Consider the following 139428-nt stretch of genomic DNA (forward strand, 5'->3'; position numbering starts at 1 on the left):
ATATTTCCATGTTACCAAAATAAAATACATTTCACATTATGAAAATAAAATAATGTGACATTTCCTAATCTTTTTTTTTTCTTTCCTGAATGGATGGTCTGTGAGAAAATGGAGAACTAACTTTCTCATTGACAACAAAAACAAATCTGGAAGAATCAAATTTCCCATGAAAAGAAATTCTGCTTTCCAACCAGATCTACTCAGCAAAGAGATCAGGACAAAGATAATGAGCCTGAACCCTTTGTTCCTTGTTGTTTACATAACCCAGGAAAAATGGACAGAGGAGACTTTACATCATCTTTGAACTTCCCATCTCCTTCAAGTTGGAATTAGCGAAAAGTTTGCACCTGTGGGTTGTTTTTAATACCTGTTTATTACTAAAAGAGAGAAAAAAAAGCAACTGTTTTTAAATTAAACTCCTATACAGGGGGAATTTTGGATTAGCAGAGCATAATCGCTGTAATTATGAGTTAATCAAGAAATTGGAATAAGCAATTCAGTTTATGAGAAAAGTCCAGCAGTGAAAATTTTCTCTAATATTACAAGAGGCCTGCACTCCCAGGCTAAATCAGAGAGAAGAGAGTCAGGACCTGAATATACAACACCATTTCCTGCAGCATATGTTCTGGGAGATTTCCCATACAAGTATTGAACAGGACCAAGTCAGCTTAACAAATGGGAACTAAAAGACGAATGCTCGAGGCAACATGGCAGCAGACAAGCGTAACAAATTTCAAGACTCTGAACAGCCATGGACACCAAAAACAAACAGCACAGACTGGGGAGAGAGAGAGAGTGCAGAGTACTTAATTTGATACAACGATAAGAACATTTGGATTCTGAAAAAACAGACGCTTTTTGCTATATCTATTAAAATGAACAGCACTAAATTATTTATTTTAGAAATTAAAAAACACCCTAGTGAATTATTCATCTCTTCTTGTGACTTGAGAGGAGACGGGATGGTACAGCACAGCTTGTTACAGTACACAGCAGCATTTTGATTTGCAGATTTAAAGAATTTCAGATTGCTTAAAGATACATGAGGTTCCATGGTGGTATGCTACATAATTTCTCACACAGTCTACCCACTGGAACAAGTCTTGCCTTAGAGGAGGTAAGTGGTAATATGAAACATGTTCTCTCCTATTGTGAAGTTTTAAAGAAATACATTAACCACAAATACTTAGACTTTTCCCTTCATTAATATTCTAGTTAAATATATGCTACTAGCAGGCAAGTCTGGGACAGCTCAGACAGCCTAGCTGATACATATGAAAAGCAATGGCCCTCGCTGTCTCATGAAGAAATTTTTGGCAGTGCTTTTCCATTGATTTCAGGATTTCTGAAGATTCCCTGAGATTATTTACTGAGGTGCATGTGACAAGAGAATCAGGCTTAAAGCAATTGTATTGACAGTTCAAAAAAATCTCACTTTAATCTCCACAGAGAAACATAACAGTTGAGATTTCCATTTAAAACGTATCTGTTTTGATGAAATATAAAAGAATACGCTCTAACAAGCTGCTGACCAATTTTCAATCAGCACAGAAGCACAGATCACATTTTAGAGAGGTACTGTGAAATATTTTTAATGAAACTTGCACACAGTCCTCCCTCTGAGAAAACTCAACCTACCAGACTAATACATCAATAGAAAGGGAAAATGAGACATGAAAACAAACTCTGGTTAGATGACGATAGGAAATGTTAGGTAGCCTTGAGGAAAGGCTTGGAATTTAATGCAAAATTTAACTCTTCTTTTGGCATGTCTGATTTTCAATGCTGCTTTGGTTGCAAACTCTGCAGATGTGAAGGCTATTTTTTGAGGTGTAGGTGTATTCTGGAAAAGTTCTCAGATGTTTAATAGGCCTGAAAAATCAAGTCAATATTTAAGGACTATAAATTTTAACCTATCACCACTTTGAACTTTTCCCAACATTATCAATCTCAAATCATGCACAGAATAATGCATTTTGTTCCGTCAATCTCTTTGTATCCTGTTTTCTTCTCTGGCTGTGAGAGTGACATGAAGGGCAAAGCAAAATGCTTCTCCAGCTTGTGACTAAGCCATGAGTTGCACTTGTGCATGGACAATGCCTGCAAGGAGTTTTATTTTACCTTGTCCCATCAATCCTTATCATAAAACAAGTTGTTGGAGGAAGGGACGAGAGAGTTGCCAGCAGGTTGAGGGAGGGGATCCTCCCCCTCTACTCAGCTCTGGTGAGGTCGCACCTGGAGGACTGTGTGCAGTTCTGGGCTCCTCAGTACAAGAAGGACATTGAGCTTCTAGAGAGGGTCCAGCAGAGAGCCATGAGGATGATTATGGGACTGGAGCATTTGTCATATGAGGAAAGACTAAGAGAGCTGGGCCTGTTTCATCTGGAGAAAAGAAGGCTGAGAGGAGATTTGATCAACATATTCAAGTACCTGAGGGGTGATTGCAGTGAGGATGGGGCCAGGCTCTTCTCTGTAGTGGCCGGTGACAGGACGAGGGGTAGCAGATGTAAGTTGAAACACAGGAAGTTCCACCTCCATGTGAGGAAGAACTTCTTTCCTGTGAGGGTGACAGAGCCCTGGAACAGGCTGCCCAGAGAGGTTGTGGAGTCTCCTTCTCTGGAGATCTTCCAAACCTGCCCGGATGCCACCCTGTGTCATGTACTCTAGGTGTCCCTTCTTATGCAGGGGGGTTGAACTAGATGATCTCTAGAGGTCCCTTCCAACCTTAAGCATTCCGTGAATGATGCGAGGGCTCAAGCCTCGTCCTGGTTGCCTTCAGGGGACAGCTCAAAGGATGATCTGGGATCAAGGATGTGGAGCAGGACATTGCCTAGGGCCAAGCTGAAAACTTCGGCTTCTCCTGTCCATCACCGTGGCACTGGGCTTCACCCTGCATTTCCCCAGCTCTGAAATGAGGACAGAAGACCTATCCTTTCTGCTGCCTAAGCTGCTCTCACCAGTTTAAATATGAAGTATTTGGGGGAATTGATTCCTCCTGACTGTCTGAGCTGCACTTCACACAGCGAAGTCCCCAGTGGTGCCTCCTGTAACACAAATAAACTGTAATGATAAATATGTCTCCCGAGGAACACGTTTCCCTGAGCTAGTGAAGCTCTGAGCAGCCCCCTTAGGCAAATTCACCCTTTCATGCTTAGCATTTAAAACACATTTTATGAGCTGCTTATATGCTTATAATGTTTAATCTTTGCCTAATACTATTTATGGGGTTCTTGAGGATGGAGGATACACTTAGGGGTAACATCAGGCTCAGCGAAAACTGCTTAAACAAGGGCTAGGAGGACTGGTTAGCTGAGACCTGGGGAATAATCCTGGAACCTGAACATGAGGGAATTAAGACTCTTCCACCTCCTGTTTTGGGTCATGAATGTTTCCCTATAGCCAAGACAGACAAGTTAATGCCTGTATGGTCCACTCACTATATTGTCTATAGTAAAAGCAACATTAACTTCCCTTATCAAAGCTGTAGCTGCCTGCAGTGAGGATATTCAGCCTTTAAAGCTCCCACTGGTTATTACTGAAGGCAAGAGATTGACCTTTAGTCCTACTGTACCACTTGCAAGGTGACTCTGCTCCTCTCCCTTTATAGTGGCTGATCCTCATGGGAAGCATCTCTGCAGCAGCTACCAGCTGTGCAATGTTGCTCTTTTAGTTCAACAAAAAGAAGTCTGGGCTTTTTGCAGTGGCAGGATTCAATCCTGGGTCAGTCCCTACCAATGACTTATGGCAGCATCGCTCCTCTTGTCTCCAGCTAAACGCTTTCCTTTCCTTCTCATCTGGTCTCTTCTAGACCTGTACTGTGGGTATGTGGTAGCATGAGCTACCCTAGGAAAAAGCAGAACTGAAGTCTTGGAAAACCCCACTGATATGTGCAGACTTCGGGTCGCAGCTTTCACACTCCTCCTGCCTTCCACCTCACTAGTCGCTGGTTGCTGTATGCAGAAACGCTTCCTCCCTCACACCACACAGCCACCCATGCACATCCCTTGCCCACCCTCACTGAAAAGCAGCCCCTTGCTGCCTTCCACCCACGCACGCTTCTTACTGCAACACTGCCTCTTCACACAGCTTGCAAACACCAGCAAATCCATGTGGCCATGAGCTTTTGCCAACCCACCAGTGATTGGGCAGGCTCTACAAGATGCGTGTTTTGCAGTGGGCTCAGAGCCACCCTCAGTTCCGCAATTGCAACCCAGGGAAAACCCCTTGTGACGTTACTGCAAACTAATATCCAAGCCAGCTCGCCCAGATACATCTCACACTGGAGAGAGGTGCTCAGATGTTCATCTGCTTGAACCCCTGTCCCTAGTGCATTGGGATCACTATTCAGTAATGGTAGTTACAGTGATCATAGAAACAAAGCAAAACTCTTTGTTCTAAGTACAGACCTCTGACATAAATATATATATATATATGCTTTTGAAAAAAAAAAGAATAAGGCCCTCGTTTATGGAAAACATGTTATTTCCACTAGTTCCTCTACAGAGCAGGTGCCTCTGGCTCTTCATGTCCCAAGCTTAGTGAACACTTTGATTGCAAACAAATTTCTGTCTTGCCTTTCACTCGCTCACGCTGGCTGCTCCCCATAGCCTTTTGCAGCACAAAGCAATGTGAAACTGTCCACATGAATTGGAAACCTCAGCTTCGTCAATCTGAGTCAATGCTACAGGCTCCTGCCTCACACAAAACTGACACTTTCAATGAGTGACAACATGATGCATTGATACAGATTTAACACAAGAACAGCGCAGAAAGTCCCTGAATGCTCATTCAAGATGTCTACCTGGGTGAAAATAAAGAGGTAGTATTTGGATGATTCAGAGATTACACTGCAAGGAAAAGCTCTGCCTCACACATTTCTTTTATGCAATTTTCCTCATAACACAGTCATAGGATTGCAATGGGTAGTAATTATTCCAGTCTTTAATACAGACTTTAGTCCCCCCTCCTTTTTCTCTTCCCTCAGAGAAAAAAAAAGTTATAGGTAGCAATTTTCCTTCATTGGCCAACACATGGCTGCGTGTGAAGAATATTCTGGATATCCAGAACGATGTAGGCTTTGATGGATGGAAATAAAAGATCATTCTCTGCAAGCTGTAACTGAAATGTTAGCCTTTGAGAGCAAAGGTTATTTTATCAGGAAATAAATCAGAGCCCTCTTTCATTACTGTTTTTTTCCGTGCTCATCTCAGTGATGACTAGGGTGTGTGTTCAGACCACAGGAATCTGAAGAACCACCCAGTCGCTTCATCAGTCCTAGAAGACGACAGGGCTCAGAGTCAAAGCAGCACCATCCTGGATATTTTTTTTAATTTGGTTTTATTTCTGTTTGTTTGTTTGGATGTTCTCATTTATAGGCTGGTGGTTATGGTTCATTTTATGAATCCTGAGCCAAGCAGCGCTGGGTTTTACTCCCAACACATGTCCAGTGCCTCAGTGCCACGAGATGCCATCCCAAGCTCCTGCCAAGCACCCGGGTGCTGTCTTCAGTTTCAGTGGGCTGGGTAACCTCCATGGACCTTTCTACATATCGGTGTTCACAGCCCAAATTAATACTCCCAGCCCAGTTCTTCAAGGGGGGGTGCTCTGAAGCCTCTGAAGTCCACGCATGGCACAGCAGCTGCACTGCCTGCCAAGGGGTCTGGGGACATGGCTGGGCTTGGGGACACAGTTTTGGAGTCTGCACCATGCAAGGAAGAAGAGATAGGGGTGTAAGGCGGGAACCTGGCACCTTTCTCGCCCAGGAGACGTTGGGATAGCAGTGCAGAAGACACGTGGAGCCGTGGGGGCAGAAGGGCCAGCAGGGTGGGCACGGAGAGAGCGAGATCCTGCGCCAGGAGTGGGCATGGAGGGTTAACACAGGGCTCTGCCAGGGAGCCAGGCCCATGCAGCTCCCACAGCCCCTGGCCTGTAGTGCTTTCCTACCTCAAAACCTGAAATAAATTTGGACACCACACCTTCAAGAAAAGATACAGTTATTTATAAACATTCCAGTCTTGCCTTTGATGCTATTTCAAAACCCTAAGATATAATTTAGTTTAAAAAAAATGAGAGTAAGAGAGAAGAGGGAGAAAAAAAGTTTAAAAACAGAAATAAAGTCCTACCATTACATTTCGCAGCTGACTTAGAGGCCGCAGCTCTCAATCAACCCTTACCTTCCCAACAATCAGATTAGTTCATTTAAGTTCAATGTTTTATCACCAAAATTCAATATAATTACATGTATAGATTTTTTTAAATATAAATTTTAGTTTTTTTAGTTGCTAAAACTTCCCCACTGCCCCTTCCAGAAAGAGAATACTTATCACCATCTTATGTAAAACTGAGGCATGAATGCATTAAATGACATATCAAGTTTGCTTAGATAAACCAATATCAGAGATGAAACAAGAGCATTACATTCTTATTTTCTGTTCAGATGCTGGATGTCAAGTATTTATTTACTTTTAAAAAACTGTTTTACTGCAACCTGACAACGACTGTTAATCTGACTGGAGGAATAGGATCTTCAAGTTAAATGTCTCTCAACAATCTTACTGTGATTCTTACATTTATTTTAGACTTATATCCTTGCAGAGATAAGTTTTTGCTTGTCCTTGGAAATAGTGTAGATCAGATAATGTCTTAATTACTGGAAACAGCTTTTCTCCATCTATTTGGAGTTCTTCTTGATATATGATGAAGATCCTGGAGGCATTGCAAGACCCAGGCCTTAGAAGTGCTGCTGATAAAGACATCACTGTGTAAACATATTAGCCCCCACAGAAGGTTCCTTTGGGTAAAACGGACATCATTTATATTTGTGCTAATAAGTTAGAATTTCTTCTGCTTACCCACATTTGGCATGGCTTGTAATCAGTCACTGTCTTCTTTTTAGTAAAATCCTCTAAATAGTTTGCTGCACATAACTACAGGCAGAAAACTTATTAGCAGCCTCTTTATAATAAGCAATTACTGGTATTTGGAAGCTCTCTCAAATGGTACTCTACAAATAGCCAAATGTGCTTAAAGAAAAGGTAGCAACACCCTTGAGACTCATTGGCTTAAGAATCGTGAAGGATGGATGCACATGCTCTGCATATTCCCTTCTCTCCCAAGAAGCATGTAATCAGGTTTTCCCAGGGCATCAAAAACCTGCTTGGGATAGGTCTGCCTTGGCCTCCCAGGATCAGGTTGGAGAGGAATCTGAATGAGATTTCATCAACCTGAGGAAGTGAATCAGCTCTGATACGCTTTAGAAGGTGGCATTTTAACCAGAGCTTTGACCTTTTCTGGTCCTGGCCTTGTGCCCACTATATCAATCACAAGCCAGGAGAACAGCAGCCAGGTTTATCACAGCATACATTTTCCTCTACCTAATTACAGTCCTGAAGCCTAAATTATCTACAGAGCTTTTGTCTGAAGTTTATTATATGTGCTTTGAACATCCCTTAAACTTCCCTCCTGTCTTGCTAAATCTTCTCATTGCTCAAGAAGATGGAGCATCTGCCATACTGGAGTAACAAAATTGGTGTCTCCAATAAAGTGATAAGAGACATAGACTAACATGCCAAAATTCAGCAGCTGCAGAGATTTGATATGTACTGCACATACATTGCATTTAGAGCTATTCATCCCAAAAGTGCAGTCTTGATTCTTCTCTTGCTGTAAGGTTTCTTCATGTTGCCTGGCTGATATAAAAATAGTTTAAGACATGAGAGCACTTCTGCTAGCCAAGATTATCTATACAAAATCAACTTGCCTGCTGGCTTGGAAGTAGGGTAATGGCTCTGGCCCTCTCCAATAAGTGGCCCTGGAGGTGTATGGAAGTGCTAGGAACCACAAAAGTGACTCCCAGACCTATCAAAGATTACCTTATCCATATTGTTCTCTGTAGAGGGCTGCATCCATACTTGTTGAAGTTTCATGTTTATGGTATTCTGGGTGCATCACTGAAGACATTATGCTCAGCTGGGGCTGCGGGATGGAAGATACAAAAATATTCCCTGAACAGGCTTTTCTTAAACATCATTTTCAAAATGCCTAAAGGATTATTCACCTCATTTTAAGTACATACTGCATTTTAGACCTGTTTAAATATATCTTTAGCTGAAGACTGGACAAGCTCCAACAAAGTCATCCATGTAGTTGAGGTAAATGATACATAGTTTATGACTGTATGCTATTTTATTAAATAAAAACAACAAAAACTGTCATTGCCAGAGAAAAAAAGGAAAATGTCTTCCCAGAAGAAAACATGTATTTACTTAATATTATGACTGTAATGCAAGTTAAGAGAAGCCAAGAGATTCAAAGTCAAGGCTATCCTTTATGCTTTTAGCCCGGCAGCTATATGAGGTAAGAGTAGGGTGCCAGCCATAACTTGCATTTCTTGTCCAGCATTGGTTAATGTACCAATTTGTACCTTATGGAAACAGGCTTTCTCTGTTCACTCAAACCCTTTCCTGCTTTTGCAGTGCCCACAATAAGTACCCAGTAGTATCCCTTTCCCAACTCTTTTATCTTTCATCTTTTTTAAGAAAAAGCAAACAAAGAAGTGTGACCAAAATGTGATAGTCTCCTCCATCCAGTCCTCAGACTGGATCAGTAGCCCACAGTTAGGCCACAAACATGATGGCAAAGAGAACCAGAGAGTCACAGAATCATCTAGTCCAGCTCTTTACTCAAGCATGGTCACCTAGAGAGCATTTCTTGGGATCTTGTTCAGGTGGCTTTTGAATATCTCCAGAGAAGGAGACTCCACAACCTCTCTGGGTGAAAAAAAAGGGCACTAACTTTTCTTGAAGACGTAAATCCGTGGCAAGGAAGGGGGGACTACCATGTTGAAGGGCAGGACTGGATCTGGCACCATATCTCCCTGGATGTGCTGCCTTTGGGCTGCCTCCATATGCCTGGAAGAGAGGAGCACACAGATTCTTACAGTTTTGTGCCACTCTGGGTTCTCCCAGGGGCAACACCCTGACGTTTTTGGACCCAGATCAGGACAACACCCACCCTTGTCCCCGCAATCCTGCACACTAGATTTTTATTTTTGATCTCTGATTTGCTTGTTGACACATTGAAGACAATTGCATGGCACGAATAAAGATCCTCATTTAGGAGCTCCCTTTCATCTAAGCATCTCAAAAAGCTTCACACATCTCAGCTCCTTTAAGCTGTAATTTAAATTCACTAGCCAGGGAGATAAGGGACTGCACCCCTCACTTTGGTGTCGTTGATAGCAACGCAGCAGCCTGCGGCACTGGTGTCAGTCAGCAGCAGACCCGGATGGCGAAGGCTGGGCTGCAGCTCCTGCCTCCACCACCCTAACTGCCTGCACTCCATGGGACTGGCTGCTGGTATTAGAAAGCTTTGCCCCACTCTTGCCTGAACATCACCAACTATGACTTATATTCCTGAGGTGCCACTCTGCACTCATCATAGCAGCTCCCAAGCATCTGTCTACAAATCTCATCATTACATCTGAGTTACAGATTAGGATCCAGCTGTGCGAGGTGCTGCACAACCTCAGCACACTGGCAAAAAAAGCTGACGCTGCTGTTGCACGTGAGCAACTATTACTCTGAGCCAGTATCACAATATATCAGCAAGTATTATCTCCGGATACGTTTCCTAGTATCCCATCCCTGGAGTTTGTTCTCAGAGCATCACAGGGGAAGGTTGGCAGAGCATGTGTGGGGGGTGCTAGAGAGAGAAGAGGTGTCCACCATTCGGGATCTGTGGGAAGAATGGCCTGCACTTGAATCCAGTGCATGCTGACTGACAGGCAAGAGGATTAAAGGGTTGCATACCAAGTAGAATTAAGAAGTGCTAGTTTTCCTAGCTCCTATAATTTGTAAAGAACGGAAAGAAAGAAAAAAGATCTCGTGGAATTAATCTATTTCTTATGCTCGTTCCAGCTGCGTTTAATTTACCCTCTGCTATTTCTCCCCTCTGATCGAGGAATGCTGTATCCTTACATTCATATTTCCCCTTAAAATCCCCTAGTTGAGCAGAGCTTTTCTTAATTGCTTTAATATGCTGTGTTCTGAAAGGGAGGGAACCGATCCGTGGTGGCACTGCTCCTTTGCCCTGGCTCAGCACGGGTCGGGGGCCTCCAGTCCCGCGTGGCCGAGCTCTCCAGGCACATGGGGCAGCGTGGGAGTCCTTCACCCACCGATGTACCCCTCTTGCCAGCCAAGCTGAGCTGAGGAGAGCAGCACTGAGGTTACAACCAAAGAGCCCTGACCAGCCCCATCTGCAGTAAACACTGGGCCCTTGGACCCATTCTCCATGTATGAAGAAGAAACTATGTTAAAAGTGCTTGACAAGGTCACGCCAAGCACCTTGTCACGAGGCCAGAATATTCCCCTCCGCCTGGCTCACTTTCATTCATGGATTAAAAGGCAAGTGAGAGGCCTTAAGGCAATCTGCCGGAGCCAGGCTTACTGGCAGGCCTGCCCACCAATGATTTAGCAACCTATGTGCCAGATGGACCAAGCCCCAAGTAGCAGGGATGGGGGCAATGCTGAGCCAAGGAGGCGAGAGGATTGCAAAAGGGAGGAACAAGGCAAGAGAAGGAGAGATTCCGTTTTTTTTTTTTTTTTTTTTTTTCATTTTCTGTGCATGTGTTTGCTTTGACTCTGCTTACTAGAGTCTTCTGGCTTCCTCCCGGCCCACTGGATATCCCAAGTGAATAACCCAGGCTCCACGCTGGGGTTGCTGCGTCAGAGCTGCAGGCAGCATGCAGCAGCCTGTGGCAGTGCTGCCACAAGCACTAGTGTTCTGAGAAGACCTCTCTACAAACCCATCAACCCACCACCACCACCTCTACCCCACCACTTGGTGGCTGGAGAAACAACACTTCTGTGTCCCCCAGGACAAGGGCAAACAAGAGTTCTCTGCTGCCTTCATCAGCTAATCATCTACCCATATCTCTCATGAGTAGGACACTATGGACCATGGGGACATTTGCTATGAAATCCTAGGCCTCTGCCCTTCAAGCGAATTGCAAGCTTCCATGAGTTATCACCTACAGTCTAATTTTTTTCTTGTATGCCAAATATTTGACCATGTAACAGGATCCCATACCTTAGGCAATGTGTTATTCCACTCAAAGGGAGAGGGTGTCTAAACATTTGCAGACCTCACCTGAGGATGAGCCACTGAGGGGTAATGTATCTAGCCCTCTCCATAATGACCAGTCTAAACATAACACAGTCCTTTGCCAAGATAAGCACCTCCACACTGGGCAGGCTCATGTGCTCTGCGTAAGTCATTAGGCCTAACTTATGTGACAGTATGGTGCACCAAAACTGGAATTGTAGAGCAAGTTAATGGGGCTAGGATGAATATTCTGCCCCGTAACGACCTCCTCGCATGAAAGTTTCTTCATACTTATTATTTCTCCCTCTCCTGGTCCTGTTCAGCGGCTTCTGGTGCTCTCTTACCTCTACTCAGTCTCGCTCTTGTGCCCTTTCCTAAGTGCCTACAAAGGCACCCTGTTCCCATAGACTTCAGGATCCATTGCTGCTCACTGTGCGAGCTGCCGGGGGAGGCTGGAGACAGGCTCCTTCCTTCTGTTCCCTTCCGTTTCCCATTCTGGCCTTTCCAGAGACAGGCTAACAACCGCAAAGAGTCCAAACTCTCTCAAGAGAGAAAAAGAAAGATGAAAGGCCAGCGAGCACGATGATGACGTGTCATTATGCGGCACAGCCGAGAAGCTGACAGAGAGGCGCGTTACATGGCCCTCCGCACGGCCAGTTCTGTGCCACACGCGCCACCCTGCCTTCGGCTTGGGAGCGACCGTGGAGCAGACCCGGATGCCAGCCCCGCCGTGTCCACCAGCAGACCATGCTGGGGTTCCTCCTTGCGCAGCCACAGGCATGTTTCACCTCCGTCTGGCTGGCTGCTGCTATTTATTCCTGGGTTTTTCTAAAAATGCGCCTTGACCTAGGAGCCCAGACCATTGCCAGCCTCCTCCTTTAATAAAAGCAACAACAGCATGGTATTGAAAGGCACGAGGCATTTCGGAATATACAGACTCCTTTATGGGTGGAATAATCTAATAGACAAGCTGTTGTTAATTTATAGCCTCAATTTTCAGACACACTTCTTGAGTCAAAAGTACTTCCTGTTCCATAATTCCTATAGGGACACAGGTGGCCCAAATTGCAGTATACATCTACTGTACACTAAAATGTATTTCACTCTTAGCTTAAACATTTCTGAGATCTCAAGTTTATGTCTAGACTATTTTAATCAGCTAGATGTCATAATAAGCCATATGTTGGTCTTGATAGGTTACATACACCAGCCCTGCTCATAAAGTATCAAAAGGTGTTTTTAAAAAAGGAGCCTGTGTTTGTTTTACCAGGAAAACGGTGCTTTTAGTCGATCGCATCAAACCCACTGGCAGAGCACACGGGCTCTGACGTAACTACTGGGAAAGCGGGAGGCCGAGGCGGCCGTGGCGCGGGAACAGAGAGGGCTCAGTCCGCGCCGCCGCGGCTCCGTGTCAGGTGTGCGCTGGCCGGGCGCCGCGCCCTATCCGCAGGCAGGGACCCCTGGTGGCACCACATGTACCCCCGCCTGCTTCTCCTCTCTGCTTCTTTGGTGCCCCTAGCTCACCCAGCAATCGCGCAGGTTGAATGGGAGAGAGGTTGGCGGGGTAGAGCAGCAGGGAGTGATTCCTTTGGCCGCGCCAGGACAAAAGGGTTTTCACCAATAAAGTTCTGCCTTTCTGAAGCCAAATTAGCTAAGCACAGCAGCACAAAATGAATCACGTCTTTACTTTGCTCGCAAAAAATAGCAAAAATCAAGATCTCTTTCCCAAGGATTGTTAAATGTGCGAGCCAAAATGTCCAGTTTGGGAAGTGACTCGTGACCCGCAAGCCCTGTGTGTTGGCCGGGAGGTTGCCTCGTGCCAGGAGGACTGTCCCCCACCACGTAGGCGCAACGGGAAGCCTCTGTTTGCTCTGAGCCGCAGAGGGCCTATGGCACACAAACACGTAGCTTGGATGGCGTCCAGCAGCGAGCAGGGATATACATGAACACAAATTCATCACACTGTCGTACAAGATTATTTCCTTATGCAAAGCTGGCTCCCTTCTGGATGCAGAATTTCTCCCCTCCCTCCGGCCCAGCTCCCTCCCCCTCTACTTCCAGCCACCACCATGGGGAGGTCTTGCACCCCTCCAAGGGCACCTTAGCACTAGAAAGACTCAGCTACATCTGGCTCTGCTTCGCCGTGGCAGCCCTTCTCATTCCAGCCTCCTCATTGCCCCTGTTAAGAACACTTTTTACCTCAGAAGTCATGCGTGCCCAAGAAGTGCATGTGGTCCGAGGAGGAAATCCCAGGAGTCTGACATCCAGGCATTTGCTTCTGGAAGTTCCCAAGGGGATCAAGGTACATATAGAAGGGCTTGAAGAGTATTTTAATTATAGACTTTCCTTGGGGGAAGAAAAAAAAATACTGTTTGCTCATTGAGTGCACAAGGATTGCCGGAGCAACACTGGAATTGTGACTAAAGATAGAGTGTCTTTCTGCTTACTCCTATCTCCATGAGTTTTGAATGAACAGTTTGGGCTATTAGCTAAAGGAACAAGCAAACTGTTCCTGATACCCCACAATTATTTGGATCCTGGGTAATTTAACCAGTCATTTCCTACAAACATTTATTCTTCCTCCTTCTAACAGCTTTTAGGGCAGAGAGCTGTAGAAAAGCTGTCAAGGTTTCATTCTGCAAAGAAAGTGTACTGCCTCTAGAGAGAGTTCAAAGTACGTTTCATGGGGTGAAACCATGAAGAAGCACAGCCTGTCCATCATATCAGGTAAGAATGAAGGCTTTTTTAATAATACACTTTACTGTCACTGTCTTCATAACAAAATCCTTACGTGATTCTTCTTCTCAGGATCCCCCTGTTTGCCAGCAATAAACATCTGAGAGCTGTTTTTACTTCCACAGTATTTTATTGCTATACAAATACCATAATTTCAGTCTCCACAAACAGAGAGATCCTCATCCGCCCAGTTTGTTACTATACTTGCCGGACAGAGCAATGCAGTAAAAATAATGATTCTCTTGGATGCCCAAAGTGGCATTACAGTATTTTAACTGTTTCCCAGCATATACAGTGTTATGACTCCCTAACTTTGGCTAGTCAGTTTGAACTCATCTGAAAATCCATGTCACTCTCTCCCTCTCATGTTGATCATCTGCAGGCAGCAGAGGATAGAACAGCCCCTCAGCTACTAAGAACTACATCCTCAGCCAACAGAAACCGGTATGGCTTCATTGTAGGTGCAGTGCTGAAGATACATGCCATGTAGATGGCCTTGGTCCCAAACTAATGATTCATCTGTGTTCATGAGCCATAAACTTGTGCTCATCACCACCATTCATGACCTTCACCAACAAAGGACACCTCTGAGGATGCAATCCTACAATTATAGAGAGACATCTTCATCTAAACATTTTAATGCATTTTCTTGACCAAAAGCACTTTCATAAACAGACACATTTCATGTATAATTGAAATGCCCTACATGTATTTTTCTCAGATCAAATTCTTCTGTAAAGTATTCCCATTTTAATCTACTTCTCATTAAAAGTTTTTTTTTCTAAAAGTAGCTTTGCTTTCATTTTTAAGAGTCTTTTGAGACTTCCTTTTTTAAACTTCCAACAAAGATGATATTTTTAACAAGCTGTAATTATAAAACACAATACCTGATAGCTTCCCAGACAGATGGATCACAAGAGAGTGTAATTGGAGGTGGGTAGGAAATTACACCCCTACCATTCACAGATGCCTCTGTTCCTTATAGAGAGACAAGTCTTCTGATCCTTAAGAGCTCTTTAATCTAACAAGCACACAGGGAAGAAAATATCCTGCTTGCCTCTATCCTGAATATTGTTGACTATGACTCTGTCAATCAGTGCAACCTGTTTTGATTAGCTTTTAGATGGGAGATTTTGACAAATCACTGTCTGTTAGAACAAAGTTGCTATTAGAATAAGTTGCTAAATGATGTGATGCATTTTCCATTATTTATCCAGCTCTGACTAAAAGCCTGTATCTTTCTAAAATATGTGCCACAGTTTCACCATAAATTGTTATAGTAGGAGCAGTTTTCACGGTACAAAATCCATGGTTTGTGCAATACTAATCAAAACAGGAGTAAACATACTCCTGAAAGAAATCTCAGCTCCTTGTTCAGAAGCAACCTGGGAACATGAACAGCATCCATTTTGCAGTGAGTTTTATGTTTCTAAGTATCAAGGGAGGACACAAGGGTGCTAAGTCCCTGAGGCATTTCTGAGCATGTCTAAGTCACAGATTTCCCAGTGGTGTTCTCTAGCATTCTGGATAATTTCTTGTCTCAGAAATAACCCATTAAGTTAATGATTAAAGGATCACACAGACAGGCACAGAAGCCCCATGGCCCTGTGGCAGGAAGGGGCGCCCCAATAGCTCTGTCAGAGTCACGAGCTGCTCCCTGACCCCCAGGGCCACCCCAGCAGAGCCCCAGCTTGTGGGCCAGTGGGAAATCCATCCCCATGGCCAGCAGAGACGCTTTCTCGGGTCCTCACAGGCTGGGGCACTGCCAGGGCATGGGGCTCATTATGGGGTGCAGGGGAAGGGTTTGGTGCAACACTTGTCATAGGATGTCTAAGAGAAGTAGAGGTAGGGAAAGCAAGGCATCGCGGTGGCCTGGGGTGGAACAAGAGTGGGAAAACATATGGATGAGGAATTAAAAACGGACGGTTATGCATAAACAACCTTTTCTGGCCATGCCCTGCACCTGGTCAACACCGTCTATTCCATTGGGCTACCAGATTTGGCAACTCCCAACATAAACCTTGTGGATAATTTCAGGCAGAGTTTGAAATTAAGTGTTCATTATTCTTACATGAATTGTCAAATACCAGATAGAAATAATGCATAGGCTATGATGGCTGTTAGTATAGGAACCATAGGGAAATAACAACATTGTAAATAACAATAACAGATTCTCACAAATATAACCTCAATATTCCCACTCCCTGCACAGGGCTGATCTCTTCTAGCTATAGATGGAATGGCATGGCAAATGATGGAGCCAAAAGGCAGTGGAAGGGACATGTTGGGAGGTCTGAAGGCTGTCAGCTGTGTTAACACAGGGCACAATTAGATCGATGTAAGGCATATTTGTAAAAGTGGTCTGACCAAGGAGATCAGCCTTCCAAGGGTCTGGCTCACTCCCAAGTCTCTGATACCCGGTGACCCAGAACAGAAGCAATCAGGGAGGCATGCAGCACAGCCAGCAAATAAGAAATGTGTACAGAAAAAAACAACCAAGCACAGAGTGCATCTAACGATGGTGTTTATCCTGATCTCTCTCTTCACCAACAGCAAACATGCTCAAGTAGAAGCGTTTACAAAAATATCTTTCACCAAATTACAAAACAAGGGGGAGAAGGAGAAACAGCGGGTGTATTGACAACATCAGTGAGGCAGACAGACATGCACAGCTCTGCCAACCCCAATCAGGAATCAGGCCAGACAATCTCTATTTGTTGGGTGGGTTGGTTGGTTGGTTGACTTGTTTGTTTGTCTTAATAGCAATAATACCTTGTGTTTTTTTTCTTGTTCATCTTTTGAGTTTTGAGCATTGAAGTTTTTCTTTCAAACTTTTCTTCCACAGACTTAAAGCATTGCTTAGAATTATATCTTTTTCTAATACAAAACGAAACCTGAAATTCTTCTGTACTTGAAGGAAATGGTGCTTTAACAAAATAATCAGCATCAGGATCTCCACAAGAAAAATCACTGAACCACCACTTTTCCAAGACTTTAAGGTGACTACAAGAGAGTTGACATTCATATATGACAGGTGAGGAAATTTCCCCTCCTCATGCTCTCCTTTGGCCAGAAAAAAAAAAGTCCTAATTGCTCAGCTATGAGGTTTGATTTGGTTTTCCTTAGCTGTAGGACAGGCAAGGAATGAAGAAAGCATAAAGGTCCAACTTCTGTCTGCACCAGCATTGCTATGAGTCATTTACTTGGAGGAGCCAAAGGGAGTTGCTCTTAAAAGTAGATTTGCCATTACTATAACCTGGAATGGGCCATTTGCTTTAGGCAAAATATCAGTATCCCTCTATTTCCAGGAGTGTGTGTATACCCTGAGAGCATATCAAACAGAACTGACATCCAAAGAGGCAGACAAAATTAAAAGAAAATGAAAAGAATGCTATTTATGACCAAAAAAAAATCATTTTAAGATTAGGAACAAGCAAAAGACTGACAGAGAGCTATATAATACTGCATCTTCCAGTGTTTTGAAACAACAACAAAGAAGCCATGACATCAATGTTTAAAATGCAGCACGTCCCTCAGATGTTTTTGCAGTGGCTCTTTGCAAGCAGGGTTGAGCTCTGCTGTAGAGCAGCCAGGTTTATCACTGTAGTCAGTTACAGAACGCCCGGCTATCAGCTGGTAGCCCATTCACTCATGAGCCTTTCCACATACGAGCATCAATGTCCCTTCCCATGGCACTTTAGGAGGTTCCTGCCCCTCCATCTTTCCCAGGTGTGTTCAGACGTGCACACACGCACCGGTGGACCCGGTCTTGGAGAGGAGATGACCACCACCATGGAGGCTGTGGGGCAGCTGGCTCACCCCGTGCTTGCAATCATCTAACCCTCCCTCACCAAGGACTTTGAGCTCATTGAGCAACAGCAAGCTCCGTAACCACAACTACATGTAGCTGGCCTGAAACTACAGCTCCTGTGAAATTCCTTTTTAATTTTCAAGTAGCTTAAAGAAAGAGTGTTCATCTTCCGCATTCCTGTTTTCACTCACTTTGAAGCAGACCCTTATTATTTGATTCTTTTTTCTTTTTTTTTTTCTTTTTTTTTTTTTGGAAGATTAAATTCAAAAATAGTTAATTTAGGACAGAAAAAATATAACAGGTGCTGGAAGGTTTCAAATGTTTCACCTGAAATTGCAAACACACGCATTAGATTAAAACCTTGGATACCATGCCTGACCTAATTTACATCATTATAAATAAATAATTTCTGAATTTAAGCCTAGGAAACTCTTCAACAAGGTTAGATAATTGCAAAACAAGGCATGTAGGAGGAGATAGGAACACAGATTTGACTTCAGTCACTTATCTGTATCAACAAACTCGAGACAGAGGCGATTACTTGAGGAAGCGGTATCAGCACATAAATCCTTCAGCTCTGCTGCCTCCGGTGCACCCAAGCTGGTGAGCAGCAACCATTGAGCTCAGCATTGCTCTGCAGGGCCCACAGGCAAGTGGCAAGCTATAAGGTGCCAGAAGGTGGTCCGTGAACTGATTGCAGAAAAATAATTAAGAAACTAAACCAAAACACACACATAGACCATCCCACGCAGTTGGCAGGAATTTATTCCAGCGCCTGCCCACAGGCACTGTCAGCTCCCTGGCTGCCTGCGCACAGATCAAAAAGACTTGCTGGCCCTTTGATTTTAAAAGATTGAGAAACGCTCATTTAGCTCCTGTGAAAGAGGGCAGAGCTGTGACTTCAGGTCCTGAATTTTCTCCTTCTGCTTCGGCAGCAGGAACCGGCTGCCTCTTCCCCACATTTTTCTAGCAAGACCAAACTACCGGCAAGGCTTTCCGAGGCTGGGAGCAGAAACAGGGTCAAGCTCCCTCAATAGAGTCAAACTTCCCCCAAACTCTTTGGCCGGGACCTGGACCTACACAGCTCCGGTGACAGCAGTGCCCCTTGGCGGTCGCCTCCTGCAGAGCCACCAGGAGCAGGAAGAGACTGCAAGGCCAATGCAGGGAATACAGGGTGAAAGGATCACAGCATTTGTAAAACTGGCACCACAAGGTTGCCAAATAAAGGCACGTATTAAGAACTAGATGATATTTTTAAAATATTACAAAACCCACTCTCTTTTGAATGAACAGTTAGCTCTGCAGAAATAACTATTTCATTGTAAGGTTTCTAAAACATGGATGTGATCTGCTGTAAGTTATTGGCTGTACGTATTTGGCTGATTGATGTATTTTATTAGTGAATTAGATCTTTCTGCTTCAAATTGTCTTGCAGGCTGCAGGGAGGGTGTGACAGTGTTGCTCCTCCCCAAGGAAGCAACCAGTATCTTATAGTGGCTCAGAGGGAAGAAAAGCAGCAGAAATTCTTTTCAAATGCCTGTTTATTAAAAAAAAAAAAAAAGAAGTTTTTTTTTTCCATCCTACTTTTGTGTGCAGAACAAGGAATAGCAAGCTCTGTGGGTTTCCTTCTTTGGGGGTAGCATCAAAAATTGCCTGACAAATTCTCTAAGAGCCAAGAAAGTCAGCTAGCAATCATATGGGGTTGTGTGGCCAAAGGTACATAAACTCATCTCACATGGGACCCACAGTAGATCAGGTTGCATTGGGTGGAATGAAATAAAAAAAGTCCCAGAAGTCTAGTTTATTTGGAAAGGGACCAAACCTGTCTCAATATACCAACCTGGCACATCATATGTAAGAAAGTGACTATTTCCTACTACAGTATATGGGGTGTTTTATAGAAGTCAAAAAATCAGAATGGCTTTAGTTTGACATCGTAAACACAGTATACTGTAATGTCATTGAGAGACTACTTGTTAACCTACTTGTCCTGAGATTAAATACTGAAATTGAGTGCACAGACCTACCTACAGTTTCCCTCTGAGCATGGTCACACCGGAAAAATCTCATTGCCATCAACTTGGAAATAATTACAGTAGTTACATCATAGTAGAAACCACTTCTGTTTAATTCACTGCTATTATTTACATCTGCCCAGAGAGTTTGCAGTGCTGGAAAGTGCCTAATCGAAAATGGCACCTTGTTATTCAGCAAATCTCCTCCCTATCTGCACCTGCACGAGCAGGAGTAGTGGGAACCCTTCCCAGTGTCCACCACAGTCATACAGGAGGCCAAGAAGAGGTCCACAAAAAGCCTGCTCTTCAGCTTGGATTCACATACCTGACACCATCCAAGGGTTTTTTTTTTTTTTTTCCTTTTTTCACCAGATGGCAACTTTTTAGGTGAAATGATTGCAAAATATTGGGTGTCTTTATATAGGCTATGCAATTTTAGCTACTGGTGATAATGAAGGCACCATCTGCTGTGTCTAGGGTCTATCTGTAAGCTTGGCAACATGGTAGGAGAACATCTTTTGATAAGTGAGTATTTTCTGTCGTATCATTGAAGCTCATGAGCACAAAGTCACAAACTTCAATTGTTAGAATTACTCTATTCTTGACATATTAACATATTTAGCAAGACTAGATTATCTTTCCTGACAGGTTGCATCATGTATTGGGGCTAGTGCCTCATTCTTGCTGAATTAGATACACTGTTTTTCAGTACAACTTATAGATCACCAATAGCCTGGAGGAAGGGATATGTCACTTTCAAGAACAACTCCTTTTAATTAAGGAGTTGAAGACAAAAAGCTAATGTAATTTTACACAAATCTTTTTTTTAATGTAAACTAGTATTTCTTAGAATAGATCATTTTCTCACAGATTAACTTGTGAGTTCCTGAAGAGAGAGGAAAAAAAAAAGAAGAAAAAACATCAAAGAAGTTATTTTTAAAAATTAGACAAGGGGAAAGACAGGAAGGAAGGAAGGAAGGAAGGAAGGAAGGAAGGAAGGAAGGAAGGAAGGAAGGAAGGAAGGAAGGAAGGAAGGAAGGAAGGAAGGAAGGAAGGAAGGAAGGAAGGAAGGAAGGGAGGGAGGGAGGGAGGGAGGGAGAAAGAAAGGGAGAAAGGGAGAAAGGGAGAAAGGGAGAAAGAGAGAAAGAGAAAGAAAGAAAGAAAGAAAGAAAGAAAGAAAGAAAGAAAGAAAGAAAGAAAGAAAGAAAGAAAGAAAGAAAGAAAGAAAGAAAGAAAGAAAGAAAGAAAGAAAGAAAGAAAGAAAGAAAGAAAGAAAGAAAGAAAGAAAGAAAGAAAGAAAGAAAGAAAGAAAGAAAGAAAGAAAGAGAAAGAAAAAGATGACAGGAGCTAATTTAACACTTCCTTTTGAGAACATTAGATAAATGAAGTAAAAAGATCTCCTACTGGTTATAAAGAGCAGGATGGGGCAGAAAATTGATGGCTTTGCCCTGTAATGCAAGATTCCTAGCCTTTTAGAGCTACAAGAAGTGAAACAAAACAGCAGTATCAGGTGACATTTGCTCCAACTGCAGACAGTACTCACCAAGTCTCCATGTGCATGTAGAGGGCAAAGAATTAAATAAAACAGTAAGAAACTAGCATGCCCAGCTGACTTCCTAAGCAGCATGGGTCCTGAACGAGGTGGTTTTTGCTTGTGGCTCCTGAACAAGTAACTTTCAAAATAACTTTCTGTAGCACCATCCAAATGAGGGCAAATCCATTAGGGCTGCAAAAGATTTATCCAACAGTTAATGGTTAATAGGTCTATGTACGAAAGGTGGCCTTATTTGCAAAAGTGATCCAGGCAAAGAAGAGTCTGAATTTTACTTGGGGCATTAGATCCTAAAGTCTGAAGGTATTTCCGAAAATGGGAGCCAGGCATGAACATTACACACTGTTTTTTGCCTTGTATGGATATTAACATGTAGCAATTAGCTCGGACATGTTCTCTTTGGTGCTGGCTATCCACAGTGAGGATTACTGGGTCTAACAGTTTGCTCTTGTTACTGCATTCCTCAACTGTACCAGATGTCAGCTCCTTCGTTTCAAAAGAGCTGGAAGCTGCTTCAGTGAGGGAGAAAGTTCACAACCCTTTTTAACCTCTCCACCTCTGTCTTGGGTGTTTTTCTTCTCTTGACAGGAAAGGACAGAGCACTGATGAGAAGCAGCTCATCTTCACCCAGGACATGGTTATTCAAACTGTCTGCTTACCATTAGTTATCAATGAGCTGCTCCAAATTATTTATTCCAGCTTCCTAGGCAGGTGTGTGGCAAATTTCCATACAGCCTTAATAGGAATCAGATTGCTAGCTTCAAACTTAAATTCTTCATCTGCACCACAGCATGACTGTGAAGTGTTACTGAGCAAGGGCGGGGTAAACAGCTATGTAAAAACAGACCGCACAGTCACAGCTGGGAGAAGTATGTGGGTCTCACTTAATAAAACTTGATAGAAAATATTTGTAGCTATACAAAAATATCGACAAAGCTGGCAACATGATACGCTTTATGCAACCAACATGATTCTTTCACTAGGATGGGCACATACCACGCTTGGAAGCTTGGTTATCAGTGGAGACTTGATCTGCAGAACATACATGCACACACACGCAGAGCACCTGTTGGAAACACACAACTGAGGGGAGCACAGCCCAGCAAGGAGACTTGTTGCATGCAAAGTCAGTCTGTCCACATTTCCAGGTGGAAATTCAGAGTAGCACATGTCCAGATAAGGAGAGCTGGCTCTCATCTATACATAAAGAAAATATAAAGGACATGCATTAGGAAGGACCTAGTTGGCACCTAATGTGACCTCCTGGGAGTTGCCAGAAGGTATATTCATCTCACTAACTGGGTCTGTCTGCAGCTGAACAAGTAACCTCAGCCTCTTTTAGCCTAGTTAGTGGAGCACAGGGCACAAACACTTTATCATAAAGTAGATACCTACACTTGGTCCTCTGAACATAATATGCCTCACCGAGAGGCACTGAGATGATTAGGTCCAGTGTCTGCAGCAGATGTGATGAATCACATTGTAAGTGTCCTGAATGTTGCATGAAAATCCTCTTCAGGTGGTTCACTTCTCTAGGCAAAATCCAGCTTGTGGAGCCTCACCAGATAGCTTGCATGGTCAACAGCCAACAACCTGGATGTCCCGGAGCTGTGGCATGGCACTCTCAGTCTTGGCGGTACCAATAATGCTACAGCTGGTCTAGTAGTTGGTGGTGGAGTGCTCACTGGGTGATGGCTCCCAGCAGTGCTTCTCCTGCCAATTCCTATCTTCGGAGTGAGGAAAAGTGCCTTCCAGCACATGGACCTCACTGAGCCTTGCTGCACTTGGAGGCAGTGGGGATGCTCCTCCTCCTAGTATGTGCCACAAAGCGGCATTTTCTCTCAACATGTGAACAGGCTCAGTAGGAATAGCGTAATCCAAACCTGGGACTCACCAGAGCTATAAAAAATGACCTGTTCCTCATCTCAGTATAGAGTTTCTTTGTGAGAAACTATATCATGTAAAATGTGTGTGTAGCATGGTACACCCCAAACCCCTCATTTTGAAAGAGAAACAAGCGATTGCCTTTATTTGTTCAGTCAAACATTACACAATCTGATTCAAAATCTAAAGTTAAATGTTAAAACAAAATGGCCTGACTTACACTGCCACTGCTACTTTGTGCTGATTCGGTCAAAATAATAATAGTGAAAAAAAGAAAACTTAAAAGCGTCCAAGAACTGCACAGCTTTGGAAGAAAAAAAACATACCAGTGTAGAAGTTTACAAGCAAATGTCTCAAACTGACATTGTCTGAACATGTTTCTTTTAATAGATAAATGCCCATGATTATCGCAAGAGTGAGCAGCTTCATTGAAGAGCCCTCGTCTGAAGGGTCCTCGCTCTCTCCCTAGGTTTGCCTGAATTGAATGACTGCAAGGCCACTCGTCTGCTTGCTTTGCCAGCAGGGCACCAAGGGATGGCTGAGAGACGGCGGTTTCAATCATCGACGGGGAGAGGGAGAGCTACACCTGGATGCTGGCTGTGTTTCTAACACTGTAGATTGAATGTGTGCCAATGACAGGCATATTTCCACCTCACTGGAGCAAACCAAACCAGTCAGCACAGCATCTGAAATCTCAGAGGTGCCTCAGATGGATAAACGAGACTTTAAGTCAACTTAAACACTTGTATGGATCCAGATGCCCAGTTCCCAGGTGTCCTTGGGTTAAACATATATTAAACAGATAGCCCCCAGAGGGCTGTGCTGCCATCCAGAGGGACCTGGACAGACTGGACAACTGGGCAGTAAAAAACCTCATGCAATTCAACAAGGCCAATTGCAAGGTTCTGCACCTGGGGAGGAATAACCCCAGACACCAGTACAGGCTGGGGACCGACCTTCTGGAGAGCAGCTCTGCGGAGAAGGACCTGGGCGTCATGATGGACAAGTTGACCATGAGGCAGCAGTGTGCCCTCGTGGCCAAGAAGGCCAATGGGATCCTGGGGTGCATTAAGAAGAGCGTCTCCAGCAGGTCGAGGGAGGTGATCCTGCCCCTCTACTCAGCCCTGGTGAGGCCACATCTGGAGTATTGTGTCCAGTTCTGGGCTCCACAGTACAAGAGGGATGTGGAGCTGCTGGAGAGAGTCCAGCGCAGGGCTACAAGGATGATCAGGGGCCTGGAACATCTGCCCTATGAGGAGAGGCTGAGGGAGCTGGGCCTGTTCAGCCTGGAGAAGAGAAGGCTGAGAGGGGACCTGATCAGTGTCTATAAGTACCTCAAGGGAGGCAGTGAGGAGGATGGTGCTGGCCTCTTTTCAGTGGTGGCCACCGACAGAACTAGAGGTAATGGCCACAAACCGAAGCACCAAAAGTTCCACATGAACTTAAGGAAAAAAATTTTAACAGTGAGGGTGACAGAGCACTGGAACAGGCTGCCCAGAGAGGTTGTGGAGTCTCCTTCTCTGGAGATCTTCAAAACCCGCTTGGATGCAGTCCTGTGCCACGTGCTGTAGGTGACCCTGTGTATGCAGGGGGGTTGGACTAGATGATGTCTCGAGGTACCTTCCAACCTTAAGCATTCTATGATTCTATGATTTGAGGGCAACCTGTATCTTACTTATCCATTTAAATGAAAAAAAAAAGAACAAAATGAAAGTGATAAGAACATGTAAAAGATACTCCAGTTTGGTTATTATTTTGATCCACAGCAGAGTCCAATACCTGCTGCCATCAATACCTTCAGTCAAGGTATTTACCTTTGAGCCTTAGTGGTAGCTAGCATGTCTCAGTGCAGTGAGTTGCCTACTGCAAATGCAGAAGTGAAGTTCTGCAGTGCTATTAAGGCTTATTCAAGAGGACGCTCACAAACACAGACAGAAACAAGAGACCACAGGAAAAAGCAGGATGGTATCAGAGAGAAACTTAGATATTGGGGCTTGACGAAGGGGTTGGGGCTTGGCTGGAAAGGCTGCATGAATTCTCCAGTTCTCAAGAAGAAGCTGTTAACTATTATGAAAAAAAAAGTTTCCTATTACACTGCCATTTAACACTGTCTTTTCAAATCTCCACTTGCTCTCTTCCCAACTCACCAGCATTGCCTATCCACTTGCTCTCGACTGCTCTTCACTGGCTCCAGTCTGCTCACATTTTTGAGTTTTCTACCTAGTTTCATCTTCCCCTGTGCTGCACTGCTCCCTGCTCAATAGTATGAAAGATCAACATTTGGGTCTGCCTTTAATGTCTTCCCTAAAAATGTCCTTTCCCCTTCCACCCAGATCATTTGTTAGGGAAGGAAATTAGCTCTCTACATTTTTCATCCCTCTCATTCTTCTCCTTCCTTTGCCCCCCACCCCTAAACTTTCCTAAATGGCCCAACCCTTTGCTTATCATCTTAACTATTATCTTCCTACCTCTGCTCCTGAGATTTGCCCTTGTTTCCAAGCTTCCTTCTAGAGTTCTCTGTGCAACCTCAATCTCTCACTGCTGAAAGCACAACAGTTTTGGGGGGGAAAAAATCCTGAGGTGGTTTATAACCCTTCCATGTTCTGATCACCAGAAGAGATCGATATTCTTGAGTGACCATTAATCTTGAGGTAACCCCTTTGATAGTTTTCAGGCTTCATTTAATTTCTTTGGTAGACCAGACTTCTTCTTAAGACAAGATGTGATGGGCATTCAGTTTATTAATTGATGCAAAAAACCTTGGCCCAGATGAGGTAAACCTTTTTATGATCCATCTGAACAAAAATACCCTTGCTGAAAAAGTAAAATGTTCAACCACCCCTCCATTAGAAAAAAAAAAAAAAAAAAAAAGTCCTATTTTGTCATCTGCTACACTTGGTGGGCTAGAAAGGTTCAGTTCTTCCATTATATGTTATACTTTGTGGGCAGAAGGGATTCAGGAAGGACAAGTCTGAAAGACAGGAGACCATCATCAAGCTCCACAAGTGATGAGGCACCTGCTTGCCAGGTTTCGTCTCCTCTACCATGTGTCCCTCCCAGAGTGTGCAGTTTCAGTATACGTGATCCCTTCAGAAATCACCCTCTTCTGTAAAACATCTGAGACTTGGGAAATTCCTCTCTTTGCCCAGGAAAGGGAGCTAGATCCTGCAGGAATCCTCAGCCACCTGTTCCTTGTTCCTCTGGGTGCTTTAGCTCCTTTTCCCACCATGGGTTCACTTCAGCCAGTCCAGCTCTCCCCCGGCTTTCTCCTCTCCTTTCTATCCCCTAATTCCCACCTTCTGTACCATAAGTCGGACTCCTGCTGCCTCCTGCTTCTCCAGGCTCTTGCAGGCCATGACAAAATGCTGAGTGCAGTTGGGATTTCAAGAGCAATGGTAAATTGTGCTGAGAAATGGCACAACCCAATAGTAGTTTTGAGCATTTGCAACATAACACAACAAGGAAATTGGTAAGGCCTGAAAAAGAAAAATATCCTGTCTGTATCCGGCTCCTGATAATTCCCTGGGGATGAGTCCTGGCTTTTTTGACATGCTGAACAGAGCTGGAGAAAAGTGAGGGTGGTCATCCCAGGGCACCTAAGTGGCAGTTATAATCTGGAGTTGTGAAGATTTCATCCAGAGGAAAAAACAGCGTCATGAATCAAAGTTAAAGGTGGCAAAAGGGCTATTACGCATGAAATAAGCAACCATGTCTTTAATGAGATTGTAACCCAAGATTTATTTTCTCATCTCCATACTCGTGACTTCAGGTGCGTAACTCCCCATTAGCAGTAATGGGATGTGCACAATTAAAGCCCCACACACCAAGATGAGAATGTTGCTATTAAACTAGTGATGAACAAGCTTCGGAGAGGTTTGCCCATTTAGCTGAGCAGAGTGCTCCAAAACAGAGCTGCTCATCTGTAGCTGGTCCTGACCACTCTGTAGGGTGATCATTTATGAGCGCTTGCCACGAATTCTCTGGAAGAGGGATATGAACATGTGCATAGTCCCTCTTTTGGAGTTGGATGTTACCCGTGTCCCCGCACGCTTACTGAGATGTCGGTTCTGGAGGCTCGTACTCTACAACCACATCCAGTAAATCTCTTCATTCCCATCTGTGCCATCTCTCACTTTCAAGCTGAGGAGGAGGCAGACTTCCCACCCTGAACGTACTGAATCCTCTCACCTCCTCTTTACTTTCTGGCACGTGGGGAAGCACAGACTGAGCAGACTAGCTCAGCTTGTCAATACAACGGATTTTTCTGCATGCTCCCTGGCTTAGGGCTGCCTACGCCACAACACAGGAGAGCAGCACAACAGTAGTCAAGGTAGGATCTCACAGTATCCAATGAGATTAGTCAAGAGTGGAGGTGAGTTAACCCAGCCAAGGCTTCATCCTGAACAGATAAAACGCTGGCATGCTGCTTGCTTACCTGGTGTTTAACAGTGGCACCATTAGCAATCACCAATTGAAAAGGGCAGTAGTTTATATTACTACATTTTTTTGGCAAGCAATGTAGACAATATTTTTGGAATCACTTTCTTGTCAGTGAATAGTAAAAGCAATTCAAATGTGAATAACACCACAACAAATCACAGTGGTGATAGGACTAAGTGCAGAGGCTAGAAGCAGAACTACGATGATAAAACATTAAATACCAATATGACTTTAGCTATTATATTATGTTCTCGCAAGAGCTGTAATTCTTTAGATATATGAACTATTCAGAAAAATGGAATTGAACCCTTCATCATTTTTCTATAGCATTAAAAATGTAATTTTACATTAAACACTGTAATGTTTATATTCTTAGTACTCACAGATTTTAACAGTACAAAATTCTGACATCATTGTTGAAAAGTTCATGTTCACACAGAATTCAACAGAGTTTTACCATCAGTTTTAGTGGCAGAAGGATTAAGCCCAGAAGCCTTAAATCTGATAGACATTAAAGATGGAGAAAATTTACTGGTTAATCTAATTTAGCTAGCACAAGAACATTCCCTACAAAGCCAAGGTTATTAATGGCAGCACAAGTAGCCGCATTCATGCGGAGGCTACTTAACATTTTCCATTGTAATACGCAGCTTCAGGATAACTTTGAACAATTCAGGCTAAACATTCCTGATGTTAGTTGTCTGACTAATGCAATCTTTTTTGGGAAGCTTTTGCTCAAGGGATTCAGCTATTTCTAAGATTGAGGTTACAGGGGGAAAAAAAAAAAAGGCAGAGAGGAAACAAACTGCAGTTTCACATGAAAAGCTCTGATGCTTCCACAAAGTCAAACAAGGGTTTGAATTTTTAGCACAGTGAATATCACAAAGACGATCGAGAAACCAGGAATGATGTAAAAGAGCACGGAATAGGGGTGGAAAGAAAGAAAATGGTGAGTTAACTACAGAACTAGGAGATACAAGAAATTAAAAGCAGGGGCTAGAAGGAGTTTAGGCAGCAACCTCACCTGGCTGGTGGGATTACAAGGCTAAGAGAGCTCCTACATACGTGTCTTGACCTCAATACTGCTTTGCTGTTTGGCAAGTAGCTAAGAAGCCTGTAAACGCCCCTCTGCTGTCAGGTCCATCCACAGAGCAGGTAGCTGCGTTGTGCTGTACCACTTTGCACTCCGTGAGCTCTAGGAGGGCACAACTGTCCTTCCAACAGAGCCCCCAGACAGAGCCAGGAGGGCAGGATAAAACCTGCTTTACTAAGCTTGGGAAGTCTGAGTCCTTGAGGGACAGGAAAAACTTGAATTGTCAGTGCAGTCGTTATCCAGTCACTCAGCACACAACCTTTTAATGGCATAATCATGTACTATTTTCTCCATGAGATGTAATAATCAGGCAATTATACTTAGATTCTCCAAATGATATCAAAGTCCTGCTGAGCATGGGCTGAATTGAGCCCATTAAGCACTTTATGTGCATATGACTGACACTGTCTTTAAGGAGCTTACACTCTACAAATACGAAAGAGACAGAATTGGTAATATTCTTATTGTAGTGGAGAACTGAAGTGCAGGGTTTAAATGATCTGCTCAGGCCCATAAAATGAATTTGCCATAGAGCACAAATCTACCTGGATCTCCTGAATGCAGGTTTAGAAATGGGATTCCCTTATAGACTTATGTCCAGATTACCAGGCCACTGCAAACTATGAAGCAGTTGGTATGTTTTGTGTCAAGAACTGCCATTTGTATAAAAATACATTTATTCACCCACTTCTACTCCTCATGACACTCTGGTAACAGGAGTGACAAATCCATAACTCTTGTCTGGGTGTCAGCAAGGTTGGGAAAACAAGCTTGTGTTTAGTACAAGTTAGGGAGAAACGTTTCTTCAGAACGTTTCTCCAGGCTTGATGGTTTCCTCCTTTGAGACTGTTCAGCCCTTAATCTAAGTCCTATTTCTCTTAGTTTCACCAAAAAAAGAGTCTTCCTACACTGAGTAAAAAATAGCAAAGATTGAATTATCCCAAGAAGGGAAGTAGCAGCAGCCACCAATGAAGAGGATTACAAGTCGCAGCTAAATGCCAGACTAGAGCAGCTTTAGTCATTTGATTTAAGATAGCTGAAAATGTCACAAATACACCAAGAAGTTTCTTCTAATAATATTGTGACCTAATGAAAATTCTTATGACTAAGAAAAATATTCACACTGACAAACATTGTGGGATTTGCCTCTTATGCTAGTGCATGTAATTTGCAGAAGGCCACACCTTGTCACTTTGGGAACATGCTATTGGTTTAGTTCTTGATTTAGCAGCCCTCTTTCTTCTCACAGACCTCCTTATTTCTCTTTTACAAAGATCCACAAAACTAAAATGTCTGGTTACCCTTTCCAAGCAGAAAATTTTTCTTTCAGAGTGGGGATTCATTAAAGATTCATTAAAGTCTTATGAAAATCAATCAGTGAACAAGTCAGAGCTTTTCATTTTTACTATAGCCCATGTTATTTACCTCATGACGGATTTTGGCAATCCTTGCTAACCCAGATCTGTATGGTTTTCAGTGGTATTTGTCTGCTTTACACATAAACTGTGCCATAGTTGTAGATAATATCAGACAATATCAGCATAAGTAAAGAGTTATTTTTAGCTTAGCTTCTTTAAAAAATAGGCTTATTCAGTTTTCTCTCTCTTAATTCCACTCTAGTAACTTTTAAACTTATTTGCCTAATTCAGCCTAATTTGGGAGATCAATAAGCTCAGATCTAGAGAAGACGCAGCAGATGCGCAGGAGGCTGGTGGGACCGCGCGCCCGTAAGCCCTGTCTTTGGCAGATAGCTCTGGACTGGCACATCCAAAAGAGGGGGGACCTGAAGGCAGTATGGCATTCAGGTAGGAGTCATCATTAAAAGCTATTTGTATTTGAAATGAAAGACCAAAAAGCCACATGAAATCAAGGCCATAAATGCTTGTGCTCTGTTAGAAACAAGCTATTTTTTTTTCTTTTCTGATTGAAAGCCCAGTTGTAATAGAAACCTCAGCATATGACTTCAGGAGTCATGTTAAAAATGATGAAATTAAATATGACCTTATAGTCCACATATACAAGAAGCCAGTATTGTTGAAGCTCATAATTGCTAACTTTGGGGGAAACTATTTTTTTCACAGCTAGTAAAAGTGTACTTGCATAGCTGACTACTGAGTTATGTTCAATGCTATAGGAATTAATATGACTGCATTTTTTTTGCTTAAGGTATGCATAAAGAATTTGTTATGGAATTCACACATTTGGTCCAAAGCAGAAACTGCTAAGTTACAATCTGTTGCAAGACAGACTAGCCTTAATCATCGCATTGCTTATTTTGTGCCCTAAAACATATAAAGTCATCAGTAGATTTCACTTTCGGGCATATTTATTATCACAGCTTGACACAGGCAAGACTACTGCCATGGGTACATTCCAATTATGTAATATGTTTTCCTGTCTTGAATGCAATCTATAAATTTAAAATTAATTTTACTAACATTAAAGAAGGGAAAGATTTGAAAAAAAAAAAAAAGATTTTGTAGCAAAAAACTACATCTAATCTTCCTGCGATTTGTTTTCAAATGTCATGATATGCAAACATTGGATGGGGGATGAGACTTTCAGTCCGTTTTCAGCTCTGTAACCTGTTGGAAATGACTCTCATTCTGTCAGATTTACAGAGATGTAAAAGTTGAAATCACACATTGAATGAAGAAAATTGCACATAATTTTTCATATAAAACTAAATTGCATACCTCAAATGCAGGAAAAAAAATCAGTCAAAAGCTTGATGCTTCTAACTATATTTAAGAAAGACCATTCTCAGTAATGCTGACAGATTAATAAATTGATCATGTAAAACAATAGAAATCCTCACTGCACACATTCATCTTACGAGTTTTTGAGGTCTTCAGCTAGGCTGGATAAATGCATTGCTACTCTTCACTGACACCCTGATGCCTTTTAATATCACTGTAAAACTGATCTGGCCATTTTTCCACATATAAATGTTTGCTTTAATTGATATAAGACATTAACTTTTCTTTCACCAAGGAGCCTTTTGCCAAAGTTGTTGTTTTTAATGCCATCCTCCACAGCTCTGTATAATTTGCTATCGCTCAGCGTATGATGAGTTGTGTCAACAGCAATCTGTTCTGTCAATTAAAAGATCAAAAAATAAAACACAGGCCCAACTTTATATAGACCTCCTTCCAGTTGTAAAGTTAGTATGAAATCCTTTTGAATCGCTCACACTGGACTAGCACCAAGTACTGCCAGCTCCGGTGCTTTCTGAGCAGTGCTAGGGCATCCAGTCCCCTAAGGACAGAACATGAAGGGCATGCGAAAGCTTAATGACTGACAACCAATCTATCCAAAATTTCCTCCAGAAATTTGGTCTTCTGCTCACAAAATATCCTAAAACATATCCTCGACTGCAGATTAGGCTTTCCAGATAAACTCAAGATGATTAAGGGACTGGAGTTTCTATCGTATGAGGAAAGACTAAGCGAGCTGGGCCTGTTTAGCCTGGAGACAACTGAGAGGAGATCTGATCAACATGTACAAGTACCTGAGGGGAGAACATAGGCAGAATGGAGCCAAACTCTTCTCTGTGGTGGCCAATGATAGGACGAGGGGTAATGGGTGTTAAGTTGAAACACAGGAAGTTCCACCTCCATATGAGGAAGAACTTTAATGTGAGGGTGACAGAGCCCTGGAACAGGCTGCCCAGAGAGGCTGTGGAGTCTCCTTCTCTGGAGATCTTCAAAACCTGTGCCATGTGCTCTAGGTGTCCCTGCTGGAACAGGGGGGTTGGACTAGATGATCTCTAGAGGTACCTTCCAACCTTAACCATTCTGTGATTCTGTAATACACAGACATCATTGGATCTAGAGCAGCATTTTCTTCTTGCTTAAAAAATAACAATCTGAATTAAAAGTTAAAAATTGTTAAAGAATTTTAAAAAGGCATAAGCAAAAACACAGGTACGAAAAATTATGGGATACATATCTTTCACCACAGAACTAGCAACCTGGATAAGAAGCAGTTCTACAGAGAGCAGTTCTACAGAGAGCTCTTACTGCACACATTGCACATATTTAGGCAAGCAATATGATTTGTCTTATCAGCTCTTAATGACTCAACAGAGCACCAAGAGTTCTTGCAGTCCGTTCACCATCATCTGACAACCAATACGTAGAGTTTGCATCTTGGAGAAGTTTCAGATTGTCATCAGTAATCTGCCCTATCAGAGATTCCTCAGAAAGCAAAAAAAAAAATCAGAGGCGACCAACACACAGGAAGATCAATGAATGACTTGATGCTCAAGAATTTACAAAGCATAAAGAGTATAAAGAATTCAGATGTTCTTTACCAGGGCATCAGTTGCCACTACCAATCCCAGCTGATGTCTTTATTAATCCAGAGCTGGACATCTGCAACATCAACCATGTCTTCTTCATGTGCACTCTGTAGGCTTGCTTACATCTGCACAAACAGGACTATTTTTTATTTACCAGTATCTTACTCTGTTCAATTCTACACAGAAGTCCAGACTCTGACAAGATGCAGAAGAGTAGAAACTCAGGTAGAAAGTCAGTAGAAAGTTTGAGCATTCTGGGGAAATATTGTGTGGAACTGAGGAGAAAACAGACACGATAATAGATGGCGAATAACTGCACAAAGCAGACCAGGTTTCCTCCAGTCCCAATGAGACCATTCAGCTGCAGAATACTTGCACTCCACATGCAATTTGGTCCAACTTAGAAAACACAAAAAGCGGAACAGAATACTGCTTTCTGTCTTGATGCAGAGATACAGACATGCCAAGTACATTTAGATTGCATAAAAATCTCTTTCAATTCACTTTCATTTTGGTTAAATATTGATGTTAAGGATTAGAGTCTGTAACGATTGTCACAGTTAACCATATCTGAAGAATTACAGATATTCTTTCAGTTCACCAAGCAGATGGTCGCAAAGTTTAGTGCATGTTTTCTGTAGCTTGTCCTGAAGATAACCTCAGGGAAGTCAGTATAACTGGACACATTTCAGGTTGGTCATAAGGATCAGAGATAATCCCATTCCACTGTGCCTAGAAGCAGCATGGTCCACTGCTGTGACTCCTCAGGGAGGCTCTTATCCTCTAACCACAGGAACAGTAACTTTCTAAACCTTTAAAAGTATTGACCCTACCCTACAAGTGTAAAAATGGTGCGTTTTATCTATATGTGAAAAGACGGTTGAGGTAGAGGACCGTAGGTGGGTAGTTATGGCAATATGACCAAGCTAGGGCCAGCAGTCTGGGGAGAGGGCTTCCCACATAGGCTAAAGTTATTAATGCAATTAGTGCATTTCCCTGGTAGCACTGGAACAGAGGCAGTAAACATCACAGTAAAGTTGGAGCTATACAGGTGAAGATCTCAGAAATCAAAGGTTATAAGAAATAATGCTTTGTTTGGCATCAAAACTATGAAGATCATCCCTTTTTTTCTACTTCAAACCTCACCTTTGAAAGGCTTCTAAAACATTCAGCTTAAAAGACTCTATAAGACCCATGCCAATTAGAGCTGGATTCCAAAGTAGCATTTTCTCTTAGGTTGATTATAGCTCTGCACAAATAAAAACCAATTACCAAACAGCAGTTATCTGAACACAGATCTAAAGCTGGACATGTCACAGGAAAGAGCATGGCTAGATAGGGACTACATGAATAATTCGCAGGCCTGCAGCGTTTCCCGCTGCCTGGCTCCTCAAGAGCAGGGAGGTGCTTCTCTCTGCACGCGGTGTGCACGCACGTTTCATTTTCACTGTGTATTTGCATCGGCTCTGGACACATGATGGGGATGGGAGCACAGCGCAGAGGCCTTGCTTGCCAGAGAAATCACTGAGTGAAAAGACCAGCCAATGTCAATAAACAGAAAATGATCCTCTCAATATCTCCCTGGCATGACTGCGTGCCATGTGCAGAAGTCAAGCTCTCCCATGCAGTTCCTCTCATTAGGGCTGATCTTTATGGAAAGCATATAGACTCAGGAACACTGACCAGCATTATTCAGAAAGGAAAATATTTAGTATTGCAGCTCACTACTGATACTATTATCCATCAGCTTTGCATTATTAAAATGGAGACATATGGAACAGGCCAAAGTAGGCCCTCTAGAAAATACAGGGTTTCCCTTGAAGCCTTAATTCTGAATGACTGGTCAACAAAAGTTCTAACATCTCCACAGGTGTTTTCTAAAGACTGTAATGTCACAGCATATTTATCAGCTTATAGAAAAGCTTTTCACAGACAGGAGTGGTAGGTGAGAAAACAATAGTGCTATGACAACTAGTGAAGGAAAGCACAAAACCTGTGGTGGATGAGCTGCCCCAGGCTGCTCACATTAAAGCAAGAACAAGAACTAGCATACAGAGCTAGCTGAGACATCTACCCAGCATGGGGACACAGCCCCAGCCTCTCCTCCCTTTTAGTTCACCACCCCCACTGTTGTTGATTCTCATTTATACAGTGACAGCTTTAATTGGCTCTGGAGCCCTTGCTCAAACAGGTTTCATCTGATTATTTTTTCTCTGGGACAATCTCAGAAGACCAAAATATTATTCAGAACAGAACAGTTAATCATCTCCAAAACCTGCTCCAACTTCATCAAACTTTTATCTACTTGTCTGCCTCAAATTCATACTAGCTCTAGAAGCCACAAATCTGTCTTCCACACTCTTTCAGACTCTCACTGACACTTAGCACATCCCATGTAATTACATGAAGTCTACAGATCTTGTGAAACTCTGCATGGTAGAATCATAGAATCATTACGGTTGGAAAAGACCTTCAAGATCATCGAGTCCCAGCTGTAACCCTCCAACACCATGCCTGCTAAACCATGTCCCTAAGAACCTCATCTACACATTTCCTGAACACTGCCAGAGACAGCGACTCCAGCACTTCCCTGGGCAGCCTGGTTCGATGTTGTTCTAGTGGTGGTTATTCTGGAGAAGAGACTGACCCCTGCCTCACCACAACCTCCTTTCAGGTAGTTGTAGAGAGCGATAAGGTCTCCCCTGAGCCTCCTGTTTTCCAAACTAAGTAACCCCAGGTCCCTCAGTCGCTACGCAAGAGTAGACTATTACCCACCTCCTCCTCACACTTAAACCCCTCAATTCTTAAAGAGCTCTGATTCAAAAACACACAACTTGTTTTTAACCTATTTCAAATATTTTGTCAAATATATTGTCTGTTGCTCAGACAGCCTTTGCAAACTTGCTAATAAATATAGCTCCTGCTTCCTTCTACACAGTGACAACAGAGTCAGGCTTCTATTCTCAGTTTATCTAGAAAAAGTGCATCTAAAAGACAGTTTTTTCTACCTTAAATGCCTCATCTTATTCTAATTATCTGCTCCTGCTTTTATGCCTTGTTTCCCTTGGTTCTTCAGAAAACTAGAAAACTAACACTATTTGGATTTTATTTGTTTAGGAAATGAAACTCAATCATACAGCATGGTGCTGGGATACCTGGCAGATCTCTGATTTCAGATAAGTTCACTGTATGAAAGGCAATGCAAGAGTGCCCAAAGTTTCTAGGGCAAGAGATCAGATTGGCGATTTGCCAGGTACTTGAAAACTGAACAAAATTTGCACATATATTTACGTAAGTACTGCAATCACTACAGTTAAGACTGAAAAAACAAGTCCTAGCCTAAACTTCCAGTTTTAACATACTTCTGACCTTCCAAAACATCCAACTTGGAGGTTGAAATTTTCTCTGCTAGGTTTGTATTTAGAGAACGATGCCTTTTTTTCTAAAAGACCACTTTCCTCCAGCCGTTTTAGGCTCCCGGGACTCATCCACACAGTAACATACAAGACAGACATAAGAAATAAAATGGGATGACACTGTGATGCATGAGCTGGCATGTAATAAAATCTTAAGTGAACATGATAGTTTAAAAAAGTCAAGTCTACCCAGTTAAGGAATAAAGGCACATCCAGATGGCAAAGTCAATGTGGAGTAAATAGAGTGTCCATCTGCACCACACTACACTGGCTACTGCAGTTAAACTACTACATTTTCTTTTTGTGACAACTTCAGTAACATGAGTGGAGTTAAATCCATCTGGTGGTGGCAATGAAAGGTGAAAAATAGTTTAACATGGTATGATGGAGATCAGCCTCCATATAATAGTGCAATAATTTTCAATGTTCCAACTGCAAAGTTTAAGAAATATTTGTAGTGTAGAAGTTTCATTATACCAGACTGTCCCAATAGATAAAAAAAAAAAAAAAACTGTTACAAATGATGGGCACATTATTATGGTTATAAATTCTCACCCCAAACTGGAAAATCACAAGATTTGTCCCTGCTTGAGCAGGGGGTTGGACTAGGTGATCTCTAGAGGTCCCTTCCAACCTCAACCATTCTGTGATTCTGTGATTCTTCTCTGAAGTCTGCTATCTTGAACATTTGTACTGATCTTTTATTTCAGATTCCAAACTAAATAAGACTTTTACTATTTGCTATAACTAAACTTAAATGACCACGAACCTGAGTAACCTACCTAGTAAACCTGAGTGACCACAGAAAATTCCAGTTCAATATGGCTAACAAATGAGGAAATACTAAAGTATCATTAAAATTTGTCTTTATTTTTTTCTTAGAGGAGAGTTCTACACAAATGAAGGTAATTTGGATTTACAGATTCTTTTCCAAATATACCAAATTTTCAAGAGGATCATGAACAGCCTAAAACTGTAAATAACTTCCTTTCTGATGAAGCTTATACCACAGTTTCTTCAGTTGTTGTAATCTTGAAGAGCCTGAGCCATAAAAAGTTTGCCCAGGTTCTGTGCATTGAACTCCTTAATATTCTGGCAGTAGGTATTAATTTGACCTGTCAATAGAAAAGAAGAAGCTTTTGTCAGTTGTCAAACTCATCCCAAAATCCTAGGACAAGATTTTTAAAAAGCCAAAATGCATCAATCATATAGCATTTATGTAGAGAAGCACCCGAAAGAGCTTGGCTATTCTTCTATGCATCGAAAATTTCACATTTTCAGTACTCTCAAAAGAAGAGTAAGTTAAATCATCAGAATAGGTAAATTGATATGCTCAAAAACACCCCAAATTACCCTACAATTCAACTATGTGCAACTTCTGAAAAGACACTGGATAATAAAAAAGAATAAACAATTCTTCATGTTGTATTGGAAGATAATCACATTAATTAATCATTCAAATTTAGCTGCCCTAAAAATACGAGGCTGAATTTGAGTTCAGTTCTTGTGCATCTGCTGTCCCTATGAAAGTATCTGCAATAAATAAATTTTCAATGCACTACTGGATTGAAAACGGTGGTGCTCTCATTTGACATCTTGCTAGCCTTTTTTTTCACCTAATATTTCACTTTATTAGGCATTTCAAAAATCAACACAGTGTGAAGACTTGTCAGTGCAATACAAATCAAACATGCCCATCAAAACATCTTTATACAAGTACTGCTAAGTTATTTCCCTTGTTAGCCAGGAATAGCAAAACATGAAGCCAGTTTAATCAAAATTAAGACTGTTTAGAAGGCCAATAAACTCCCAATTTAATGATCTATTTAAGAAGTTTTTAAATGCCTCTCAGACAAAAGAGCAATGTTTTATTCTTTATCCGCAAACTCTCTTCATCTGAATTGAAGTGGATGCTTTCAATTCCTCCCTGGATTACAGGAAAAGAACAAATGGAGAAAGTACTTTGGCTGAAAGCTATTTTTTTTTCCTTTAAGTATAATTGTTTTCAATTTCTTCTCTGATAAGAGATGATTCGTCCTAAACTATCACTATCATAAAACGTATATGTTTGCACATACATGTATGCACTTCCTCTTTTGTATTTTTAAACTATGCTGAAGTTGAATTTCTAAATACTTTAATGCTGCTAGCATTCATTAACTGGTAAAAAAAAAACTACATCTAAATAGTAAATTTATATTATGCGTTCTGGAGTCTTGCAGTCAAGAACATTCTTTCTTCTAAAAGCAAAACTATTAAAAAAATCACTTGTTAAAATCTTATCAATCCAAAATTGAAAAGCAGCAGGTCAAATCCACCTTTTAATGCCAAATCACTCAATCTTTTATTAACATTGAACTACTAGGACCTTAGTTTAATTCTTATTCTGTATAAAACATAAGAACCTTGCTGTATCTCTAGATATCCAGTATACTCTAGAATCCATTTTTTAAACCACTACGATAATTAATAGTGATTAAGAAGCCTACTATAGCTAAGCAATCTCCTTTTCCATCATATATTCCAAACTTAAATTACTTTGGAGCGTATCTGGGATTTCTGTTCTTTCTTGCCATTGTGAGGTCCCAAACATTTGCCCTTCCCAAGACATAGCAAAGGAGCTGGGTTTTTTGTTGTTGTTTTTTTTAAACCGAACTACCTAATGCAGCATATCAGAGAGTTGGAGGAAAACACCACCTCCTGTGCTCTGTTCCTGCTTATGTTTTCAGACACCTTGATTGGGGGGAGGCTGGTTTCCTTTGGTTTGGCTATGGAGCTACAGTGAGCAGCCCCAGCCTCTTCCCAAACCTGTATGGAATTAAAAGTGAAATTTTCGCAGCTGCGGCAAAAAGCTGCTAAGATTTAGGGATTTTAGCAGTAACTTTGGACAGCAGATAACAAGGCAGACAACTGATTCAATAGTTCCGGCTTAAACAGCTTATTCCTGCCTCTTGTCTGAATAACCCCATAATTTCTGGCGTAGTGGGAGAGCCAGGCTGTGTGGGATGAGAACAGCTCACTGACTAGTAGCCACTGAGGTCATTTGCACAGAGAAACCTGCTCTCTAGGGCATTTCTCCTGCTCTGCTTTCTAGTCTCACTTCATCTCCTCTGAATAGGGCTCTGGTTGCTCCTTCCTTCACCAAGGACCTCTTGGGCATCAGGATGTAATGGGGTGGGGGGGAAAAAAAAAAAAAAAAAGCTTCCAAAGGTAATAACTGTAGCATTTCCCAAGGTAGCATTAATATGGGAAAAGAGGAACTATGAGTTGAAAGAGATTTCTAGAACGTTACCTGCAATAAGCAAAGACTCCATTCTTGGAGGGGGCTGTGGTGGTTTGAAGAGTTTATTGATGTCCTCTTCAGGAAGAGGCGCCTCTCCTCGGCTTTGACGCTGTATATTTTCTTGCTGACGTCTCTGCTGGTACTAGAAACAAAGCAACAGAAAGAGAATGCAACAGGACTTAGAACAGTTACATTTTTTTCTATTCAAATGTCCTTTACCTCACCAATAAGCTTGTTTTAAAAATCATATTTACCCACATGGGGTGCGTAACCAAGCCAACCTCAAACAAACAGCACCCCCTTATCCAAGAAATCAAACCACTAAGGATAAAAGTAACTGAAGCTCCAAGCAATAACCCCAAATGCAACTCAATTACTTCAGTTCACTGGATAGCAAGCATTGCTTTTCTTTTTCAAGTTGGCACCTAAAACAAGAAGTAATGCACTAGAAAATTACGCTAAGATTTTTTTTGTGGAGATAAATAATGTGTTCTGTACATATGTACAGAATACTGTACATACAGTAGGACATGTACACAGCTCCTTTATATCCAATTGCAACAGGAAAACAAAGCTAGAATATGAAACCTTGAGAAGTCAGTGTCTCAAATATAAAAGATTAGAAATATTTGACTTTATGCAGTCAAAACAATAGTAATGTGATAGAGGAAGAGAACTTTATTTCAAGTTTTTAAAAAAAAAAATTAACCTGAGAACAAGATGGTGGTTGAAACAAAAACGCTTCCCAAAAGCAAAAAGGTTCTTTTCAATATTCTAGTTATTTAGATATTCTGCCACATTGATAACATTTCCCTGTGAGTTACCAGAAGATAAACTAAACTGGTCATTTGTAAGAATTAATTTACTATTCCATGTGCATGACTCAAACTTCGTAAGTTGAGAGATAGGTAATCTTTTCAGCTATTGGATAAATACTTGTTCTTGCAGAAGTGCCTACATTCAAAAAACTGTATGTGAGATTTCACACTCTGTGTCACAGTCAATTTAATGCTGGGATTGGATACTTACTAAATGTAAAGTTGTAAGCTTCAGCCCTCTAAGGCCTCACATTCAATACACACACAAAAGAAAATCTTTAAAATAAACAGGCCAAATTGTACAGAGTGTTTTTTCTCTTTTAAATGTATCTGCGCATAAGCATGTGAAAACAGTTCATACTTGGTGGCATACTGAAATTAAATAATTTTTTTCCAGTAGTAGTGACAAATACAGTTTTTGGACAATGTTAAAAATAAAATCTTAAAATGCCCATATTTGTATGCGAATTTCATGTACTTTCTTCTTTCTTTGCATTACCCCATTCACTTCTCAGCAGTCTGCCTATTATTCTCTATTGAAAAAGCTTGCTTTTAATCACAATTGCTCCATTTTAAAAATAAAGTTAAGACCACTAACTATGCTGCAACGAGCCACTACTAAAGCAGTTATAGTTAGTAAAGAAATAGGCGAGACACCACGGAACCTACTTTGCTCTCTGCTTCCAAGTAAATAGATCCCCTTGTTATACAGACAAGCTTTGAAGTGAGTACCATTAGTTACCATCTTTTTATTCAAAGAAGGCAGGAAAAAAAATAGCAAGTTTTCTCAAGAAAACTGCAGCAAGATTCTGTGTCCCCAAGAATCAAAAAATCTGGAGAGACCACTGATCACATATTGTCTCTTTAAGCAGTTTCCATTTAAACCACAATTTTATTTAAGATTAAAAAAAAAAAAAAGGAAAAGAAAAAAACAGTTTTGAAATAGTGATAAAGTATTTCACATGAATCACAGATGTTCCTTTTAATAACTGGCTACTTTGTGTAACAATATCCCCAAAGCTTTATCTGTAAACTGGATTGGTCGATTTTCACTTTGTAGATATCGGATCTTCTTGTCTCTCAGTCTGCTAGATTAAAGAGGTCAAATATATTTTACATGCAGGTATTTCTAGAATAAACAGGTCATTGCCTAACTTCATCTACCACATGAAGTGAACTGTGTTCTGCTTTCAAGGTGTTTAAATCGTTCCCATGGTGCTTTTTTTTTTTTCCCCATTTTACCAGCATTCTTCTATAATTAGATATAATACTGCATCAAATGCAGCAATAGCAAATAAAAAGTAATAAAGTCTCCATACCCTGATCAGAATATTGCAATTTTAAACAGTGCCTTTGGCCAACATCTTCTGATCAGTTTCATCATGCCCTGGTACAAAATAAGACTAAAATGATATTTCTGATAGCAGAATTACCAACCTGGTGCTTCTGCTGCTGCTGTTTGCTTACATTCCTCAGGTAGGTATTGTATTTAACTATATCTTGGCTCATCTCATCCACTCTGTCCATCAGCAGCTGAAGACTCTTCCCCAGGTGATTACTGAAATATAAGGAACAAACATTCCTGAAATATAAGAAACAAGCATTCCTGGGAAGAAAGGGAAACATTTAAAATGTATTAAAAGTAACTTAATCAGTATTTCTGCACTAATGGCACAGTTCATAAATGTTCACGTTCCCCAGTTACCTTCATTCACACATTTATTTGTAATCAGCTCCTTTAGGGTCTTTGTCACATTACAATTAGCACATTTAAGTGTTTTGGCCTTTGCATGGAACCCCTCAGCTATGGAAAACCACTGCTCTAAGTGAAATCACTGACAACCAGGTAATAAATAAATAAATAAAATGGAAATGTCTAATGCTCTGCGACAGGCAACCCTGAGCTCCACAAGACGTGTTCAGGAGGCTTGGTTTCGCTTTCCTGCTGCCTTTTTCAACCTTTCTGGACCACCGATGGGGCAGCTAAGCACTCAAGGCTCGATCTCAGGAGCAAGACCATCAACCATGCCTGTGTGTCCGGTGGACACCCCTCTGCCGCAGCTTTCCAGCGGGGGTGTTGCCAGCTCCACATTCCTCACTGGAGGCAGCAGCGAGCCCGGCTGCGTCCCATTCCTGTTAAGGGATCTACAGCCCCGGCCAGACAGATGCAGGCTGTTAAGCAATTTTTATTACAACCATTTTTAGCAACTGATTCAGTATTTTGCAGGAATGTTTAACTGAAGGTATAGCTTCCAAGTTAAAGTTTTGGAAGTTTTAGGTTGGTGCCCATGGAGACAGTAGTCATCCCACAGTGTGTGTGTAGGGCAGTAAGAGAGGATACTGTTGTATATGGATCCCTACTGATCCCTGCTAGCTATCCTACAGGCTATGCACAATGCAAGTCCCATGGAAGACATCAGCAGGAACCAGTGGCACGATGTTGAAAAGGGCCCGCATACATAATAGTACACACACCCTTCTTCAAGGGTGAGTTATTCCCACAACGAACAGGATTCACAGCAGCAGACAAAAGCTGGTAAAGCACAAAGGCACTACAGGATCCCCACTGAGAATGCAGCTAACAACACTTATCATTATCTCCGAGCAGGAGAACAGCTATTTCACTGGCTGAGCTGCCTGCTCCCTGAACAAAAGACTGTATCAGTAGTTCCAGGGCACAATTTATTTACAAGCCAAGGTTGTAAATCTCAGTTGTGTACACGCAAAGATGGCAAGGAGGACTTCAGCTACGGAGCAGCAAGAAAGGCGCCACTATAATTATTATTTTTAAACTTCTTGTTGCCTTTTTTCTTTTTGGTTGGACATTTCAAGCCTATGATATTTAGAACTGTGAAATATTGCCATGGTCATGGTGTACATATTTTCATTTTTATAGAGTTTATATTATACAGAGTTAGTGTTAGAACTGGATTTTATCAGAAGTGCCTCTGTAGGTATACACTAATAGCTTTGTAGGGCATGTGGACATCGCAAATGCATTATTATTTTACAGATAGTGTCCACATGAAATACAGCTGGTTACAAAGAATGATTTTATGTGGATATCTGTGGGACCAGAGCAGGGCAGCAGAATAGGAAACAGGGAGTTATTGTTAGAAGTTGCAGTAATATAGTGTTTGCTCTCATTGCCAGGGAAACAAAAAAGCTAAAAACAGATAACTTAAACAGATGTGAACTGAGACATGAAGCGATAAGTATGCTCCAAATACAGGATCAGTCTTTCCTCAGTCTTCTCAGTGTCTGATACCCTTTCTTTGCTCCACCTCTGTTGTTTTTAAAACAAACAACAACCAAACAAAACCCTAAGATCCAAAGTAAATATTTTGTTAAAAAGAACTGCATATACAAAGTTCTATTCAAAAGAAATTTATTTTGAGACTTCAAAACTTAAATCTCCTTTGCTCCCTAATACTCACCATGCACTTACTTTGTCTGAGAGCTTTAGGTATATTCTGTACCTTATGGACTCCTACAAAAGATCTCAAAGATCCCACTACTAGCTACCTAAATACGCCCCAAGCCTCAGTGCAATCCACATAAAAAGAACAAAGATGCAAGCAAGTGCATTTACATCTGCATAAAAACCCACTTCCCCAGTGCTCTGTGACAGGCAAACATAAGAAATTGCAATAAATTAGCACTTGCAACTAACAAGCTGTTCTGGGATCACCTTACTAAATGCATTTCAGGGAAGTCTGAATGACCATTGCAGGCTACAGTACAGTAAGGGCCCTCCTCAAACCTATTTTTCGGTTTCTGTTCAGTTGAAACCAATCTAGGCCTGAGATCACTCTAAGTGGTACGATGAGGAGATGTGCTAAGAAAGCACACTCTTGAACTGGGCTAAAATACACAGATCTGCACCAGAGATCACTGAATTCCTACAGGAGGAAGATACTTATAATGCCCTCGCTTTAAACTAAGCATCACAAAATGCGCACGGGGCCTGGAAAACAAAAAAAAAAACCCAAAGGCTGGAGCTTCTCCTGCAATTTAGACATTCGTAACTCATGTGGATTCCTACAAATCTAATGGAGAAAGAATCCAATAGGAGATCAGTCCTTCAACAGAAATGCATTAGAATCACTCACTCAGACCTGGCCACCTACAAAAACTCCAGGAATTTATCATCTGCAACTCATCTGCTCCACTTAGATGGCATCACCAAAAGGCACAAAACAATAACGAGCACATACAAATTACCAAGGAGAGTCTTGTTTTCCCAGAAGAGAAAAAAAAAAAAAAAAAAAAAAAAACCCACACCAATGTAGCATGCAAAATCATTTCTGGTGCTATGGTGTAACTTTTCCAGTTACATAGGTTATTACCCAACCTCCAAGGAGCACAAATATGAAATCATCTGTGATACATGGAATCATCAAACAAAGTTTGCACAAACAATCCTTAGAGAGAAATGGAAAACTGTCAATGGAGCATCCTGATCTGGAAGGAACAGTGAGAGTCCTTATTGTCTAATTCTGGCTGAGGAGCCCCAATTTTGGCTGTGCTACAGCCTAACCTCCATGGAAGGAGAACACATCAACCAACGACCGGTTATTCCCATTTATCATTTCCCCCATGATGGCATCCTGTAAGGACATGGCTAAAACATGGCTAAGTGACCAAAAGAGCAGTCACCCTTCTTCCTAAGTGAACGCTTGCACTGCCCAGGTTCCCCTTTGGGAATGCATTTTAAGAAGAGCAGAGGTTCCTACACCAATAAATTCCAGTCTCTCCCTCATCCCTGGTCACAGCATTCCCAGCTCCACGGACTCAGCTGTTTGCGTGAGTACATTGTAAAGCCTTTCAATGATAGAGTCTGCTGCAAACGCAAAACCACTCAGCGCTGGAGCTTTCTTTTTTTAGGGAGGCTGAGGGGAAGGATGGAAGGGAGGAAGAATGGGAGCCTGCCTTGTTCAATTAGATTGTTCCCCAAAGCTATTTGCACAGCCGTGCTCTGAAACAGATGAGAGAATAAACATCTTTGAGGGCGGGAGAGCTGTGGAGATGAAATGGGGGCGGTGGGGAGGAATGATGCAAGCAGCTGGGAGCTGGAACCTCAAACTGGCTCCGCTTCTGTGAGCTGCGCAGCAGCGAGCAACACATGAAGCCCACATTTACTTCAGCGTCTTTCATCGGGAAAGCACTCCAGACACTTGCTGAAGGTCTGAAACATCCAAAATCTGACACCAAGGCTTCAAGAAGAGGCAGTCACTCCCCCAGCTCTTGGCTTTGCGTGTCCTATGCACTAGTTTCGCCCGTCGCGGCGCAGAGCTCGCGGGTCTCTCGGTTCGCCCCTGTGGAGGTGCCTACCTGCCTGAGAGGGGCAGAGGCCCCTGTCACCAGGCTGGATCCACCACCTCATCAGGAGGCACCACAGCTCAGGGCTCTCCAAAATACATGGTCCCCTGAACTTGCCTGTAATCCCCATTAAATGGATCCCCTCCCCTATTACTTATATTTGCTTGCAGTCTGGATGAGGAGGATGAGAAAGGGCAGCAGCAGTGGCACGTATATAAAATTAGCACGCCTGCCGTTCTCTTTCTCTGTCTGTCATCAGCTGTGCTGAGGCCCCTCTGCCAGTTGCATTTTTTTTGGGAAAGGTGCCACCTTGCACAGGGCTCCTTCCGTGGTGTGAATTAGAGAGGTACTGCTGGGCAGAGCACACCAGCTTAAGCATTTTGAAGGAGCGTTCCCACCACTTAGCAGAAGAACTTGTTTACACCTCAGCATTTCAGCCCGAGTTCAACCCGTGCTCTTTTCAAGAGGATTTTGTTTGAATGAGATATGTAAGTCAGGAGTCTTGATCTCCATTCCCTTTTCCAGTCTGACTTTGATGTGTGCCTTTGGGCAACACATTTACCCTCTCTGTGTCAGCTTTCCCTGCCTGCAAATTAGAGATTTTCATAATTATCTTAATAATCCATTAAACACATTGGGATTTTTGAATAAGCACTACAATGTATAAAGGTTAACATTGTTTCTGAGAGCCAAGTAACCCTCCTTATGTCACTTTTGCAAAAACACTGCATCTGATGTTTGAAAAAAATGTATCTGCCAAGTAGATGTTACTGCAGTAGATGTTCAGCACATGTTTGCTTCTACTGACGCACACTATTAGAAAAATTGCTTGAGACAAATTGAGATATTATAGAACAACCCCATTATGAAGCTAGACCACAAAAAAGCTTTTTTTAATTTAAACTAGATCATCAATAGAATAGGGAAGAGATGGATGAGAATGGGAAAGTTGGTTATAATTATTGCTCTGAAGATCTGGAACATTATCTGACAGGATTTTAATTCTTGAGTCTCTATCAAAAGACTGGCAGTACTCCAAGGTCTTCAAGACATTTTCGTCCTTAAGGGTAGCAGGAGGATAACAGTTTGAGCAAGAGGCCTTTACTTGCTATTACTTGCTAGCTGGGTGCTATTCCGTCTTTAACTTCTTTCCCTAGAATATTCCAGTCATTTCAGATTTCATAAGGGAAACACACATTTATGCCCAAAAAATAAACTGCTCTATACAATTATCAGAAATGTACTTCAAAACGAAAAAGATATCAAGGTGCAGACAAAGTACCTCAAATAGCTCCAGACTCAAACAAAGTGGGTGGCTGAACATGTGAGAATCTTGATGAAACAAACTCCCCAGAGAAGAATTATGGGTAATTTAATTGCCAAAACCATTGTTTCAGAAGATTAAAAAAGGTTCACGGATGTTCCCAAAAGACATTTCCTCTCCTTTCCTGGCCACCCCCCAAAAAACAAATACGTAGCCTTAATGTTCTTGCCAACTAACACTTCAGTGACAGTAACGTTGAGTAAGAAGAACATGCATCAAAAGCGAACAGAAGATGATACCTGGGATGCTTTTAGCCACACCTATTCAAAGACAAAAATAAGCAATGCAAAATGAAAATAAACCTCCTGAATAGTAGTGGATTGACCTCCCCTACTTAAGGCTACATATTCTGAGACAGAGGAATCTTGGTAACTGAAGTCAACTGAAAGCACTGGAACAGGCTGCCCAGAGAGGTTGTGGAGTCTCCTTCTCTGGAGATCTTCAAAACCCGCTTGGAGGCAGTCCTGTGCCACATGCTCTAGGTGTCCCTGCGTATGCAGGGGGGTTGGAGTAGATGATCTCTAGAGGTCCCTTCCAACCCTAAGCATTCTATGATTCTATGATTCTATGAAATAGAGCTAAATATTTAGCAAGTCAGCATAACCTACCTTGAATAAATGAGCATTAAAGTGTTTCTAATTTGCAGATGAGTTATACTAATGATAAACGCCATTGTACATAGCCTACATAGTAACTAAAAACAGCTATCAAATATAAAAACAAAAACAAGAAAAAAGAAAAAAAAAGAAAAATACAGATCACTGGGGTCATTTTCAATAGCTTTAGTTCACTTCAGATCAACCAGGGACCCTAAACTCTTCAAGCAGACCTGGTGAGCCAAATATTCTGCCATTTTGCCAGGAAAAGTAGTTTAGGAGACATAACTCAGAAAATCCCCCTGGAAACTGGTGACTTTGTTGAACTAATTTCCCATTACTGGGAAATTCTAGATTTCAGTAATTACTTCAGTAAACTGGAAAAATTCCTGCTGATATAAGATACTAACTATGTACATTCAAAGAAACACCCTTATTTGAAACGGCACTTTTAGTCAGGCTTAGTAAGAACCCATTTCAGCCTGTGTCACTGTTAAGAATGGTGCTGCATTCCCCCAGAAGTATTAACTGAAAAGAAGCTTTGATTCACTAAGAAAAAGCATTTTTCCTTTTTTTAATGTTGTGAAGAATTTCTAAGCATAGATAGCAGAAAGCTCCCTTTTCTTCTGTGCTCATGTTTTTCTCTTGCATATCTGATGCAAGGACCAACAGAAAAACCCATCTTGCACCACGCCAGTATTTCCACAATATCTTTCCATAAAGAAAAGTGTTTGGACAGTTACTATCTTTTATCTTGAGTCAGGGCAGTAACATGCTACAGTTACTGAACAGTTTGGGATTGGTTCATCAGATCAAATTCATTTCCTTTTCCAGAAACTTATCACGTGTATCAGCCTGTGCTGCGAGAGTAGAGCTCACAAGGAATCATTTATCTCCTGTACCCAGCTCTCTCTTGTGATCTTGGAGGAAGGAAAGAGTCTGATAGAAGCCTGAAGAGTCAGGCAGACTGACCTCCTTAGCAAAAATTTTTCACCAACTGAACAAACACAAGGTATAAAGACACTTGGACAAAATAAATGACTAAATACCTGGAGACATTTGTCAACTCCTGGACAGAGTTCAACCCTATACCTGTTCTCTCTTGGCTAATTCCTCAAAGTATCAGATCCTCGATACAGCCGCATAAGCTCTACATACTAGGACTATAAACAGACCATTATCTTTACCCTCATCTCTATTCAGATTCAAAAACTTATCTGAACAGTGTGCTGAAAGCCTGACTATTCACAGCACGCTGTGAAAGACTGACTGTCTGCATGGCAACCTCTAAGTTGAAAGAATAAGTGTCATGGAAAACAGACTCTTTCCTCCTGCTGAGAGCTAATGGTCAAGAAAATACAGTGGAAGATTTCTGCTAACTCAGGGAACATATGGACCACTAACAATATGGACCCATTAACAATAGCCTTACATAGGAGGAGGAAAAAAGGGCCACTAGCATTCAGCTAATTTGGTGCTACAGAGTCAATAGAGGGGATCAGAATCTTGGCAGATAAAAGGTCCAAGGGAGGAGGAGGAGGGGGAAAGGAAAGAAAAAAAGAAAGAAAAAAGCTTTACATCCTGAAAATCTTTTAGAGAACACATCCCATTTCCTTTGCAACATGATAGTTCAGCATTTTGTGCATCAGGTTATTTTGATCAGTCCAATAATAACCAAAATTAATTTTACTTTGTCATATAAGATTTAAATATCACCAAAATTCCTAACTGCACTGCTTCAGGCCATGAGTACTTTTCTGTTGTAAGTATACTTCTGTGGCAAAACGCTACAAAAAAAGTTATTCTCCGACAAACTTATGAGAAGGTCATTCTAAAAATGTGTAATTAAAAAAAAAAGGTAAGGATTCCACATAACACCTTACTCTGGCACCTCAAACTGTGAGGTTATTACAGATTTTAACATATCTGACATGATGAATGCTGCCTGTCATTAAAACTAGTCGGAAAATTTTTGCTAGTTTCTCAGATAGAGGCTTTTTTTTTTCCCCCCATCAAACGCATTCTACTACCAAAGTAGATTTGCTTTATATTAAAATTATTTACATAATTACTTAATGCTAGTATTTTCTTGAAGTGGAGAAATATACTAAAAAGAATGTCTAGAGCAAGAACTATAGATACATACAGATTACAGACTGAATTTAGTCCTTGAATGTCATACTAGTTTTACCAGGCAGCTTTTCTTTCAGCAAAAGAATATGAAGAGTAAAGTCTCAACTCCATTAAAGTTGAGGTAAAGCTTCCAGGGGCTGTAATGAGACTGGGATTTCACCCAAGGTGTTAAACTGTGGTTTGGGAAACTGAATAAAAATATATCCATTATTGTAACAAGTACTTACCTGCTAGCCAGACTGAGCAATTCATGTCTATCGGCTACCGCGGATTTCTTTTCCAGTTCCCACAACATCACATTGATCAGGTACGAATTCTTAATTACAATGGGCACTTCTTCAAACATGTTTTCATAAGCAATGTTTGCTTTTTTCAATCTGTGAAATGAATTAGAAGTATTTATTAATACAAGCAGCAGCTCTCTTTTTCAGTTTCCTGAATTGCTGCCTCAGCTACATTAAAGAGGCAACTTTGTAGAACTCCAAATTTCTCCATAATCTAACAAAAGTCATCATTTTGGTAAGAGAGCATTTGCATGGCAAAACTTCATGTTTACAAAGACCAGTGAAAGCTGCTCAAGAAAAAAGCTCTCAGAAGGCCAGCAGCAGCTTTGCTCGCTAATACACTACTTACATGAAAAAGCCTCCAGCAAAAGACTGCACTGGCAGGATTAACTCTGCCCCTTCCAAAATATTTTACTGTTTTCCCTATCGTCAGGGTTTCTTAAGTAGAAGTGAATAGTCAGTCATCATATGACAAAGAACTAGTTTTAAAAACATAACTACTATGATGAAAAACAATTTCCTCTATAGCTGAGTAATTATAATTTTTACCAATCAAAAATTAGATTAACAGAATAGTGTGTCTGGGTGCTCTATTAATAAATTAAATACTAATAGGTAATTTTTATGGCTAATATTAGAATATATATTTTAATATATATTTTACAGTATACATATAAAAGTTGTGGTTATTGCTTTAAAATAGACATTATTCTTTTCATAACATCTGGAGATAAAGGCATGCTATATAAGAAATACACCCCAAACCTCTTTGTACAAATGTTGAATCTGGGACAAAAACATTTGCTTTCACTGTTTTTGACTAAGCAGTAGACTCAGTTGTTCATTGCGGAAATGTTATCGTTAGACACTGAGCAATGAAATGATTCACTTTTTCTCAATGAAGAAAGTTTAGCAAGTGCTTTTGGTTTTGCTTATGTATTTGGTGCTGAACACCAAATTATTTAAGAAAAAGATGTTAGCTGAGGCCTACATTTATTAGAAATGCCTAATTACCCTACTTTTACTCCAGAAGAATATGTCCACATGGCGGAGTTAATTTGGAATAAATACAGAAAAGTAGATATTCCAGAATACCTGTGCAATTTTCCTTCTGGAAAAAAGACCTTACAGACAGACCAGCTATTTCCCCTTCTACATTTCTTTTTTTATATTTTGACTATGTTCCCAGATACAGCTATCTTCACCACGTTCCTTGTAGCCAGCCCGCTGACCATCTCCAAAATGCTTTAAAGTTCCACCTCGTAAGCCCTTATTTAGATCTGTAAAGACGGACTTTCATTTCTTCTTAGCCCACTGTATCAAGTGCACACTGATTGCTACACCTACCTATCCAGTTTCCGCAGTACACACTATTTTAAACACAGTATTTCATCATCCTGCCTCTCAAACAACCCAGCAGTCCTAAGAGAAAATGTGTAATTTTTAAGTTACTTACGCTTCTGGAGAGAAGTCTTTCTCTTTGCAGACTTCCATGAGTTTGGGAGTCAGCCTGTACGCCTTTAGCGACAAGGACCCTTGGGCAGTCTTAATGGGGTCTATAATCAAAATGGAGAAAGGATATTATCACAAACACTTTCTTTTTATTTGAATATTTTAATAATTTAAAAATGAGGAAAAAAATCTAGATAGTGCTATTAAAATAAATTAAGACACAAAGATGACTATAACCTAAGTAACCACCTTGTATTGAAATGAATATAGCCAAACTACAAATAAAGGCAACTAATACATTTCTAGAGAACACAGGGGGAACTAGGCTCATCTTATTCACAAAATTATTTCCCCATTAAAGTTCTAATTCACACTTTCTTTTCCTTCAAAGGAACTAACTCCAAAACCCAGGCATGAGAGCTACCTCATTTAAACAAATATTTTCTCTCTAGTCATTATGTAGTAAATTAAAATATTCATTAAACTACGATTTATACAAAAAATAGCAGCTAAGAGCAGCAGTAAGCTAATTCAGATCAAGTTGCCTTGCTGCTTCATACATAATAATGTAACATATATAAAAAAAATAACTTTGCCTTGACATACTACACTGAATTTAGGGGGAAATTTTCTAAACAAACTGTTACATTCCTAGGACAAGAAAGCTTAACACTTGCAGCATGATAACGGCTGAAGCATGCCAACATTAGAATAAAAGCTGTGTTAACATTCATGTTGTCTGAAACTTAACACAGTAAAACTTTTAGAAATCGGTGATAAAATGAAAACCAAAATAGACTGAAACAAGTGGAAAATTCATCAAGGTCTGATGATGCAATGTTTCCAGCCAATATAAGTATACTTTAACAACTTGTTCTTTACTGTAATCCAATTGTTAACATACTGAAACAATTTTGGGGCAGCTCATAAGATTGATCGTATTCATTAGTATTTTTTCTGACAGATACTCAGGACGTTACATTTACTTCTCAGCTGGAAACTATATGCAAGTCTGCCAGATATGGCAAACTGTGAGTGTTTGGGGAGGGGGAGGCTATAAAGCTGTTAAATTGCCTACGGTTCTGATACAGCACAGAACATCTGGTCTGGAGAGCTTGAGGAAACACCATTAAATAGGCAGAAAAGAAAAAAATCTTTGTGCTAAGAAACAGTCCAGGTTTTGTATGCTTCTGTCAGAGGTATAAAAAAAACCCTAGCACTTCGTGTTATGATTGGTCAGTCACGTACAGAGCCAGACACTCCAGCAATCGGGGTTTGTTAAACATCTGGTCTAGTTCCACCAGCCCCTTCAGCGAGGGAGGGGAGATGGAGGAATAAAAATGAAGCAGCTACTCCAGCATTCCAAAACGTACACATCAGGGCTCTGATAGCAAGAAAAATAAACAGAAAGAAGGAAACCCTGTCTAGACTTAGCTGCTGCTGAGGCTGCCGTAGACACAGGGTTGGTATTTACTTGAAAAGGCTTGCCAGGCTACTCTTACAGGCAAAAGACAGAATACAAAAATAGTAGTAATAATATTAAGAGGGGAAAAGAATAATAAAGGAAACCTCATACTGACCGTAAATGAGAACTACAGACTCCTCAATTGCGTGCTGGTAACTGAACTGGGAGTCCAGGAGGGCACGAGTGACAAAAGAGCCATAGTACGTGGACTGGTACCAGCCAACGTGAAGATGATCAATGTTTACGTGGCGAAGGCTCCGCATCATTTCCATCTGGTATTGAACTAGATTAAACAAGAAGTATGAAAGTTTAAAAAGTATATAAACAGCCTAAAAAGTAAATTTACACAATTGCTACTATTTCTAGAGAGCTTAACATTAAATGAGTAAATGGCATTTCGCCTCACATTTTTGCAACGGCACAGAGAAGTTTGTTTATGCACTACAGGGCTACCTTCGTTAAAATCCAGAGCTTCCTCGGAGAATAGCCGAGAGACCAGTCCGAGTTAGCAGACTGTGTTTTTCTTTTTCCAGCTGCAGTTAATTGCTAAAGTGATCAAACTGCTACATATGGTTTGCAGTGTGTACTACCTTGCTCATTCATAAAAATTTCTGATACTACCTCTCACAAAGCAATAACAATTTACCGTTTAGCTGCAAACAAAGGGTGATTTAAGTTCTAATACTGTCAGGAATTGAATTGCTTTTATCATCAAGAGGGAAAAACGTAGAATTGAAAACAGAGAGAGAAGTCACTTCTGTCTCTTTTGCAACATAAAAAACTATGTTCCCAGTATCACTGCTGGGAGCACCACCTATAGTTGTCAGATAGTTTTGATTGCATTTATGCTCAATTTTTCAACACTGTTTCTTTTCATAGGTGGTGAGTTACCTTAGACAGTAGAGAACAACTTTTTGTGAGGATTTTTATACCAGTAGCTGTCACATATCACTGTGCCAATGAACGCATTCTGTGTCTGCTAAATGCCTCATTCAAACAGGTTCCTTAAGAGAATCCTGTTCCATAAAGGCAATATTTAATGTGGTCCAATCAAGGAGATCAACACCTTATTACATATCAGACTTCTTAAATAGATACAGACTGTAGCTGTTGGCCAAATTTAAGGCAACGGATTTCAGTGTGATCAGATGAACCAATGCTGAGAGCCAATTGATAGGATATCAAATGCAACAGTACTAGATAATCCTTTAGGTCTGCAGGCAGTTGCAAAAAATTACAGAAATACACACATACATACAAGGGTTTTGATTCTACTTTTGCTATGTTTTTTTCGAGGCTTCTCTTTGGAGACGAAAATATTAATTTTAAAAGAAAGCTATGTAAATTAATCAAAGGACAGAAAGTACTAATTTTTCAGCTCCCACTTCATAATACTTTTAAGAGAGAAAATTTCCAAGTATATTCTTTATAGATATTTCAAGACATCCCTCAAAAATGGACAAATACTTTTTTCCGACTTACCATGCATGAAGCACAAAATAAATTCTGCCTCCTGGCTGGCCATTTTCATTAAACTGCCAATTTTTACTAACTGTATCTTTTGAAATAATCGACAGACACTTATGTAAGCTCTAGATGACTTCCTCTAGAGCATACATTGGTATCTCCATGCTTTTTCATAATATCTTGATATAAATGATTTGCAATTTGTGTGTCAGCCAGGACATCTATTAATATGGATTAATATGATAAAATCAGAACAGCAAAAATATCCAAGATGCAGTTTGCAATCCCATACATTGCACAAAAATAAAGATGCCACCACGATCTCCAAGAGAAACAGCTAAGTGGAACTAATCAAACAGTTATTTTAAAGGCAGCATGAAAAATTTGCAATACCAAAATAAAGTAACTTATTTTAATCCTCCTTTCATTGCACAACTTCCAGTAACACAAGCCAGTTTTAAGAACACCCCTCATACAGTAGTCCCTGATGCTTTACCAGGTAGAATCCAAGACATTTTCCACATGTCTCATGAAAGAAAAGCTGAGGTAGCCAGTAAGAAAATCTTGGCTCCTAAACTTCATCTTTTTTAAAGGTGCTACGGCTCTAAATTCTACAATTAAAATATAAATAACATGCACCTTTCCCAGAACGAACTGCAAGACTATTGAACATAAAAAGCACAGGGTATACATAGAATAGGCTATTTCGGTTAAAAGAAGGTTTGCAAAGATAGATCTGTGGGGCAAGTGAACAAGACTTGCATGAAATTATGGTTAGTTCCCTTCTTAGCCAAATAAAGTAGTCATGAACAGGAAAAAATGGAAAGTGATTTTTGAAAGTAAATGAAAGAGATAAAACATATTTTTGAGAATGAGAATAAATGGTTGCTTTGATAGTAAGGTCTATTTTTTCTCCTAGCATGGATGATTTCCTTGTAACTGAGGACAAGTCAAAAGCCACACAGTGATAGGAAAATATATATATTCACAAATGTATTTCTACGGAATCATATGGCTGGCCTAGTCAGAGAATCTCTCCCTCAACAGGGCTAATCTTAAAGACTGGGAATGTACTTTAAAAAAATAAATCCAGATCTTTCACAGTCCTAAATAAAGATATACCATGCTCCTAAAAGCATTCATCTGAGGTGTAACTGGTAACTACCTAAAGAAAGCAATATTTAAGTTCCAGGACATTTTCTTTTCTTAAACTCAATATAACCAGCAATGTGTAACTGAACCTAAGTGCAAGAGACATCCTACCAAAGAAAAAGGGCTCAGGGAAAACCACTCAGATTCCACGTCAATGTTTCCTCCTCTCATGAGGCAATAGTGGAAAAAATTTCAAAGAACCAATAAGGCATCAATAGCCAGAGTCTCTACCCTGCAGAGATGACAGAAACTGCAGAAATTAAAACATGATGCAGTCTCCACCAGAGAGAAATGGAAATTCTTTTAACCAAACATATATATTATACAGCATGCAAGTATTCCTTGTGAGATAGCACCAAGAAGCTGCCAAACTGCACCAAGGGGTAACAGTCCCCACGTTACTTTTGTTGATACTACTACCACTATTTCCTTCCATCTTTTGCACAATCTACAACACAATTTCTGCTTACCTACAAGCTACTCGTGCTCTCTTTTCCTCCCAGTCCTCAAACTTGTAGGGCCTGGGCAGATCATGCAGCTCTGCGAGCAGGGGGCTAATTCACCATCTCAAAGGGTAGCACAGGGGAGCGCAGGTGCCCTCCTCCTTCCCACGCCATCGGCACAGGGGCCATGAGCAGCAGCACCAGGTCTGAGACTACTCAAGGCTAAAGTGAGTGAGGAAAAGGGCAAGAGAACAGTCTCACAGTCATATATGTGTATTTTTCCTTTAAGCATTGTATCTATATTTTTAAAGCAAGTTACTTTTTTGGAAGCTCCCTTATAAGGAGGTAAACATTTGCCCATCACCGTGTACCGCGTGGCCCCTCTTGCAGCAGGAATGGGTTTGAACACAGCAGCCTCGCACTTTAGCGAGGAAGACACTACCTCCTCTAAAACTGCATTTTTTCTAAGTTTGCAAACGAAGTGAGAGCAAGAAGAATTAATGCAGTTAGTATACTATAGTATACTACTATAAGTATGCCTAGAACAGAAAATTTCCTAGAACAGCAAAGAAAGCACAAACATGTACAGAATGGTGCTTTGCTTGAATTTGACTGGTTCTTCTGGCAGGACTGATGAAATTCCTTCACTCAGTATATATAAAAACCCGTACTACAGGAGGTCTACTAAAGTAGTCTTCCTCCCCTAGCACTTTAACTTTCAACAATTTAAAATATTAAGAAAAGTCAACATTTTTTCCTTTTCCAAAATGTCAACGTGGGCAACACTATCTGAGTGTATGAGTTATATCCGCCACTTTACAAAAACAAAGTGATTTATCCAAAATTATACAGCAAATCAGAGACAAAGCCAGGAACTGAACACAACTGTGAAGACCTTTCTTACACTGGGACAACTCAGTCATATTCACTGAGTATTTTACAATAGCCTCTCTCGATAACGCTATATTCCAAAAACTTAATTCAAGAATCGGTCCAATCAATTGAGTCATTGAACACCCCCATCCCAAAACACAGTCCAAGTGATGATTTTAAAAAGCAAACATATCTCTAAGACACCAAAGTTTGCAAACAATTGGTAAATTTACATCCCTCAGGAAATAACAGCTTATTTCTAAAGCTGTTCTGAAACAACTGTTACTGTAGTAACGTGATACATGATACAAGTTTATTTAACACTCCCAAATTGCAGGACTTTCATTTGTTTATAAACAATTCATTAAAATCCAGAACTCAGGAATTCACACATTGATGTACACGTTGCAGAAATGTAGATCTTAAATAGTTATTGGAACTCACATGAGATGCATTTCTGTCGGGCCAAATTCGACCTGAATTAAAGTTTGTTTTACTTCATATGTCATAATATTCACTGCTGGTAAGCATTCTGAGGTGAAGTCCTCAACAAAGATGACCTGGACACAATACATTTGACAGCACCTGAGATGTTCAAGGCCTGTATTTCTGTAACAAATTTTAAGTTCATACATCTTAAGAATTTCAATTTTCAGAGTGGCAACTGACATGTCTCCTAAAAATCCAACTCCTCTGGAGTGAAAGAACACAATACTCAAGTCCAAGTCTCTTTGAAAGTACGGCTGTTTTTATGTACCTGCTCATCCAATTCACTGACGTGCACATTAAACAAACACTGCATTACCAAATAAATTAATGACTCTACACTAGAAACCACTGATGTTTGCATAACCTTTAGTCTGGATTTCACAATTAAGTGTTTGTCTTGACTTACATTAAACAAATTCGCTCGTCAACTCTGAACTTTAACAGCAAAAGTTGCATGTCTTCACGAGGGCAGTTCACCAAGGTTCAAATGCAATGCAAAGACCTTCCGTGTCTTCTCAAAAAGATCATGGGAATTATCTGAGGATGGACAGTATTTCCTCAGAGACTCCCCTTGCAAATGAACAATTCTCCCTCCTCCCCCCCCCCAAAAAAAAACAAAAACAAACAAACAAACAAAAAAAACACACAACTAAACTAAACCTCAGGGTTGTCACTAATATTTGTGCCGTGCTTTCCAGGTGATGCTGAAGTTTATGTATCAGAAGATAAAGCATTCAGCTTCTCCATTAGATTCCTCTGAAATATCTGATAACTCAAACATAGCCAATTTCGGTTATATTGGTCAAACTGTACTGAAAACAACTACAATATTCTTTTTATAGCAGCACTACTAACATGGGTAGTATTTTTAAGGCAATAATTTGTCTCTTTTGAAGTGCTACCATGTGGCAGTGAGTGTACTAAACAAGTGCTCTGGTATTTTTTAGCAGCACAAAATTTCTGTTTTCTCCACACGAATTCAGCTTTGCCAAACCACATGTATGCTTCAGACAGTATCTTCAATGACTAAAACAAGTTAGCAGATGCTAGTTCAAGGAACTAGCGTACGTATTTGAAAAGAATGAACATTGATTTATTTAATTTAATTAAGCACAGAGAATTATGGAGACAACAGATTAATCTGTTTCCTTCCACACAACCAATCTCCAATTAATCGTCCTAAAACCTATGAATCACAGAGATAACATCTATCGATAGCAACTTAAATCGTGAAGATATAATTACTAAACCAACATATTCTGGTAGGAAAAAAATAAAAAAATAAAAAAGAGAGAGAGAGATGGGTAAAGAAAAACAAGAAAAACACAGTTAATTCCAGTAAAGATGACACTTCATCCAAAAGAACTTTTGGATACCACTGTAATATATTTAAGCATATGTAGCACACACCCACATGCATGTTCTTGCAGATTTTTATCTACATCCAACCCCCTACTTCTCCCAAGACAAATGCACAAGCTTAGTAACTCAACAATTCACCTATTCAGGAGAAAAAAATTAAAAGTAAATATTGCCTTCCTCAATAATATTCATTTCCTCCACTGAAATATCAAGTCAGGGTTACAAAACAGTACTCTATTTTATGCATTCTGCTACAGTGTGCTGAAAGCACCTGATCTCCTCCAAACTTGGAAGCTAAGCAGACCAGGGCCTGTGAATAGCTGGATGGGAAAATCACCTGAAAACAGGCGAAAGTCCAAGAGTCATAGCAAAGACCACAAAAACTAAAGTGCATCAAAAGACTTCAATCAATTCCACTTTCACTGCTGAAGTCAAGGATGGCAAAAAGAAAGGCAAAATATGTTTCACCGAAAGCTGAGTGTTTCTTAAGCAATGGCTGTGTTAAAAACATTGCCATCTCAAAAGGCAGCTGCACAAATCTGCGTAGCACAAATCTACGACAGCACAGAGTGAAAACCCAAACCTGTAGCAATCGCCTCCACAAGACATGCTGCTCTCTGCCATTGCTTTAGTAAGAGCGAGCCTCACATCGACTATATTAAGGGTAGCTGAAGCTTTAAGAGCATCTAATGCCCCCCCGCCCCAAAACGCCCTTTCACTAATAAGAAGTCACAGAAGGAAAGGGAAAGCTCTAACGTCCCCATTAGCTGTGTATGCTCAGCGAGCTCATTTGTTTTTACTGCTGATCCCACCTGCCTGCAGCCAGGTTGAAAAGAGCGCTCTCGTAATCAGCGAGTGAACACTGAGAAGTCCCAGGAACATAACAAAAATAAAACCTGCGTGTTTGGAGCGCTTCTGCCTGGAGGTGCTCAGGCAGGACACGAGCACCTCTCTGCAGAGCCGCACTCAGTAGCACGCGCTGCCTCCCCAGCGCGGCTGGCGAGGGGCCTGCCAGGAACCGCGCGCACCGGTGTTGCCGTGCGGGACACCGCCACACACCAGGCGCTCCCGCCCAACACCGCCGCCTCGCTGCCCTCAGGAGTCGGCACGAGGAGGACCGCGGCCGCCGCGTCCTGGAGAGGACAGCTGTGCCCGCGGCGGGAGGATGAGGGGCTGCGGAAGCGGGGATGTGTGTGACGAGAGAAGGGCAAGGAGCAAGCGGGAGCGCATCCCCTCCTGCACACACGCTGGTGCTCGCCCCGCGCTGCCGACTGCTGGGCTTGGGGCTCCGGCTGAGGTGCATGACCGCGGAATGAGAAGATGATCAACCACTCAAACTACCATGTAATGTTATTAATACATGAACAAAGTAAGTCTCACAGAGCACACAATTCCCTACAAGACTCAAGGCAAGGGAAGCTTGTAGTCTTTTTAAACAGGCACACCAGTGCCTCAGAGAGATGGGCAGGACCATCAATATGGCCTTCAGGGTCATCTTTTAAAGCATGGAATAGCATTCCAAAGGAATACTAATTACACGTGCTGTAATACTGATTTCCAGAAATACTAAAATAATTATGTCTTTAAAAAACCTTTTTCTTCTGAATTCAGTAATCCACTTTAAAATAACTCTTTGAAATTAAAGTTGACACCACACAACAAAGCTTTGCCATTTCACTGACAACATTCCTTAAAAAGCAATCATCAAGCAGACAAATGCAATGCATTTCCAAGGTCTTTGAACATTTATTTATATAATTTTCTTGGCATTTATACAGAGAGCTCCATCTTCACAATGTCTTGCAAACACCTATTTGCACTCAATCTCCTCCCATAAGGCAGGTAAATATTTTCCATATCTAAACACCCATCGGGATTACTGCACTACTATTTTTATGCTGGGTGAAGATGGATTTGATATAAGATTAAAACCTTCATCGATAAAAATTCTTTCAATCAGCACTGTATTTTCATGACAGGAGTAACAATAGATGCTATCAGGGCAACCTAGCATTTGCTTTCCCCGTAAAAGACTAAAAAGAGGATATCTCATTTTCTAATAAAAAATCAAATGGCTAATGAAAATTCAATGAAGCATCAGGGATGTTTTCTCATCAGAACGCACTCCTATCAACTTCAGCACCCTCAAGCCTTAACTTACTCTATTTGTCTCTAACGCATGTGATTCCAGCCACTAAAATGCACAATGAAGTTGAAGACATAAAGCTAGACCAGCACAGTCAAGGACCAAACAAATACGAGGTTACTATTTGCTACACAGCTTCATAATCTCATGTTTGAGGGAGCATCTCCTTCAGAAATATTTTTTTTAAAAAAAGGCAAATTCCCCAACAATTTTCTTAAACTATTGATTTGGTTGATACCGGCTATTGATTTTTGTTTACTCAAGTTAAGCTAATTTAACATTTAAGAACTGTTTCTATAGAAAATATTTTAACATATTTACAAAAAATAACATCTATCTTAATGCTCAAAGCTGCAAAACAAGCATATGATAAAGCAAAAACAAGTGGTAGGAGTCTGTACTCCTTTCTGATTGATGCGCATTTGAGATGACTGGATATAATTCAATAAATTTCTATAAAACTTTGCAATACAAAAGTGTGTTTATTAAATTATCTGGAAATAATTTTGGAAACGTTTAAAGATTTATGTATTTTTACAATACACTAATTTTTACTTTTATTTTTTAGATCAATGCAGATTTTCATATTTAACAATTTCAAAGCAGAGTCAGGACAGCCCTGAAATGGAAAAAGCAATCAATCTGTGGCATTATAAAAAAATCAGCCATCTTCTGCACGATCTACCATGAAAGACTCTCTTTGTTTTGTTACTAATTTAGCCAAAAATAAAGAAAGGCTATAATGTCACATCAAGGAATCTGGATCTTTTTACTACTCTTTCCCCCCTCAGAAAAGCAACCACCACCCTCATCAAACCCTTTGATGTTTGTAGTGTGAAAAGCTGGGAGTGGAAGAGCAGCAGGAGGACACAACACACATCTTCAGTGGCTTCCACGAAGGTGAAACACCAGCCTTACCACATAGAATGAAGCAAATGGTTCTCTGACAGCTCGGTAAAAAATATCCACAGGCCTGTTTTGGATAATCTCTCACACTATTCATTCTCAAACTACGCATTCAAACACTGAGGTCTTTCTTTCCCCCTCCCACCCAAGAATCCTCCGGAATTGTCTTTGTAGCAAGTTCAGATTCATTACAAGAGAAATCATGGCTACAGGCCGCTGCTGCAGGTAAAAGTTACTCAAGCTACTTTTTTTCAGTGACCTCCATCCGCATAAGGATGTAACACCATTAAACATGTGGAAGAGGAAGGCAGTCAAAGAAAACCCTTCATTTTTGGCAACGCAGAACAGGAACATGGTCGCTACCCCCTGAAGGACATCTTTTGAATCAAAATTAGGCAAGTATCTAGCTTTCAGATGCGTTAAGGATACTTGGAGTTTGGAGTAGGAGGGAAGCCCGCCTTCAGCCCGGGGCTCGCTGCCCCTTCCCTGGGGAGCTTTTGTGGTAGCGCAGGGCCTCGCCGTGTGCCAGGTGGGCTACAAGCAGCCAAGGGGCACTGCTCCTTTAGGGCAGAGAGGAGGGACTCCACTCAACCCCCCCAAATTCACATGAGCTTTTACAAAGTCTACTAGTTTTATACAGTCCAGGTGCCGTTACTCGCTGATTAAACTGCAATTAAATGCCATACTAACTTCTTTCTTTCCAGCATGTGCAGCAGCCAACTCGCACCCCTTGTTTAAACCAGTAACTAGCCCTGTTGTACAAGACCGAGATGGACACAGTGTTGCCAGGCCATTTCAGGATGCCTCACAGTTCTCTTAAAAGAACTCCTGACAGCTTTGCACAAAGCATTCCCACAGAAAAGGAGACCATTTAAACGTCCACAACACACAGGAAGACACTCCAGTTAGCTACTTTAGAACCACACGAAAGTACTCACCAAGAGTTCCTACGTTTGGGTCTCAGCTCTGCTACTGTCTCTGCGCACTCCCTATCTCTTATCAACCAAGTCCTCAAGCTGCAAGCAACATAACCATCATTCACATCATTCAGGAGTAAGTTTAAAGTCAAATTCCTGTCAAATAGATCTGACGAGATGCAAAAACCTCTACATCTCTCCACTATGAGATAGAGGGTCAGTCACTCACCTTTCCAAGCACTTCCTTTCAGATAAAACAAAGCAAGTCGTCTTGCCTGTGATTCCTGCTACTATAGCCGTCTTTGCCCTTCCTTGGCTTGCACCCAGGGAGATTTGGGAAATATCTCTTCCCTTCTGGCTTAGTTCAGGTACAGATTCAACCGCTACACAAGAAAAATAAAGTCAACTACGCCACCTATTACCCCTGAGCTACTCTTTAAAACAGAGGGAGAAATATTGACTTCTACTTCTCTAGTGCTAGAACAACAAAAACAACATAAAACCTTAACACATGAATTTCCAAAAGGATAACTCAACACCTCTCCAGCTAACGATTTCTACAGATGACGTGAAAGTCCTGTGTTGTGCATCTGGAGGCTTTGGACACGTACTTGGCTGAGGCGTAAGAAGAGCCAGAGTAGAGAATCTGAAATAATTACTGAAATTACTTTTTGTGCAGTAAATATTCACAAGGGAATACGCATCCCAGTCACATTTTATTGCATTATGGTGGTTATCAAGAGCTGTTCTCAACAGAAAGGACAGAGTAGATCTGGGGGTTTGTGAAACACTACCAAGGATCTCGGGTGAAAGAAAAGTGAGAGAGTCCTATTAAGATGTACTAGAGAGCCTGAATGAAAATACTGATTCCTGGCCGGGCAGGGGGGAAGGAGGAAGGAAGTAGAACAAGAGGTTCAAAAACATTCAAGAATTTTCCTAAAAGACTCCTAAATTATTGCAATTAGATGGCAAGAGTGTTTCATAACTCGGGAAAGCTATGACATGTCATCAAGTCTTCCCTGCCAAACGGCCATGGCATAATCATTTGAGAAGCTGCTGGCTGCACCATGAAACAGCAGGTTGAATCAAATCTGGATGGATACAGGGCTTTCTGGCATGTGGAAACCAGTCCTCTTTCCTTGATTCCTGAAGGTAAATAATGTAACATAAATGTTGACATGTGGGGTGAAAACATTAGCAGTGAACTAGAGATGTAAAACTGGAGCTATTTAGTGGCCACAGAAGCATCAAGAACCTGCGGTGAGGAGAAAGCAGAAATTCCAGACAGAAAACTGTCACTCTGGACTGACAGAATCCATTTTTTTTTTAGCACCTCTCACACCATAAATGTTAGAAGAATAAAAATGTCTTAAGAATTTTGGAATTAACCAACTGAAGAAGCATCTTGTGATTCATTAGGTGAAACCTTGTTTTTATGCCACTTCCAGCTCAGAGATGCCCAAGGAGAACATCACAGCTGGAACACGGCAGTTTCCTTACATTACTGCTGCCATAACAGCTATTAAGCAGCATGAAAAAAAAGTTGGAATTCTTAGTATTAAGGTACTTCACATTTTAAAAGTATACATTCCCAGGTGTATCGGATTTCTAAACAACTCCACTGTGATGTGGAATCACATCCTCACACAGGGTCAGCAACTTGCAACATAGGTGTCAAGAAAGTGAGCAGGTAGAGTGCTACCCTTCACACTGGCCACTTATTTATCTGGGGAAGAAGAAAAAAAAAGCAATTTTGCAAGACATGGATGAAAAAAAAGTATTAAAAAAGTAAAAAAAAAAAAAAAAAAAAAAAAAAGAAAAAGAAAAAAAGAAACACTCCACAGAAATCCACAGAAGTATTTAAATAAGCATTGTTTAGTCTTCAGAGGCTTTCTGCACAGATGTGAAGAAAGGAAAACCTGGTATAACTAAATGACATTTCAACTGGCCAAGAGAGATCCAGCCCAACTGTGTTGATGCATTAACATTCTCCAAATCCCAAATCTATTTTTACATCAGACTTCCAACTTTGCTTAAGACAATACGAACACAGTTAACTATTACAAGTCACATTTTCTCTCCAAGGAGATTAGATTTCTTATCATCTTCTATCTGTTTTCATCTTAAAGCACTAGTGTAAATTTGTGTGTATGTGCGCGTGTGCATATATACACACACATTTATATATACACACTAACAATATGCAGCATATATTAGTAGCAGTAAAGCTATATTTAAACATTTAACTAAAAATCAAGCTGGATAACCAAATGTTAACACTCATGGGTATATTTTTATTAACTTGGAAAAAGGGTGTTGTAAAACAAGCAATTCTATAAACACCTTATGCCTTGAAAGAAACTGTAAAAATGTGTCTACCACTCCTAAGCTCAAATCCAACAGTAAGTAATGAAAAGCCAATTTCCCAGTAACAAACAAGACATGGACGCCTGACAGCATATTTTCATTTGCAGTATTACAAGGTTCATCTCTACCCAAATCGAGCTTATGATTTCACACTACTGCCTAGATAATTAACAAGCAGTTAAACAGAAATTTACACAACATTTAGGTGCCTTGCTCTGAAATAACCAACTGTCAAGTTTTGTTGCATTTAGAAGCTGTAGCACTGCAATGCATGTGATGGGCGTCAGCTTTGGTGTTCTTCAGTGGTGGTTTAAAAGGCCAGGCTAACACGACAATAAAATCCTCAAAGAAACAATGAATTCTGATCATTGTTGGCTATGCCAACAAGCTTCAGTAAGTTTTTTCCATAGCAAAGCAACATGAACAATAAAAAAAAAAAAAAGTGGTTAGATATTTGAGGTAAAAGGCAGTCATGTCTTTTCATAAGCAGTCTTTGGCATTTAACAACTTGGTCATACACTATAATCAAATGAAAAAGATACCAAATTAGTTAAACAACACTAAAATCCTCAACAGTTCAAGAGTGTTAAATTTAGAAAGTAGGGCTCATGGCTTTTAGATCAAGCTGCCCAAGACAGCATTAGGGTGAATTTCTCCCCTTACAAGGGTTTGTACCGTCATATGGCAGAATCCTGTAAGCCAAAGCTAATATTTCAGCAACATAACACTTGCAACTTTTATATCTAAGTGTGGCTTGTTCTTTTCAACTAGCCAGGAACTAAACTCACACCCTGTTTAAACAGGCAGAAAACACTCTGTGCCAAGGAGGAAGTTATAAACTTAAAGTAGGCTTGTACATGGGAAAGAGAAGTTAGGAAGCAGAGGACATATACACTATTACCAGTTCTCTGATGAATACAGAGAACAGGGTCTAACATCTAAAACGCAGGAGCTGAAATCCTGAGACTGCAGTCCTACTACTTGCTCAGCTGAAGGACCCACTGATGGGCACTAGACAGGTCAACTTTTCCACTTCTTTTCCTGGGATACCAACCATCGCTTCCTATGATCCCACAACTTCAGAGCAAAACAGCCCAATCTCGGGAAAGGGTGAATCGCCTGGTGATTCATTGACAGCTAGGAAAGCATTAATTATATACATACCCATACCTGTAACAATATCCCATTACATGTCATACAAGAAAAGGCTGAGAGAGCTGGGACTGTTCAACCTGGAAAGGAAGAGGCTCAGGGTGGCAGGGAATCTTATCAGTGCACATCAATACTTAAAGAGGAGTAAAGAAGACAGAGGCAGACTATTCTCAGTGGTACTCAGCAACATGACAAGAGAAAAATGGACACACACTGAAAAACCGGAAATTCAACTTAAACATATAAAAGTGTTGGGGTTTTTTTTGGTTTGTTGGTGTTTTTTTTTTCTTTTCTTTTCTTTTTTTTCTTTTTTTTTACTGTGAGACTGAATGGAGTCTGGAACAGGCTACCCAAAGAGGTTGTGGAGTCTCAAAACCCTAGTGGAAAGGGCCTTGAGCAACCTGGTGTAACATGCACTGCCTAGGGCCAGCTGCTTCAATCAGAGCCTTCAGGAGGCTCCTCCTTCCCCTCCTTCCTTTCTCATCTATTCAATGATTTGAGGACTGAAAAAGATGGCTGAATAAATCAGGATACTGTTTAAAAAAAAAAAAAAACCCACCCACATACATGCACTTATCCAAGACACAAAATATCATGATGTGAGATGGGGGAAAAAAAGGAGAGGGTGGGTGGCAAAATCATGAAGGCTCCACGATGTGCTAAAAAATAATTAAGGTGGTCTACGTAATCCAAGTTTGGTTCTGAGTAAAACACACTTTTTGAGACAATCAGCATGAAATTTCAAAGGAGACTTTTGCTGTTTCAAAAGCAGTTATCTTCATTCTGTATTTATCCTTTTATTAGTTGCTGAAATCACTAAAAGCAATTATGTAGAGCACTATATAATTCTCAAAGGATTCAGTAAAAATATTTTTTTGAAATGCAAACAACACTGGTCACAGTAGGTACAAAATCTTTGGTTAACAGCCACAGAATATGTTTATTTTATCCATTAACAGTGAATGTCAAAAATGCTATGGAGATAGTTTCAAAAATTAAAAAGGGCAAGCCAGTCTGAAAATATTTTGCTTCACAAACCTCTGCACTACTGTCCAATATGGTAGGCAAACACGAAAATACTGAACTGTCAAAGGATAAAAAGGAAAGAAAACCAAAGAGTGAATAACACTGAACAGCAACAAAAAGATGACTTGAACAAGACTGACCTAGAAATTTCTTCTGTTCTCCTGAAGTGGAAAACAGCAGAAAGAACTATACTGCAACAAATAATAATAAAAAAATCTCAGTACATTGACCATGATCTCTTCTATTTAAGTCTGTATTTAGTTCAAAAAACTGAGGAAGGCTGTTCCAGTCATCGACAGCAAATGCAGTATATTCTCTTGAATATTAATAGTTCGCTCAGAAAAAAATCTAGGTAAGCTGCTCAAGGCTATTTCTGTACAAGTTACTATAAAGAAAGTCATCTTCTCCAGAAAATTTATAGATACCATAGAAACACATATCAGAAAGCTGCCTAGAATGGAAAGGTTTTATGGCCTGAAGAGAGGTAACTTGTTCAGGTAAGAATAAGCTCAATATCTGCCTGACTGAAATAACTATTATTAAAGTTTCCAACTTGCTTTACTTTTAGGCACCACAATCACTGTATCGAAACGTTTGCAGAAAATACTGCAAACTTCATCATGTTTTCTCTACTTCCAAAGAGCTGAATGTTTACACAGTTCTCAAAGGTCTATTTAAGAACTGCAATTTGTGTTTCTAAACATCTTCTCCATATTTTACTGTAAGACACTCAAAAGAAAAAGTCCTCCTCTGCAGGAAGAAAGTGAACCACAGCTCTGTTACCTGGAGCATCAACATGCCTGCACAGACACAGGGCTTGTGGCATCTGTACATCCTCAATGATTCCTCCTTTGCTCAACCTTCAGCTGTAACTAACCGACTAGACTGCACTGGCCAAGAGGACAATGAAAAAGATTATTTTCTACATAATAAACCATTTCAATCACTGCTTAATGCAAGAGTCTGAATAACATTTTCTAAAAAAGAGAAACTAGGCAGACAGACAACTGCAGGAGTATCACAGACTGTGCAAGAGCTGAATCCGAAACGATTTTACAAATCCAGATTTCTGTAGCCTCATCCATGGAAAATGATACTTATGCAGTGGACACAGAAGACAAGTCTTCAGTGATATTTTTTAGGGACCTGCGCAGAGGAGCTCTAAGATCATTAGAACCCAGCTAAGCACTTGTTCATTCACTTGAGATCTTTTAAAGTGAAGCAAAGCCTCGTCTGCTGCTCCCTTCTACCCCTCAGTCCCCACAAGTTCACGTGGCACCAAGGCTCATCCTCAAGGCTTGGTTGCTTAGAGATTAGATTGGAACTGGGAGAAGGAACAGAAATTCTACCCTAGATTTACAGATATGCCAATTAGCTTTTAAAATAGTCTTCCAAGTTCTGTTTTGGAGAGCAATTGCTGATCACATCATCCTGCTCTGGTTGCCAGCTGTTGTTTTAAAAGATAGCTATAAATGCATTAAATATTCTCCTGCTATTACTTTTCCATGTAAGCAATTGTAGCTGTTACAAGGAGGTTATGTAATTAAGTCCCAGAAGGGAGAGACGTTTGCACAGCCACCAGTGAGAGTCACGAATGGCAGATTATGTACACAGGAGAGTCTTGATTAAGATGCGCTGCACGTTACACAAAAGTTCACAAATTCTTGATCCAAAATGCTGTTAGACTGACTTATCTCTGATACTCCTCACCGCAAGCACAAGAACAGCAGTGAACTGTCATCTTCCAAAGCTGTATTTCAAATAGAAATCTTATTATCAACCCTTGCTTGATTTTGCAAAGCTTGTCAATTTGCATTGCCATTTGGCTTTAAAAGCTCGAGCGCAGTATTCAGACCTACAAAACAGAGTTGGTTTTAAGCATTTACTTTGTTCCCACTTGACTTTGGAGGTAAAATTGACTAATTATTCAGGCTGTTTTGGGCTAAGTTTAGAAATAGCTTATTTCTTTAACAGAGATCTAACACAGCAACAAAAGCAAAGACAGAAGTCAGAGAAAGTGCCTAACGAATGAAATCACTGAAAGGATTTTACAGCCACTTCACTCGCTGTCCCTTACCAATTTTCCCTGGTAAAACTTTTCAGAATTTGGCTCTGTGATACTCCTCAGCCCCAACACGGGAGTACAAACCGTTCCACTAACAGCTACCAAACACGCATCACTTCAGGATAACCTTGCAACTCCCTCAGGCCAAGGACAGCACGTGCTTTTACGCAGCTGCAGGCACCCAGGAGCTGAATCTCTGCCCCCCGGCCCCCGAGAACGACAGTCACTGCCCGAGGCCCAGGGAAGTGCCCTGGGCACACAAGTGTCCCTCGGTGAAGCGCGTCCCACATCGAGCGACTGAATTGCCCTCTTTAAAGCACCTCTTCTTGAAATTCTGAGCAATTCCTAAGAACATCTTTAATAAAAAGAGTAGAGCTGTAAATGAATTTTAATTATGCTTAAAAATGTTAATTCTTGGTTATCATCACAGCAAATGTAAAAAATTAGAATGAACTATTTATGAAGAGATATAGAAGGAGACACTGAGCTTAAACAAAACCAGCTCAGATTATTATCTTAGATATTTTCTTTATAATTTAGTGTAAAGAAAATTGAATCAATTCTTAACACAAGAAATTATGAACTACTAAAATACAGTTTAAAAGGAAAAGATATTTAATATGAGATTAGAATGCTTCTTCAGGTTATAAAAGGGTTCCTTTATCTCCAAATACTCATAATGTTTAAAATACATGCTGAATTTTGATTTCTCATAGTGTTTGATATAAAAAAAACAAACCAGAAGGTTGCCTTAAAGATAAATGAAACATCTGGTGAAACATGTAATAAGCTTCAGGCTCACATCTGCTACTGAAGTTAGTATTCCCGCACCATAGCTACAAGCTCTACGCAAAGCTCTGTAAGAATAACTGAGAACAGGGAGGATTATAAGGAACACATTCCTCAATCTAAATTGATATTTCCTCTTCCATCTGAATCAACATTGTGCTTCCATATGTACGCATTCATGTCCAGAGCTAGCCCTTAGTGGAAAATAATTTCTAAAAGTAAAGTTATCTTGTTGAAAATCTATCCTACTATTCTATATTATAGAGGAGTTAAGCAGTCTTTATTCACATGCAGACATCTACGTAGGCATATATGTGTAGTTTCCAGAAGTCTCACCCTGCAAGCAAACTTTCAACTATTAATTCATCCATCCACATCTGACAAACTTATTTGTAAAACACAAAATGAGACAATTAAAGGCATCGTTACTGTAATTACACAAAACTGAAGTCACAAGGACTCCAAACAATAACTGATAAAGCTGAATATAAGATATTTCCCGTGCAATAAACCATGTGTAACGAACATTCCTGTTTCTATAAGAAGTTTGCTCAATATTTATCTCTTTTACCCATTCACTCCTAAACTTTCAATTTCTTCCATAAACAATCACAGCAAAATGTTTACATTTAATGCCAACATAAATTGCTTTGTATTTGTGACATTTTAAAAAGACCCTTTTGTGCCACAGAGAGTTTAGAAAAAGACAGATATCTGCACAGCAGGGAAAAAAAACACTCACATTTTGCAACAGCTGCGAAAGATCAGTCCTCCAGAGTAACCGAAATCGACGGCAAACTGAGAAGTGTTTAGGAAATAAAATGTTTCCATCACCTCATACTATCATTCACTTCCATTAGTACTGATGAAAGAGAGACTGGATTTTACACAGTGTTATAAATGGTAGGAACATTACTGACAGTGGAAACAGAGCATGGACACTAAGCAATCCTAACAAACCTGGGACAAAAATCAGGAGAATCGTTCTCTGGTGGGCATTTGGTGAGTCAAACGTACAAACTCAAGAAATGATATCCAGACCCAAACTTCTTTTTCCTGGATAAAAGCTTCATAGTATAATAGAAATTAAAATGTTTAATGCCATCACGGGGACGCAGAAACTTTTCCACCGTGCGGACCACACGCTGACACGAAACGTGTTGCAGAGACGTCGGTGCCGGGCGCCCGTCGCCTCCAACCTGCCGAGCGCCCTTCCTGCAGCCGGAAAGTTCTGCGTGTCCTTCTGCAGGACGGGTGACCAAAACGAGGCACAGATAAGTGTTATGTGACCAACCTGAGAAAACAGAGTTTAAGAACTGGCTGGGGAAGATTTGTGGATAAGCCAGGAATGCCATGAGGGTTTTTTTTTCTATTGGGTTTGGATTTTTTTTTTAGAGAAAACAGACAAGACTCTACTTCTGTTCCAAATATCTAACTGTTGCCAATAATCTAGAAAAAACAATCCCACTACTCATACAAATGATCAAGTATTATCCTGAAAAGCACTCCTCTATGAGACTTGCACGCTAGGGTCTATGAACCAGTATCTGCTTACACTACCTTGTCCCTGAACTGCAGCTTGCAGGAATATCAAGCAACGTTATTTAAATACTCAACTAAACTCTCAGAGTGAGCTCAAATTTAATTCTCCACTTAACGAGAAACACAACAGTCGCTCAGACTTTCTGCATGATTTGACAAATAAGTCTAAGATTGTGGTACAGATAATACTTTGCTCAAGTTTATTTCTGATTTATTGCAGCTAATGTATTATCTAGATATTTAGCTAAGAAAGAAACAAGCCAATTCAATAATATTTACAGCTCTCATTCCATTTTTGATAAAAATAAACTCTCCTGTTAACAGACAGGAACAGGAACAGAGAAGAGGTTGTTTCACATTGCACTCAATACACCGCAAGTTGCTGCTGCAAGGGGTGGTCCCTGCTCATCCCACCTCATCCTCCAGCTACGGGAGCTGCATCAAGAGGTCGGATTTGTTTTCCAGCAGACCAGCACACTCCCGTGCTCACCCTGCGCTCACGCAGCCTCCCCTGCGCAGGGGAGGCGGCAGGAACGGGCAGCCCCCCCGCCTCCTACACGAGATCACACGTGTGAGGAAATCTCACCTGCAACAACAAGCCATTCCTCCTAGAACAAACAGGATCCTGACTGGAAACACCCGTTCTTTTTCCTTTTTTTTTTTTTTTTTTGGTTATACATCACTCAAGATACCTGTCCTGCTAAAGTAACAAAGAAAGGATAAATTACATGTTATGGTTAATTTACCATTCTTGAAAACATCCAACGTAATCAATACACCACTGCTTCAGGCCACAGCATAAATGCCTGTTACCTAAGATTTGTTTTGCCAGGGAGTGAACTCTGACTGACAGATGCTCGAGTTACAGAGCAGCCAAGAGACGGCTGCAAGCGCATATTTAAATTAAACTTTACCTGCAAAGGGCTCCTGCTAACATGCTCATTTGCTTCAAAAATGTCCATGCAATTGAATGGTCTGTTCTTCTGGGGAATTGTACCCTAACAAGAGCTATACGTGACATGGGGGCTCCTTTAAATTGCGTCAACAGTTACGGATACGCCTTTCACAAGAAAGAAACTTTAGTGGTAAAATTACAGGGCTTCAAGATGTGGACATATTTTGCTTAAAGCCACTCTGCATTATCCTCCTCACCTCCAAGTGAATTTGAAAATTTTAACTTTCCAGTTTAGTGGCGCTATCAGCAGCTCAGGCAAGATCAAAAAAGAAAATAATAACGACACACATCACATTTCACTCTACAATCAATTAAGAACTGCATGAAACAAGCCAACACAGATACCATCAAAGGAAATTTCTCCCTCTCGGTAGAGTCCTATACAGACAAGAAGACTCAAAGGCTGCAAATCAGACTCAAAATTGAAGTATATTTCGTGCTTTATTGCAGATTTCTATTCTTAGGAGACTGGTAAAATAGCTAAACAATTAAGAGGGCTGGAGCACGCGTGTACTTCTGCAGTAAGCGCAGGATCAAGTTCCCAGGCGGAGTTTGAGAGCTTCAGATTAGATCGAACCAACAAGAATTTTCCCAGCTCTACTTCCTTCTAGAGCAGTGACACCTTCAAGCATCTTCCTATTGAACGAACACTACTTCTCCAGCTTACGCTTTATTAAAACAAGTCAAATCACCTTCTCCTTTCTTCTCAAAATCTCTTAATTCCCTCTCTAAATAGAACTACAAATAAAAAATAGCAAGCATATCTTCCTCTTCTTTCAATCTGCCTTTCTCTCCATAACAGTCCTCCTCTCCTCTCCCACTCGATCACTCTGTCGCTCATCCAATCCTTCAACACTTCTGCCTTCCCTAGCAGTCCCATCCCACCTCCTGACATTTCAAATCTGCCCGTTCGCTCCCTTATTCGTCTCCTTGGCTTTGATGCTCTCCATTTGTGAATGTGTTTTGACAGTATCTCCAATTACAATTTGCTTCTGGAAGAAACGGTCTTGTGTTTGAGCAGAGCTCTGGATACTAGTAATGTTGACAAGGAAAGAGTAGGCTACACCGAACCTCTTCCATCTCACCAGAACACTTGATGCAACTATTGTGCTTAGATAAAAGACCCAGAGCATTTTAACAAGCAAACAAAGCAACAAAAAACCCCTACTTACTCATCACTTACATATCAAAGCAAATATTCCTACAAAACACACACAAAAAAAATCAAATATTGAGACTCTTTTGTATGTGTTCGAATCTCTTTCTCCAGGTTTAACAACGCCATAGTTAAACATCCTGGACAAAACTTAAGAGTGTGTTTGCGTTGGGGAACACTATTCATATGTTCGGTTTTCAGATAAATTACCTGTTTATACTCAAGTCTGTCCTGAAAGACCAGACTACTTCTAAGGACTGAATGCCAAAAGCATATACCACCATCTGATGGTGCCTCAGGCAGATTCATCTAGCCATTAAATGCATATGTGGCCTAAAGTGACGGTATTGTGTACAAACAGTTCTGTTACTTAAGACAATAGTATGATTTTGTTGAGTATAAGGAAATGTCCTTGGTGCGTGAACAGATCACCCTCAGTACCACCTAAACAGTTCAGTAAGTTTTTTTTTTAATGTCTACATTAGATGTATTTATTATGAAATATAGTGTACTGTGCTGGATCATGTATTTTTAATAATCTTTAAAAGCATAGAAGGCAAGTTTCCCTGAAAAAAACAGGCAACTGAGGAGGCGCTAGGGTTATGTATACGCCTAATATAGCAAATACTCAAGATGAAAAAAAATCACAGTACTATACATTTTTAGAAAAGTGGAATATTAAACGAAATCCATGGTTTAATATGAAGGGATTGGATTAGTCAATGAAAGCATCAAAAAATCGACTTTTTTAAATGAAAGATACAAAAAATCCCAAATGTTCTAAAATAGATGCCAATGTTTTTCATTTTTAGTGTTTACATAGCAGAAGAATTGAAAACCAGATTATATGGCAGAAGTTAAAAGATTACTATCCTCACCCCAAGCACAGAGTATTAACAATTTAGGATGAAATGCATGCATTGCTGTCAGATATTCACCAACTCTTTTTAGCTTACATGAAACATTATACCTGCGTTTTGGGGTATGGATTAACATCTATCAAGCTTGTAAGTGAAAGTTCTCTCTTTATGTATGGTAGCAGTAGGAGACACATTTTAAAGAATTGCGCCCTTTCCTCAGTGTCAGAACCTTGCAGGTGCACAGGGTCTCTGCTGGAGGTAAACTACCTATTTAACATGTAGTTCATAAAAACCCATTTGAGATATTTGATATATTGCATCAGATTCTTCAATTTTTCAAGCTAGGAAATAAATTTCTCCATTTTAGCCTTTATCCTCACGAGAACAAAGACCATGCTCAAAGAGAAAGATCAATACTTTGCCTTAAAGCCTCCACTTACCATCATCATCTCCCTTCCGGAAAGCCTGTATTACAGCTCACACCACAGTAAATGCATTATTCCTTCACATTTAATTCTCCTCTTTTCACATCTTATTGTTCAGATCTCTCTTACCAATTAAATCCCCATGGTTGTTTCTTTCCACTGTCCCTGCTTGGCCTGTGTGCTTTCTGGGCATACTCTAATGTAATTCTCACGGAGTAAATATAAAAGCAGTGAACTATCATGTTCTGCATTTCTCTTAAACATTGCATTTCAGTACATTGTGTCAATCCTACTTAGTCTTTCTATTTATTGCTGAGCACCTGGGCTAATACTTCTAAAATTTTATCCAAAAGCCTCCTGAGACATTCTTCCCCTGAGATGAATTACAGGCAAATGTTACTTAGTACCCAATTTTACAGCAGAAATTAATACCTTAGTTGGTCTATCCAGGCCCCAGTCCATAACTGCTCAGCACATCCCCATTATGCAGCAGGACAGACTTGCAGTAATACTATTTGGCTGCTCTGATATCAAATAATTACCACACAACTGAAAACACAACTTTCTTGCATTCATAAAAGTTAATCATCATCAATATAAATGAGGACATCTACTTTTAACAGTGCTTCTTCTTAGTGAACCAAAATATATTTGAAGTATAAATTAATAAAAGTTAATCTTCACATCAGTATTGAGCCACAGTAAGCCTACCACCATCTTACTCTTCTTGGGAGGAAAAACTAATTAACTTGCACTGAAAGTAGCCAATTCAGTAAAACATATACAATTCCTCCAGGGCTGAATCATTAAACACTGAAAACTTCATTTCCAGCCCACTGTGAGGGGAAACAGCAAATATTTGTTTCAAATAGGTCAGATGGATTGTTTTCTGTAAGAACAGTAATGCTACCTACCAAAAGGTACAGGTTTGGGGGAATTATGTTGTATTCCCTGTGCCTGGAATGGCAGAGCAAATAAATCTGTCCTTCACGTGAGTTACGTTATTAAGAAACTGTTTTTGCAGTTTTTGAGCTTATACAATTATTTTTAAAACATGTAGAGAAGCATGTGGGAGCTATAAATCCAGGCCTTACAATCTAGCATGATACCCACTTAAAAGAAGGAAACAACATGTTCTTTTGCCAAGTTGCAAATGAACTCGATGTCCAGGCCAGGAACAAAGAGTCACCACACTCCCAGATAAGAAATTAATAGATTTGTAGCATCTGAAGTAGCAATCTTTAACTCAGCATGATACTCTCAGGCATCAGATTTAATAAAATGACCTCAATAAAAGTTAATCAGAAGTGTTTAAATGTATTGGCAATAAAACAAATTTTACGGCCAGTAGAGTCAGTTATCTTCTGTGTGACAAATTAACTGAGCACTGAAAATGGGCAACGCGTGAGTACCATTTCTGCAATGAAAAATGCGTGGAAGTCGATTGGGAGACGAACCCCAAGCATAAGCAGCGTATTAACAAATAATATCCCCTTCTCACCAAATCTTGTGTACAACAGAGAAAAAAGGATAAAAAATAAAAGTATTTGTTTTTCTTGGAATGAACAAAATCACAACGTCACTGAGGGTACAGCAACAGATATTCTGATAATATTTGTTCTTTACTTACCTCCTGATTGCAGAACAAGTATTATTAAACACTAAGAGAAAACAGTGAACCTCCTGATTGCAGAACAAGTATTATTAAACACTAAGAGAAAACAGTGATGGTCAAAAGGTTTGTAGGAACACTTAGAAGGGATTCATTTTTCTCAGTTTTACTTCATACAAATGTGAATCCTTACCAGTATAAACCTATGAAACCTCAACACACCCTCACTAGCCTACTGAAGTAGGATGATCAGCTTGGATGAACTGGCTGATATGGCAGGTATGCAATATGTTACAAGTGTAAAAGCATCATTTTAAAAATGGCATCAGCCCCGCATTTAGCTCAAAACCACTCATTATTATTTCTGAACTTGAAACCAATGTGTTTCCTCTGGTAATGACATATTACCTTCCCCAAAATAGTCATTATTGAGCTAAAAATTTTCTAAAATAATGACAAGTTTTGTAAATTTTTCTTCTTTTAATTTCTCTTGAACTTAAAAGAAACTAAAGAAAGAATTATGATTTTAATCATAATGATAACATATAAACATTTAATCAAAATAAGAACAGGCGCTTGCTGTTCTTATTTTGAGGAGGAAACATTGCCTAACTGTTTGCTAAATGTTATGCAGATAAGGGAAACAGCACAATCAAACAGGAGGCTCAAATAGTACTTACATAAAAGTATATGTAAGTAACAAAAGCTTTGTCTATCTTAAATACTTGACCTTATGATTTTGCTTTGCGGCATGAGCTGTTATTGCCCATTAAGAAGCAGAAGAGAAAACTTTCTCTAGTGAGGCAAGAGCAGATGAAATGAAACATTAAAACCAATTATCAGTCTTGTCAAGTCCGCAGTATCTTAAGGGAAAGTCCCATTTACTTTTTTCTTTTCCTTCTCCAAAGCCAAAGGTCAAAAATGTGTTTTGCTTATTGTTTAAGCACATGGCTCATACCAACTTTCTTTCATCACCTCTCATCCTCCAGTTTCTTAAAAATAGAAGAAAGTCACTACTGACAAGGGCTGGTACACATAATAAAGAACTTGCATTTCACGAATTAGGGAGGGAGAGGGGGAAAAGAGTTCAGAGCCCATTTTTATCTAGACTGTGTAGTTCAAACTAAATATAAATTGCCATGTTTCCAAACATTTTTGAAGCACTTTTCTATCTTACGAATTACTACTGTCAGTCACCTTTCTAAAGATAGCATTTTATATATACTACAAAGGATACAGTCTGTAGCACTGTTTCCCTAAAAGATAAATTTAATTTTCATATTCCAGCTCCTCTTCAGTTGAATATGCAATATATCCCTTTTTTGGCACCTACCAACTTGCACTTACAGCTGGCTTTATAACCAGTGTAGACAAGGAGGAATTTTAAACAAAGATGGTTAAAGCAATTAAAAGGCAGTTTTGACTGTTTTATTCCTAACGTGAAGTAAGGCCAATTAGGAATAACAAATGGTAAAAGTTTTCTTTTACACAATAAAAAAGGTATGTTCGTTACCAATAGAGCAATTTCACAGAAGATGTAAGAGACTGAAAATATTACTTAACATGAGCATAACTAGTTAGCACAGACTTTTCAATGCTGGGTCACCAGCAATAAACACACTTAGTCATCAAGTATGGCACGGCAGGCACTCCAGTATTACTGTTTCATAACTTTTCCAAATAGCAAAACATATGGGGAGGCTCCGAGACACTTGTGTGTTGAAGAGAATGGGAAGAAAGGCAAACAACATGTAAAACCTTCCGTAAACCTCTGTCTTTTAGTACCTCCAAAAGCCTGACAAGTCACCATGCTTGGAATTCGTGGTTAATGGAGTGCCCAGGTCCCTTCCCAGCCCTTCCGACAGCTGTGAGACTCCAGCTCTAAGAACCACAGGGAAAAAATGCCCTCCTCAGCATTGAAGAGCAGGATGAGTAAGGAAGAATGACAGTAAGTTATTGGCTTTTGCGCAGGGAAATTAAATGTGACAATATTGGAGACTTCAAAATTAGCAAGAGGGAAATTCACACGTTCCTCCCACAACTACCCAGGCATCCCAAATAAGTTGCTGAAATTCTTCTATGCATCAGTTTTTCACTGTAAACTAGTGATATAGTTTACCTCACAGAGAGGTTATGAGGCAATTAACTGATCATAAAGCGTGCCAAGATTCTCAAATGAAAGGTGCTATGCAAGTGCAGGGTATTAATCTCACACTCTAGGTACAAATCATTCTCTTATCCCACCTTACACCTAGTGTTGGCAGTTTTACAACCATTTAAACTCCCTACTACGCACACTGGCAAGGTTCCCCGCACAGACATCTTGGACACAGTGCACTTTTGTGGTTCAGCTACCTATACTTTCCCGCTTAAAACAGGGCATCTGGTTCACGGCCTCTGCAGCTTCAGGTAGCACGGTGAACTACGCAGCCCGTGAGTTGCATACGGAGATGGAGATTTTGGCTGTAGTGCTATGAGGTCCACGAAACCTCTGTCAGCTGCTTGCAATAGGTATCCTGGCAGGTAGTATCTAACTTTCATAGAAGTTCTAGCATGTGGGAAAAGGAGCTGCCTTTGCAAACGTAACTTTTAACTGCACACTTTTCAAGATGTACATTGGGTCTATAACCAGTTTTGGCACTTGCTCTTCATTTTTCATAACACTAAATATATATACATTAGAGAAAGATTTCCCTCTAAATTAATAGAGCCACCTTAGAGTTTGTAGCAGCCAAGAGCATAAATACTGGAAAAATGAGTCGTGATTCAGCAATGACATAGAACTATCAGAACTGGCAGGAGGGAGAGTGTAGTAAAGCGACAGAGTTGGTCTATTTTACTTTTATCAACTCAACCTCTCAGGTTGAGTCACAGAACCAGGAGAGGATAGGTTTCAAAGCACGTCTAACAGCAACAGTGCAAGCAAGGCCAAGTCTGTTCTATGTTTAGAAGACAAGCTGAAGGAAGGAAAGAGAAAGACCAAGCAGTGAGAAGAAAACAGTGGTAAAGCAACTATTACCCTAATGCTGTATTTTGAATGGGAGAAAGATTAGAGAAAGGGGGTGGAAAAAAGGAAGTTACTTGTAAGTGATGTTGCATACAAAACAGAAGAAAAAGGAAAATGCTTCAAGAAATTAAAGAATATACAGCATTGCACAAGGCTTCAGTTATAGTGGAAGAACTGCAATTCCAGAGCCTGTACGTGTGGATGACATGATGACAACAAAGCCTATTCAAAGGCAGTCTGTCTGATGGGACACTAAGAAGGAAATACAAAATAAACCATAATTATGATCAAAGTTCCACAACACTGTCTAGATACTTAAGTTTTACATCCACTCTAGCTTCTAGTTATGATATATTTCTGTAAACAAAGCCACTTTTTTGTTTCCAGCAGTTCAGAAATGCTTTGCAGTTCCCCGGGCTTGAAACTGTGGTCCATTTCCATTATTTTCTTCCAAGTCTCTTCTGAATATTTTCCCTCTTCACTGAGCCAACAGCAATAGCATTTTATAGATGTTCAGTGAGCTATACACCTTTCTGCTATACTGAGACAAAAAAGAAACACTTTATATATTTACAGAAGTCCTTACTAGAGAAAAAAAATATTCTGAAAAGAAAAATACAAATTGAACTTTAAAGTATTTAATGCTTTTTTAATTAAAAGACTGATGGGAGTATTCAAAACCACCCAATTTATCACATTCCTTATACCAGGCTTAATTTCATTCCTATATGACTAAAATCTTTTTTTTTTTTTAAATCTTTAAATCTTTGACTTCAATAGGTTTATAGACAAAATGCATTTAATATTAGGAAACACATTTAGCAAAAACTTGAGTCTGCAAGCATCTTTACATATCTTTGTAGAGATCGTGAGGGCAAGTGTTTTCAAAGGAGGACTACGGACTACTCATTCTTTACTATTTTAGTCCCTGATAAAACCTTTCTGGGTTTTGATGATCTTTGATGAGAGTGGAAGCTTTATTGATTTGTTCTTGTAATGGTTTCTTGTAATTTTGAAAAATGTGAATGGGCCTTATCTGAGCCAAATACCTGCCAGACCTTAATAGGAAATGAAAACAAACAAACAAACCTGTGAGATACAGGCTCAATGTTTAGCAGCAAGTTTCCTAATAACAGTTTATACAAAGTGTGCTGCTGAAAGCAACAATTGCTATTTTTATCCAGGCTGACAATAAACAAATCATTTAATTAATTCCTAACCTAATCTAAATATGCACATGTGGTGGAAAGACTTAAAACAGAAAAATAAGGCCACAAACTTCCATAATATTTAAAATGAAAAGAGGTACCAAGGTAGGGGTCTGTATGTTAGTATTACCTTTTGGCACTTGAATTAAAAAAAAAAAGAAAAAAAAAGAAAAAAAAATCACTACTCTTTGCATTATTTGGTTGGTAACTTTTTTAACAGTAAAGCTAGCGAATCCAGCGAAAAAAAAACAGTCTCTGTATAAGATATCTGTAGATCTCTTAAGAACGTGGGCTAGGCATAGGTAACCACAGTCAACCCCAGACCTGCTCCTGGTTATGTGACATTACTTGTGCTAGCAGAGCTGCCTGCTGAGGCCCGTGAAATGCACCAGGCACCACCAAAACTGAGACCTTTCTCATCATGAGAGCACAAGTGGCAGGACTGAGAGGACTGAGTGCCAAAGGTGTCAGTGCCACATCTTCCACGGTCACAGGTTTAGAGAGCTCTGCTTGAGCTAAAGGACAGTAGCACAAAGACAACACTATGGGATGAGAATTTTTAAGGAAAGGACACATCTGAAAAATATGGATGATAAACACACCAAATACATACATGATTTAGGAATAAGTCTACTGCTATTTCAACCATACATTGCATTACTTTGAATCTGAAAAAAAAACAATAAAAAATAAAAATTTGCCTTATTAATTACAATAATTTGTTCTGAAAGAAAAAGTGTGGATTAATGAAAGTTACCTATCTATATCTAATGAACATTTAATGAGCTTGCATATACTTAATGAACATTTGCTTTTAAGATGATGAAGAAAAACTAGATTTTACAGGAAAAATATTTAGCTTTAACTTTTGCATGCAAATTAACCAGAAGCAGAAACAGAAACAAAATCTAACTTTTAAAAGAGGGGGAAGACTTGCCCTATTTTTCCTCCACTAAAATTACCCCCTTGCCCAGCCCCTGGGACCTATCAGCTTACCACGTAGTCTATCTTAGTGACATTAGGCCATTTTACTCCACACTCGCATCAACTACCTTCCTCTGTCAAAAAGCAAAGCAGTGTTATGTAAAATTGAGTAAAAACGAAAGAAAAAAAGGGTAAACAGTATTTCTTCTTAGTCTTAGTCTAAGATATTAAAAATACGATATGTTTGAAACTTTCAGACAGTATATATCTATTTTTTATTTCATAACCACGAATATTTTCAGTGAAATTTCACATCAATTGCTGCATGAAGAGTTCCACATATGGAAGGGAAGGGAAAAAAAAAAAGAAAAGGTGAGGGGGAAGGCTATCATTCAATCATATTCCAGATGCTGAGAAGAATAATTTGGGTAATTTAGAAGTCTTTACCAAATTCCAAATAAATAGGATAAATAGGGTAACAGAATCACGGAGACAGAGTTAAAAGCTATTATTTAATATCTCCTCCCACTTCAGTATAACTAACTATATCTGTGTTGTTTCTAGTAAGTGTCTGGCAGACGTAACCTTAGAGGTCTCTACAACCTTCCCCTCAACCTACCACAGGGTTTCAGTAACTCTACGCTGCTTCTCCTAATGGTGCACCTAAACCTCCCAAGGAAAAACGAAATCCACTGATGGTTCTTCTAGACATCTTGCACATGGAAAAAGTAAATGCTCTCTTCTTTTGCAGAAACATTTTGCTCTCCGGAGACTTATGTAACGTCCCTTCACTCACTCCACTCTGAAGAGCCCCCAAACATGACCCAAATAAAGCAATCCTCACATAGGACATATTGTTACCCTTATTAAATATTTATTATTCCAACATGTATATACACAAGCAAATGTGATTTTTCATAGGACAGTGCTGAGTATCTTACAATCTCAGTGAAAAAAGGAGGACTGTTAGAGTTCAACTACTAAGCTTCGATATCTCCTACCATCCAACCACTGAGAAGCTACCAAGCCAAGTAGCTCCCCCAGCCCTGCCAACGCGCAGTCTGGCCACTCTGCAAATAGTGAAGATTTTATTTTTCATCCCCATCAACCTGCATCAAGAATTTCTTCAGAGAAACAACAGACGGCTACTTCCCACACTCAGGTTATTAAGTGGGATCACTTGTTATCAATCTGTTACCCAGCAGGAGCCTCCGAAGGATCTAAGCACCCGCTTTGCCACATCCCGGGGCCCCCCGCTGGCGAAGGGAAAGCCCAGGAAAGGCCCACGGAGACCGAGGCTGGACGCGCTATGGAGCCAAGCCGGGCGGCCACCACACGCCGCCCGCAGCCGCCACACGCAGGTCACACAGCGGCTCCTCCACAGCCGATTCTGACAGGAGTAACGCCTTGGGTTTTATAAGCCTCCTTTGAATCCCACCAAATGGAAACTTAAGTGACACAGATGACAAGGAGCATTGACAATTTAAGCTGACAACTCTTTAAACACAAGTTGGGATCTAAGCATCGTGCGGCCTAATAAAACACAGGTGGCTCTAGCTTATCAGGTACAGAACTCGTTTTTCCCCACTTATCCCATCTAATGGATTTTCTGCTGTTGGGAAAAGGTTTGTTGCCAATTCCTTCAGTTATTGCTGTTTGTGTACCTGGTGCCTTTTGATAAGAAGGCTTAATTTAAATATTTATTTATTTATAAGTCAGGCTTTTTGCCACAGCTGGCAAAACCACAGAAACCAATGTGGCTTTGTATTATTCACGACGTACATAAAGCTAAACTAATTACAAAGGAGGCACCAGATGACTCACGTTTGCCATAGCTTTGTGTGGGCCAATGTGTCTGTCCTAAGAAGCCTAAGAAGTGCAACAGCAACTTTGCCACACGACGTAACCTGCAGGCTCCTGTCAGGCGATATTTTTAGCTGCTTTTCAGACTTTTCAGCCTTAGAAGGAATGTTAAGTTTTGACAGCAAGTGAGCAAAAAGCAAAGACAGACAACACAGCGTATTTTTCTTTTAACTTTGTGCTTTATGCATCCAACACATCAATTCATTTTTCACTTGCAACATCTTTATAAGAAAAGTGTCCCAAAGGACTCAAGACATTACAGAGCATAGCACTAAGAGTAGCAGTAATCTGTTTTCAAATGTGATTTTAAAAGTAACATGGCAAAAACTAAAATCTTTCCTTTTGGGATGAAGGCCCTTTTTTTGATTTAATTCCACACAAGTGTATCAAATTCAAACTGTACAAAAGATCTCCCTCTCCCCCTCACCCTAGCACACCATTCTGCAGTTCACCATTTCAAGTTGTATGTTGCTTTTCCCCCTTCAAACACATTTCTGACCCACAAATCCTTTTCAAATAAAACAGTGGATAAAAAATGCAACACAGAAATCAGGTTTAGAAGGCTAATATTTTAAAAATGCTACCTGGCTTTTAGCCTTCTAAACCTCCATTTGCCTTGCTGAAATTTTGAGTTTTAAAATTACTCCAGTACCAGTCCCCCACTCTGGTGCCAATACTGTGCCAAAAGCCATTAAGATCTGGACACCCAGGGCCATTTCTAAAATGTTTTAGCAGGGGTGTCTTTGTACAATGGTTTGAGCACTCAGAGTCAGCTGATGCCTTTGTAGTTGATCGCAGTAAAACGTAAATCATGTCACACTTCCCACTTTGAGAGCCACATCGCCTTCAGAACGGCGACCGTAACCTTGCTCCAATTTACCTCAACACTCCTCCTCACTCTTCCTCCTCACTGAATATCACCAGGATTTCTCTTCTCATTTTCCAGGCTTCATAGCTACTTAAACCTATCGTTATCCCTCCCGTCCAGCATTTGCGAGTTCAATCCCCAACCAGCCCTCAGCTGCCTTCTTTCACCTAGTCTTCCTTCAGTAACACATCACCTAACGACCTGGGCCTACACTCCATCAAGAGGATATTCCAGCCAACAACAAGCACATAGCGAACAGCTGGTACACTTCAAGGCATGCATTTCCTTCCCATTTCCCTGCTTTCAAATTATTCCTCCCACTCCCAAGGTAAATTGTCATGTCTGGCCTGGTTTTGGAAGCCTTGGTGCAATGACCTTGTCCTCCATACACGTGAGGGCAACCGCCCAGCCAGGTAGTGACATATCCAGTCTAGAAAAATCATCCACAGAAGGGACGACAAAAGAATTCCTGAAGTGCTGCCCACGGAGCTCCAGCTACTACTCTTAGGACTCAGGAGTATCTTTCTCAACTCACTGAAGCTCTCAGCTCAGAGGATGAAGATTTTTAGCGTTTAACAAGTAACAAAGACCTTCATTTTTAAGAGCATGTGTTGTTTCAGCGTACGAGGAGCAGCCTTAGGAGCCTCAGTGCGTACCAGGAGTGGCACCCAGTGTCCAAACTGAATTCTTGCAGCTGCTCCTCCGCTTTCCTTTTCGCATCGGCTTCCCTCGTTCCCTGCTCCCACACTGCAGCCACAGGGAATCGATAGCTCTGTGAAACGCGCGGGTTCAGCCTTTCTTGTACTTTAAAGCAAATTGTACTTTAAGCGAGGCAGTTTACGAGCTTCTGCCAAGCTGCTTTAATCAATGACACACAGATAAATCAAATTTTCAACTGTTTAGTATGGAGAACCGCTACCACGTCTGACAAAATTCTCTAGTTAACTGATTTAAACTCTGACTGAAATCAACGTTTGTGTCGACTATGGTTTTTCAGCTGGGCTCAAAAATTGACTAACAGGCACAAGCTGATTTATTTCTGATTGCTGGAATAATCCAAACCAATTTTATTAAACCTCTTGTGAAAACAAAGCCAAAATCGCCTAATGAATGAGTATTAAAAAAGGCTGATGTTCTGCAACTATCTGGGATTTTAAAAATCATCTACTCGTGATTAGTTAAAAAAAACTCATTAAAGATAACAGTGACAAATCTAGCAGGTAAAGTCTTTTTGTTTCCTCCCCAGACTGATCATGGACAGGCTTCTACTTAAAAGCAGCTGGAGTAACCTACTGCAAACCCTAAACCTACAAAAAAGCTCCGATTTCTACATGTTTTTCCTTTACCACCACAAGCAGTTCAGTGCTGCACAAACCAGATTAAGATAAAAAAGCTAATGATTAGAAAATTATACGAAAACTATTAAATTATCAGTAGGTAGAATGTAATAGGAACTACTAAGCATCATGACTTTTGCACAAAGAAATGTGTTGGAAGAAACTATTTTCTTCTGTATGTGGAAGTATCTCCAATTTTGCAAGACTCTGGCTAATATCAAAACCTACGGTAATATAATTGTGCCATACCCCCTCTCTACATACAATCCTATTTAATGTTTCCCAATCTTACTATACCAGTCTCACTTGTGCTTGCTGGAGGAATATTACATGTACTTCTGAAGAAGTTAAATATCTTATAGCAAAGGAAATTTCCGTGTTCATGAGACTGTAAAAAATTAAATGCAGTTAAACTGCAAAGATTTCTGAACTGTATTTATTTTTAAAGAAATATTTCTTTTTAAACCAAGGGCACAAAAATAGAAAAATACAACAGTCTGAGGTTTCCAAAGCCTTAAAGGTTAGTGTTTGTACTTTGCCCAAAACTTATTCCTCTCATTTCTCCATTGAATAAATGGATACTATAAAAGCTCCAACATATATCACAGAGAAAAGACTATGATAGATATATGGGATAACATTTTCAAGTATTCTTTTTGCATTATTTCCCCATTACTTTGAGATTTATTTTGTTCCAATGAGACTTCCACTTTCGAAAACATATACACACTGGACAGCAAATATGTTAGGTGCCTAATATGGCCAGGGAAACCATTTTGATTATTCTGTGCCTGTTTATGCATTGTCCTACAAAACAATAAGATAGAACAGCAAGAAACTAGCAATTAAGAGAGCCTGAATGCACATCGGGAATCACTAAAATCCACACTAGCCAAGTCAGGAACAATATGACTGATGAATAGGCCATATTATATTAAGATTGTTAGCAAGTGTTAAAAAATTATCCTTAGCAGATGTCCCTTATGACCTAAATATATCACACAAAGAGCATGCCTATGTTGTTTTCTAAAAAAGCTGTAAGAAATCGTTCCGTTTTTGCTATTGAATAAAATTCCACAATGCTGCATGTTGGCTATAACAAATACATACATCAAGAATTTATCGCATTAAACCTACAAAAATGTAAGAGCATGTTACTGAAGAGTAAACAACCTATTTTAATGTGTATTTTTCTACTGCATGAATTTATGCTGAACTCAAGCATATAATCCAATAAAAGAAATCAAACTGTGTATTTAGCAAACAGTGAAGCAAAGGACAAGCTGCGCAGTACAGCAACTTTCCAACTAACACACCACAAACCAAAATAAAGTAAATGTCTTTAAGTTAGACAGGCGAGAAATACCTTAGTTGCAATAAATACATTTTATAAATACAGCTGACAAGGAATTATACATATTTAAGCAACAATTACATGTACATGCATGCACATCCCAGTCATTTTTGGTAAAGCTTTCAAAAAAATGTTCTTTTTCTCCTGAATTTTCCCATTCTTGAACTTCCATACAGGAGCTTAACAAAGTGCAGCAAAAATACAAGATCTGCTCAGTTTGAGCTTTTTCAGTGTCTTCACTTTTTTTTTTTCTTTTTTTTACTGAATCTTTGGATTTAACAGCTTACATAGACGAAAAATAAGTAACGACAAAATACAGACCTAAACTCTACTGAGGAGCTTTTTTCTTTCTGTCAAGGATATTTCCCTAGAAAATCATTTAAGTTTAGTAATCCTGTGAATCAAATTCATATCCTTTCAACTCTACTGCTGCAGTATATTTCCTGTTAGCAAAAAAAGGATTTCAAGTCTATTCCTTGAGCATTCAGTTCAATAGCCAGTATTGAATCTTGGGCCAGCAGTCTTCCCATCAGTAAAATAAATGTAAATGCTATTACCACTATACACACACAAAAAAGTGTGATTTGCTTTTAATGAGTTCTATGCCTTCACTACTCATAATTTTCTTCTAGAAGAGGATAATACTACTTTATTTTTCCTAGATTATGTAGTTGTGGAAAATCCAGCATAATTTTTAAAGTATTATTAAGTCAAAAATATGGACAGTTTTTCTTATAGCACCAACAAACCTTCTTGCTCAGTAAAACATCCCGGTCTCTCTTCTTTTAAAAAATTCCAATAACTACATTTTATTGTAAGAAAAAAAAAAAAAAAAGTTCCTTCCTCAGGAAAAACTATTACAGAATTAAAAAGCTCATACATAAAGCTGTTATTTTAACAACCTCAAAAACGATTTTGAATAAATCTTTAAATCTCAAAAATACTTAAAATTAGCTTCAAAAAGTATAAGCTAGCTTTAAAAACAGACAAACAAAAAAACCAACTCAAGTTGAATCAATTCATTTAAATTGATTTCTCTTGCTATAACTGCAGAAGTTTGATGATTTTAAAAAGGACCTTTCCCCTCCCCCACAATCCTACTATGCTTTTCAGATTTTAGTTTCCAGATATAAAACACAGGATTGTATCGCGTAAACCTTACTTCACACAATATTCAGCTTATAGAACATAGATGCTGAAACTCTCTGTAAAATCATGGTCTGGGAAAATAGAGGCAGAATCAACAACTTAGTTCATCAGGGTATTCATTTGTTAATATTAGTTCTCAAATCTCTCATATTCTTATAAATGTATTTACTAGCTTGAGTTTTAGGATGAGGCCTATAACATTTTGATTTGCACTTGATTAATCAATCTAAAAACTCAGGTGCCCTAAATTGGAGTTTCACAGTTTTTATTCATACTGCTCAAAACTTTCTCCGGGCTTATCATTTAGAAACCTTTCAGGAATGTTTTAGCACATGGAATGATCCTCTGCCTTTAAACCACAAGAAATAATGAAATTTCTATATTTCATGACCTACATGGAACTTTTTTATGATACTTTGGGTTTAATACATACTTTATTTTTTCTTATTCACAATGCGGAGGGAAGGTAATATAGAACTTTTTGAAATTGTAATTTTCTTCTACTTAATTTGATTACAATTATTTTCCATTATTTTCCATTATTTTATGCCCAGATCTATCACTCTCAATTGTTGCTTAATCAAACAATATTCATTCACTTCACCTTGCCTTCCAAAATAAGACACTAGCATGTGATAGTTGTTGACTCTGTGGCGCTTTTCTTCAGCTTCCTCAATTTTATTCCAGCATTCTTAAGGGAAGGAAATGGCTAAGTACTTGCATTGCAGAGGAGGAAAGCAGGGGGAGTGGAGAGGGGTAGGAAGGTGTTAAAAGAGCCTTCTCCTCCCCTTGGGCCAGTAACATGGGGAGAAGTGTTACCAGAGAAACAAATGGACCAAGAGTCAAAACAACTGGCCAAAGCTACAGGGGAACAGAGAGATCACAGGCGATTAGACTCTTAAGAAAGGAAGTGGCATAAAGTTTTTTTTTTTTTTTTTTTTTAAAAAAAAAAAAAAACACACAAATGAAGTGATTCATGCAGTTAAATGGAATGGAAATTTCCACTCCTGTAGCACATTATTGAAGACTGAAGATTCATAATCAAGATGGAGAAAGTAGGAAGTTTTACCACTACTGACAACACTGCCTTTACATGGTCTAAGCTTCTTTTTGGCTGAAGTTATTTCCTTCAAACCCAGTGGTAGCCTGAAGATACTTAGGCTCCTGAAAGGTAGAAAAGCAGTAAGAACCCCAGTTTGCTAAGAGGAGAGCAAGCTATTTATCTACCGGGATGTCTATCATATGTTACAGCAATTGCCTGGAAGAAAAAAAAAATCATCTTAAAATACAAATGGTTACATGCAGGATTATTTTCTGAAATAAAGCAAAATTCAAATGCTCAGTAAAATACTATGGAGTAGTCCGGAAAAAAAAATGCCAGCAAGTTTCACCTTTGCCGTATGTTTGCAGTAACATCACTTCATAAACCAATAATACAAGAGCTAAAGGAATTATTTCACAGTTTCTACTTTTAATAGAAATTAGCATACAGGATATCGTTAACCATAATATTTCCACAACTTAATGATAAAATGTAAATATGAGGTCATTTGTGTCTGCCTGATTTAAAATGTTTTTTTATTAAGTTCTCACATTTGTCCAAAACTGAACAAATAATACATGAAATTGATTTGTAAAAATCAAATAATCTTCAGATTCTTTGCAATTTGTCATCAATGACTGGAAAAACTTTAAAATACTTAAGGTAAATAACCTGTACATGTTTTCTCCGTTAAAAACAGCATAAGATTGGGCATTTTCCAATCACTATTACAAATTACCATATGGATATAAATTCAGAGACTAAGGACTGAAGTCAAAGTACACATAAAATACATGAATGTACTTTTATTGTTTAATTGCTTAACTTCTGTACATTCCAATTTCTTTAGTCAGAGCTCCGCTGATTGCATTGGCAACAAAAATCAAATTAGGAATAGCTTATTTCTAATGTTTTACCCAAATTGCAGGAAAAAAAAAAAAAGGCTTTGGTTTTGCTGATTATGTAAAAATTAATGAGTTTCGGCAAGAGTTATATAACAACACAAAATAACCATATAGCAAACGAAACAATCCTACATGACTAGTACACAGAATACAGCTAAGCCCGAACACAAATCCACAAAATAAAAGTCTGCTAGTTTCAAGTTCAAAACCAGCGCATAGTGAAAGAGTTTAATGAAAAATGTAGCTGGATATAGTCTTCTGGCTCATTCCAATGCTGCCAGAAAGTATTAACATACAGAAACTACCATTCGTTTTATTCACTTAAACTAGGTTCTTCCATAACTTCTATTTTACTATTACTAAATGATTATTCTCAAGCACAACTTTCAATACATTTTGGCATGGTTATAACAAGCAAAAAGTTTAAATATCCATGTATATGGATATCTGTGTATAAAATCAAATGAACACTCTGGTTGAATTTGTCAGAATCTAGGCAGCCATAAACGTTGTCATGTTTAAAATTACCTCATGACTTTTTTCCTTGAATATGTTTTCTTTGGAAAAAAAAAGATAAAAGATGGTGCTTAAAAGCAAATTACATTAATTCTTTTCACTGAAAAAAAATTAAGGGAACGGCATTCAAATAAAACTTCAACATCTCTACTGCTTTAAAGAGTAAAAGTATTTCTCTGCTTTGATTCTAAAATAACTTGAAATATATATACAAACACCACTTTAAAGCACCGAACCTAGAGTAAAAATTGACTAAAAAAATCCAGCAGTGTAATAAACAAAATATTTAAGGAGTTTCAGGTAATACTATCAAGAAAAGGGGCGGTTTTCTCTGTGATTTTTAAGTCTGCACAATCTGACAGGACACAGCCCCATCACAAGTGCCACCTCTGTTAAACCGGGGTTCAAGGGGGGCCCCGCAAGGCAGCGGGAGCAGCTCTGCCCCGCACAGCTTCTGCCGCAAACGCATCCCCCGAAGCCACGCCGCCTCCGAGGCTGATTTAAGGAAGAAGGGGCGAGCCGTTACAGCTGTATTTAATTGGACGCGCTTTTCTTTTCAACACGTTTGAGGGTATCGCTTGCAGGGAGCAGCACCCGCCGCCCCTCAGCACGTCCCGCTGCGCGCGCCCGTGCGCTGGGCAGCGCTGCCCCCTGGCGGCCGCTCCGCGCGCGCCCTCGCCGCCTCGGGAGCGCCGCAGCGAGGGCAGGCGGCACAAACCGCCCTCGCTACCGCCCCTGAGGTAACCGAGAACACTAATTACCGGTCCAGCAGTCAGAAACACTTCTGGAACGCTCTCAAATTAATCACAAAGAAAAAAGTATCTAAAACATACAAGACTGGAACAGTCTACTGCTTATTTTTTAAGCAATGACCACCTGCGTTCCTCCATGATGATCTTCAGAATCCCCTCTATAAAGTAACCCTCCTTAGGTCTAAAAAGTAGTTCACAAATTCCTTCTGCCCCAGTGATAAAGAAAAATCCATCCTACAACTCAAAATTATTCATACAAACCACGCAGGCTCAGATCTGGCTTGCAAAATTTTGCCAGTACTTTGCCAGCAGAAGAAAAAATCTATACTACCAGAATATAACCTTCTTCCTAAAACAACACAGGAACTCATAAATAAATAATAAAACCATTTGGGAGATTTGGATGAATGCATCACACTTGGGGCCAGAAACCAGGTTTGGATCTAGGAGCTCTAGGGCCATTTGTTTGTGTCCCTAGTGAAACAAAACTTTAATTCCGTATGACTGCATTTTTCTGTTATCTCATAAACATTCCCTTTTCCCCCCAGACATCCGTCCCTTTCCATGTGGACCAGCTCCCACACCGCAGTGAGGAGACTCCCTCAGCTAAAAGTTGCTCCTGCCTCACAGCGCATCCAGGTTCCTTCCTGCAGCCACACCGGAAAAACAAGACCTGTGGCTACCGTGACAACCCTTGAATATTATTATGACTAGTTTTAAAATAAGGAGGAAGGAAAACAGAAAACGTACCCTTACTATTTTAAAGGGAAACAGCAGTGATTTGGTGACATCAGGGCTGTTACGGCAATACTACCCTAAGAAATTTTCATCCTTCACTTAGGCCAGTTACTCCCCATAACTACGTCCGCGCCTCTCGGGAGATGCTGGTTTGCTCATGAAGCGGTTTCAAGCTGCCTAGGGATTTGGCAGCAAGCCGAAGGGGCTGCCTCCCCTATGCCAGGGCACGCTGCCTCCACAAGGCTGTTCGTGGCGCCTGCGCTATTAAGGGAGCAAAAGAAAAAAACGTATCTTTAGAAACCAGCAACCTTTTGGTAATAAATTAAGTTTTCCAAGCAAGTTTCTTTTAGCTGTCAGAAGCCTCTGCTGCTATAAGGATCACGTATTACCCATCACTGCACTGTAATACTGCAAAAAAGACTCTGGAGTATAAACCACTGCTTGATGAGAAGCCCTGGAAAAGGGCTATACTACAAGGTGCTATTTCTCCATAAGCGACTGATTCCTATTTAGCCTCAGTGAAGAAAATAGTGCAATACTTTCACAAACAACACTCACCCTGTTATTTTTAGTTGTTACAGATTGATGATACAATCAAACATAAACTATAGCTGGTAAGGAAGCAAAAAAAATCACTGAAGAGGCAAAAGAGAAAAGGCTTCATCTTTTTATTCGCTGTATTTCACATGGAATCCAATGAAAACTCATAGTTATAAAAGAAAAAAAAGTTAAAACCATTTAGACCTTTTTTTTGATATGTAATTATGCAATTGTCTTGATGTTTCTATGGGCATGGTTACCATAATAATTTTTTATTCTGGCTTCAAAAGGAAGGAATTTAAACATACAAGGTTGGAATAAAAATCTATTTCAAATGACTTATCAAAATTAGACCTCGCACATCACCTACAGTGAATTATAAAATGTGCACTACATGTATAATCTGTACCTTTTGCTCTCCATGAAAGAAGCATACTTTGCCTTTAAACAGGAAGAAAAGCTACCAAATCAATAGCAGAACAGAAGAACAATGAAGTGCAAAGGGCTAAACTTAACCTTTCCCTCAGAGACACCACTTATATTCAAGCATAATACATCTATTTCCCAGGAAGAAAATACACCTAATGTGTGATCTCAAAGCAGAAGAAAGTCCACTTATTCTGTAGACTCTGACTGAAAGAAAGAAAAACTGAGGTCAGACAAAAACTTTGAAGTACGCTACGTGAAAGCAATCCTCAGAAATCGAACCTCACAGAGACAAGCCTGGGAACGGCATCATCTCACAGAAACGCTCTAACGAAAAATCCTTACAGTAGAAATCTGATTCTTCCTGAAGGAAAGGTCAATCCATCAGGGAAAAAAATAAAAAATAAAAATGGAATCTGAAAATGTCTCAAAATGTCTGTGTTTTTGAAAATTAAATGTAAAAGCGCTAGTCATTTACGAGTTCAGTACTAACAGGGAAACAAAGGTATTTCAAAGTAAATGCCTGAACACGAGTCTGGAGAACAGCCCCAACATTTTCCAACTTTCTTGCAGAAGCATCTTGTGCCAGACACTCAAAATATACTCCAGTTAAGCAATTTTCCTCCACTAGCTCACACGTCATCAACCAACCTTCACCTAGAGCTTTCTAACACACAACTGGGTTGAATGAAATTATACCCAGAATATATTATGCAGGCCATCATAAGTGCACAAGACTTTCCTGAGAAGAAAATCTTGCCAAAAAATTATACTTCATTTAAAATAAAAAAGTAACATTGTGACATCATAAGAAGAACTTTCTAAAAAGCAGAAAAACACCTGTGAGTTCACAAAAGTTAAGATAATCCTCCTAGATTTATGAAATGAATCATTGGAAGCTTAAAAAACAACAACAAAAAAACCTCTCATGTTTTATGTAGTTTGTAGAAGCAGCCTGGTCCAAATTTAACTCTTTTTACAATAAAAGAACAAGTATTTTTTAAACCCCAAAAAACATTTTTGAGGGAATTCCACTGAGACAAATACTTAATGCTTACATTAGCTCAGGCACTAGCAATAAGAGACAAAACGTCAACATAACAAAAGCATATCTGAAGAAATGGTTATTGCTAACAACATTTTTAAGTCCATCTTTATCAAGTTAATAAATGTCGTAATGTTAAATGTCATACTATTTAAATAGTTATTTAAAGAATTAAAATAACTGCATCTTCTTACCCCCTCAAAAACGTGTTTTATATTACAAGATTTCCTCTAAGGAAATCATTAACTTAAATGTCTCTTGCCAATTACCCAGCAATTCATTCACTCAAACTTTACCTTCCTATAGGTAAGCTTAATTTTCATAACAGTGATGATTTCACTTCTCTGACATCACAATTTGTTATTAGACAAGTGAATGCTGCAGAATTAAAGTGCTCAAGTTCACAATTAACATCAGCTACTTGGTCCCTATAAATCTGAAGACTACTGATCCAAACTACCTCCATCAAATCAAGACGACAAGGTAACAAACATCTTTCAGGTTGTTCCTAGTACTCTTGCAAAATGATGCAGAGGGAGTTTTCTCTTTACTGTATTCATTTTTTTTTCCAGAGCAGATAAGGAGTTTGCCAAGGAATAACCCAACAGTAATTTCTCCCTGCTTCCTCCTGTCAAGAAGAAAGCAGCCATGCAATGGTCCCCACATTAGTCCAAGATCAAGTATGACTCAAGTATTTTAAGAAGCATTCCTTGTAGGCCAAAAGCTTACACTGGGATTCTCCCCAACCCAAAATCTTGGGCAAGGGGCGGGGGGGAAAGAGAGAGAGAGACAATATAATTCTGACCAAAGACAGGAAAAATTAAACTTTCCAGGTAGAGGCAGCACTGAAATGCAGGTATCCTACTTCTTTCCTTCCATATATTTAGGCCTAAACCTGTGCAAATATATGAATGTACAAGACTTGGAGGACAGGATGTGCCTTGTTTCAATTCTTTTTTAGCATTCTGAATTTTAAGCCTCTGGCAGATAAGAAGTTTCTGTTTCCTCTTGCACAAGCAAAAGTGCACCTGAAAATTTCCTAACACTCATAACAGTGCTGTTCAGTATAACTGTGACAGACTCAGTTTTAACTCTGAATAGAGTTTGATGCTCTTTTGTATGTCTGTAGCACAGCACCAGAAAGCTGACAAGAGAAGGCATTGAGGTGTGTAAAGTTCACAGGCACAGTAGCCATCATGTGGTTTGAGGAATCCTTCATGGAAATGCACAAAAAGATCATCCATACTTCAGGTAAACAGTGCCTCAAACTTGCAGAGATCTGCTTTCCAGCTTTTCAAAGAATACTTAATACACATGAACCCCCAGGGAGTAATCTGTATGCACTACCACATATACATACATATACACATATCCACACATGAATGTACACACAAACATGCACACATATATAAATATTCACATGAAGCCATTTTCATAAAAAACTTTTTAAAGCCTACATGAATTGGTTGGAATACATGAATAGGTCTACATGAATAGGTTGGAAGCTAATGCAACTTCCACTGTGGACAATCTTACTCTAAAGTAAGTGTGACCATATCACGTAATATTTATCCCTCCAAATTTCCTCATATACACAAGATTCAAGACAATGGCATTTAAAAGAACACATTTATACTTTGAGTCAAATAAAAGACTCTCTGATGACATCTAAAATTCAAGTCACTTGGGAGAGAGAGGGGAGCAGGAAGGGACAGACATACGGACTTTTTTGCACATAGGACAACTTCGTAATCTCAGGTTCTGCACAGTTCCAAATGTTACCTTCATCAAAGTCCGCATCATCTTCTGTATGTTGTGGGAAAGGAAAACAATTTGTGATTTCAAGTCTGTCATCCACCACAAGTCCCAGCAGCACTCCTTGGACCACTTCATTCCCCTGTCCTTCTTCTTGGTAATGTTTAATGATCTTTAATACAACCTAAAGCACAGAAGCAAGAAATCCGTATTAAGCAACTTTTTTTTTTTAAACACAATTTTAAAACTCCAGATTTATAGTTTAAGGGTTCTCTAAATTAAACCAAGCAAGCTACTGACTAAAACACCAGCAATTTTAATACAGCCTAAAGAAGAAAAGGCCATTCTAAAATTACAGGGAAATAAAAAAGACCATTAAACAAGCAGTCAAAACACAGTTCTCAACCAATTTTCTGAAACATCCTTCTAAAATGAAATATTGATCTTTTCTTCTGTACGTTGTTGCTGTAACTGTTAAAAGCTCTCTTACGGGGGCAATAAGCTCCCTCCTGGGGGAGACATGACACAGGAAACACTACCAAAACACCTTAAAACCAGCTATGCAGAAAGTTGTAGTAATTTTTTAAAACGTAAAAGATCCATCTACTTTCAGTTGCATTAACTTTTAAGGTTACATCCTGGTGCAGTTTTATGTCAGATGGTAACGCTTTTTTTTATGATGTAAAGTAGTATTTTTCCAAAGGATATTTAAAATTATGAAACAATGACAGCACAAAGAGCAGCACAAACAAGGAGCATTTTTTTTAATCTTTAATGATATATTTCTCTCTTGTTCTCCTAAATCTGAATTCTGCAATGATCTGCAATTCTCATAAGATCATACTGTAAGTACAAGTAGCGTAACGGGAAAAACAACCATTCAAATATAGCCCAATAACCACCAAAAATGCTTTACACTCAACTTTTTTTGTTGTTATTAATAAAAAGGATCAGAAACACTAACCATCGACTGGAGAAAAATAACACTAGGTATATTTCTATTCTTTACTACATATAATGCATTTAAAATTGACATGAATTTGACATGAACCACCAATTTTAAATATATTGTATGTAATGAAGAATGGAAATAAAGTGCCACAATAAAACTAAGAATTTTTTTTTAAAAAAAACATTATAAACATTATTCATTCTTAGGGCAAAGTGGGAAAAGAACTTCATGGATAGCCCAGGAAAAAAAAGAAATGTAGAAAAGAAATTCAGCAGTTTTCAAACCTTAACCTGACTACTTTGACAGATATTACCCAGAGAGATACAGACTTCACAGACTGAATTTAGAGATTGACTGATTCGGTATATTGAATTTAGATAAGCTGACAAGTGTTGTTTTTGTTACCCTCCTCATACTCCTGTAAAGTATCTCATGATCTTCAGGTTTAAAACAACTTTTTTAAACTTCATACCTATTAACAAGTTGCAGAAGCTAAGGCTGTGTGTAAAATACATTAGCTACAGCTACTGAAAACATGTATGAAAAAATAAATGAAGACATTGAGAAACGATTCCAATGACACCTCATTCTTCTTCTCACTGAAGTGAGAGTTCTGGAGTTTTATTTAGCATATAACACTCAAACCATTAGTACAGCAGGATCTTGAACTTGGACTGAAAAGCCTGCCATCAAAATACAAGTCTATAACAAAACATGCCCTGGCATTTTGCATTTTAGTATTAAAATAGACCTTCAGATGTCGAGCAGAGCTACCTCTTTAGTGGTGGCAAGGAGACCAGTTTCAGACGCTGGCACATCACTCCTTTCAGTCATCCTCCTTTGCACCAGGCAAATGTAACCGCTATGCCCATGCCAATGCCAAGGCAGTTCCCGATTTCACTGCTTAAACCAATGCTTGATGAGTGAAGAAACTACGAAAATAAGCACTGACCTACACACTTCCCCAGCAGGCTTGTCAAGTAACAGAACAAAAGCAGAACACATTTATTTTCAGACCAATAAAGTATTTTGATACTTCATAGCTTTAAATAACACAACACAGAGTATTATCAATCTTTTTTTCCAAACGACAAATAAAGGAATATCCTGAAGAAATCTGAATTGGCACCATAATAACCTGCCTTTCATCCAACGCCAATACACTTTTCCAAATACTATTTTCAGTTCCCATCCACTGATCCTTTCATTAACAACACATACTGCCCCTTTGTACTAACTGTAACTGTTTTCAATACTCTTAGACCCATTAGGGGTAAGATAAGATCATTGCTAAACCATTGCTACATGAAGTTAACACCAACAGAAAATGCATTTCAACAATGAATCACATCTTTGGTATAAGTGTATTTCTGGCCATAAAGAAAAGTTATGTACACAAGTAGAAACTGAAGCAGTTAATATGACTCAGGGTAAAAAAAAAAAAAAAAAAAACACTTTTTTTGTAAAGGAAGCTTACTTAATTCTGATACCTCATAATGCACGTCATTAATGTTGTCAGTTATTCATTTTAAAGCAACTTTTCTGAGGTAAACACTGCTGCTAATAGGTATGCCATTCATACATCCATAATATCCTTATTTTCCTTTCTTCTTTCTCTTTTTTAATAGTAATGCTACTCTCTTTATGCTACTTTACAAAGGCTGTTCAAAAAAGAATACACAACACTAAATCTCAAGACTCCCCCAGCCTTGTAAATTTAGTCTTCAAAATACCAAAGCAATTCAATCACTTGAAGTAGCCACTTGCCAAATTTAAAGGCCATTAATCCTCAGTTAGCAAAAATGCCTGTATTTCAGCAGTGTTTCTAATCTTCAAAGCACCGTTCAAACATCAGCAGTGAAGTCATCCTACAAAACAGAACCATTCCAAAACTGTTACAGTGATCAAAGACACCTCCCTGCTGAGGTAAAATCCCTAATTTGAAACTTTGGTTACACTCTGATAGCGTGATTATTAATTTAAGAAGTTTATATCTCATGATTGAAGCACCTCTAACACCAACTGGCAGCTGAAATGCTGCAGGCCTTTTGGGGGATCCCAAGGACATTCAGCTCCAGCACCACGAATACGCCACGATGCCTGTTCCCGTGCTTGTCTGAAAGGAAGCAATGCTGCACCAGGCTCTAGAGATTCACATGTAGTTGTGTGCAGACAGATGAAAACACCACCAAATAGCAGATTTCCAGCACTCGCGTTGTATTTTGTCTTTGCGATGCAATGTGCATTCAGAGAGCGCTTGTTGCATGGTGTAACAAGCAGACTTACTTCCTTAAATTCTGTATTTATATGTTTTGAACGCCTAACAGTTACCCCACCAAGAAATGAGGAGCCCCACATTGCCAGCATGTGCACAGGAAGAGCAGAGAGCGTAAGAAATACCCCGTTATGCAGCCACTTGCAAATCAACCCTAACTGACAAGGGCAACAAACACAGGAGGTGCCAACGTATCCACAAGCCACATTTTTTAATGCTGCTGAAACTCTGATCAATGTTTATCTTGGCAGAAAAAGCCCTTGAAAACTATTAGTCAGTAGTATCTGACATTTTGAATGCATGCTATCGCCCTTCCAGAGTCTTCTCTATGTGAATTCTTACACCTCAAATAGCAGGTTTTTGCATTTAAACCTGACAGCATGAATGGCAATTTCACTCACATTCCTAGCACAGCAAAAAATCAGATGAGAGCACTGTATTTTTGCAGGCAAATAGATCTCAAATACCACAGCTAACAGCTCCACATGCAAGTGAGCCTGAATGGTTCCAAACCAACCACAATCAAGACATCTCTCAAAAGTATTAAAAACACAGATATGGTACCTTTGCAAAAACAGAATGAGGTAATCTGCCTAATTTCCAAATGAATACAGAATTAAATATCTCTAATTTTGCGGACCTGCCCGGCACAAGGCGAATGAGTTTCAGCACAGCCCAGGCTGCAGTCACCACTGATGAAGTGCGGAGGGAAGAAGCTAATTAGCTCCTGCAGAGCAACTCGAGAAATGAAATTAAGGACAAAGTTCTGAAATCCCCAGATAAGTGTGAAACAGCACAGTTCCTAAAGACTTGAAAAATATGAGAAAATTAGAACAGGATACAGGGAAACATGGATAAAGTTAACATTTTTGAACAGTTCCAGATGATGTTTTTACATGCCATAGATAAGTGCTTATCCTCCACACACAAAAGACGAGCTCTGGAAGCTCACCAAGCAAGAACTTTCCTTGAGCTCATTTGTCTCCTGGCTACAGCACCTCTTGAAAAAAGCAGTAAAAAAAGTCTCTCAACTTTCCTGCCAACACAATAGGAATTCGGAAGCAAGTTTAAGGTACCATTGCAGCAATTAAGAGTAAGAAAATATATGTCTACTACAGATACCTCTCTCTTCCGGATGATTAAGGAGACAGATATTTACAGAACTGCAGAATCACAGAGTAATTGAGGCTGGAAGGGACCTTTGGAAATCATCTAGTCCACCCCCTGCACAAGCAGGGGCACCTAGAGCATGTGGCAGAGGGCCACATCCAGGTGGGTTTTGAAGATCTCCAGAGAAGCAGACTCCCAAACATCTCTGGGCAACCTGCTCTAGTGCTCTGTCATCCTCCTAATGAAGAACCTTTTCCTCAAATTCTGATAAACTTCCTCTCCTTCAGTTTCTGGCTGTTGCCTCTTGTCCTACCACTGGCCACCACTGAAAAGAGTCTGGCTCCCTCCTCTTAACACCTCCCCTTATGGATTTATACACGTATTCTACATAGAATAGACAAAGAAATGCTACTTACTCAGCATAGACCACAGAAATTCTCTTCTGAAAGGCAACATCAGATGGATACCTGATGGGCAGGTCAATTCCCTCATCTTGCAGACGTGACCCTTCATAACACAGGGCCGCCACAACAGCACAAAGTGGCGCCACACGGTAACTCAAGGCTACTAAAAACAACCTCAAGTTTTATACATTGTAATACTCTTTAGAACTGTGACAAAGCCTCAATTCACTTAAATTCTTATCCTAGGCTACTTGGAGAGATTTTTAAATTCCCCTTTGATTCTCTTACAGATTTTTTTGTGGGGGGGTGATCATTCCTGACATGAAGAATGTTTAAAGACCTCCTCTTTTTAAATTTAAAAACCACACCAGCAATTATAAGGCACCTGAGGAATCTACACAGTTTTTCTGTATGACCTCCTGATTCATGGGATTTATAACAATTCCATATTTTCCTGTGATTTTTTACAGGACAAAGAAGGTGTTAACATACCTGGAAGTACAGATCTTTACGCTAGATCACACATTCTTAATTGTCCATAAAGACCACTTCTACAGAGAAGCTAGAGCAGAGATCACATTGGCAGATGTTGACTACATTAAGATTTTTGGCAACTGTAGAAAAATAAGTAGAAAACCATTGGGTTCCTGGGGCCAGTTCAAAGTTTTGCTGGCTGTTCACAGATGTAAATGATTTGTTTTCGTAAAGCAGCTTCTCAGGGCACAATAATGAAGTTTGATGCTGTACTTTTAAAGCTGGGCTGTTTTGAAACTGAACATTTTGATAAAATAGTGACATATTCCTGAGAATACTGCCAATCAGAAACAAGGAAGATAAACTGAAGCTGAATTAAAGGAATAAATAAGCTATCAAATATATATAACAAGGTATGTATTTGGATTGTTTTAAGAGCAAGTATTTCAAAAATTTCTCCAAGGACGCTTTGTATCTACCAGCTATCTATCAAGAGGAGAGAGTTCTGAATATTAGGAAAAAAAAAAAACATACGTGCTTTAAGTAGAAATTACTTCTGAGATGCTGCGATTCAAAAGCTCAAAGATTTCCCTTCAAGCAGGCAGGGAACTCACTCCAATAACAGAAATTTCTTTGCAGCACATATAGCCTGTGTACAACTACAAACACCCCAAAATTTTCAGTACAGGTGGCTGTTCACACAGTGCAAGTCCTGGCCCACTCAGGACACTGCCAGCTGATTCACACAAGTGCACCACGCTTACACACACATCTATATATGGGTTCGTTTCTCATTCCTCCCATTTTTGGGATACTTTAAAAGGTACAGGCATTTAAAATACATAATTTAGGCTGGGCAGTAGGAGGGAAACAAGCCACTCCCAACTTAAATTTTCATGCTCATGTCTACTTTTATGTAGCAGATCATTATTTAACATCTAGAACCAATGCTGGTAAACACAGTTATCTAGAAGACTCAATTTTTTTGCTACTTTTTAGCCAGTCGGAATTTGGGTTTAATAACCTGAATAGTACAAGCATTAAGCCTGTTTCTGTAGGAATGTAGCATTGGAAATTGAGACTCCTGGTTTTTGGTTAAAGATGGCTAAAGGTCTTCCATAGGCTCTGTTTCATGTGTTGTTGGTACCATGAAACATGTTTAAAGTCATCTATTTCTGTCTAAGTGAGATGCTTGACGTTACGAAGGGAAGTTAAATGTGAACTGCAAAGCACTGAAAAGGTCATTAAGCAGCGGAGAAAAGCAAAGTTTATTTAAAAGAAATACAGGAAAAGAGTTTTAGTAGACCGATCTTCTCTTGCATTTTGTCCCACATCATTTTCTTTTTAGACTGCTCAGCCATCCAGGTTAATGACTATCTCCTTTCTGTCTGCAAGTCATTGGTATGCCATTACCTCAGTATAAGTAAGGAGTGCACCATTACAGTTGTGTGTTTAAATTCTCCCTTGCCTTATTCACACTGGTATGATGCAATACCAAGTCTCATAACAATTTTCACAGTAGGGAGATTCATGCTGATTTCCATGGAAACCAGCAAGACCCCAGGCACAGGTAACCAACTTCCTCGGAGAAGCAGTTCCAACACGACCCTGGGATCTGGCTGTGCAAGCAGTGGGCACTACATGTTATTACCACACGGTTCGGAGGCAGCAATGGGGCTGTAGTAAGATTAAGGTCCAAAATCTCGTGAGATACAAGTGGGACAGAGCATTTCACCAGTACTTCCTAGCGGATTACTTCTATTGCACAAACCTCACACACCTCTAGTATCTTCAAGCATTTGGACAATTTTATATATAAAATAAAATTTACATTTATTATTTTTAGCGTCAATACATAATCGTTACTTCAAGAATGAAAACTCAAGAACATACTTTAGCACACGGCTTATGGAAGTTATACAGACATTAAAGGCAGGGACAGTTTGAACAATCTTCACTTGGTTCACAGAAGTCTTATACTTGGTCATTGACTCCATGTTAAAATATGCTGTATGAATTCATAAAGTATCAGCATTCAAATATTCACAGCTCATATAGAGGTATAACAGCATCTGTGATTAAGAGGATACTCTTTCTGCACCACCTTTAGCTGATTAATATAAAAATATTTAAAGGTGAGAGGCCAAGCAATAGTGGATATCAAAGAGCCTGTTTTCTCATACTGTGCAGAATTCAGATGTTTTGAGGCTGACGTGCTGTGAAGACAGTCACCCATACTTACCTGTCCTTCAAATAAAATAGGGCAGAACGAGATGAATGAGGGAGGGGACAAGCTTTCTTGGGGGGGAGAGGTGGAGGAGAGGAGTGTCTCATTGCCAAGGGGCCCTGATCTTCTTTGGAGACCATAACCTACCCACCAGAACTGAAGAATTCCCCCTGCTAGAGCAGCGCATGTGCTATATATTCCACACATAAACATGTCTTTGCGTTAAAATAATTACTTTCTCATGCATTCACTATATGCCTACAAGTAGCCACTAAAATCCCTACTGGACATGATCGCCATTTTACTCATTTATAATCTTCTATGTAACAGGTTTTTTTTTTTTTTTTTTCCTCCACACTTAGGCATTCATCCTTTCTGGCAAATGCGAAAAAGGGTTGAGGAAGGAAAGCAATCATCCTAGTAACAGGCAGGGCAGTCCTGAAAACACAGAATGGAGTGAGTCTCAGTTTTCCTGCTGACTTAAAGTATTAAACTGAAGTAAAGCAATTAAGTCACTCCTGGTAACATCAACTTTCTCATCTTTAAAACAGAGATAAGACCTACATTTGTACCAGCATCTGAGGATGCACATATGAAATCCACTTGCTAAAGTGTAAAGTTTCTAAAGCATATTAATACATATATACATTAATAACTCATGTAATGATATCATTTAACATGCGGCAATGTAATCTGTTTGTTATGTAATATTAACACTACCTGAAGGTTGGCAGGGAAAAACATGCTAAAACCTGAGGGAGCACAGAAAGATTAATAGAAAAAATTATGGCAACAATAAGAAATTTGTTTCATAATCTGAAGATTAGAAAAGAATATATTATTTTCTTCCAAGGTGCCTCTGATGAATTTAAAAGATGGAAGAAATAAATAAATAACTCCACACGCTCCTATGGAATGATGGGGTATAAAAGCTGCTCATGTTGTATGTACTACAAAGTAACATGAAGACTGAAGGAGTACATTTAGCATTTGCGTGAGCAAGAGGACCAACCCAGCAATTGCCACCTCTCCCTGCTGAGTCAAATTAATCATGCAAAAGAAGAGATGAGGTCATGTTGTCGATGCAAGATTCTGAATGTTTTACTACTTTAATTATCAAAAGATATTTGGAGGAAAAAATCTTTTCCTTGGTATTACAACAGCCATACATGTACCAAAGAGCTTGATTTACTCCTTTCAACAGCTCTGCATACATAATTGCAATGCTGGAGACCAGTTTGATATGCACACAAGAAGAACACAAAATAATGAGAAGTTTAACTGTTAATGACAGTAGCACAGAGGGCAGCACATTCGCTCGAAGTATTTTCCCATTCAAGTCTTGAAGCATAGCACTGTTCAACACATTTAAACCAATCCACATTTAGATTAACTCCTTTTGTCAGCACACCAGCTTCACAGCACCAAGCGATACCAGATGTTTGAGTTTTAAATGCCCCACCAGAGTATACTTACCGTGACACTTAGTAGATGCTGAGCGCACTAATGAACTCTTTCAAATAATTTAAAATAGCAAGTGTACCTGCTTCCCATTGACAAGAAACACTGAAAATTTAATCCCACTTTACCTGTTTTAAGTTGAAATGAAAATGTCTATATTTAAGAGAATTGAGTTTCTATATCAAGAATATAGTTTAGAACTAAAAATCATTAAAAAAATAAAGGAAATGTACTTCCCATTACTCCAGAGCTGAAAGAATTCTATATTATGAAGAAATAGGGAGAGGAAAAAAAAAAAAAAAAAAAAACAATTTGTGGTGTAAGATGGGGTCACTATACTTGGGTCACTACTTGCACTGCTATTTGTACTACTGTTACTCTAATTATGTACAAAGACAACCTGTGAAATCAAAGGAGTTGGACACTGCAGGAAGTCTTCTGTCCTAACTGAAATCCTATGAACTGCCACATTCCCCTGACATTTCACTATGCCTGAAAAATGGAGATGGAATCTGTTTACAGAGGTTCTTTCCCCTTAGACTTATTAATACCCCTCAGGCCCTTGTCTTCTGGATGTGAGCACAGATTACCTGTCAATAGCCCACATCCAGCCTGCACTGACCCAATTTGTTGCATCTGAAGACCAATATGAAGCCTTTATATAGTATCCATCTTATACAAACTGCTTCCATTTTCACCCCAGTTCAATATCCGCAGACAAAACAAGTTAGCACTCAAATTCTCACACTAACTCTCAGGGCCAACATAACCTCTATATTTTTAGAGAAACAGGTAAGGAAAAGTCAAAATGACTGCAGGTCTATTTAAAATTCCACTCAGGCTCCATATGAGGACAAATAAAAAATACAACCTGGTGCATATTTTACACCCAGATCCCATTCTGCAGCTGGGCAACACCAAGCAACTGTCTGGATTGCGGGATACATAACAGCCACGATACACACTCATCTCTGGACACCCCTGCAAAATCTTTGAAAAGGGCAAGGAAAGAGGAGGGGAAGAAGCCAAGGGTAGGCAGAATCTTCACAACTCACTGTATTAAATTTGTAGCACCTGCTGCTACTTCCTCAAGGTGTCTGGTCACAAGAATATCTCTTTCAACTTCTAATTAATGCCTCATTAAATGCTATTAATTGCAAAAACAGCTGGCCTTAGTTATGACCAGATAAGGAAGAATATGCAAAGTTCCAGGGCTGATAACAAACCAAAGTATTTTTTGGCCTTCAGATTTCAGATTTCTTCAGAGTTCTACTTAACTTTATGTCCTCAAGGGCAGAAGTGACCATAGAGCAAACTTAAAGAAACTGTATTTCTTTTAAAACAACCCCAATACAGGTTGAGGTGACCATGTCAATCAGATGCACATGTAACACATAATGCGAGGTACTAAGCCAGAGGAATCACAAGCCTATATCCTTACATACGAGTAAGTGAGGAAAACTTACATACGCGTAGAGAGTTACAGCGCAAGTTCTTCCACCTGTACTTTCAAAGCTGCTGCTGATTTCAGTAAACTTAAAAGACACAGCTCTCCTGATGAAACAAGTTCCTACAGAATTCATGCAAACAGATCAGCAATGAGAGACTATTAGAAGAGCAGGCTCACTTATCTTCCAGAAATGCAGAAAGAGCTTTAAGAACGTATAAGCTTTATTTACGTCCAGAAGAAGCCTACTATAAAAGCAAGCTGTAGGAACTATGTATTTATATGCATATATATATATGTATGTGTGTATATATATATATATATATATATATAAAAGAAAAAGAGAAAGGAGGAAAAAAAGACCGTATTTATACATTGCAAGCATCATTTGTTTCTCTATGGTTACTGCAAACAGGCACTCAGAAGCAGCATTTTAAAATTTATCCTAAGAACTCCAGAAGGTAGCAAAAGTTCTTTCAACTTTGCTGGAAAAAAAAGTTGATGTACAAGTATACAGATATACTGATTTTTCCTCTCCTTTCTGTGACTACTAAATATTTTTCATACTGCAAATGCAAGAAACCTATGTCCACATTTAATACCAGAAGCATTTTATAAATTAGCATTCAGGGACTTCATTCAAGTTACTACTTGTCTACAATACAAGACAATCCTCCCCAAACTCCAAAACTCCAAGTTTTGGTGCTGTAATTTTGTAGACTACTCTTAAAAAAAAAAAAAAAATTATTAACATATATATACATGCTATATTGAGATAGATATATATAAAAAAGCCTTTTTCCTCTGCTTTCTGCCATGATAGTGCTTTTTAAATTTATTCTCAAGGAGTTAAACCTGAAACAAAATTGCACTTGATCTAAATCCAAATTGCACCATTATGTAATAAAATAAGGTTCATGTAAGAAAAAAGTTAACAAGTCTGCTTGTACTGAATTTATCTGGATGCCAACAAAGTAATATTGCACCATTATCTATTATATTTTAAGCTAACATACATTTTAAACTTGTCTTTGTTATTAATGCTATTGCCTTTTATTTTTTCTGTTCCTCTTAAATAATAGGCTTTTTGGAATTCTTGTCACATTGCAGCTGAGCATATGTGTGACTGATCATAGTATGCACTGTAAAAACAATCTTTTATCACTGGTGTGCTTGTATTCAGAAAAGCAGCTGTATTTCAGGTACAGCATTTGTGTTTTACAATAAAACTCAGTAAATTTTTCTTAAAAAATATTAAGTTAGAGATTACTATTCATTAACACCAACTAAATCAAAAGGATACTAGCTAAGAACATTCATCTATTCTCCTGAAGGAAAAAGAAGTAGAACTCAGGTCCAAAACAGCATAATTTCCACTTGTCACTGTTTAGCTACGCAGATGCAAATAAAACCACCATTATGCATCAGTTTGTGCATTTGAAAGGGGCCAATGTCTCTGTTATGGGACTGCCTGCAGATGGCAGAGGATGAGGGACAGGCAGACACAGCTCGAGATTGGAAAAGGAAAGACACTTAGCAGAATGCAAGGAATCAGAAGACTATGACATTCCCCATGCCAAAGGAAAAAAAAAAAAAAAAAAAAAAAAAAAACCACAGGGAGGAAGGGAGGAGGGGAGGTGCTTCCAACAGACAAGGCATCTGTGGAACAGAACAGACCACTGACTCCCCAGATTGATACCAAAAATTCAGCAGTTACATTATCTTATAAAGCCAAAAAACTTATGCTGAAGTTTCTGTTTTCTGCAAGGAAGCTTGTGAACCATGCCTGAATAACATACAAGGACATGGGGAAAAAAAATGCATAAAAGAAAAAGTACTCAGAGGCATTTGTTAGACCTCTAGGAGCAGGTCACTGGGGCTACAGACAGCTGGCTTGAGTGAACAGCACTTCACATAGGGCACCTGAGCGTTTTGAAACTCCTGTTCTCCTCGTGTTCCCTGTTTTATTAATAGAGGAACAAAAGGAAAGCAGTTCAACAGGTAGTGTTTGAGAATCCATCCAGAATCCACAGAAGGAAAATAATCATTTTAAACCAACAGAAATGAGACCACAGGACCAACCTGTGTCGTCTATTAACCATTTTCTTTGGCAAGACTTCCTCAAGCTTGTTTAACAAAAAGCCATGTGCCCCTATGCACGTGGCTGCTGCCCACTTACAAGAGCAGCTTTTTAGAGCTACATCTTGTAACTTTCTAATTTTTACTCCTCCTTTAAAGAGACACTTGATGCAATTGGAGTCCAAACACACCCACGGTCAAACAGAACCCTGGAGGAACTCTCAATAATTATGCAGTCTCCTTCCAATCACAAGCCCCCGTTCACACAAATAAGTTACTTTTCCCCTACAGAAACACTTAGCATGCTAGATAACTTCAGGAGAGTGACCACTGCTTGCTCGGTCACTTTCTTTCTCTCTCTCTCTATATATATATACATATACACACATACATATATGTATGTATACTTAGATACACACATGGATTCTCCTTCACACTTCAACTGCACAACGCTCCAAAGAAACTCAGCAAACACAGTAAGGAAGTGCGAAGCAACCCTTCTGCCCCTAAAACCCTTAAGCAACTATTTATTTACCGATAATTATTTCTCAATAAAAAGTACACCAACTGCTCAATCATTTCAAGGGCAGAAATACTACTTGAGTATTACTGACTGTACAAGACACTAGCAAGGCACAAAGGCAGCAGCAAAGTCAAGGGCACTCTTCCATTCAAGGTCTAAGCAAACAGCCTCCACTGAGACAACTTTATTGGCTGCTAAGGCCATTTACTTACTGTCTGCTGAGCCTCCCTACTTTTCTGTTTTACTTCTTACGAAGTCAGTGCTGCCTGCATCTACAAACATAACGGAGCAGGCAAGAAGCACAACTGAGAGGAAAATTCGGCCTGCTCCCCATATCCTACACCTCTGCAGCTTCCCGTGGCCTGAGGTGTGGAGGGTGGCGCAGAAACGCAGCACGTTTCAGCAGCAGGGTGGAAGAGGAGGAAATTCTGGAGCATCAACCCGCCGCCTTCGCCCCGGCGGCCTCCGCGGGGCTGAGCACAGGGCCCGGGAGCTCGGGGGAGGAGAAAGGAAAGAGCCGCTCGGGTGGCAGACCCGGGCCTTGGCCGGGGCTCCCGCCGGCCCCACGCGGCGCGGCGCGGCGCGGCGCGGCCCAGCCCGCCTCGGCGCGGCCCCGGCGCTCACCAGCCCGTCGATCTGCACTTGCTTGACGGCAGCGTCGGCCGTGGCGGCCGCGGCCTTGGCTTTGCCCTTGGCGGCGCCGAACCCGCCGCCGGCCCCACCGGAGCCCTCCTTGCGAGACGCCATCTTGCCTCCCGCGCCGGCCGGAAAGAGAAAAGCGAAACACCGGAAGCGAGCGCGAGGCCCCGGCGGCGCGCGGGGAAAGGCGTCCGGGCGGAAACGCGCGCCCCGCGGCGACGCATGCGCGATGCGGGCTGGCGGGAGGCGGCTCTGACTCCTGGCTCTGGGGCGGGGCTGGGGGGCGGCGCGGGGAATGAACGGCGGCTCCTGCTCTGCTTCATGTATACAGTACATGAGCATACACATATATAATATCTAACGCATGGGTGTTATATATGGTATTTCAATCTCCACCTCGTGTGTTGAAAAGTGAAATTGGTTTTGGGGGGAGGTTGACGTATCCACCGCCCCCAGGTCCTCCAGACGCCACATCCATGAAAACACAAACCTGGAAAAGCACCAGTGTAGCCGACACCGACTTCAAACCGCAGGAAGGAAGCGGATTAGCTAATATCACGAGCTGGTGTTTGCTGCTCTTGCAGGACACCAGCCCGGACATTGGGGCTGGAAGAAGTGCGAGGACAGGAGCTAGCCCAGGGCCGGCACCCACCTGGCAAATCCTGTCCCCAGCCCCTCACTCCACAGACTGCAGGCACGGCAGGAAGCCTGGCCGCCTCGCTGAGCAATGAGCACCTCGCTATACACATTAAGCAGGATGAATCTCACTTCAATTTCCCTTTGGGGAAACACATTGCAGAGACTGAGGTGCAAGTTCAGAATTAGGAGTCCTTGAGGCCACGACTGCCCAAGGAGAATGGAGGGTGCAGCAGGACTAGGACGCTCTTCCCAAGGGCAGGACTTGCAGAGAGGCTGATGCAATCGCCCCAACGCGTTTCAGGGTGCAGCCTTTGGGCCATGAGCTCGGCCGACACGTAGGTGCTGTAAGCTCAGGTCTGACCCTCCACAGGCTCCCGCAGCCCGCACGGGGCTCCCGCTGGCGCTGCCTTTTGAAGCTTTTCTAGAGAGCAAAGTTCCTGATGTGTATGCACATGATACTCAGATTTCATTTACAAATATAACCAGATAGCTTTAATTAAAGAAAACTAAGGCTAGGAAAAAATAATATGGTAATACAGTGGTTTGCAACATAGACTCCTGGGGAATTGTGGATTACTTCAAAGAAGTTGGTGAAAGGTGCTTGAAAAGGCAAAACATGCCTTCTGTCAGTAAATGCACCGGGCTTCACCACAGGCAAATCCTTAGGGATTTGAAAACTAAAAAGGATTGAAAACCCCTGGGATAACTCAACTGTGATTCATTACTCCTGCCTATCAGTCTTGAACACAAGTGCCATGGAAAAAAAAAAAAAAAACCCACAGCATAGGATATGAGCATTTTCAAAGAGGTTGCTGTGAGCACCAAAAATAGCCCTATTATAGGGGCTGTCATAAGGATCACATTACTTAATGGACTGCCAAAAAAAAAAAAAAACAGTCAATTTGGTTAATTATGATTAATATAAATAATGAAACACAATCATCAGATCACTGAAAGTCAAGAGACCGTAAGTAGAGAATTTTAGCATTAAAATCACTGAATTCATGGAGAGAAGAACGTACAAAGGATGTCAAACTGAAAAATGGGAGTCACATTGCTCAAGCCACTCAGGAAAAACACAGAACAGGAGCCTTCAATCCCACCATGGTTTAGAAAATTAAAGTGCTGCACATGCTCTATTAATCATTTTTAAATAATACTCTAAGTCAAAAGACAGATGGAAAAAAATGCCTTTTCTTCCATTCCTGCTTAACTAAAAGCTTTGGTATAACGCAGATGCATTACTTCCCTCCACAGCACTACTGCACCAAATCAGTGCTATGAGCAGAACAAATGTTTCCAAATGGAAATTATCTGATTAAGGGTTCAAAGATGTAATCCCTTCCAAATTGTCAGACTGACTTTACCTCAAGGGCTAAACTAACTTGAATTACTTCTGTATATGCTGCAGGCTAAGCGCATGCACATGAATAGTTACCAGAGATCAGCTAACCTGCAGTGACTTGTTACCACTTGGTAAATAGGTTGTGTCTGAATTCTGTGATTTTCCTCCCTGCCCTGTCAACAATTCCAAATATTTCTAAGCATAATGAATAGCTTAATTTCATTATCACAAAGTATACAGGAGAGGGAAGAAGCACTTAGGAAACACATACATCAGTCTGTACTTGTATTCAGACACAACAGCACCCCAAATACAAAGCTATGTTAATAATTACAATGGCCTAAAACAACATTCATTATCTACAAAAAGAAATTAGTTCTATTAAATCGACCTCCAAAAATCAGTGGCAACAGATTCTCCTAACACAGCTAAAATTGTCTCTTAACCTCTTGCGCCCTTACAGAAGTTTCAAGTTCAGAAAAGTTCAGTTTTCTGGAGTCGATGAGGTCTTCAGGCTCAAGATATACAACTACTTGGCACATCTCCTTATGAGGGTAATACTGACCCTCTTCAATCTGCCATTACATATAACACACCTGCTCTGCCTTAGCAAATGGGTATGTTACTCAGTCTTGCATCTTTTCTGTGTGAAGTAAGGCCTGCATTTGAGAGAGCTGTAGTGAGTATAAAGCTATAGTTAAAACAAACAATCAAATACAAAAGTTATTCCACATAATTATACATGTGCTAAATGACACAGTCTCTTTGCTCCTCCTGAATCCCTTGCTTACTCACAGAATGACTTTCAGTACTAGCTTCTCACATACCATTCTCATAACCTGTAGGGAGACTGAAAATCCTTATGACAAGAAGCTCCCTCCGTGTCACTGGTAGCACCAATTTCAGAAACGGTGACTGAAGGGGGGACAGAAGAGATATCTTACATCATTCCCGTTCATTTACAAACAGAGGGAAGATGTAGCAGCAAAGCTCAGGTCTCTGCAGGAGTCACAGTTCTGCCAAGGGCACTCACTAGTCCTTGCATTAACTACAGCCCAATGTGACTCAGTGACACCGAGTGCTCTGTGCAGGTAATTTCAAATAGCTACTGCAGCTTCAGGAAGCAGAGTTGTGTACAACTCCTTTAGAATTTCTATTCTAAAGGAAATAAAAGAGCCCCGGCCTATCAACTTGATGGTGACCAGGGTCCTCCGCGATAAGTGAGGCAGCCCTGCACACCTATTTTGTTCAGGGATAAATCACTTCACCAGATGCAAGCCACTGAAGAATCCCGTCCTGGGTATAATCACCTCTACAGGATCTACCACATTGTTTCACTGATAAATATTAATCTAAGGTGTCAGATATTCATCCAGTGCTACTTTACCACTTTTCACATATTAGATAATGTGAAAATTTAGGATGAGGTTATATAATTGCACTGTCATTTTGTGCTAAAGAATTTTTATGAACGAGCTCATGTCATGAGGCTGATTGTGATTTTAAAAGTTATCGGTACCTATACTGAGGCTGATTCCATTTTTCTTTTCTAATTTTCAGGAAAGTGAAGAAATTGCTTTTACTGGATCTTTCATTTGAAATAAGAAATGAAATATAAGCTGTACCAGTGACAGTAAGGGTGGGAGCTACAACAGCCTAAGAAAGCCTCAGAGACAAACGCCAAAGGTAATAAAGGAGCTCTGTGAGTACTTTTTTTTTTTTTCAGGAATGAAGTTTTCAGGCACCAACCAGGGTTTCATCCATGCTTTTAGAAAAGCATTTGTTTGAGGCATTTTAAGAGTTAATTTTGGCCTCTAAAACAAACAAACTACCAAAAAACCAGTTATCTCCACAAACTTACTATAAGCTCCCAAGCAGAGTCTTACTCTTGCTGTGATAACCTGTTAGAGAATTATACAGGCATAGAGAACATATATAATTGATCACTACAATATAAAGTTTCTGCTTTTCTGTTCCAAGTTCACTGAGAGATTTCTTCCTGAAATGAATGAGTGGATGAAAAGACAAATATATATATATATAGGTATATATGGGTATATATCTCATGCAGCAGAAGTGAATTCTGCTACACAAATCAGAATTTTGGCCGTAAAGTTAATTTTTTATCTGAGAAATGCTTCCCAGGTAATTTCACTTTTGTTGTCAATTTGTTCACCCATATCTTCACAATCAACTAATGCACTTTCTGATTCTTCATGACATATGCTATCACATGTCTAAGATAACGATCTTCTCCCAGGAGGGCAAGAGGAAACAAATGAGGGTAAGCTTTCCAAAAAAAAAATCTCCAAAGTGAGACATCAGTGTAATTGTTCAAAACAACTGTACTGGGCCTCATAAATTTACTTCCTAATATGAAGAGGAGAGGGATGTTGTGCGCAAAACAAAACAATGGATAGTTCCATAGGCAGAGCACAAGACAGTCTGTAAAGCATCAGCCCTGTCCTCCCCACTGTCTACCTATCACATCAGCTATCGCCCAACTAGTGCATGGCAGGATATGTTCCTATCTTCTGCGCTCCTCCTGCTTCCCAAATTGAAGTTAAATGGCAGAAATGGGCCCTCTACACTGGCATCTCACTTCGGTGACATCCAATTTTGTTCAACATTTCTGTAAATTTAGCTCAAAGACAAGAAAAAAAAAGAAAAAGAAAAAAAAAACTGGCATAACATTCAAGAACCTGTCAAGAATACAACTCATTATTTTCAGCTCTACATTTGCTTTCAGCTCTAGTAAGAAAGCCAAAGTTGGCTGTGAAATGTTTGTTCTCCAGAGCATTCTCACCGTTGTCTCCACTGTAAGTAATTATTTATAACTCTGTGTACCCAGTGTGTTTTTTTTCTTACTCATGGAAGCCACCAGTAAATAAGGGCATAAAAGGACTGTGGAAAGTTTTAATGTGGAGCATACTGTGGTAGTCAGGATACTGAAGGCAGATGTAATTTTTTTATTAAGGGGCAGGGTAACTATAGAGCCAGAAAGGTTCTGAAGGCTTCTTATCACAGGTAACATTCTCAACTGCTGAGTTCATTCCCAATTCATAAAATAAAAACAGGGGTTGTCTTAGTCATATTTATTATAAGTTCAGATGCTGCATTCCTATGGGGTAAGAGAAAAAAATAAGTATTATAAAAGCTAAACCTACATAATTAAGGCTATGATTTGTGCTCAGAGAGAGCTTCCTATAGCAAAAGCAGCCCCAAGGCAATGGAAGGAGGGGTCAGCCATAAATAATAAACATTCTGACAAATATTATTTTTGCATATTAAATGGTGCTGAATATTCTTCTGTGTCCAAAACATACCTCTGAAAAATTCTAAATTACATCTGGAAAGGTGTTTTCAGACATACTGCAACAACATGTTTTATTCTCCTGTGTTTGTTTATTGTAGCTTTGTTTCCAAATGTTGTAATTGAAAACGTTATTCTTTTTTTGGTAAATAGGGTCATGTTTCATACTTAAACTTGTCTGATGTTAAAGAATGATCACAGATAACCAGAGAGCACATTTGCCCAAAAGCAACACATTTAGATTAAAAAGCTCTGACACACGGCAAGTTAGGGAGAATCAGAAGTTTAGATCTTTTTCTAACCAAGCTACAAGCATTTGCCAAGTGCCAGCTATTAAGAAAAATCTTTGTTATAAGGCCTACATCAAAGCTCTTTTGATCAAGAACAGATACAAAACAACTAAAGAACAGCTATAGCTTGAAGTAATCCACAAGTCGCAGCAAATTTATCTTATTTAATTGTACTGCTGCAATACCTAATATCTCAAAAGAAGAGCTGAATTCATGAATGCCAGGAGATGGTCTTCTCTGCAAGAGCTAAAATCCTATGAAACAAGAAATTTCACAAGTATTGCAACTGGTCAATCCCGACAACTCGATACAAAACTGCTCCCACACTTTGGGGAGATAGGTGGCTTCCTTCTGTGTGACAACCTATTTTCAAAAATATTATGCACTTAACCACAGTGTATTCATATTCTTGGGCAAGCCACAAAAACAGTTTTCTGAGATCACAATTGTAATCTGCACTAGTATCATTTCTGGCAGTGGCCAAGGACTTACGTTTTAGAAAAAGAAATTCTGCACTTCAAATTCTGCTTCCTGGCAATCAAACCGGTTATCAAAGGCAGAGCTTGGGCACCTCCAGCTGCTCTCTTTGGGTTCACTTCCACAGCAATGCCCATCCTTAGCAACCTACCACTAATGCTTTAGCAGTGGATTTGTTAACCCTTCAATGAAATGCTCGCTTTAAAAGTAAAACCCAACCGTCAAAGCCCGTTACTGCATAATTGATGAAAAATTTCAATTTAAAATATAGTAAGTAATTTCATGGAATATTTCAGTGAAGCCTTGTGACAACCTTTGTTGTGTTACAGACACAGCTTCTGGCAGGGTATGTGGAATGTGAGAGCGCCTGGTTCATTAGGTTATCTGGTTAACGACTCTTCTGTATAAAAGAAATAATAACTGATAAGGAAAGTGATAAATTATATACACATGGTCACAACAATATTAACAAATGAGCGGGTGATAATGGAGACCTGAGTGAAGACCAGAATTCCACAGCCACTGATTAAAGGCTCAGGCTTGGACTTAATCACTGATAAGAGAAAATATGATTATCGTAAGTATTATGGGATATTTGAAGGGGCTTATGAGACTGTTCAAAATCTGAAGGGACACCAGAAGGGGTTTGTGGGATTATATAAAACCTGCTATGAGGTATTCAAGGGAAGGGCCAAAGTTGGGGAAAGGGAAGGATCGGAATGGATCTGGAGGAGGAAATGTGGGAAGCTGTGGAGAAGCAGGGTCACCTGTGGTGGCTGGTCAGTGCACTTGCCTGATGCAGCCCTGGGCAGCACACTTTATCCAGCCTTCATATAAATTCCTTTTCTTAAGTAAATATATTTTTTTCTATGTAATCTCTATCATATATGTGAGTGCTGCGAAGTCTGTGTGCCAGCAAGTGAAGAAGTTGTGGGTCCCAGAGCCTGGGACCCACATCGGGGCACCAGCAGCAGGAGGGACTGTCGTGCAAGAAAAATCTGGGTGCCAGAGACCTGTGCACACATGAGAAGGGTCTAAGTGCCAGCACGTGGGAAGATCTGCGTGTTTCTCTCTGCCCAGTGAAATTAATCCCTGTACGTGTAGTTTGGTAGCAAATTTAAAGCTGGAATAGCAGGCTACAACCTCCATACAGGAGCAGGGGCCTCAGGGCCCAGACACGGGTCTGGGGCAAGGTTCGAGGCCGTGCTGCTGTCCAGGGGATCTGCGCACAGGGACGCGCTTGTTAACCTGGCGGTGAGGGCAGGCGTCTTCACCAGGGAACTCGGAGCTGCTGGCTGAGGGACAGGACTAGGCTGCCTGCGCTTACGCGGTATGTGAGGGGTTGTTTTTATCAACTGTATAGCAGACATACAGGAATAATAAATTAATTGTGTTTAAAAGAAAAGCAGTGAACTTTATGCAAAACTGTCAAAAATATCTGAACTGCAGACATCACTTTTCATCTGTTAAAATTTATTTTTTAAATCCGAAGAGAATCACACAGAAATGGAAAGCAACAGACAGAATGGTATTGCAAGTAGTTTACCATATGATTAACGCTATCTTCTGCACAAAGAAGGCCTAAGCTGTGCTCTTGTCGTGCCTGCTATCCTACTCAACATGTCTTGCCATTTTATCACATCACAGCTTGCCTATGATGATACTATTTACCAATGGAGCAGGATAAGGAGGGGAAAGAATATCTCATCACACTGGTATTTAACGCCTTGCCCTGCATTGTATCTTACTTTATATGTAGTTCAAAATAATGACTAGTTCAAGCTCTCATTCACTTGCTTTTTCTCTCCATTCTAAAATTGCAGCTGGAATCATTATAGATTCCGCATTCTAGCTGACAGATCCAGAGAGATGGAGATGTGCTGGCAGAGTGTTCTCAACAGGGAGTACTGCCTATCTGTGTGCAGTTAATTTGGCAGAAAAAGCCCATGGAAAAGTGGGGAGAAAAAAAAAAAGATTTAATCCAATAGTGTTTTTCTTTGGACTCTTGTTCACTGTATGGCCTTTTTTTTTCTTTTTTTTCTTCATGCAAGTCCATTCATGAACAAATGGACCTGTCCTCAGTTGAGGAAAAGTGGGAAAGAAGGATTTATAGAAAGACACTATCAACAGCACAGTTGTATCCCAGGACAAATATGCTCAATCATTTATTCTTCTTCATTTTTTTTTTATCCTGGAAGTACTTTAAAATGTTTTGCATTCACAGTTGATCTGAATTCCTAGATTTTTTTTTCTTCCAATAAACTGAGTTTCTATTTCACAGACCTGCTTGGAAGCAATGTTGCCCATGTCTATTTGCTAACAAAAAGAGCAATGTGACAGGTGGATATTACTTAAATGACCTTGGGGCAGCCTGACTGATTACAATGGAGCTGTCAGATACCTCCCATTTTTTCCTTGCATTACAGCTGTCCCTGGCAGAAAGAGAGCTCCCATTGCCCCTGCACAGAGAAACAGATGTCCCAAATTATCATTTAGAGGGCAATAAGGTATCACATCCCTTTGGCTGTCTGATTATACACTGTGAGCGCAGTTTCTTAACTGCACACATGGCATGCTCAGGTTTTCTGAAGAGGGCCCCCCCCCGTGCAATCTAACTCTCCGAATGATAGCTGTTTCCCCACATTACTGTGAAATTAAGTTTTCTCTTTGCTATTTGGTTTATATGTCATTAAAAATAAGACAAGTATTAAAACCACATACATACTTTTTAACTACAGATGAATTTTGTGTATGTAGAACGTAAGTAGGTGGTGTACCAAATACAGCCAAACATCACCAGGAGGCACTGAATATGCTTTTCTAAAGGAACTGTGCTGATGCACCGTTTTTCCATGTTCAAGTCTCCAGGACAGTAATTTAAAGTCAGTAATTATGCTAAATTGGGGGAGGGAGGAAGTGTTTTTGATACTTTAATGATCTCAACTTTGCCCAGCACCGGCCTTTGAGGCGGCCGTTAACGGCTCCGCCCCGCCCGCTGCCGCCGCCACGCGGGCTGAGGCGGCTACAGCTTCCGGCTGCGCCCGGCGCCATGAAGATCACGCGGCAGAAACACGCCAAGAAGAACATGGGCTTCTACAAGCACAACTTCCACTTCCGCGAGCCCTTCCAGGTGCTGCTCGACGGCACGTTCTGCCAGGCCGCGCTCCGCAACAAGATCCAGATCCGGGAGCAGCTGCCCGGGTACCTCGATGGCGCCACGCACCTTTGCACCACTCGGTACGGCCCGGCCGCCGCGCTGCGCATGCGCGGGGGATGGGGGGGCCGGGGCGCGCCGCAGTGCGCATGCGCGCGGGCGTTCCCGCCTCGGGCCGTTCCTGTGGGAGCGGGATGGCGGCCGGGGCTGCCTCCGCAGCCGGGTGCAGTTCAGAGGGGATTCAGCTCCCTGGGCTTCAGTCATCCGCCAGAGGGGTGCGAGCCCCCTCGGTACTCTAGGGAGGCCGTGGGAATGAGGGCCTAGGGGGGCTTTAGCGCCTGTCTGCACTAAGGGAGCCGAATCCTCTCCTCTGTTGCTCCTGGTGCTATCGCTGATCCCGGAGACCCCTCAGGGAGCTGAGCTGCCTTCCTCTGAGGGGCTTTGCAATACGTTCAGGTTACGGTCTCCACAAAGGTTGTCTCAAAGGCTGAGCTTTCTTCTCTGGAAAGAATATAGTTTTATTTGCTTTCTTGCAATATAGAGCTGCTAAATAATAGTTCCAAATTGTTTTTTGGAAAGCATACTTACTTAGATGGATTGCCATAATACTGTTGCCTTGCAGATATTTCAGGGCTGTATATTTCTACCCTATTCCACATTTAATAGTGACTTAGTGCATTAGGTTAAGTTAGGTTTTAGCTCCTGATCATTTATTGCACTTTTCTTGCACTTAGGATTGCCAGCTGGCATCCTCATCCTGTGCATGCCTCACAGCTCCAAGTCATGCTAAGAGAAGGATTTTAGGGGGTTTTATTGCCTTCTAGGAATGTTGTACAGTGATCAAAATCCAGGTTCTTAATCATATGGACAATCTCATTCTTTTGCCTGATTCTGATGGCAAATATGAAGCAATGCCAAACATTAAAGTAGGGTTTATCCTGCAGTGATTAATGGATTTGTGCTAATTAAAGTATTTTTGTTTTATTTGTTACAGTATTTTTTTCACGTGTGAGGTGATACCCAGACAGAACTGTAAGGAATTAACTTTTTCACCAATAGAAAACATTTTAAAATCCATGTAACATGACTTATTACTGGTTAGTCTTGGTCAGCACCAGGGAAGTCCTGCTGAAACATTCAGAGTAGTTACTGCTGTGAGATTACTGGGTGCCTTTTACAAATCCTACAGCCTGAGCAGGCTGACACAGTTCATTCCTTCTCATGTATGAGGATTCATATTGACGGTGTGTTACTCTTGTAGTTATTTTCTTATTTAGAAGTCGCTGTTACTTCTGTTTTTTTTTCAGGTGTGTTCTTAAAGAATTGGAGTCTTTGGGGAAAGCACTGTATGGTGCAAAATTAATTGCTCAAAAGTTTCAAGTTCGAAACTGTTCTCACCTCAAGAATCCTGTGAGTGGTTCGGCCTGTTTGCTTTCCATGATTGAAGAAGGCAATCCTCATCACTTCTTTATTGCTACACAGGTAAATGCTCATAGGAGATGCAACTCCATTTCGTTTGTCAATGATATACTTAGAGATTATTAAATGGGGAATATTTGGTTTTGCTAGTTTGTTTTGCTCAAGAAGCATGTTAATTACTGTTCGGCACAAAAGGTAGACAATATATAGAATAGCTATTGACATGTACAAAAACAACTGATGAGAGTTAATGCATACTGAGTAGAAACAAAAACATTCAGTGCTTGCATGTGCATACCTTCCCTCACCAAACTGTCTTATGCACATTAGTATGTAAAGCGAAATTATATTGTGTCAAACTACTATTCACTTTTTAAGAATTTTGGAGTTTTAACTTTAAAAAAAACTGCACCAAAAAAAAAACAAGGTAGAACTTAGTACAGGTAAGATACCTTGTATTTTCTTAGGTCTACTATTGTGACTGTAAAATGTATTTATACAATATATTCTGCAACATTCTGTGTTCTCACATAGGATACAAGGAGCTTAAAATGACTTGTTATAGAAAACATTTGGTATTTCATATAAAGTACTAGAACAAACACTGAGGACTTGGACTTTTCCTAAAAAAAATCTATATACAAGGAGAAAGGAAGTATTTTATTAATTTTCTATCAAGCCTATAGCTAATCAGAAGGACAGAAGTTGAAATTTAAATAGCTCTGAAAGATATTGACAGAAATATCTGCTAGATTAAGTGTCTTATCTTTTTATAATGTAATTTATCTTTATGTTTTTTTATTGAAACTAGGTGCATTTGAATTGCAAATATTGTTTAATCCCAAAATATTGACTGAAGTATTTAATTTTACAGGACCAGGATTTAGCAAACAAAGTGAAAAAGAAGCCTGGCATTCCTCTCCTCTTTATTATTCAGAACACTATGGTGCTAGACAAACCTTCTCCTAAATCTTTGGCATTTGTTCAGATGTTGCAGACAAATCAACTTGTCCCAGAGCACCAAAAACAAAGTATTGTGCAACTTAAAGAAAAAGAAGGTCTAACAAGGCAAGAAGGTGAAAAGAGAAGAAAACGTAAAAGGGCAGGTGGCCCCAATCCTCTCAGCTGTCTGAAGAAGAAAAAGAAAACACAGCAGAGCCAAGAGCCCTCTGCTGAAAAGAAGAAAAGAAAAAGAAAGCGAAATAGGGTTAAAAAGGAAGTCACAGAGTCAGTGCAGAAGAAGGAAGAAGAGTAAATTTGTCTTTGTAATCAGTACTGGACTTGAAAAACACTGTTTGAACTTTGAAAAAAAAAGGTTAATATGCAATAATGTAAAATTAAGTTGCTTAATATTAAACTTATTTTATGAGGTCTTCCTGCTTGTAATTGCATCCTCAGTATTTGCAGGTTATCACACTGATAATTCTTTCAACTATTCAGTAATTGGAGTTGTGACAAAATATTTAGAAACTCGTGGTTCTTTGCTCTCTCCAGCACTTTGATTAAAGTCAGAGAGTTCACGTGGTCATCAGCAGTTTTTAAAAAATACCTCTTGGGGTTCAAACAAATTTTTGGTAGGTCACCCATCTTCTTTCTAATTTGGACTGCTCTTCCTACTAAAACTGGTTTCGACAGTTGTTCTGCGACCTTTGGCAATGATCTAGCAGAGCACTTAATCTTAAATTTATATGCTTTTATGTTGAATATGCTCTTACAAAGGTGGCCTCTTGCAGGGTGACTGAATGATCTCTGAAAGGCCCTTCCATCCTGCGTTATTTTGCAAGTTCTTCATAAGCCCATATATTTATTGTTCATAGTTTCGTTCAGTGAGGAGATGCTCTAGGACATGTGATTGTTGTGGTGCTGGTGAAACGTGTTGTTACAACATCCCTCCTCAGTGTCCTGCCCTACCTCACTTTCTTCATTCATGAAGCCTGGCAAATAAGATCCTAAAATATTAGAAAAGCACTTTCTCAAATGCAGTCAGCCTGGTGTTAATTAGGACAGCTTAATGATAGTTATTTTTGGTGCTCGGTGTGGAAAGTTGCAAGCGCTGTGCAGGCTGCCCCCAGCTGCCCATGCCTGTTCCATCTTGAGCATCTCCAAGGAGGAGGCCTCCTTTAATCCTTCCCCAAAGACACTTGTGTTTCTCTCTGGTTCTTTATGATAACTCTTGCACTAGTGCTCTAGTATTTAATTCGGGAGAATTAAACACACCGAATCAAAGCACACTATGTGACTCCTAATGCTGTCACAGTAGGGCACAGCTCCACATGGCAAGCAGTGAGAACTGCGCTTCCTTCACTGTTAAGGCAGAATGGAACTGGAATGGAAGAAGGAGCTGCAAAATATATTCAAAGTGCCTGATTTTCTGTAGTTGGTATTTTGTGCACTTTGAACACTTGATAACTTGATAACACTTGAGACAGAAGCGAGTGATTGAGATGACATCATGCAGGAGAACATAATGTGGTACATCATAAGTATCAGGACATAGGCATGCTGTTATGCTGCTCCCAGCCATAGCTTACCAATTTTAATGGCACTCAGTGCATTTCTGGTAAGCAAAATGCAATTCCTCAAAAAAATACTTCTTTTTTTCATCTACATGAAATTAAGACATATTTTTAAGCAATCCTTAAATATACAAATCATATATTTTTCAAAATATTTCTTGCGTGTGCATTATCTGAACAGATCGTTAAGTATATACAGTATGTGCATGCTGGGAGCATACACAGTTATAATGATGCTATTTTTTTTTGCTTTTCAAATTGTGAGAGCAATTGTTTCACGCACTTTGAAAAACCAGCTTGAATAATGAAAGTTAAACCAGTCTTAAGAGGACAATCTCCAGAGGCTTCCCTAAGTGTATCAGTGCGTATGGTGCTTCTAACGCAGAACGCCGCTGTTATAGACCCGGATCAGAACTGTTCATCCCAACAAAGCTGTTGTTAGTGCACCAGACCTTTTACTTTTGTGTATGAGAAACTATAGCTTGGGATGTGACCACCAGAGACTGGAGCAGCAAAGAAGGATACTCTACTCTAGCTGAAAGCTTTAATTAAAGAACCAAAGCAGTCATGCACATCTCTGGTTTTTCTCTTGATTGCTAACACACGGTGGGTCCGCAAGAGAAAGTTAATAATTCCTAGAAATTCTTAAATACAGTCTGGTGGTTTAACACATATCACCTTTCCCAAACTGTTTTCTCATTTATTTGGGAATAATGTAATGTTAATGTAGTTTTGCTTCCCATTCCCGTAAGCGTTGCTCATATTTCTTTTCCTCCCCAAACCTACCTATCATCTTGGGAAATGCTGCTATATAGGGAGCTTGGAGCAGACTTTTTCACAGATGGTTCATCTTCAGAATCTCATTCTGAGTAAAGAGTATAGTAAGACAGTAACTTAAGAATAAGGTTTTTTTTTGTTTTCGTTTTCTTTTAATGGTTGTGCAGAAAACAAACCTATGGTATTTACAGCAGCCATTTTCATCGCAGGGGCAACACAAAGCTAAAATGCATTCAAAAAAAAGACAAAAAAATGAACATAATTACTTCAGAAAGAACAACTCAACACGACTCCTACATCAAGAGTTTAAAACAGTATCTATCCACGTGTCCTTAATATTTTTGTCCATGCAAACTGAATCATGGTTTTGCTGTTGGGAGAGAGTGGAACGGAGTGAAGTAGAGGAGGTCCGTGAAGGGGTCAGGACTGGCCCGTGGCCCTCCTGGGCCTTCGCAAGGCTGCCCGAGAGCTGCCCACGCAGACGCTCTCTGCCCTGTGTCTGTTACGGGATGCGCTGCTCTATGTGCGCTATATGTACACCTAGCAGTGAAGGGGTGGAGGCTTAGCAGCCCTGCGCAGAATTTAAGATTGCAGGTTGCTCTGAATGCTCCTCGGTGTTGTTTAAACCCCTGCTGCACCCAGTAGTGCCTCTTGAATTTAACTCTGCTGTTAGAAGGTCTTGGGCTCAATGTTTTGCCCGAAGCGACGATGTCAAAATCTCATTCGCTTATTTATCGGTCCAACAAATGGTCTAGCAATTTGGCCATATTGCTGTTACAGACAAGGTCCCCAGTGTGACTTGTCTAATAAAGTTAAAGTCATTTTGTTGTCGCTTGTCTGAGGGACCAATATTGTTTTGAGAACTACAGAAAACCAGAGGCAAATTAAAAGGAGCTCGCGTGAGAAGTTCTTTCAGTTATCGATTTCCTCTTTTCTCAGGAAGGATAGATAAATACCCTGAATCCTAGCCAGTACCTCACTTCTTTTTTTAATGAGGGAAATAACAGTAGTGTAGGTAACAATGTATGCAGCATGTGCAAAGTAAGGAGGGAAGAAGGCAATAATGCTTCAGCCACAGTGTGCGGGGCATTAATACTGATTTTAAGATGAAGAGCCTCATCTACCAGCAGATATTCACCAAGAGAGTCTGCCAATTCAGTTGGCTGGATTTATATGTTCATGTGATCAGTATTGTATGAGAAATCATTCTCTGAGCATCTGTTAACAACAGTAAATAGATGAGTTAATTAGGAACTTCTGGAACCTGGGATGTTTATGATTCATTAAATTAAATATGATTATGGTATGACCTGAAGAATAAGTGCTTTCTGGTGATGAAAGGGACATAGAATGTCCAGAAAAGCCCTGCTCGTTTGTCTTCTGCTACCCTGATGCAGTGTGAGTGACTGCTCCATCAGCTTTAATATGTTCCTGTAGTTTCTTGAATGTCGTCAGATGCAAAATGAAGAACTTACTTACCATTATATATAGTTATATTGCATCTTTCATTTAAAAGTTTCACAGCAAATGACTGTATACTTCATATCTTAATGTGGGAGTAATATCTCACATAGGGAACAACCATAGATATAGGGAATGAACAAGTAAGAGCTCCAGCAGGTGTAATTTACCATTTTAGGGGAAAAGATGGTGTTGTACGGCAAGAGAATGACAAAAAGCAGAGTTTTAGTACCAAGAGAGTCAGGAGCGCAAGAGAGAGCACACCTTGTGATTTAGGAATAGACTAATGCCGTGGAGATGGGTTTGTGATGTATTTTGGTAATGATTATGTCTGTGTGCTCTGAGCCCAAAATTCATCTCCGCGAGCTCAGCTGCCTGCCCACAGAGGCTGTCGTTTTGAAAAAGCTGCTTCAGCTTGTTAGAGAAGAGACAGGCTGGGCTCTCCCAGGGGGGACTTTATCTTCCGATTCTTCTGCTGCTGCTCGGCCTGGGAGTTCACAGCTGCACTTTGTGTATGGATACAGGGAAACAACAAAGCTGTTAACAAGGATCCAGTCAGAAAGCCCGGAGCCAAGAACTGGGAAGAAGAAAAGGCAGTAGATTAGTCACTGGGATTTAAAGGAAACCAAGGAAGAGAGAGAGAGAGGGAGAAAAAAAAAATGAAATCAGAGTGTCTCTGGGTGTTAACTTGAGGAAAGGACTGGCCAGCAGTGAAAGGTAAAGCAGAAATGGCTTAGCTGGCAAGGAGAATAAGGAATGGAGTAGTAAACCATAAACAAATACAAAAAAAAAAATCTTTCTAATCCTGTTAAGAACATTTTGTTGCCCTTTCCGACTCAATTTCTGCATGTTTAAAACAGGGAGCTGTATTGACTAACGTCAAGCAAAATCCTGTTGCAGATGATAGTAGATTTATACTCGCAGAGTTCCCACGGAGTGCAAGTTTTATTATGCCAAAACATTCCTCTTCTATATAGATTTTTCAATATTGCACGCTTTGCACTGCTGGCAGGTTTGCAGCCAAATCCATCCGTAGCGCTAGCCCGATGTTGCACGTGGCTCGCTGCCGGGCACGCACACGCCACGGCCGGGAGAAACCTTATTCCTGCTGTTACTGATGGGGTGAATCCATGGAGTTAGTCGTTCCTGAGGATCCTCTCAGCAATAGCCTGGGGCAGACATAGGCTCCCATGGCTGTGAAAATCATGACCCAATGTATGATGTGTTCTTTTTTTAAGCCTAATCTCCTCGTAGGGAGTCAGGGGATTTCAAAGCTTTTTGTTGCAGTCTTGAGTTCTAGCTGATGCAGGACCGTCTTTTTCCCATGTTCTTTCCTTTGGGACCAAAGATGCTGCTGATTTAACACCTAAGGGTAGTTCCTCATTCAGACTATCTTGGAGAAATACCGAGGAAGATTTTCACCCATGCAGTGTTACCCCTTAAAATTAGTAGGTTGTCATAAAAAAATGAATGAGGTTTCACAGAATTCGTAGCTCCTTCTTTCTACCTCTGACCTCTCTGCGAGCTCCTAAGTATACAAGAACTGGGACAGTTTTTCTGGGATGGTCCAAAAAATCTGCCTAGCCAAGCATCGTACCTCCCATAGCAGCCAAAAGCTGTTCCTTAGGAATGGGATGAAAATAAATAAAGCATTTTTTTGCTTCTTCCCCAGATTACTTTCCAAGCTTCTGGCAATTTGCTAGGGAGTTCCTGACCCAGAAACAATGTTTTATTTTATAGTACTCAGTGATTTTCTGTTCAGCTAATTTGTCCAGCCTCTCCTTGAGACCATGTCAGCTTTTAAAATCTGTAATTTTCTGTGGTGGAGTTGCACAACTTAAAAATATTCTGTTTAAAAAAAAAAGAAAGATCTTGTTTGTTTTGAATGTGCTACCTACCTGCTAGTCCTTGTAGTGGAAAAAACATGCCACTCATGACTGTAAATATTTCTATGGTGTTTTCAGGCTGAAGTGTTTTCTGCATCCCAAGCAGCAGCACCTGGCAAGATAGCAGATTTATTATGTATTATTATATATTATTCAGGCCCACTTCAGAGAGCCAATGGTGCTCTGCTTTTTGCTGAATGTTCTCCAGTGTGGAGTGTGGGCAAGAAGAGTCTTGTGAGAAGAGGCTCAAGGATGGGACCTCTGCAATCAGTGCTGGGTTTGCACAAAGGAAATAATAATTCAAACCATAATTGGTGACCAGGATGATCCTGGAACCAGGCAAGCCTGACCAGGCTTCTGAGCTTAAGTTAACTAAAAGAGATATGGCATTCACAAAATTCACTGCTTTGGGCCAATCCGTGGGTTTCTTTATGTGTGGCTGTTGGTGACACCTGGGGAACTTGAAATCAAGGGTTTTTTTCTGTATTTATATAATGTTAATGATGTGAGCTAAAACAGTGTTACTACATATGCTTGACCACATCAAAATAACAGAAAATTAGCTTCAGCTATGGGGAATATATGGAAGATGTTTAATTTATTAGATTTCTAATTGGTCTCTGCATGTAACGGGCTAGGAAAAGGTAAGAAATGAGAATATATAATTCATCTTAAAAATCCTTTCTGCTCATTCCTTCTTTTTCAACTGTTCAGATTTGTGTGTGTGTATGTGTTATTTATAACTTATTTAATTATCTGCTTTGGAATCATTTTTAGTGGATACTTGCCAGTTTACTAATATTCCCTGCCCACTCTCTGATGGTGTTAAAAACACACCATCTGTTCACTTGTGCCTTCCAAAAGCCTCTGAAGTAGCTAGCTGACTCAAACTGCAGGTGGTAGGATTGTTCAAAATACATAATCAAACTTCTTATTAATCAAAATTTCATATATGCTTTTCTAAACTCTATTCCTCATTTGATTAAGGCTTTCTCAGCTGCCCTCTGGTTAGGCACACACTTGCCTCCATCATGATCAAACTTGGTACCATTCTCCTGATGGAGACCAGCAGTGCCCTGTATTCACTTCGTGCTTTTTGCATAAGGATTTCTCAGCATTTTTACAGTTGGTTGGGCCAAAACAACGTGTTCTAGTTCTTGGCGCTTTTCTCTTGGCATCTTCCTCACCTGCCTGAGGTTGCCACTTGCTTGGCATATTTGAGAGTGCCATGAACATCACTTGCCTCTGGCTGTACCCCTGCACCAGCACCTCTGAGGAAGCTCTCCACCAAAGCCAAGTCCCAATGGCCATTTCCTTCCTTCCCTTCCCTTCCTTTCCCTTCCCTTCCCTTCCCTTCCCTTCCCTTCCCTTCCCTTCCCTTCCCTTCCCTTCCCTTCCCTTCCCTTTCCTTCCCTTCCCTTCCCTTCCAACTGTCTTAGTAAATTTTTGATGGGATGAGTTTATGTTCAGTATCTCTTGATAGGGTCACATGAGATTTATCCAGTTATTGCAAGGGAGTTTCCCAGTTATAGCTGGGAAATGACTTTTTTGTTATCTAGGGTTAGTTTCCCAAAGGTATCATCAGGCACCTAACTCACACTGGAATATTTAGGCAAACTAAATGACTTTGTAAAGCTCAATCTCAGGTCTTCATTCTGCCAAATTATGAATAGGAGGGCAGAAAGCCGAAAATTCTGGCTCATTCTCCTGCTCAATACAGTAAAATGTTTGTAGCTAGGCTAGCTTGTGACTGATGTGCCCTTTCTTTGAGTTACTAATTAATTAATCCATATTAAAAAAAATCCAAATAAGAAATATCAGCTTCCAATCAATCTTAGTAAGTTAAAAGAATAATAATATAAGAAGAAGGAAAATAAGCTAATATTTTTGGTGGGATAGCGAATATCTCCACAGCTCTTTTCTTAAAAGAACCTCTATGAAATGATAGGAATGTTATTTCTGCTGCCACTAAAGATTAATTTCTATGTCATTAGCATATGTAACTCTTAAGGAATTAATTACATTTATATTCCATATCTAAGCCCTATTTATATAATAAAGCTATCTGGAACAGATAAGCCCTTTTTTGAGAAACTTCTCCTGCTCAACAATGTTTGACTTTGTCTCAGCTAGGTTATGGGCCACTGGGAATGGAGAAGCTCACTAAAATACCATTTGTAATGCAATGTGATGAATCCTGGAGCTGGGACAATAGTCCCTGAAAACTCTGTACAAATAGTTGCTCTGTCTCAGCAAAAGTGATTAATGGGCTCTGCAGAACCAGGACACAGCCCTCTGTATTAATTACTTCAGAGAACTGTTAAAACGAAAACACCCAAATGTGCAAAGACACCTGGGGAAGGCTCAGGGATTTGCAAGAAGGTGGGATGCAGCACCCTGCATGCTCCAGCAGCTTGAACACGTTCTAGGGCTTGCAGCAAGGCTGAAGAGGTAACCCAGAAAAATGTTCATGTTGGCTGTGCGCAGGTTCCCGAGGTGCCCCTCTGCAGAGAGCTGCAGATTTGCTCACAGTGGCACGCAGGCCAAACCCAGCTGTTTGGTCCAGTCACATAGACATGGAGCTACCTCTCACATTCTGTGTTAAAGCTTTTCTCCTTACAGCTCTTCTTGTCCCACAGATGCTCTCAGAATCGCTCTCCCTTAATGACCACCCGCTCCCATTCAGGTGGATGCTTTGGGTTGATTTTGCCCAGAGCCTGGTGAGGCCTCATCTGGAGTAGAGGGGGATCATCGACTCCCTTGACCTGCTGGCAATGCTATTCTTAATGCACCCCAGGATGTCACTGGCCTTCTTGGCCACAAGGACCCATTGGTTGTTCACAGTCAACTTGTTATCCATCACAACATCCAGGTCCTTCTCCACCGAGCTGCTCTCCAGAAGGTCAGCCCCCAGCCTGTACTAGGACATGAGATTCTTCCACCCAGGTGCAGGATCCTGCTCTTTCCTTCTGTGCCTTCATGCAAGTCATTGATAAGTTGAACAAGACTGGGCCCAGTATTGACCCCTGGGGGACACCACGAGCTACCGGCCTCCAGCTAGACTCTGCACTATTGATCGCAACCCTCTGAGCTCTGCCACCCAGCCAGGTCTTGATCCACCTCACTGTCCACTCATCTAGCCCACACTTCCTGTGCTTGTCTGCTAGGGTGTTAGGAGGCACAGTATCAAAAGCCTTAAAATTCAGAAGCCCCCCCAGGACTAAGGTTTTAGTAAGTTAAAAGAATAATAATAAAAGAAGAAGGAAAATAAGCTAATATTTTTGGTGGGATAGCGAATATCTCCACAGATCTTTACTTAAAAGAGAATGTGAGTCCTCCCACAGCAGATGACTTCTCATGGCTGGGCTAGAAAGTCCGTCCATGTGGGCTCTCTGAGCTGTTTGCCTCAGTGTCACTAACAATCTCTGACAGAAGAAGATTCTTTTTTAAAAAAATTCTTTGGTTGAGGCACATTGGGAGGCTTGGACATGAGGTGCCACGACCAGTTCAACTCCTGAAAGGCTTCATCAAAAGAATAGTGTTCCTATTTCCATGGATTTTATAGAAGGTCCAAGTCAGAACTGCTGTGCTGATGGATGAGAAGATGTCTGATGGATGAGAACAAGTCTGGTTTTAAATCAAAGCTGAGGAGAACAGTTATGTGGGGACTGGGAAACAGAGGGGATGCGATAGTTCAGAGGGGACAGTGCTCTGGAGTATGCTCTCTGTCTCTGTCAAAATTGACGTGATTTAAAGTTCACAGAGCCTTTCTAAATTACTGTATCTCAGCCGTGACGAGTGAAACTGCACAAATGTATCCCCATGGGAGAGCTAAGCCTGAGTGTTTTGCAGAGTCCTAAGGAAGATGAAGATGGAAGAAGTGTGCATTTATCTTGCCAGTGCATTCATTGGGCCTCGTCCAAAGGCAAAACTTCTGCATCTTGTCTCAGGACCTTTAAATTCCAGCTATGGCTCAGGTTAGAGCCCCTGTGGAAAAATGTTAATGAATTAACCATAGTTTTTTATTATTATTATTTTAATTCATTAACAATATGTCAAATCATATGCTAGTCTGTCTAGGTATATTTCAGGTATCCCATCGAACTTTATGGCAGAGACATCGTTGTCTATCCCTCCCTCTGGAGCTGGCCAGTTGTGGCACAACCCTGCCTGCCAGATATGATGTATTTATCCTCAGCAGGCTTACCTCCCAGCCATTAAACAATAAAAATTATTTCAGCTGCAATAAATCATTAGGCATTTTTTTTTTGATTCTGTGCGATAAGGACACCACACAGAGCTTCCTTGCATTAAGAGAGGGAGTACGTTGATTATCACTGACCACTCATGAAGCCAAGGCAGCCTTTATGCATCTCCATTCGCCCACTGCAGCCAAATATTTTTTTTTCCTGATTTTGAAGCCATTTCAACAAAGGGCCACTGCAGAAATGTTGTTCCCAAACTTTCACCATTCATCCATTGCTGGGGATGACTGCACTAAATCAGGTTTAGAGCCACCTTGATTGAATGACAGCTTTGATCTTCTGACACCTAGCTGAACATTTTGCATGGTGGGATTAATCACAGACTTTTTAAAACTCTAGGAAATGCATAGGATAGTTTTTTTACCTGGATAAAGCATCCATTAATTAGGATACCAGATTTCTAAAGACACTGATATCAGATTTCTAAAGACACTGATCTTTAGTTGGAAACTAAAAAATTTACAAATAGCCCTAAAGTCTGTACTGCAAATCCTGCAAGTCATCTGTCAGGATCTTCAATTATTTAAGCACCTTTAAAAATCTGTGTCTTAAAAATTTACTAGTGAAGCCTGAACTTAATCCTCACAGAAAAAAGCTCATTTTTTTTTCCTTGCCCTAGTCTGTCTTGAGAAGAAAACATGTGGCAAGTGGCATCACATTTAGTTTTACATGGTGCATTCCCCTGAAGTTGCCAGGATAAGGCAGCAATCAAGCCAGAGGAGGCTGAGACTTCTCCTGGGAAATACATCATCTTGATTTTTAAAGGAAATTTAAATAAAAACATAATAATACCTTATTTAAAACTATTTTGAAGCCTGAGGACTTTTCCTTCGGTTGGCCAATTAGCAGCAGTAGGTAGAGACGAGTCTCACATGCTGTGAAACCCACACAAGGGTCCTGCAGGGAGGAAGCAAGCTGACCACCATGAAGGGCTCTGGTGGACATTTGACATTGGAACAATAATTTCGGAGTAATTTAGTTATGCTGATCTATGAATATTTTCAAAAAAAGAATGACTTCATTCTTGAGTAAGTTTTCCTCTTTCAAAGCTACCAAATTGGAGTACACCATATATTTGCTTTTATGTTGGAATAGACTGTCCCATAAGGAAGCGAGTTGTAGGAGAAGTGCATTGCACTTTGCTGGTGTAACCAAGTGCTTGGGGAGGGCAAGGACCAGCTGGTCTGGGAGCAGGGGACTCATTTCTGTATCACTTCTGCTGAACTCCACAGAAGTCCACTCACCTGGGCATGACCCTGTGCCACGTGCTCCAAGTGATGCTGCTTGAGCAGGGCAGGTGGCCTAGATGATCTCTAGAGATCCCTTCCAACCTCAGTCATTCTGTGATTCTGTGAAGGAGACCTTTTTCATTCTTGAGAAGCTTCTGGCTTTTGCAGCATTCAGAGAGAACAGTTAGTCCATAACTAGTAACAGCAGCCAAGTAGAAAGGGGAGGCATTAAAGAGGAATCACTGAGAACTCTCTAAATTGCATTTCCTTAAAATGAAAGAGGACAGGGTTATGATACCCTCCAGGCAATCTTTGCGTGGGCCCTGATCAGAATGGTTCTCCACTGGCTAAATAATTCCATGTTCTGATTAGACTCCAGCCTGGAGCCTTGTGCAGAAAGGAAGCTGGCTTTTCCTTAAGTTTTGTCTCTTACTCTCAGGAGAGCTCGATATCAGGCTAATACAAAGCAATTCCTTATATTTCCAACCTCATACTCCTGTCTGATTATCTGCTGCATTCATTTGATGATGCTGTGTTTTCAACCCCCTGTTTTATCAATTTGTTCTTAATCAGCGCCCTGATATGATCACTGTGTTGTTCCATTTTTAATTAACCCCACAAAATTGTGCTAGATTAACCCTTGCTGCCCTAGGAGTAAAGTCTCTTGATTATCCTTTTCAATAAAATCCCTAAGTGTCCCACAAAAGCTTATTCCAGCAGATTGCAGCATGGATCAGAAGCCCAAGTGCACAAGTAATTTAAAATAAGGTATTTCAAGGCCACTTGATTCTTCTTTCAAATTAATACAAATCTCTCATATAGTTGCAGAATGAGAGCAACACAGAAGGGAGCCATGGAAAACACAAAACTGACTAGGGAAAAAAAGACCTGCTGTCTCATATTTTCAATTTTTTATAGAAAAAGAATGTATATTGCAATTATTTCTAACTTAACTACCGACAGACAAGAGAGGTTCAGATATATGATTTAGACATAAATAACTGTTCTCACTGGTGGATGGATTTTGAGGTGATTCAGAAGGATGGCTTTAAATACTGGCCTTTGTTCATATTTATACATTACCCTACAGCTAGCTTTGCCTACTGTCATGTTTGATAAAGAAATAGCCCACTTAGTGTATTGAAATTTCAACTGTTTGGCTCAGGGAGTAATCATACATTTTTAGGGCATTTTCCATTTCAGCCATCTGGTGTTATTACTGAACTTTTCAACGAATTGCCCATGCTTTTTGCAACCTGATCATACCTTTTATATCTTTCCCAGCGTGATTTCTGTTAACTGTTTTTCACAAAAAGCTCCAGCATTGAAAACATGGGTAAAAGCAAGCCTGTTCAGCCCAGGCTCAAGGACTTCTTCCCTTACTGTTCCCTCACCGTAAGCAAAGAGCTCCTACACTTACTTCTTTCTGTCCAACCGGCACTGTCAAAGATGTGTTTTTTCTCTTAAGGTTTCCCAACTCTACAAGTTTTATCTATTTAGATACTTTTTTATATGAAACAAAGCCCAAATGACTCACTGAATACATGCATTTGTAGATTAAAAGCTCTATGAGATGGTGCTTAGATTGGATTTTCTGAATCAAGCAATGTGTAGAAAGAAGGGGCATAATGTTGTTTTTGTTTGCCTCAAAAAAGTAGGATGTCTGTAAGTGAAAAGATGGGTAAGAAACAACCAGAAATTACCCACATGTTGATGCAGCTCAATTTCAGTCTCTGAAACTTGAAAGAAGAAAATGAACTGCTTCTAAATGAACTGAAATTGGGGCATCAAATACAATGAGCCTGAAGTTGCTCTAAAGAAATCATTCCATCAGATGTGTGCAAACAGCCAGAAAAGGAAAACAGCTGGTACAAATACCAGAGATCTCAGACCCTGAACAACAAATTGCTTACTGAAGTAACTGAAACTGCAGAGAAATGTCAAATTTGCTCAAGTTCAAGGAGAAAAGACAGCTGCTGACCGCACTGGTGCAAAGGAAAGGGTGGCTGCCAAAAAAAATCAAAGCTTATGAGCCATGAAACATCTACACCGCAGACAGGACAGACTCTCTCGTCTCTGCACTGGGACTTTTGCCATTTCTAGGAACTTGCAGAAGAGAAGAAAACCAGTGGATGAGGGTCCAACAGAGCTGGTGCTACGGGTTCATGTGCAAAGAGCTGCTGCTCTTGGCACAGCTGCTCAAAGCAAAGCTGTTCTGTGTTCCTGGGGATGTCCTGGAGGCTGCTAGAGTTGGGCTGGGACTTGCTGAGAGCAACCGCGTGCAGAAACTCGGCTCTGGTCAGCCCTCGGTGCTGCCTGCTGAAGCTGGCGCCATCGTCTCCAAAGCCTCTGTTCTTCTGTATTCGGTGTGTTATTGTAATATTGTCAATATTTGAGCTATTTTTTGATGCAGAACCATTCCATTTGCTCTCCGCTTATGGAAATATTTCATTTATCATCGTACTTTTTCCAGTTTTCATACTTAGCTGCTAAGAAGGCTCAGAGATAATCCCATGTATCTTGTGACTGGAATAGAGCAAATAGAAAGGCCACAGTGCTGTTAGCTGCATTCATCCCTACGTAAATCTGTGCTTTCCTGATAAAGTACTTTACAAACTAATATTATAAAGCAAACAAACAAACAAATAAATAAATAAATAAAGCTTCTTTTTCTGCAGTAAAGGAAGAAGCTGGGTCACAGCTTGATGTGCAGCGGGTGGACAGTAACTGGGAAAAAAGCCTGTTTAATATCAAGTACAATGTGAACTTTACAGCACATTGTAGGAGACACTTGGATTTTCTAAATCTCGTGGACCTTCCTCCCTTTATTCCAAATGCAAGGCACTTGGGTGACATTTAATTTTCTGTACCTTCTGTGGAAAAGTAAGAGGTGGAATCAACTCAGCCCTAAGAAATATGGTTTCAGAGAGTCCATAGATTTTCAATTCAAAGCTCAGATCAACAAGGCATTCCCGTGCCTTAGAATAAAGGCTTTTAAATATGCGCTTGCCACTTGATTCTCTTTGTAATATGGCCAGGGGGGATGTCTCAACAAGTGATAATTGGAAAACAACTGCATGTGAGAAATCACTTCAGAGAGGAGACAGCTAAAAGTAGAACTAAACAGATCACAGCTCAGGGCCCTCCAGGATCTTTCCACATGAATGAGGGACAGTGGAAATGAAACGGCAAAATCAGAGCTGATGACAACCTGCCTGCCTCCTAGATGTGGCTTGCAAATGCATTTTAAAGCATTCCCAACTAGCACCACAATATAGCCTGAATATCCCTGATATTTCAGAGAGAGCTTGTTTTTTGATTTTTTTTTTTAATCCAGCTGTACCCCTCAGTACACATCCCAGATTCCTTGACCTGTGGTATTTGCTATACATCTTTCTGTGCCAGGCACTACTATTTTGAATTCAGCAAATCCTTTTGTCATTTTGGGAATAATGAAACAACCATCATTTCCACACGGTGTGAATGTTGTGCCAGTCCTGGGTCCTTACTAGGGAGCAAGAGCATGCAGGCTTGGAGCTTGGATGGGAGGACGCGGGGAGAAGAGGTTTAAAGAAGACAGGGGGATATGAAGACCATGAGGCCAGCCCCATGGTCCATCTGGCTTAGTATCCTCCAATAACAGCCAGCACCGGGTGCCTGCAGGTTGAGGAAGGACAAGCCTGTGTTGATTCCTCCCCAGATGCAATCCCAAACGTGGCAGCGCACCCTTCTCTGAGGGCGCTGGGAGCTTGGTTCCTACCAGGTACCTCTGGATTCTTCTTCCAGGACTCTGAGGGCGCTGGGAGCTTGATTCCTACCAGGTACCTCTGGATTCTTCTTCCAGGACTCTGAGGGCGCTGGGAGCTTGATTCCTACCAGGTACCTCTGGATTCTTCTTCCAGGACTGTGTCCAGTCACCAGAGTGACCATCTACAAATACCAGGTGTCTGGATCAGGTCATCCTTCAAAGAACAAGTTAGCGTATTCCATCCTTATTCCATCTCAAAGTGTGGCCTCTTCTGCTTTCTGAGAAAGCAAGGAAATTGGGTACGTTCAGGGAACATCAGACAGCCCCACCATAGCCAGTTTGCTGGTATATCTATAGGATGGGAGAGAGAGCCCAAGGTAGACGCAATTTAGTCTGAGGTTATTTTAAGGAAGGATCAAACATTCCATCTTAATACTCATGCTTGTAAACAAAGACAACAGCAGCTATATTCAGGAGTTTTTTTCGAGGTATCTGCTCAACAGGACAAACTGATTCAAGACATTTGCATTGACAGATTCAAGGACAAACCCATTAGATGCCCATCTTGCCTTCATTCACCAAATCAAGTGTCTTGAGAGGAGATAACCTTGAAAGTTGTAGCTGAACATGGGAGCAACTAGAAGAAAACAGCTAAAACAGGAGAGAATCCCTGAGGGGAGAAAAAAAAAAAAAAAAAAGAAAAAAGAAATACACAACAATGGGAACTGAACTGCGATATTCACCTGGCATCCAGCTCCCTTTGGTCATCCAAAGGGCGAGCTGCCTGAGCTGGGCAGCCAGTTTGCCCGTCTGTCTCTGAAACTCTGAAAGATCTTCTCATTTTCATCTACTTTGGCCCATCTGTAAAAGATTAAGTGGGGGGTTACTTCTCAGAGCTGCCCTTTTAATTGCACTTGCCTTTCATAGTGTTTGGTAGTCCTGTGTTTCAGTGATACTTCCCTGTTTTCCCGTTTCCAGCAGCGGTCGTGGGATAGATTGCGTTTCAGACAGACAAGGCCTGATCCAACTCTCTCAGTCTTTCCATCTGTAATAAAAGTAGAGCACATAACTTAACTCAGCAGATTGGAAAACGGCCTCAGAAAGATAATGTTCAAATGTTGATTGTGTTCTATCAGCTTAAGAAATACTCATTGATTCACTTAATCCTGATAAATCAGCTTTTCAGGTTCTGCTAGTGTCACTTATTATTCTTGTTTTAAGCTGTCAAGTTTATAAATATGCTTTGAAGGAGGGCACTGGATCCTGTCTTGTAGGAGGGAGTGGGGTTAGGCTATTAAACCTTCTCTGGCACAAGGATATAAGAGTCTGAGGCTTGCAGCGAGGGAGCAGCCCGTGTTTGCCCAGTGCCACCTTCTGGGAGAGCCACAGCACGTGCTGGTGCCTGGCAGACCTGCCCGGCTCTGTCCCTGCAGGGTGACAAGCAAGATCAAAGAGCAGAACTAGGTCAAGAATAGACATAAAACCTGTGCTATTTGTTCCAGCTCTGGAAACATGCGAGAGAGGACAGTGACACACAGCCTGTCACCGAACCCCCAGCTCCTCTGGGACGAGATCTCTGGCATTTCTGGCTGTCACAAGAAACTCCCAGATAGACCAGCTCCATGATCCAAAATTCCAGGATCGAAATGCTGGCTTCGTTAAAGTCAATGGGGAAATTTCCACTCACTTCAACAGGGCTGGGGCTTCAGCCAATTTTCTTTACATGCGATAAGTGTTTACACACTTCACGTCTGGTGTTTACACACTTTTTCAGGATGATATTTTTCCACTCCCAATACTGTTAGATAGGCTTCTCCTGCCTTTGGCCTAGGTGGGATTTCCATATCTGGAAGAAGACAACATTACATTTGTCTCATAACCAGATTTTAATAAAGGGGAAAGAAGAGGGGAAAAAAAAAAGCATAGAGGAAGACAGAGAAACGCCTGAGGAGGCGGGGAGATTTTAAATTATAAAGTCCCAAGGAGATGGAGTACTAAAAGATGTTAGATAAAAGCTGCATAAATTTATCAAAAGGCCCTGTTACTTTTCGCAGAGTTGTGTTCTCCATCACCATATCTAAGTGAGGGAAGTGTATGGTAAACTACCCTTACAATACATGCTCACGCAGGGGTAAAATGCCTTCTATTTTTTGCTAGAGCCTTTGGAGCATCCTAGTAACACTCTGGGATATTTTTCAGCATTTTATAAAAATTCTGCTGTGAAGGTGGGACATTAGTTGGATTCATTGTAATTCATTTATCAAGTTTGCAAAAATATACAGAAGATATCCCTCAAGGGATAGGAAGTTCTGATACTTGCAGAAATAAAATGTAATATCTATTTTACTGGTATAATGGAAAATTTTATTACTGTCAGAAACATATTTCAAGCTGGGAGACAAAGGTTTTAAGCAGATCTTTTGGAGAATATTGTGCTTTATTGGAAATGGATATAAATATAGACCAAATCTCTTCCCATACATTAATGTGAAATTCTTTGGTTTGCTTCAAGAACTGTGGACAGCTTGTGAAAAACCTGAACTTTTGTAACCAATAGTCAGGTGTATTGGGCAACATCCTACAGGTAAGCACAGTGCTAAAGTACCCTGGGCACTAGAATGTGTCTAGAAAATTAGACAAAAGAAACCCAAAATAGGCAATTAAAAAATCCAGAGTAACTGAAAAGTACATATGACAAACACCTGGGCAAAAGGCTGGACTGCTGTAAAATGACGCAGCAAGTGAGTTCAGCAGACAGAGTGGGACTGATGTCTTGAATACATAAACACTGTTTATATATTCCTGCCCTCCTGACGAAGCATGAATAGTCAGCGAAGGCTTGAGACTGATGCCAAACGGTCATTAATGTCTCAGAATAAAACGCCGTACATCCCTGTTAACACTCTTCAAGTTGCCAGCAGCCTTGCAAAGCAGAGAGTGCAAGACATCACCAGTGAACTCCAGCTGTGTTGAGTCTCCTGCTTGAACAAAACTGTCCTTACCCAGAAGGTCTGAGAGGTCGCTCTCAGGGCCACCAATGGACGCGACATGCAGAGCACAAGTCCAGCACAACCAGTGATGGGCTCTCATTGCCCAGCTGCTGAGGTGCTGCTCTGGCACTGCCTCTGGCAGAAAGCAGCAGGGCCATCTGATGT

The 139428-nt window shown here is 40.3% G+C and overlaps 2 protein-coding genes across 2 annotated transcripts; one reads left to right on the top strand and one right to left on the bottom strand.

The window, feature by feature from the left end:
* Window positions 1-37235: 37235 nt before the first annotated feature.
* Window positions 37236-109889, bottom strand: EIF3H (eukaryotic translation initiation factor 3 subunit H). The gene is made up of 8 exons (XM_088533297.1): window positions 109740-109889; window positions 96191-96347; window positions 53146-53313; window positions 51570-51669; window positions 50057-50206; window positions 41892-42012; window positions 39646-39778; window positions 37236-37468 (listed from the first exon to the last, which is right to left on the bottom strand). Exons 1-8 carry the CDS (start codon window positions 109860-109862, stop codon window positions 37371-37373), a joined length of 1050 nt encoding a protein of 349 aa, XP_088389423.1. The 5' UTR covers window positions 109863-109889; the 3' UTR covers window positions 37236-37370.
* Window positions 109890-118866: 8977 nt separating this feature from the next.
* Window positions 118867-121715, top strand: UTP23 (UTP23 small subunit processome component). Its single transcript, XM_010220305.2, has 3 exons — window positions 118867-119055; window positions 120280-120454; window positions 121266-121715. Exons 1-3 carry the CDS (start codon window positions 118868-118870, stop codon window positions 121644-121646), a joined length of 744 nt encoding a protein of 247 aa, XP_010218607.2. The 5' UTR covers window position 118867; the 3' UTR covers window positions 121647-121715.
* Window positions 121716-139428: the final 17713 nt, after the last annotated feature.

The sequence above is a fragment of the Tinamus guttatus genome, unplaced genomic scaffold, assembly GCF_059628265.1.
Source record: "Tinamus guttatus ecotype Peru unplaced genomic scaffold, ASM5962826v1 Tinamus_guttatus_pri_ptg000492l, whole genome shotgun sequence".
In the NCBI taxonomy this organism is placed as follows: domain Eukaryota; kingdom Metazoa; phylum Chordata; class Aves; order Tinamiformes; family Tinamidae; genus Tinamus; species Tinamus guttatus.

Excerpts from the sequence above, each read along its gene's own strand:
- EIF3H (XM_088533297.1), bottom strand. The coding sequence starts at position 109,862 with ATGGCGTCTCGCAAGGAGGGCTCCGGTGGGGCCGGCGGCGGGTTCGGC. Across the intron at positions 96,348-109,739 it reads AAGTGCAGATCGACGGGCTG|GTTGTATTAAAGATCATTAA; the intron begins GTGAGCGCCGGG and ends TCTGTGCTTTAG. Across the intron at positions 37,469-39,645 it reads GGAGTCTTTGCTTATTGCAG|GTCAAATTAATACCTACTGC; the intron begins GTAACGTTCTAG and ends TTCTATTGACAG.
- UTP23 (XM_010220305.2), top strand. The coding sequence starts at position 118,868 with ATGAAGATCACGCGGCAGAAACACGCCAAGAAGAACATGGGCTTCTAC. Across the intron at positions 119,056-120,279 it reads ACGCACCTTTGCACCACTCG|GTGTGTTCTTAAAGAATTGG; the intron begins GTACGGCCCGGC and ends TTTTTTTTTCAG. Across the intron at positions 120,455-121,265 it reads ACTTCTTTATTGCTACACAG|GACCAGGATTTAGCAAACAA; the intron begins GTAAATGCTCAT and ends TTAATTTTACAG.